The sequence below is a fragment of the Elgaria multicarinata genome, chromosome 4, assembly GCF_023053635.1.
Source record: "Elgaria multicarinata webbii isolate HBS135686 ecotype San Diego chromosome 4, rElgMul1.1.pri, whole genome shotgun sequence".
Taxonomy (NCBI): Eukaryota; Metazoa; Chordata; class Lepidosauria; order Squamata; family Anguidae; genus Elgaria; species Elgaria multicarinata.
Genome location: NC_086174.1, coordinates 65419917 through 65564095, shown reverse-complemented (window position 1 = coordinate 65564095; position 144179 = coordinate 65419917).

Genomic DNA, 144179 nt, shown 5'->3' with positions numbered 1-144179 from the left:
CTCAGAAACAAACACACATCACGCAGGTCTTACACAGCAGAGCTGGTTTATTTCCTTCAGGCTTCTGTGCAGTTCAATTCAGATCAGTTCAGATCAGCACACTGAGGCATACACAGAGAGCAGTGATCAGAGAGCAGTGATCTGTAAGCAGTGATCTGTAAGCAGTGATCAGTAAGCGTGATCATTTTACAAAGTGAGAAACTATATACACATCTTACACAATTCTTATCTACATTACATACAGCTGTGATGAGGCTAACTTAGAATCTTGGCAAGGTTCCCAGAACAGCCTCTATCTCAAGGTAATTGCCCACAGATAGTCTTTCTCTGTTTAACCCTGAGATAGCCATACACACACAATTTTAATGACTAAGCAAGTATTTCTTTTCATATACTTAACAGTCCTCCTCTTGCGCATGTTGTTTAAATTGTGTTACAATCTGAGACCCAGCTTTAAAAGCATCTCTTTGTGTTTTACCATTGATACTGGTTTTGTGAATAAATCAGCCAACATCATTTCAGATGGACAATATTCAAGCTTAATCCAGCCCTTCTGAATTATATCTTTCACATGAGAATAACGAACATCCACATGTTTAGTTCTTGGTTTACACTTTTCAGATGTAGCCATACTAATACATGCCTGATTATCCTCAAATATGGTTACTGGTGTCTCAATTTCCAACCTTAGATCAGCAAATAATTGTTTATACCACTCAATCTCATTACAAGCCAGAGATAAACTGATATATTCTGCTTCTGCACTAGAGGTTGCTACACAATTTTGTTTTCTTGTATACCAATCAATCAAAGATTGATTGTAAAAGAATGCTGCTCCACTGGTAGACTTTCTATCAATTGCGTTAGCCCAGTCAGCATCTGCATAAACACAGAAATTTCCATCTTTGTGTGTAGATATTTCCAATTTGTGATTGATTGTACCTTTTAGATATCTCAATACACGTTTTACAGCTGTCCAATCAGTTACAGAAGGTTTTGTCATTTTTCTGCTTAAAAGATTTACAGCAAATGTAATATCTGGTCTACTTAGGTTTGCTAGATAAAGTAAACTTCCAATCACACTCTGATATTTCTGTATGTCTTCCATTTCAGTACTGTCTGTCTGATTTTGAAAATCAGTGACCATAGGAGTGGCAACAATTTTACAATTCTCCATGCTGTGTTCTTCCAGCAATTTTTTAATTTTGCCACTTTGTTCAATCAGAAATGACCCTGTGTTAGAATCTTTTGAAATTTGCATTCCCAAATAACTTTTCACTGAACCAAGGTCTTTTAACTCAAAATGTCTTTGCAGCTGGTTTACAAATGTGTTTTTCTGTTCTTCTTCATTAAAAACCAGTAACAAATCATCTACATAAATCAGCAAATACACTACATTTGAACCATCCTGTTTTGTGTACAAACAATGATCAGCTTTGCTTTGTTTAAAACCCATTTTGATCAATACATTGTCCAGTTTCTTATTCCAACACCTTGCTGCTTGCCTCAAACCATATATGGATTTTTTCAATTTACAAACTAACCCTGGATTTTTAACAAAACCTTTTGGTTGAGTCATGTAAATTTCCTCAGTTAAATCTCCATATAAGAAAGCTGTTTTGATGTCAAAATGAAATACATTCAATTGTTTTTCTGCTGCAATTTTTAACAAAAGTTTTACACTTGAGTATTTTGTTGTAGGTGCATAAACTTCTTCAAAATCTATTAGATATTTTTGAGCAAATCCTCTTGCTACCAATCTTGCTCTGTAACGTTCCACCTGTCCTTTCTCATTTTGTTTTACTTTGAATACCCATTTACAGGTAATGGCTTTACGACCTTCAGGTAAAGGTACTAGCTCCCACGTTTCATTTTTTTCCATTGCTCTGATTTCCTCTGACATTGCTTCATGCCAGCCCTGAGCTTCTGTAGGTTCCATTTCCTGAATTTCCTCAAATGAAGTAGGTTCATAGGCTATTAGTAAAGCTCTATGAGAAACCTGTTTGCTTTGGTATTCATCTGAGTAACGAATTGGAGCTTTGCGTTCCCTTTCTGATCGTCTTGGCATAGTTACAGGCATAGTTTCCTCCTTTACAGTTTCTTCCCCCTCCCTCTCTTGCTGAGATTGTTCAGGAATTTCTTCTGTTTCTACAGCTTTCTGTTCTACAGGCAAACTTACATACTGTTTTGTTTCCTGCATTTGTTCATGAAAAACTACATCTCTGCTCACAATTACACTTTTGTGATATGGAGACCACAAACGATAGCCTTTTGTTTGTGTATCATATCCCAACAGTTTACATTCCAAACCTCTCTGAGCTAGTTTTCCTGGTCTGTTTTCTTTCTGAACATGAGCAAAACATTTACTTCCAAAAACCCGTATATGTGACACTCTAGGTTTTCTTTTGTAAAACATTTCATATGGGGTTTTTTCATGTACAGAGTGGTAAAGCCTGTTTAACAAATAATTTGAGGTGGACAAAGCTTCTGCCCAGAACAGGTTAGACAATCCTGACTCTTTCAATAGAGCTCTTAACATGTTCTGCAAGGTTCTGTTTTTCCTTTCTGCAACTCCATTTTGAAATGGTGAATATGGAGCAGTAAGGTTATGTTGTATACCCTCATCACTGAGGAATTTTTTAAATTGGTTGCTAAGAAATTCACCTCCCCGGTCCGTTCTTAGATTAGCTATAGGTTCTTTAAATCTATTTTTACTCCACTTAACAAACGCTTTAAACTTTCCAAAAGTTTCACTCTTCTGTTTTAACACATACACAAATCCAAATCTACTGTAATCATCAACAATAGACAAGAAAAATCTGTTTCCTCCTTGACTTGTCTCAAAAGGACCTGCAAGATCTGCATGTATTAATTCAAAAATTCTTTTTGTTGTTCTCTCACTATGTTTTGGAATGTTTGACTTATGACACTTGGTTTCACTGCATACATTACATTCTACATAGTTAGAACATGGTTTGATTTTCACCCCTTCACACAATTCTGGAATCTTAGAAATTGTTTTATAGTTAGCGTGACCAAACCTTTTATGAGTTAAATGGATGCACTCTTGGTGTGGTTTGCAATTGGCTATTGTTTTTGTTGTGACTTTGCTGGCTACAACTTCATTTTCTGTACAAGTATTAATCACATACAAAGATTCTTTCATTATTCCCTGCACACACACCTTGTTTCCCTGTTTTATAGTACAATTTTCTTCAGTAAAACAAACCTCATACCCCATTTCTGTTAACTGAAACACACTTAGAAGGTTTGTTTCTAATTCTGGTACATATAAAACACTTTGTAGTTCAACTCCCAGACAATCAAAATATACATTACCCACACCACAAATCTGGATTTTTGTTCCATTTGCAAGGGTAACACACTTTTGCTTTGAAGTAGAAGTTTCCAAGGTTACAAATGAAAGTTTGTCTTTTGCCATACTTATTGAAGCCCCAGAGTCCAAAAACCAAGGATTCATTGTTTCTTTGACTCTTGCTAGAAGACACTTCTTTGTTGATTCAGCTTCATTCATGTTGTTTTCTTCTCTCCACTTTGCTGTCAACAGCTTTTTCTTCTTCTTGTTGCAATCCCGCCTTAAGTGTCCTGTGGAACCACAGTTAAAGCATTTCCTTGCCTTTAATGCAGCCACCACATCATAAGTTTTATGGCTTTGTTGAAATTCAGCCACAGGATGTTTAAGGCTCTGTTGTTTTGAAGCTTGTCTTCTTTCATAGGTTTCCAGTAGTTTTCCAGCTACATACTCGAGGGTTAAATTTTTCTCCTCTTGACTTTCCATCATGGTGACAACCGCGTCGTACGATGAATCAAGACTTGACAAAATCACATAGACTTGGTGTATAGTTGTAAACTCCATCCCTCGTGCCCTGAGTTGATTGAAGATTTCTCTCATGCTTTTCAAATGGTTTGACACAGACTCCCCTGGTTTCAGCTTCATTCCATACAGCTTCCGGGTTAGAATTACTTTACTGCCCGCTGTTTCTCTTTGATATACAGCTTGTAGTGCATTCCAGCACTCTTTTGATGTATTCAAAAACTGAATGAAGGAAATTTGAGAGTCTTCCACAGCTAATGCAATAACTGCCATTGCTTTTGCATCGTCCTTAAACCATTTAGCATTCTGTGGATCTGCTCTATCTGGTGGATCCTCTGTGACTACATACCACAGTTCAGCCTGAATCAGATACATTTGCATTTTGTAAGACCATAATGCATAGTTAGAGTCATTCAGCTTTTCCAACAATTGATGCAAACCAGACATATTAGCTCCTGCCATTTCCTCTGCTTTAGGAATTGGTATCTCACCGTCCTCCTGCTCAGAGTCCTCCTCAGAGTCAGCCAACTGAGATTTTTCCTCACTTTGCAGCACTGGCTTTAGCTTGATGTCTTCCTTCATCAACAGTTTTCTGTTTTAGCAGACTCCTGGTTCTGATACTGCACCATTCCCATCAAGTTCTGGTTCTTCTGCCTGGGTTAGGCTGGCGTAGGCTGGACTGGGCTAGACTGGTCTAGTCTGGGCCCATAACCTTTGTTGGGTTATTGTGCCAGAACTTTTCTCTCTCTGGAACTCTGTTTGTGCTCAGAAACAAACACACATCACGCAGGTCTTACACAGCAGAGCTGGTTTATTTCCTTCAGGCTTCTGTGCAGTTCAATTCAGATCAGTTCAGATCAGCACACTGAGGCATACACAGAGAGCAGTGATCAGAGAGCAGTGATCTGTAAGCAGTGATCTGTAAGCAGTGATCAGTAAGCGTGATCATTTTACAAAGTGAGAAACTATATACACATCTTACACAATTCTTATCTACATTACATACAGCTGTGATGAGGCTAACTTAGAATCTTGGCAAGGTTCCCAGAACAGCCTCTATCTCAAGGTAATTGCCCACAGATAGTCTTTCTCTGTTTAACCCTGAGATAGCCATACACACACAATTTTAATGACTAAGCAAGTATTTCTTTTCATATACTTAACAGAATCTGCATTCCCCACCCACTTCCCATGACAGCCAATGCAGAAAGAACTGTGCCAGCTGGCTCTCCAAGGTTGCAATTGCACCTTGAAGAGAGGGTAAAGGGGGCATCTCAGAGGAAGGTACTGAGTAAGTTGGGATATGATGTATCTTGAGGCCTCCACAGCCTTTTTCCCTCTCACTCCCCCCCCAAAAAAGCTGATCTAGCCAAAATGCAGAGTGGGAGGAGCGTGGAGGCGAAGATCACCCCCACCACTCCTCCTGCTCTGCATGGGATGCCCATAAGCCTTCAGGTTCAGAGGCTTACTGACATCACCATAATGAATAATGAATATATTTTATTACGGTCATTGACCAATACCAACAGTACATTTAACAAACACTCTATACAAAATATGTTAACACATTAAAAGTACCAACATCTAGAGAGTCAGAGTTCAAAACAATTATATCAACAAATCCATCTAAAATCACAGAGTACACTCAGGGGCTAAAAAGGTACGACATGTTGTTGCAATTGCACAAAATTTAGCTACTTTATTGGTAATATAGGGAATCTTATCAGAGAGTAATAAGGAAATATAAAATTTTGCAGTTCTACCCGGGTATTTATATAAAATAGGTAGAATAAGATCATTCCTAAGATCCCGATAAAAAGAACAGTATAAAAGTACATGCCTCACCATTTCAACATCCCCGTTATTACAGGGGCATAGGCGGTCTTGGAATGGTATTCCCTGGAATCTCCCCTCCAAAAACTTGGAGGGCAGAACATCAAATCTGGCCAAAGTTAAAGCTTTTCTATAATTAGGGTAAGTCAGATTAGTCAGATAAGCACTTGACTCAAAGGTCTTATTTCTTAAGGGACTGTCATAAGACAACGAGCTGACATGCTCTTGCAGTACAATATCCCAGATTCTCTGTTTGACAGCTGCCTTGGCATTTGAATAGCCTAAAGCTATTAAAGCGTTGGGAGAAAATCCCAATAGAGATAGCTCCTTGCCCAAATACTTTTTCCATTTCGATTGAAAGGATTCCAACAATATCAAAGGAGCTAACCCAACTGTTAAGAATCTAAGTTTCAACCAATAATTTATCATATACATTTTGGAGGTTGTGGGCTCTCCCACACTAGAGGCATTCAAGAGGCAGCTGGACAACCATCTGTCAGGGATGCTTTAGGGTGGATTCCTGCATTGAGCAGGGGGTTGGACTCGATGGCCTTGTAGGCCCCTTCCAACTCTGCTATTCTATGATTCTATGGTACGGGCTTCAATGGGAATTAGACCAGCCTCTAGCCTCAAAGCAGCATTGGACACACAATGAGGTATTGAAAATATAGTTCTTAGAAACTTGGTCTGATTGATTTCTAAGGGGCGGAGATTATAATAGGCGTACAGCTGAGATCCATATAGCATTTGGGCAGACATCACCATAGGATTGTGCCCAAAGATAACTTGCTATGGCTGCAACCCTATATTCTTTTACCTGGCAGTAAGTCCTATCGAACTAAATGGGCTAAGGTCTGAGTAGACATGTGTAGGATTGCATGTAAATGGATTAGACATATCCATGGAGGACAGATATATTGATGGCTGGTCAGAGACAAAAGACCTCTGGATACCAGATGCTGGGAACAAACAATGGGGGTGGGGAATTTGCCTTCTTTCTTTGCTTAACTCCCCACCCTTCCCAGAAGTATCAGGTTGGCCATTGTTGGAAATATCAGATCAGCCTTTAGAATCATAGAATAGTAGAGTTGGAAGGGGCCTATAAGGCCATCGAGTCCAACCCCCTGCTCAATGCAGGAATCCAGGGAGGGTCTGTGGCTCCAGCTCATGGTGCCTTGCATGACACAATGCAGTGCTCCTGTTTGTACAAGCTGCCTCCAACCAGCTGTACATACTACTCAGATCTACTGCCATTTCCATGCCAAAGAATCTGGCCTAATACTGACAAAACATAAACAGTGGAAACTCCAGGGAGGGTCTGTAGCTCATGGTGGAGCACTTGCTTTATAAGGGTAGAAAACCTACTTAGAATAGACCCATTGAACTTTAGGACTTTAGCTGGACTCTACCCTTACAAAGCAGGTGCTCCATCATGAGCTAGAGCCACAGACCCTCCCTGGAGTCTCTACTGTATGTAGGGTGACCATATATGAAAAAGGAGGGCAGGACTCCTGTATCTTTAACAGTTGTGTAGAACTGTTGTGTCATTTCTATGCCTGCAGCAGCTGGTGAAATTCCCTCTTCATCACAACAGTTAAAGCTGCAGGAGCTATGCTAGAGTGAGCAGATACAAAGGAGGGCTGGGCTGCTGCAGCTTTAACTGTGGTGATGAAGATGGAATTTCACCAGGTGCTGCAGGCATACAAATGACACCTGCTGAAATGCCTTTTTCTACACATCTGTTAAAGATACAGGAGCCCTGTCCTCCTTTTCATATGGTCACCCTAACTGTATGTGTTGTCAGGGTGAGGCCGGATTTTTTAAATTAGTCATGACTAACTTAAATCCCATTCATTACAATGGGTCTACTCAAAGTAGGAGTTTAGTTGCATTCTGCCCTAAGTTCCCACATTCAACCTTTAATCTTTCTAGTGAAAAGGACCTTGGGCAGAACGGATCGGGCAGAACTGGGCCAATCACAATACCTGGTGAGACTGATCACCAGCCTGATTTAACTTCATATGTTCCTAGTAAAACTTTTAGAACAAGTAAAGTCATGACTTCTGATTCAAGCTGAAAAATGTACTCATTCAATGACTTCCTTCAGCCTTGGCCAGTTCAGCTGTAAAATTGGATAAGTGCAGCCGGGTAGGTTTGATAAAAAAATTCTACAGACTGCATTCTCATAACAAAGTTTTCTTTATGAAAAAAGAAAAGAATGAAAATAAGAAATGTCTCTGTAGAACTTCACTGTGATGTCTGTCACTATAAAGAGAGAAAAATCAAACGCCCCAAAGTTTCTTATCTCAAGCATTAGATCGCATCCTATTTATTTATTTATTTTAATTCTCCTTGAACATGAACAATGTCCCATGGAAGAACACAGGAACATGGTTTTGAATGTGTTTTTCTTGGATTTAGTTAATTAACTTCTTAATCTTTTTGTTTGATGAATGAATTGTACCTTTTGCACCATAGTCTTAAATCTTTTTTTTAAAAAAGCAGCAATGTAGATTCAAAAAGGAGATACTGAAGACAAATGTACATTTTTTGTAACATGTTCCCAAGTTCAGGAGCTTTTTTTGCTTCTATTTTCTCTCTTATCAGAAATAGCCAGGAATGTGGTTTGAACAGGAAGTTGATACTAAACTGATTTTTTTAAAAAAGTTCTCCCAATATCAGCTGGACAGATTATTCTCATTGACAATTTGGGATTTAACAGATTGACATATTTGTACAGGGTTTTTTGCCTACTTCTTACTGGAATTACCTGTTAACGGAGGGTGAGTACATTGGCTGATTAGTATGAACAAGGTTGTGCGGGATCACTCAATGACACCTTTATGGTGATTGGCAAGTTCAGAGGACTGCTCCTTGGGGGTTGTACAGCTCTCACATCATGATACAGCTTCCCTTTGGGGACCTTCCTGTCTCACTTACTTAGAGCTGTGTGGCACTAGGTGGGGGTGACTCAAGGTGGTCTCCTCCCCACTTATATAGGTGTAGCTTAAGAAAGGGGCTGGGTTTATGTGAATACTGATTTTGGAAGTGTGGCTCACCAATAAAACAGGCTAGTGGCCTGTAGAAAGGATTTAATTGATTCCTGCTATGGTGACCATAGGCAAAGTAGGTCAGGGCTCCTGTATCTTTAAGAATTGTGTAGAAAAGTGATCTTGATAGGCTGGATCGCTGGGCTGAAAACAACAGAATGAAATTTAATAGGGACAAATGCCTAGGAAAAAGTAACCAAATGCACAGTTACAAGATGAGGGATATTTGGCTCAGCAATACAACAAATGAGAAGGATCTTGGAATTGTTGTAGATCACAAGCTGAATGAGCCAACAGTGTGATGTAGCTGCAAAAAAAGCAAATGCTATTTTGGGATGCATTGATACAAGTATAGCTTCCAAATTGCATGAGGTAGTGGCTCAAATAACAGGAAGCCAGATTCCGGTGGGACATCAGGAAAAACTTCCTGCCTGTTAGCACAGAATGACAATGGAACCAATTGCCTAGGGAGGTTGTGGGCTCTCCCACACTAGAGGCATTCAAGAGGCATCTGGACAGCCATATGCCAGGGATGCTTTAAGGTGGATTCTTGCAATGAACAGGGGGTTGAACTCAATGGCCTTATAGGCCCTTCCAACTCTACTATACTATGATTATAAGGAAAGGAAATTTCAGATGGTGTCATTTGTATTCATGCAGCATCTGGTGAAATTCCCTTTTCATCACAACAGTTAAAGCTGCAGGAGCTATACTAGAGTGACCAGATACAACAGAGAATTGGGCTCCTTCAGCTTTGGCTGTTGTGATGAAGAGGAAATTTCACCAACTCCCAGCATGCCTTGCCAGGGAGGGAGGGAATTACCAGAGTCTGTGAGAGACAGGTGCTCATGGCCTTGCTGCTGCTGATCCTGGTGGATTGCGCATCTGGTCACTGTGCACGATGTGGTGGCTGCTCTGAAAAATGACCACCAAAGCCTTGGAATTCTGAGGCCAAGGCCAAACCATGCACAATCCTAATTTATATTAACCCTAAATCATCCCTCCTCCTTTTCCTTCTCCTCCTCCTTTAACAAAATATAGGGACTTTAGAACGTGCCCTATAAGGACAGGCTGAAGGAACTTGGGATGTTCAGTCTGGAGAAAAGAAGACTGAGGGGAGACATGTTAGCAGTGTTCAGGTCCATAAAAGGGTGCCACAGGGAAGACGGTCAAGAACTATTTTACATAGCCACAGAAATTAGGACCCAAAATAATGGGTATAAGTTACAGCTACCTAGATTTTGATTAACTATGAGGAAGAACATCCTGTATGCTCTGTAGAACAGTGGAACAGTCTACCTATGGAGGTTGTGGCTTCCCCATCTCTGGAAGTTTTTAGGAAGAGGCTGGACAGCCACCTCTCATGGATGGTTTAAATGGTTTTCCTGCACATTGCAGAGGGCTGGACTAGATGATCCTTGTGGTCCTTTCCAATTCCACAATTCTATGATCCTATGATTCTGTGAAATTGCCAAGTTACTCACTTTGTGCTTTGAGCCATAAACATTTGCATAATTGTGATATGTAAACATCAGGTACAGGGGAAAAAGTGTTTTATGCACATGATGCAACATGGGGGGAAAGTCCATTTTCTGATAAAATGTGAAGTGCTAAAGATTGTCAAGTGGATAAAGTGCTCCTTCTCTAGCAAAATAAGTATTTTTGAAAGAGCACCCCATACTGCTCCAGTTTAATATTACCCAGCAGGTGGACAATTCTGCATATTTTACATGGAGGAAAAAGCAGTGTGAGTCATGAATGCCATGGGGCTGTCAGATCAAAATGGCTGGGGCATAGATGGTGTTGAGAGAAATTTATGAATACAGTTTAAGATGAAACTAAAAAGTCAGAAATCTTAGATGGCGTTGTCAGAAAATAATATGAAGATAGAAAAAGTGAAAGGGAAGTACCCAAAGGATGGAGAAAAAGCTTCATAAGAACATAAGAAGATCCATGCTGGATCAGACCAAGGGTCCATCTAGTCCAGCCCCTCCTGTGGAAAAAGGAAACCTCAGCTAAAGATGTAAAGATTTTGTTAAATCAATTCTATTGGAGTTTCATGGATTCTCAGTTGTCCTCCATTCCATTGTCAACTCACTGAGAGAATCACAGATATTTTTTAGTGATGTATGAGAATTTTGTTATACTTGCACAAATGCACATTTTTGCACTAATGCACACTTGCACTGATATGCATTAACGCAAATGTGAATTTCTGCAAAGCCCATCGAATCTAAAACAAAAAAAGTCTGTATTCCTGTGGAAACCTTGAATAAACCCAGTCTGCTGCAGAACCCACAGGTTAGATTCAAAGAAATCCAAATGTGTTTGAATCCATTGCAGATTTCTACGACTTCCCTAAAATCAGCCATATGAAGGTGAGTGTTGCCATTCCAGTCAACGTCTTGCAGTCTTTGCTGAATGCTAATTTTTCAGATCCATAGTTTTTAATATCAGAGCTGGATCAAATGTAAATATGACTCCATAACTAGATTGCTAGAAGTTGCTCAACATTGACCTGTGACCTCCGCTTATGAAAAAATGGACATGCTTGATTGCTCCACGCTGACAGAGAGCATGTTCAATTAAGGCTTACATTATACAAGACTGTGCAAAACAACACATAAGGAAATTAAACCTTTTCACTATCCATCTGCATCTGAGCATTCATAAATTGAAATAAGTGTGAAAGAGCTCTACTCAATCAATTTCAGCTCCATTCCCTGACCTGGTTATTTTATGCATGTCAATATACATTTCTTTAATTAAACGTGGTTCAGTGAACATTAGCGGTAAGGAGAGTGGGGGGGGGGAAGGCAACTTTAGGCCTGTTATAGCTACCCAAGTTATTGTCAGCAGAAGGGGATTGTGTGTGTTTGGGGCGGGGGGACAGAAGAGAAGAGATTGATGGAGATGGTGCTTTGACTGAAGCAAAAGCTGTTGTGTACATTATCATAATTATCTTCTATGCTGGGTGACTTCAAAGCAGGATACTAAAAGCGTCATTAGTTTTTCCTTGATGATCCATCATAAAGCTAACAATTGCATGAACAAGACAACAAAACACGCTGTAGCTTTAGAGGAAAGAAAGCACTCACTCTTGGGTGTGTACTATTTATTGGTTTGGAGGTAGTGGGGAGAACATTTTTGCCCTACTGCTCAGTATGTGGCAGGTTCCCCACGGGCTCCTGAAATTCCTTAAAGAAAATAAACATCTTTCAGCATGATCTTCCTTTGCTGTTCTGAGAAGTTTTCATTTCAGCCTTAATTGCCAGCTATTCAACAGTTCTCTGTTATTCCTTCTTCTGCTGGCCTTTCCCCTTTGTTCCCTTGCACAGGCAGCCCCGCCGCAGCCTTTGTACCAGCGGTCCTTACCACATGCATCACATAAGTGGTTTGCACGAGGGGAGAGAGATTTTTCATCAATATCGCTCGGTAATGGAGGGGGGGCCCCCCCACGCACAATGGCTGGTTGCGCTGTGCTGTGAAGTGCTGATAATGATGTTAGAGGGTGTTAATTAAGTTTCTTGCCGAGATTGCTTTTTACTCACTACATTTCAGCTCCTGGGGAGTGGTGGGGGTCGGGATGGAGAGAGAAGGTGACAGCCTGAAAAAGTTATAGAGTGCTACCAATTGCCATGCAGACCGATTCGCAGGGTGGGCGGGTGGGGAGGGGGTCAGCTTGCATTTTCTTCGACACCCGAGTCTTCCATCTGTGAGAGTGGAGTTGCAGATTGCACAGTGCTTGTGATTCGTAAGGCATCAAACAGCCCGTATGGTTGAAAAAACATCCTCGCGTGCAAATGAGATTTCAATGATCTCAAATACCTGTTCATATCACTGTCAGAAACAGATGGTGAACAACTCGTCCTTTCTGTCCACTATGGATGAATGTGTTGACTCTGGATGGGGGACAATAGTAGCTGGAATGTGACCATTCCCTTCATACAGAGAAACAAATTAAAACCAGCAGATCAAACATACTGGAACAAACCATTCGGACTAGCCTGAACAGAACTGCCTCTTTCATTTACTCTGGTGCCCTCTGGCAATTTCAGCCATATTGTCATCCATAGCATGCCACAACAGTTCTCTATCTACCTTTCCAGAACTTCTGCCAACATTTTGACTTCGCTTTTCTATCTCTCGGTGGATTTTCCACATTCAGGCAACTAGCCCTGTTTTCTAAACACTTTTTCATAAAGGTGTTTGGGTTTTTTTTTACTAGATCTGGATCTCAGAACCAGTGTGATATAGTGCTGGAGAGGGACTCGAGAGACCTGGGTTCTAGTCCCCACTCGGCCATGGAAGTTCACTGGGTGACTTTGGACCAGTCAATGACTCTCAGCCTAGCCTACCTCACAGGGTTGTTGTGAGGATAAAATGGAGAGGAGGAGGATTATGTACGCTGTCTTGGGTGCAGAGATCTTTGCTACCAAGGTGAGAACTGAGAAGTGTCATCTACTGCTGCTAATCTTGTACGGGCAGCTCCGCCCTGGCTTCAAGTATCAGTCCAGTGATATAACTGGACTTCGTTCTTCGCTGCCCACACAACTGAAGCCTGTGCAGAAGAGCTTCATTACTGCCAGAACTGTCAACAGGACCACTCCCAAAGCTAGTGAGCCTTAATTTCAATGAAGCCATCAGGGCACAAGGGAAGTTTCTAACTCTATCGGACTGCTAAGCCATGGGAAGTGATTCTAGGAAATACTGCTTTCACCTCTCCGATGCCTCAGTGTTGTCACCAATGTCCCTCCCTTCCTTCTTGCTTGCCATGTTTCTCCACAACCATGGCCTTCAGAGTTCTAATACAGCACGCAGGGCCATCCCTGCAGGATGCAGGTGCAACAGGCAGTGCGAGATAGGAAGAGTGGCAAATTGTTCTGCCCTCCCCACCCACTCTAACCCTCCTCCCACCACCACCACCACCGCCACCTCCCTCCTTAGCTGCCTGCCTGCTTGGTCAGCTGGCCATTAGTTTGTGGTCACTTGGCAGCATCTCCTCCTCCTTTCCTGCCCTCGGCCGGTGGCTTCCTCCTTCTGCCCCAGCCACGGAATCTTTAGCTGGGCGACTCATTAGTTTGGCCGAGTCATCCAGCTAAAAATAGAGCAGATGGAGGGGAGAAGAGAAGCTGTGGCTGAGGCACAAGAACAGGCAGGGGGGAGCCATGAGATGCACATTCCCTCACCAAGCTGCCACTTTTGTGGAGAAATGACTGCTCAGTGAGGGGCTGGGTGTTGCGCAGTGAACAGGAGCAGCTGGCTGGAGGGGGATCGGCAAGCAGGTCAGGCATGAGTAAGTTCACCCATTGTGATGCTGCCACTGCTGCACAAGAGATGAGCTGCTGTTGCCACTCTGTGGAAGGGGGAGTTGCAGCCACAGCCAAGTGAGAGCAGGGAGGGGGGAGGCGTCTTGCTTGAGACGGCAACATTGATTGGGCTGGGCCTGACAGCAGGGGTGCAGAACCTTAGCTGAAGGGCTACATCTAGCTCTCCTGTGGTCTCAGCTGAACCTTAGCTGAAGGGCTACATCTAGCTCTCCTGTGGTCTCAGTCTGACCCTCTGGGACTCCCTAGATGTCCACGCCCACCTCCCCTGACCCCACCCCTCTCCCCCAGCCAGCCAGTGTTTTGTGGTTTCTCAGCTTTTCTGCAGTTCTTTCCCCATTCTACAAGGTTGAGATGCCTCTCCCAGGGCTTAGTTACTGGCAGTAAGAGCTTTTTGCTAAAATAGAGTGCTATTTTTAGTATTTGGGTCCCCCTCCTGATGCTTTTGGCCCCCATCCCTTTTGCCCTTAGCCTTGCCTACCACTGAAATGCGCCCAACAAGTACTTCTCTGATATGGAATTCAACTTGTCAGGGCAAAGGAAGGGGGTCGCAGTGGGTGGATTAGGAGTGAAAGGATTTGGGGTTTCACAGGGTGTGAGGTTGGTGGGGTAGGCCAAGTTCACATTGGCTCAGAAGTAGGACAAGCTATTTCCCAACTGCCAAACTAAATGTGCCTTTAATTATACATTCCTGAGCTATGCATGATTTCTTCCTCTGCCTTCCTGCAAATGTGCATGGCCCAAATTTGGATTGAGACCATGACACTTCAGGAGAGGAAGGTTTAAGCTTCTCCCTCCACCCGCCCCCATTTTCATCCCCAAATTCCAGACATACCCCCACAGGGAGGGGGGCTAGAAAGAAAGAAAGAAAGAAAGAAAGAAAGAAAGAAAGAAAGAAAGAAAGAAAGACATTTTTCATTAGAATCACATGGGGGAGGAAATTTCAGGACAAAAACATGGGGATGAGAAAGCTGAAATCCTCCTCTCCTGAAGCACCGCAGTTCTGATCCTAAGTTGGGCCACGCACGCTTGAAGAAGAGTGGCAGTGGCAGTCATGCATAGATGATCAACAGTGTTTCTTTTGGCTATTAGTTGGGCTTGTTTCTGAGTCCATCCGATTTTAGCTGGGCGGTGGGGTGGGGGGAGCTTGTTCAGAAAGACTGGTAAGCGGGTGGGTAATGCAGGGGGGATTCACAGCAGCACTGTGCCACAGAGATAATATGGACTGTCACTCTGTCAGAGTGTGAGACCTTCCCTATTCATCAGTCTGTGATGGCTTGATTGGCCAGAGGCGTGTCCATGCGGAGGAGTCAGACATCGTGGCCCTGTGCCAGTCCAAAAGAGTCCAAGGAAGAGACAGCAGCAATCACAGTTGTTTGTTCATTGCAAGCCTTTCCCACTTGACTGTTACAGCAAGTAGTTCCTTTACTGGCCCTGTTCAGACAGCACGCTAAAACATGATGGTTAAATATTTTGAGCTAAACATTATGGCTAAGCATGTTGAGTGAACCACAACGTAGTGTGTTGTGTGAACCATTCCTAACCATGGTGGCTACATAACCAAGGTTTAAACAAGCTTACTAATCACTTGTTGCAAAAGAGTTAGCAGCTTAACAATGACTTAGCATGTTGTTTGAACAGGCCCACTCTTTCTAAAATTGGAATTCTCCCCCACTTCCCTTTCTTACCCTAGCCTGGGGTTCATTTAAGACAGCTCCTGTCCCTCCTCCAGGAGAGAGAAGTGAAGTTGCCAGTCCTGAAAACCTGAGATGCAAATTCCCCACTGGATCTCATTCTGAGGATGCTTCTTTATTCCCAGCCCTTGTACCTGGTGCTGCCATGTTCTGGTGCTTCCTCTAGCCTGTGCTCTGGGGAAAACTTTCGATTATTCCAGCCATCCCTGTGGGAATGTGGCAACCAACTGCCTTCTCCCCAACCTCATGCCAAAAACTCACCTTACTCTGTACCTTCAGGGTCAGTCTGTGCCTTTCCCATGAGCATAAGAAGAGCAGAGCTAGATCAGACCAAAGGCCTAACTAGTCCAGCGGCACGCTGTTGCACAAGGTTTGCTGGCAATGTCAAGTCTAGGTACCAGAGGCTGTGGGTGAGTGAGGATGACTCTGATACTATGTGGTCCTGTGGCATGAGCCAGAGCCAGGCATGCATACATAGTCCTACCAGCAATGTTATGTTCATGTTAAAGAGGAAGGTAGAATTAGAGATGTATGGATTGTGTCTAACCCATTCCATCTGGGTTTCATGGATTTTCAGGAAACTTTGATTCTGTTGTCCAAATGACAGAACCTGATTCCCCCATCGCGCCTGGAAAAAGTACGGAAAAATGTCAGCCACAATTTATGTAACTTTTGCTGGTATGTAACATTTAACATATTTTTCTTAGTTTGGTATACAATCAATGAGTGGAGTACTCAAAAAAGAGTGCAGTGCTGCAGAGGCTGAAAATAGATGTATAAAATCTTGCTCTGTGTGTGTGTGTGTGTGTGTGTGTGTGTTTAGGGCTTATATATTTGTGTATTTTCCAGAACTTTTGTTCTTTTTTATGACTAAATTGGCATATATTTCTGGAAAGTAAAAAAAAAAAGTGGTCTTCATGTCTACTGAATCCGCACAGTCTAGGTGGTGCTGGTTCGCTGCAGAATCTATCAGTTCATAGAGATCGGAAGTCATTTGAATCTGTTTCAACATCCCTAGGTAGAATTCCACTCTTCAAGACTGCATGTTCATCAGGATATGAACAGTTATGCTTCCATAAAGAACGTTGTTTTTTTTCTTGCCATGCTAAAAAGAAAGAAAATTAGAGTCTACTTACAAAGTAACAATTTGAATGTTATTTTAATAAATAAATAAATCATGAAATTGCTTTCTTTTTCTCTGTAGCTTGGCTCTCAAAAAATCAAATAATTAAAATACCTAAGCACCTCCTTCAGTGATAAGTTTGGACAGTGATGTATTGTGATAGACCTCAAGGACATAGGGCTATTATAATTTTCTTTTTCATTTTTTCCTGATGGATGGAAGAGCAGATGCTTGAAATTGACTGACCCGTATTTTGACTATAAGGGTATTGACATCCGGAAAAAAATGGCCTTGCTATTGCATTTCCACAGGGAAGGCAGGACATCTAGACTGTGAGTAGTAGGTTAATCCTCCTTTTGGTTAAAGCTCCCTATGGATATTCCCCCCAAACAGATCAATTACAATTATAGAGTTGCTCTAAAATAATGCTTTTTGAAAAAGTGTGTGTGTCCTTATCAACCTGTGATGCACTGCAATGGAGCAGGGAGCAAAGCTTATAAGACAGAAGTGTGTTAATGGCTTTTCCTGATTATAATTGTCTTTGGCATATTGTTATTCAAGTAGCACAACAGCACTTCAAAGAAATGCATCATAGGAGCCTCTTTTTTGTCTTTTTTCTTTTTTTAAAAAAAAAAGTTTAGGCCTTTGGTCCATGTAGTAGAATAACTTCAAGCAGGAGACAGGCAGATGTATAATTTATAGGGTTCTACCTATATATTATTTCTTTCTAAAGATATAGATGGAGATGGAGATATATCATTTATATATGTAGCCACAGCCTTGGCATCACAACAAAGGAAGCAATTTAGATAAATTCGAGATTCTAAAATAAATTCAGGCTGCAATCCTTTGTGCACATATGTAGGAGTAACTCCCATTGAACCCAGTGAACTAACGTACAAGTAAATGTGCATCGGATTGGGCTTTCATCCTTGTATGTTTCATGGCAATAAGTATGTTTCAATGGCAATAACCTGTAGGCCATAAGATTGCCATCTCTTTTACTAATGGAAAGTAAACGGAGTGGGAGGAATTCAAGCTTAGGTGGATTATTTTCTCTGATTTGCCTCTTGCAAACAGAGACGTGTCATTCTGATCCACATCTTCTGCATGGAAGTCTGATTTCCAGGCAGTTCTGGTTTCTCCAACACTTTCCTGCTCTGGCTGCTTTATGGTGGATTAGCTGCCACCAGTTCCATCACGCTTCCTATGGTAGCCTTTCCCAACCTGGTGCTTTTCATTCAACAATGCTAGCTAGGTGATGGGTGTTGTAGTCCAACACATTTGAGAGCACCACATTAGGGAAGGTGCTGGCCTACTGAGTACTGCAGCTCAGGATAAGCAGCAGTGAGGTGTTGGAGGACAAAGCTATGTATGTGCCATGTGGCCGACCTACCCAGTGCTCCCTGAGCTAGACTGCTACTCTCAGCGATAGCAGAGGACGCTGTCCCATTGCCAGTGCTGAAACCAGATTCAACTGCCTAGCCAATTGGCTTCTGTATATGGAACGGGGGTGGGAATGTACCATCGCTTCAGGCAGCAAAAGGTCTTAGGTCAGCACTCAGTTGATCACAGAGTTAAGCACAGTTAAGGCCTTTGATTTCAATGGGACTCAGTTACACCTAACTCTTGTGCTGGATTGAGGCCATGGTGGTCACGCTCAAAATAGTTGCTTTACATGAATCACATAATCAAGATCAGGAATAAGCCTTTGAGCACAATGCAGTTGCCATTGAAGCAGGTGATAAAACTGTCCTTTATTTTAACAGAGCCCAGTTTGCATTCGGTATCTAACAAGAGTTAAAAATGTAGCACCCATGTTCATTTTGAAATGTTTGAACTTTGGCATAGAGTTGTTTGGAGCTTGAATAGGTACTGCAGATGTAATATGAACAAAGGCTTGGGTAAAACCCTCAGCTCTAGACCTCTCCTAAAGAAACATAACAAAGAAAGACTGGCTGTTATGCTTTCCTGTGAGCTCAGTGGAAAGAAAGCACCAAACTTTTGCACCCCACTGCTCCAAGATGCATTAAAAAACATCTCCAAGTCAAGTGCAAAATATGTCATCCTCCATTGCTCTTCGGCCACAGTTTATGGGAGAAGGAGGAAATATTTACTTTTGTTTAAGCTGTAAATGAATAAGAAATATTCTGCTAATGTAAGCCTGAAGTGATGCTGAATTTCATGCTTAGCAAGACAATTTTTTAGGAAGAACCTCAGTGCCATTAGTCAGTATTGACTCATACTGTGTACTGACAAAATTCAGCTCTAACTAAAACTTTTAGAAAGGAAATGCTGCACATATGGGAACCCAGTTTGGCTTAAAGCAACCACCTCTCAATTTCTCTGAGCTATCCTTGTAGACCTGTGGTAACAGGAGAAGATTTTTTTCTTAATCTATAGACCATTGCTGTGGCAATTAAATGGGAAGTCTATATAATGTTTTTCTTTATAATTGGCCTGAGTGAGGTCAGTCTTCCCAAATCTATATTCTTCCTCTAAAAGGTCTGTGGTGATACCCAAGTTGTGTCAGCTGACCCAAGCTGACGTCTTGATCTCAAATGGACATGTTGTTACTAGATGTTGGGCCAGAGCCAAGGAACACACGGGAGATGACCAGAGCTAGTAAGACTTTGTTGCTCAAGTGAGGCCCCAGGCTAAGGAGGGAGCATCAGGATCCCCACTCCTCAACCCACCACAGTCAGGAGGGGCTCCCCAGCCCTCAGGGGAGCCAAGTTTCAAGCAAATCCCATCATCCCCTGATTTTTGGGGAATTTATGAAAATCGGACACCCCAGTATCTCAGGGATTTTAAAGCTGCAGACAGGGGCCATTTCAAAGGAAATCCCAACATGCCATGAATTGGGGAGTAGATAAACCTATATTATCTTCTTCCACACTTGAAAAATTGATTTGGAACTTCCAAAAGTCTAAGTGAGCGCAGGAAGGACTTATCCCCTGAGTCAAAGCAATACACACAAAAACCATCCCTGCGAGGTGGGCAGGGGAGGAGGGAGGGAAGGCAGGCAGGCAGCAGACATTTCTGGGGGCACAAGGAAGTGAGCCAAGGATAGTTTCAAAGCCAGTAATGCAAACCATCCCTGTGAGGTGGGAGCAGCTCAGAGAGATGCCTTTTCTTTTGCATCCCATAACTAGGAGGCTAGGAGGATAAGAGTAAAGCTTTGTGATCCTTGCTTCAGAGTTGATTGACTGCACTGTGATCACAGCCATTATTAAACAACAACAACAACAACAATAGTAACATTAATAATAGCAGTACTAATTAATATTAATAGCAATAATAATAATAACAACAACAACAAGGAGTTGAACCACAATGAAAGACTGCCTGACTTCACTGAAGAGGAAAGGCCAGGAGAGCTTGGGCTATGGGGTGTAAATATAAAATGGAATAAATAAATAAATAAATAAATAAACAAACAAACAAAGGAGGGGTAGAATTAAAAGCAGCAGTGTTGCTGAATAAACAACAGGAAGATTTTTTTAAAAAAGGCTGTATCTGTCTTTTACCAGTAAGAGGGAAGTGGACGTGCCCAGGGGGAGGGGGAATTATGCCAATTTTGACTGGCCCTGTCTAGGGACCATTCTTAAAGAAGCAAACTAACACTTCAACTCATGATAGGCATTAGCTTGCTTCTCCACTGGTTTACCTTTGGAGGGCTCTGATGACCCTCCAGGGCAGGACACAGTGTCTGTGCACTGGCCACGTCCACATGCCCTAGGGGAGCTCATCCCCTTGCACCACATCTATTCAGTTGTTCACCAAGGTTAGGGTGGGTAGCAGTGCTGTGTTTCCTATCTGTTATTTATTTGCTTAGTATTCCCAGTATCCCAAGTATCCCATTTTGCCTATCCCCTCCTCCAACTTTGGAATCATGTGATCATGACCGGGAGTTGACTCTGCCCCTCAGCACTTCAAAAAGGTAAATCTCCCGGTTTTTTTACCCGATTTTTTAAAAAATATATAGCAAGCGAACCGCACCACGCAGAGAGCTGAGAGTAGGCTCAAAATGACCCCCAGCCCTGACTCTCTAAGCACAAGAAGTTTCAGAAAGATAGCTTAAGAACATGGGGTTCCACAGGGCTCTATTTTATCCCCTATGCTGTTTAAAATATACATGAAGCCGCTGGGAGAGGTTATCAAGAGATGTGGACTGAGGTGTCATCAATATGCGGATGATACCCAGCTCTACCTTTCCTTTTTATCAAACCCAGGTGAGGCAGTGGCTGTTCTGAACCAGTGCCTGGGCACAGTAATGAACTGGATGAGAGCTAACAAACTGAGACTCAATCCAGACAAGATGGAGGTACTGTTAGCTGGTGGTTCATCTGTCCGGCGAAGTGATGTTTGCCCTGTCCTGGACGGGGTTGCACTCTCCCTAAAGGATCAGGTCTGTAGTCTGGGGGTGCTCTTGGATCCAGAACTGTCACTTGAGGCACAGGTGAACTCAGTGGCAAAGAGCACCTTTTATCAGCTTAGGCTGATATACCAACTGCACCCTTATCTGGATGGAGCCTAGCTACAGTTATCCATGCTCTGATAACCTCTCATTTGGATTACTGCAATGTGTTATACATGGGGCTGCCTTTGAAAATGGTCTGGAAAGTTCAAGTGGTACAAAACAGGGCAGCATGGTTACTAACAGGGACTGGCCGATGAGATCACATCACACCAGTCCTTTACCAGCTTCATTGGCTGCCAGTCCAGGTCCGGGCCCGATTCAAAGTGCTGGTATTAACATGTAAAGCCTTAAACGGCATGGAGCCAGGCTATCTGAAGGAACACCTCCTCCCATATGTACCTGCCCAGACCCTAAGGTCATCCTCAGGAGTCCTTCTCCGTGAGCCCCTGCCAAAGGAAGTGAGGCAGGTGGCTACCAGGAGGAGGGCCTTCTCTGCTGTGGCACCCCGGCTGTGGAATGAACTCCCTAAGGAAGTTCGCTTGGCACCTACATTATATTCTTTTAGACGCCAAGTGAAGACCTTTTTATTTTCTCAGTATTTGTTCTGACTTTATACTGTTAGTTTTACCCTACCCAGTGCCTGTTTACCCTACCCTGTGCCTGTTTGCATTCTCTTCCCCTCCTTATTGTTTTATTATGATTTTATTAGAATGTAAGCCTATGCGGCAGGGTCTTGCTATTTACTGTTTTACTCTGTACAGCACTTTAACAGTCTATAAATTAATTTTAACTTGGTGTTTTAAATTTGTGTTTTAAATTTGTATTTTTACATTGCTGCTGTTTTTATCTGGTTGAGCCTTTATATTGTATTTTATATTATGGTTTTATACTGTTGTTTTATATTTGAATTGTCTTAATTTTGTAAACCACCCAGAGAGCTTCGGCTATTGGGCGATATAGAAATGCAATAAATAAATAAATAAATAAACAGCTGAGCTGCTGCATTCTGCACTAGCTCCAGCTTCTGGGGAAACCTTAAGGGCAGCCCCACATACAGTGCATTGCAGTAGTCCAGTCCTGAAGTTCCTAATGCCTGTATCACTGTGGCCAATCTATCCCTGTCCAGAAAAGGCCATAGTTAGGGAGTATAAAACTAACAGATTTGTCCATCCCTGCTTGTAACCTCTTGTGACTAACTTGTTTAGGGAAGTTATCATTTTAATTTTGACTCATTCTCCTACTGTGACATTTATTAATACATCAGTGATTTACACAGAGAATACTTGATTTAGCAGTCTGACTTGAACTTGTGAAATATGACTGAGGTTACAAGAAGGGCCAATTTAGCAGCATCTCCAGAGGATTTAGAAAGTGGCTCTTTAAATATCATCAAGGAAAATGGTGAGATTCCTTAGTTTCCCTAGTCTTGTTGCAGCCGATTAATTTGTACCAATTACTGTCATTTTTACAAGGTTCATCTAGAAAATGATATCCAATACACATTAATTTATACTCACACGCTAGTAATCAGGTATGCAATTTGATTCTCCTTATATTTGAGATACATATAAAAATGATTCACTTGCCAAAGAACATTGGTGGTTAATTTTAGCCTTTCTAACTTCAGTATCCATAAGCGTGAAAGCCAATGTAGCACTGGACACATTCAAAACATGTGGCTTAGAAATCGACAAAACTCAAAGAAATTTACAGCAGAACATGCAGTGTGAGAGCTGCAACAGCAATACCAAACATCAACTAGGGCCTCAGCCTAGTGTAGACTAGGGATGGTGGAGGGTTTATTCGGTTCATAATGCAACTTTCCTAATTTTGCATTTTCAAAACAATGCAGGAAGTGAAACTCAGTTATCCTTTGAAATTTGCACTTCTCCAAATTTTTCAATCAACCTCTTCAATTGAAAAACAAGCATAGAAAGAATTCATACAATAATGCATGTATTAGGAGACATGCACACAAAAATGCATATGGATTTTCATGCAAGTATTTTTTGAAGAAAGAAATCTCAGTTTGGGATGAACTGCACTTAATACTGGAAAAATTCCCAAAGTTTGAAATGAACTGAAGTTAAGACTGAAAACTGGGAGAAATCAAAATGGAGAGACCCACCCATTCCTAGTGTGTTGGTGTGGGGAGAAAAAAATGTTTTTAAAATTCTCAGAGAATTCTCTCATTTTAGATAATGTTGAATGAAACTCTAGTCTTAGTTCAAAACTGAAGGAAGGAAGCAATGGGTTGGTAGAGGTTGACTGGATGGAGTCAGGGCCAGGACCAGTTGTTTCCTTCAACAATAGATTGAGCTGGATCTGCCATTGTGCCTGAAATTTTCCACCTGTGGGGGATGGGAAGAGAATTTTACATTTGGGGGGGGGGGATGGTAGACAAATATTCTCAGAGAAGGATGAAATTCTCTGACAGCTTATTTTTTACTTATTATTTTTGTTGTTGTAAAGCTATTGGGCAGTATAAAAAGGCAATAAATAACTTGTATTTATTTATTAACTAATCATTTATTTGTTTAAGATACCCTAGCTTTCTGACAAAAAAAAATTGCACCCAAGGCAGCCAACAATAAAATACAGATTAATTACACTATCTCGATTAAAGTTTTGGGGAAAGATTTAAAGATTTATGGTCTGGGCCTTGAAAAAGAACTTTCTCAGATAAGTTTTCAGAAATTCTGCAACATGGGTAGGGACAGAGCACAATCTCTTGGTTTACCTCTACCTGACTATTGAGAAAACAGGTATGGTATGATGATGATGATGATGATGATGATGATGATGATGATAATGATAAATTTATTTCTTAACCGCCTCTCCATTTTTATCGAGGCAGGGAACAACAATAAATGATAAAATACATAAAACTGAATTAAAACATAATATACATTGTTAAAAACATTCTAAAAACATGATGATATGAATATGGCAGAACTCTATTATAATGTTCCTCTCGTAATGCCAATAGACTAAATATATGTCTTCTGGTTTAATTGGTTTGTGGATTGAGTTGATAGCAACACAGCTGTTTTGGACCTCTGTTAGTATGTACCTGGCGGAGTTGCCAACCAGTATTTATTTCCATATCTGAATTCATTCCTCAGGTACAACAAACAAACTTAACTTGCAAGGTAAATGAGAATAACAAACATGTAAAAAGATAACATTTCTTTATAATTTGTTCTGGGAATTCTACATTTAATACAGTACCCACTATAGATAACTAGATTTAAATTTGATAATTTTTTAGTCTTTGTATTTGGGAAATTAATTAAAATAGGGGGGAAATTGTTCTGGAAGAAAATTCAGGGTCACAACCCTCTGTCAACATCTCAGCAGCATTTATTGTGGCATCTTGATTTGAAGTATAGGGCAATTCACAGCTGGTCTCATTTGGATCACCATAATGGCCATCTTGGAAATCTCCTAGCAACAAGATTTATTATGCTTGCCCCAAAACCACCCCATAACACCAGCCACAGTGGAGAGCCACCTTGGAATCAATCAATCAATCAATCAATCAATTTCACTCATTTCTCATAGCTGCCTCATAATTCCCTAGCTGCTCAACAAAAGAAATACAAAAATGTATGGATTTTCAAAGACATACATAACAAAACCTACGCATTTCCATGCAGACTAAAACGAGAAGTGCCATCCAATGCAGAAACAGGATGGAACAAACTTTAAATCGGGGAAGTGAGGACCAGAGTGAAATCGCGCTTGACATATTCGTTCATTGCTGGTACTGAACCAAATTTCATCCCGATGGCTCAGTGTTCATTGGTATTATTCACTTTATAAAAAAGCAAACTGACAAGCAATGCTGATGGAGAAACACAAGGCATCACCATGCTCATCGAATTGCTATGCCAAAAATTTTGATCATTCCATTTTCAGCATTTTGTGGGGGGTGGGGGTGGGCAAAAACAAAAAAATCTGTCAAAAGAAGCTGGGAAAAGAGAATTTTGGAGAATTTTCTCCTTGGTGAGGGGGACATGATTTCTACATATCTTTTCAGGCATAAACAGTTGTTGAAGGGACTTCTTTCTCTTTCTTTTTATTTAAACAACAACAACAACAGCACTTACAGGATCTCAGGAGTTCTTACTGATGCCTATCGAAGAGGGTGAGGTCACATGGTCTCTAATAAGCATTCAGGAAGAACTTCCAGGCTCCTCCAAGTGCTGAGGGTGTAATAATAATAATAATAATAATAATAATAATAATAATAATAATAATAATAATAATGAGATCTCTCACTAACTGGCTACACTTTAAAAAGGTTTGTGGAAATGCTGTCCCCCTCCTCAAGGAGAAAATTCTCTGAAATTCCACACACACCCCATGTGAAAGAGGCAGAAAAAGCAATGCTTCTTTCACAGGGAGAGAAAAAGTTCCCCAAAATTGGGGGCAGGATTTGGCACATTTTTAGAATACTTGCAAACATCATTACCATCATTTACCATAGTTGTGGTTGTTGCTTGTTATGATGCTGATGCTTGGTGATGCCTGGTGACTGAAACTTTAGGTTGGGTGTGGTATCTTCCTGGATGCTCTTCTAGGGTATCATGGTATTTAAGAAAAATGCTGACTCTATCTCGGCCTTTCCTGCTTTATCCATAGACACCCATACTGTGACTCACAAAGGCGCTTTTGGGACTAGTGCTTAATTAATTTCTGACATGCTTCATCATGATCATAGACAACTTTGAGGCGAATCAATAGCAAAGAATTTCATTCACTTAATCTGGCTTGCTTCGGCAACTTGTTTACATTCATCATTTTTGAACGAGCATGCTTTATTTAACACATTAATTCTTTCAGCTGTTAACATACAATTTTGGAAAGGGGAAAAACTGAGAATAAACTGTTAAGAAGCTTGTTTCACTTGAAAAAAATGTTTTTAGCATTAGAAAGAAAAAGAGAAAAAAAAAACCTTATGGAATCAGAAACAGTTACCAAATTGAGAGACATTATAGTCTACTCTGGTTTTATATTCCCATTTTGAGAAGAGATGACAATAACTGTTTAGGTGGATCCAGATGTCTGAGTAGTTTACAAACAAACAATGTGTAAAACCAACCACAAATAAAACAATTCTGCAGTATGGAATAAAACAGCATAGAGAAAGACTCAAGCCTCAGCTAGACCAGGCTTTTTCATGGGGCGAACCCAGGGATCATCCCTGTGCGTCCACATGACACAAAGGGGATCCCGGGATCAGGGAGGGATCATCCCTCCCTTGTTCTGGGATAGAGCCCTCCCATTTGGGCCTGCTGTTTTCGTGGTCTCGGACTGAGCCTGAGACTGTGGAACTTGTGGCCCGTTGCCGCGGTTTGACCCAGCTCCACGCTGCACCCATCGGGGGTAGGGTGGGGAGAGTGGGGAAATTAAGTTTTTTTTTTTAAAAAAAAAAAACTACCTTTAGCGCACGAGCATTTCTGCGCTCCGTCTTCCTTAAAAATTAAAAAATGGCGGGCGCGACGCCTCTCTTCCTGAGTTTATCATGCCTCACATGTAAATGGAGGAGGGATCTCACGTTAATCACAATGCGAGAACTTCCCTTCCCCATTGTGGACTAAGGCCTCAGTGTCACTAAAAATGTAAAATGGAAGTAGAATGCAGTGGTTTCAAATCTTAACAATTTAAAAGCATGGGCACAGAAAAGGATCTTTCCCTAGTGCCAAAAAGAGCACAAAGAAGGCACCAGGTGAGCCTCTTTGGGAAAGGCTTTCAGTAACCAAGGTGACACCACTAAGAAGGCAATTTCCCTAATAGGCTGCTGTTGCATGCCTCTGGAGATGATCTCAGGATCCAGTAGGGACAAGACTAGTCATACCTCCCATAGGGAGATATCCCTGGGAGGTTCACCAATTTTGTCTGAAGTGAAATTATGGCTGGGTTGAAATGGCCCATTCAGTGTCAATTTTGTATGGAACTGAATTTATTTTTTGGAGAGGTTGACAGATTGTGGAGGGGTGTATTTTTCTCCACCCTCTCTAAATCCAGATTGTGTTTTGGAGTTAACCCTGTAGGGTAACAGTGGATAGAAAAGAGGAGCTGTTAAATCTCTTTTCTCACTTGCACCAGTCTAGTTGTCAGGGCCATAATGTGGAGTACCCTGAACTTTCTGCAGACTGCAGTGCTGAACTCTCTGCTGAGGAAAGTGTGAGCCATGGACACCACCGGCCTTCCTCTGAAGACTTCACTGTGAAGCATCCTTTTTCAGAGCTGGGCATTCGTGGGGAGGTGGTCCTGGCAATTGCCTGTGCTACCATGGCACAGGCTGCCTCCAAGGCCACCTCCCCTCCAGTGCCCTGCACTGAGGAAGGATCCCCCATAGCGAGGCATTTGGGCTAGGTGGGCTAGGTGGAGAGCCACACTAGGCACTCCCTTGCTGCGGCCTTTGCAGCAGTAGGGGAGTAGCTAGTGCAGCTCTGTAGAGCAGCTGCCTGCCTGCCTACGTCTTACTTAGGGTGAGGTATAGGGTGGCAATGGCAGCAGCAGCTGCTCCAAGGTCTGCAATGGCTGCTTTCCTGCTGCAGCATTTGCCATGCTTTGAGAGTCATAGGGAAGTGGTGGAAGGGATCTGCCACCTTTCCTGATCCACAACATGGGACAGGGCATTCACCCTACTTCATGGGAAGGCCGGCCCAGAATATCAGAAACAGAAGGAATGATTCAGAGGCTTGGAGTCATTGCCTTGTCACTTAGGGGCAATTTCTGCTGACTCCCGGAAGTGAGTGGCTACCTGCATCCTTGATGCTGCGCTTAAAAAAAAAAAATCAGTCTGTTTTTTCTATATGCTAAGCATATAAAGAATAGCTATTCATATAAATCACCTTGGATCTATTTTATGAGAGAAAGGTGGTTATTTTCAAAGCATATGAGCCTTTTAATTAATAACAGTAACAAAATATAACTACTTTTCTGTAATTAATTTTCTCTGGGATTGCTAGAAAATCAAGTTGTGGGGGTGGGGGAGGAGAGAGAGACTTGCTCAGTGTGCCACTGCTGACTATGGGTTGTATGTGGTCATGGTTCTGCATTAGTGGAGAGCACTTCTGTTTGTGCAAGGCCAGGCCACTGATCCGGTACCCCACTTTGCATAAGAAGAAGTGCTTTCCACATTTGCAAAGCCACCACTGGGTACCCTATGGTGAGTTTGCCTGTTATCTCTCTCTCTCTCTATCAGCACAAGCAGGCTGTAAAATACCCCTGTCTGTGATATTATGCTACTCCCACCTCACAAACAAAAACTTGCTTCCTTTTCCTTTTGGGTTCTCTGACTTAAGAGGCAATATGCTGGAAGTGTACCCTTCAGCAGTCAAATGAGAGTGCACAAACCACTGGCATTTTCATACAATGCAAAGCTATTTTTATACTGTAGAATGAAAGATACAATATACAAGCTGTTTGACACTGGGAGATAAAGGTCCACTTTTAGTCTTAGCTTTTTTGTAGCCACTGAGTTATAAGAATCTATGTTCTCATAACTTCCCTCTGTGGCAAAATATTTGTAATATGTAAGTCCAGAATAGGTATTCAGGCGATGCAGCCCTGACTATTAGGAGTATGCAAAGTGGGTCTTCTCCGCCTCAAAATTTGACCTGGAGCTCCGTAGAGTTGTTTCTCCACCTCGATTTCTGTAGTGGGTCCCTCTCTCTGCCTTGGCGAATTACCAGTTGAAAAAATGTTCCATTTTCGGGTAACCGGTACAGTCTCATCAATGGGAATTAAGGGAAATGCTTACAGCTCCCTTAGTTTTAAAGACACATGAACACATGAACATTGGCACCATGACAGCTTTTAAAGAGGGCTTTGGGCATGCCCGTTTTGGAGCAGACACAAAATGGTCTAATAATTCAGAGACATTAGAAGCACTAATTGGACATGTTTCCGCTCTGATATTATTTTATCAGTTTAGAAGTGGCCAATCTCTATTCTGGAAGATCGAATGCTCTGCGGATGTTTGCAGTTACCAGATAATTCTGGGCCAGCGTGCATACCCCTACTGACCATGTCACCTCACAATGCATGTGGGATACAACTTGGCTGAATGTAATCCTACATTTGCATGTGGAAATGCATATGGAAAGCTTTACCCAACAGGGAGAAGGCTTGATTTCATACAATACACACAAATTTCAGTGTGGGTCCTGTTCACCTCAAAAATAGTAAACTTGGGGAGACATGATCCAGCCACGCTGTTGCTGTTGCTGCTGTTTCTTCTTCTTCTTCTTCTTCTTCTTCTTCTTCTTCTTCTTCTTCTTCTTCTTCCTCCTCCTCCTCTTCCTCTTCTTCCTCCCCCTCCTCCTCGTTCTTTTTTTCATCATCATCATCATCATCATCATCATCATCATCATCATTTTAAAGTTCTATCTAAGCATTGCTCTGTCACCTTTGCTGGGACAGCATCATGATGTTTAGAAGACACAGCCAAAAGTTTCCTAAGCATGTTTCCGAAGTAACAATCCCAATGAGTTTAATGGGACTGAATTTTTGGCTGCTCAGTACACTTAGGGTTGCAGCCTCTGGTGCGAAAAAAAGAAAGTTGATCCCTTCCCTACTTGTTGATGTTTAGAGTACAAATCCACCAATGCAGTCTTCCCCAACCTGATGCCCTCCAGATATTTTGGACTTTAACTCGCATCACTCCAATCCATTGGCTATGCTAGCTGGGGCTCTTGAGAGTTGAATGTGAAAATAACTGGAGGGCACCAGGTTGGAGAAGGCTACGTGACCACTTCAGCCCTAGGCAGGCATTTTAAATCCCCCCACATGATGTAGGAGAAGAGGAAAGCACCTGCTAGCATCTCTCCACCATTCTCATCCCCAGAATCCTCCACAAGTCAGAGGGTGACTTCTTGCAGCAGGAAGAAACCTCTGACTTGCAGAAGGTGATGAGGACAGTGATAGCAGAGTCCACTCCTGTTCCCGTTCTCCCCCACACAGTTCTAATCATGTGAGGGAAATTTACACTTGAATGTGGCTTTTGTGTCATCCAGTGGCACAAACCCTTGGTTATTCTTTTTCTTTCCAGAAAGAAGAGTGACTGTAGTTGTGACGATTTTCTCACCTCTTGATTTCTTTCTTTCTCCAAGTATTCATCTCCTCCCCCGCCCTCTTCTTCGCACATCATTTCTGGGATAATATATCATGTCTTCCACCCTCTGGAGCAGCTGGTGTGATACTATTGAATAGATGCAGCACATTGATTCTTGACTGTTGGGAATTACCAGCTGGCACAATGGGTAACGGGCTAAGTATTAACTGTAGCGGATAGAGTCGTTTCTCCTGTACATGAAGGAGTCCCTCAAAAAAGTACTGGAGGGTGTTTTTTGCCCCTTAAAAGAATTCTGCATGACACATGAATTTCTTGTATTTTGCCTTTTATAACCACATGATTAGGGAATTCTGAGGTGGGAAGCTTTGCTTTGTGCTTCAGTTTTTCCTCCATGATTCATCTCTTAAAACAAAAATGGTTTGTTTCAAAACAGTTTTAAAATTGTGGCAGACATGCTCCAGTCCCATTTATTTCAGTGGGTCATTGTTGGATTGAACCCATTATGGGTTCAACAGCCATTGTGGTATAGTAGATAGCATGGTGAACTTTGATTGGAAAGACCTGGGCTCAAATTCTACATCAAACATAAAGAGCATAGGCCAGCCACCATCTCTCTCACCCTAATAGGTAACCTCCCTTCCTGACAGATAATCCCCCCCTTTTAAGGGGGGGTTAGATTCAGATAGTATCATCCCTTAGCTCCCCCCCCCCAAAGGTCTAGGTATTATTGGCTCTTCCTGACCCACCATTTGAAAAAACACACACCACAGTATGAAGAACTCACCACACCCTTGCCCATAAAGCCCTCACGCTCGTGGATTGTCTCTCTGGCTATGGGCATGTCTACACCAGCCCTATGTCCCAGCATCATCCCGGGATCGTTCCTGTGCATCCAAATGCCACACAGGGGATCCCGGGATCAGGCAGGGATGATCCCTCCATTTTCCTGGGATAACCTTTAGGTGTAGAAAGGGCCTTTGTCTTATGTCTATGGATCCTCAGATTACCACCTACAGTGGGGTGCCCTTAGGAAGGGGCCCAATTCCTCTGGCCACCATTAACTCCCCATGTCATGTAGCTGTCATTGTCATTAAATAACAACAACAACAACAACAACAACAACAACAACAACATAAGCAGTGCAGTGGGAAAACAACCTTTAGCCCAGCCAAAGGTGCATGAGGTTAGATCCTCTGCTCCATAATATTACTTGTTTGAAATACTGGGTGGCAGAAAGCTTAAAGCAGACCTCTAAAGAAACATATTTTAAAATCTATATGATATTGTACATGAAAGAGGATATTTTGTGGTGATTTACAGCTGAAACCCATGATCTGTTGCATGCGCTCAGAGGCTTAAGGGAAGCATTCCAATGGCAACGCTTGCTCCCACCTGACGGCTCTGAAGCAGCTATTACCAGTGCTGCAATCATGCTTTCCTTTTGAACCAATGTAAAAATTCTCTGCCTGCCATTGTTTATCTTTATGTATGCATCATTATCCCAAACCAGAGCCACAGGTATTCTCCAGTGCACAACGCACACATACATGGCGCCTGAGTAAGGATAGCATAGATGCCCAGCTGGAACCAGGAGTTTGGCCCACTACACCTCCAATATTGTGGAAATTGCCCTTTTATGGATGCCATTTTGCGCAACGTAAATATATCAAAAAAGCAGGGTCCTTTTCGTCTGTATAAATGTCAGCTCACTTCTAGGAGTGTACATTGGCAGGGCACTCCCAGACCGCTCACTGAGGACTCCAGGGCTCATGCGGCCTGGCAGGCAGGGACAAGCAACAGTGATGACTCCTCAGGTGCATGGTGAAACCAGACAGAGGTAGGCCCATTCATCCCGACTCCAGTGCAAATTGACTCCGAGTGTGCTTCAATGGAGGAGACCTTTTTTTGCACATGCTTTACCCTGCACTTGAAAGATGGAATCCTTTGCAGATATAGGACTTCTTGTGAACGTCAGAGTTCCCATTCTCTGAAACAATAATACAGTGCTATTGAACGTATTTCAGTCTAAGGGCCAGAGGCCACATTCCAGTGATGGGCAAGGTCAAAGGTAAAGGGACACTGCCAAAATTACCAAAAATACCAGCTTATTTTAGCTTAAAGCTCTTATTGCCAGTAACTGAGCCTTGGAAGTAGGAAATGAAGAACTCGCAGGATGCCCGCCCCATATGTTCACAAAATGCTGCTTGGCCAACCCTATTCCAGGAGCCAGCCTGGCCAAGCACTCAGCGATGCACACTTTCTGGGCTCACTGGAAAGTGTGCAATTCCCCAGCATGCCATTAGCGTGATGAGAGAATTGTGCACTTTCTGGAGACCCCAGAATGCCTCCCCCTCCCACCATACCAATCATGGCTTTAAAGGCCCTCTTAATCCAAGAGGGCCTTTAAGGCCACGATCGGCATAGGAGAGGGGAAATGCGATTTCCCCAAGGCTGAGGAAATTACATATTTCCCCTAACCCTAACCCCATCGCTACTTGGATGAGGCACACCAGCCTTCTAGACTAGGAAAACCATCCAAAATCTGGGAAGTGGTTGGGGGGAAAGGGGCATGGCAGTCTGGGAAACTTTGGAGGGGCAAATTGGGACCCAAAGCAGGCTGGATGTAGCCTGTGGGCCTAAGGTTAATCACCCCGCTATAATGGGAACATCACAACAATTATCTGTAACTAGAAACAAGTGATTCTGTCAGTCAAGATTCTGCTCAGCTTCGCATTTCCCCGGCCTTAAGTTTGTTATCTGATTCCAAATCAGTGTATGATTATTATTATTATTAAAAGTCCACATGGAAATTCATGTGCATTTTCATGCACACATTGCCTAACATACTGAGTTAGTGGTGTGCTTTTCCCCAATGTACTTCTTTTTGTGCACTTTTTTTATTGCAATGTATCTCTGTGCATAATTTTCATTATTGTGTGGATTTTGGTGTGCACTTTTCCATAGTGCATGGATTTTTGTGAACATCTCTCCATATACACACACACACACACACACACACACACACACACACATATATATATATATATATATATATATATATATATATATATATATATAATTTTTTGGAGTTGAGAATGTACCACAATGCACACATTTCAGTGTGTGACTGTGTTCTGGCTCATGTATTAATTCAGGTGGTGTGAATCTAATAAATTCTCATAAAATTTGGGTCAGAACTAAGTTCTCACCCATCCCTAACTATAACCAACCCTGAGCCCCACATGGAGGGGGAAGGCTATAAATCTAAATATAGGGAAATAGAATTTGTAAGTGTGGAAAGTTAATATCTATGTGATACTGAGAAGAGAAAAGGAAAAGAGCTTTGCATTGTGTCCAAGAGCCAGTATGGTCAACTGGACAGCATTTTTGATAAGGCCACTGTTTCGTTCCCTGTTCAGCCATGATGCTCAGTGGATGACCGTGATTTGCCCAAGGCCTAACCTAATCCACAAGCTTATCTTAAGGATAAAATGGGATCAGTACTGAGTTGTTTGGAGGATAGCTGAGTTATAAGTGTAAAATAAATGCATGTATGAAGTAAGCCTCCTTGGGAACCGTTTTTTGGTAGAAAGGCAAGGTACACATAAAACAAAACAAAAAAAATCAATGATAAACAAGTCAATGACAAATATCACTTCACATTTGTATAGCAACTTCTAGTATTCAAATCATGTTACATGCATGATGTAGCTGCAATCTTTATTACAACCCTGAAAGGTAGGCCACTATTATTATCATATTGAAGATATGGGGACTGAGGCTGAGAGAGTGTGGCTTGCCTAAGCCCACCTACTGAGCTCATGGCAGAGGTGAGATTCAAGCTGGGGACTTTGTATTTCAGTCTCTTAGGGAGTGCTATATACCAACTCTCATTTAAACAATTAAACAGCTAGTTTAGACTCATTAATTTTCTGCATTTCTATCCAATTCATTCTCCAAGGTACTTAGGGTTGGTCCCATTTGAGCCCTGCAATGAGATTTTAATTTCTCAGTTTCCAATGATATATGTTAACTTGGTCAAAATCGAATGTATCTTTTCTATTGTTCACCATATAATATAATTATTTGACATTGGGATGACATTGAGAGTTGATTGGAAAATGCCATCCGTGCAGCATCATGCATGACAGGTATAGCTATTTATCACTGCAGAAACTCCTGTTCCTTGAGATGCACAGTATCTGTCCATTCTTTTTTAAAATTTTATTTTTTTGCCAATGTAGTTAAAGAAAAGTGGATAATCATTTGATGAGGATGAAGAAGTTGCCATACTTGATCAGACCATTAGTTTATCTGGCCTCGGGGACTAGCAATACGTGATGCTTCAGAAGAAGACAAACAGCCCATAATAAGCCTCGGCTGTTGGGAAATGCTGCACATGGGAAAGAAAATTCCTTCACACTCACTCTAGGCCTTATGCACTGAAGCCTGAAGTCTGAGTCATTATCTTAGCTTGCATAGCTGCAAACGTTATTAATGATCCCAACATTACCAAGAGCTTCTGAAAAGCAGTTATAATATTTTTCTTTATGACCTCCCAAGGCACAGAAATCCCGCACAGACTGTCTGTTTTGATGAAAAAGAGAGAGAGAAAAGTATTTTGTTACAGCGAACCTAAATTTTACTGCTCTCTAATTTCATTGCATGTCTGCTTGCTCTCATATTCTGTGACAGCATGATAATGAAATACAACAATGTCCATTCTTATTAAGTTCAGCATCCCATGAACACCCAGGAGTTAAAATCATCAGTGGCTCATCTCCTGTTCCTCTTTTAAAACCAAAACAAAGCTCTAGCATCTCTCCTTACTATGAACAACCAGCACTTCTACACCAAACTGGACAATATGGGTATTCCTAGCACCCGTGTTACTGTGTCAGAAAAATAAAACTCTACATGCAGAATAAATTATACCAACTTCACCTAATTTTACAAAATATTTCCTACTATTAATTTGTATTTCTGGCATCTTGGAAAACATGAAGACTACAAACCTTTCATTTTTCAGGATTTCAAATTGCTCACCAGTCAGAAGATTCTAAGGTTATGCAGCAACCACCTAGAAATACAAATAGTTCTGTAAATGATTTCAGCTAAACAGAAGATTCTTCACTGTTGTTTGGAGAGATGAACTCATCTAATGACTATAACGTTAAATGGTTTGGGACCAAACTACCTAAAAGATTGCCTTCTCCTCCCTGTGCTATGTCTAAGATCATCATTGAGGGCTTTGTATGTCAATAGCTGGGAAGAATTATGTAGAAACTGTAGCCATTTGAAGGTTTTGAAGAGTTCTTTGACATCTGAAGATCTCAGCACTCTGAAAAAATTGTCAGGATCCATAGCCCTCTGTACCTCTCAGGGCTCTTGGCACCAGTGGTGTGGTGGAGCCAGGTTTCACAGGGACACACCTCTGACATTTTTGATCAGCAGGGATAATTATGACATCAGCCACCCCCCACTTGCTCCTCCCCTGTCCCCTGTGAACATAGTTGTAATCCTCACAGTAGCAGAGAGAAATGAATTTTCCTAGCAGCAGTATACTGTTTCTTGTTGTACTATCAACTATATTGGGGTGGCTTGGTCTTGAATCGGAAATTAAGGCCTAAGGTTAGACCTAAGGTTTATCTCAGGATCGTCCCAGGGTGATCCCTGTTCATGTAAATGACACACATGATATCCTGGGAGCAGGCAGGGACGACCCTGGGACGACCCTGGGATAAACCTTAGGTCTAGCTAAGGCCTTCGACTCATCAGTTTTATAAAAATATCTGCTCCCAGTGGAGATGAGAAATGCTAGAACTGGTTTGCTGACATGGATCAACTCAGCTGCTTGTAGTTTTGGACTCACTTTGGAGAAATGGCTATGGGGACTATCACAATAGATGCCTCCACTTCAAACTTGACTGTTACACCGTTGCTTGGGACAACAGCTTCAAAATCCATCCATTTCTGCCAAGGAATGGAGTGCTGAAGAGGTCAAATAATTTTGGGCAGGCAGAATATTGTTGGGTTTTGATTTTCTTGTTGTAAATAGTAATTTCATTGGGACTGAAATATCTCCCTGTCAACCCACCATGTGAATATTCACCTATGTGATATCTTGTTCATTGCCCTTGTTTCCTTTGGCTTGTATGGCCTTATTGCAATTCCCCCCTGGGTTCTACTGTTTTCTATTTCCCAGGTCAGTCACATGGGTGATTCCGGACAAGCGGGAACCAAGTGTTGAAGGAGATGGCATCACAATGCTCTCTAGCCAATCACATGTGTCTATGTGATGACATCACGTGAGAGTTACAGCAACCAGAGGGCATAAATGAACAGGTGAAATGTTCACAGTGTTCAAAAGAGGGGATTTGTTCAACACCCTTGGTAATTCTAAGGAAAAATAGTGAGCAGTTTCAACTCAGCTCTAAAATTAATTTTAAAAAGCATTGGTAAATGTTGCTATAGTAATGATTCCCCTTCCTTCTATGCATCCCAAAGTGAGAAGGCCTGCTGTTTCTGTCTGGCAGACTGTGTTAGCAGGTTCATTTCCCTCAGCAGAATGTTTTCTTTCCTCTTTAGCAGAGGCAGGAAACCCTGGGAGGAGACTTGCTTGAAAGAAGACTTGTTTTGCATCCTGAAGCAAATGCATGACACCCATGCTTAAATGTTCAGTGCAGTTCTGGTTTGACTCAGACTATGGCTACAACAAATTATTGAATATCAAAGTATTTAACACCAACCCCCAAACAGAATAATACAGCTGTCGAACAAATATAAATATTTAAACAAGGCTAGGACAGGAATAAACCAATCTGTCCATTTCTGGTCTGTGCAACTCTCAATAGTCACAATAGTCACCTTTTATAGATGATTCCATTCTGTTCTGTTTCCACATTAATCTGCACATTTCTTTTATTTAAAAATAAATCTTTTCAAAATACATTCTTAAATATGTATTTTATTAAATACTTACCTATGTATTTTCTTCCAAAATATGTATTGCAATGTGTATTTTGATGCATTTAAACTGCCAAGAAGTGTGTCACAACGGGATGTATGGATTTGATCAAATCCATTCCATCTGCATTTCATAGATTGTCAGTTGCCTTTCATACCATTGTCCACTCATTGTTGAAATCAGGGTTGGTTTTTTTTATCGATTTTCTGAATTTGCACAAATTTGTGAATGTTTGCAAAAATGCACAATCTCCCCCATGCACAAATTCCCCAAAATGTGCATTTTTATGCTTTAGCCCAGTGGTTCCCAAACTTTTTCAGGTAAGCACCCCCTTGGTTCCACAAACTCATGCCCAGTGCCCCCTACCCTACACTATAAAAATCATTATTCAGAATAGCAGTTTTCAACTACTCACTAAGGAAGATAATAACAATAAAATTCAAAACAGTAACAATTAATTGAATATTTATTCAAAATCCAATTGCATTTTTTTAGTTTATTCAATTAAACATAATTGATGAACTTGATCCAGTGATATCATCTTTTCAAAGTCTGATAGTCATTTAGCAAGAATATTAGATATCACATTTAGTAACTAGGGTAGAGTACCTCACTATTCTGTAAATTCTTAATGTGATGAAGTGATACCAGTTTCCCAATGTCTGGTTTAAAGTCACTTAACATGAGTCTTAAATCACCACGTTTAGTAATCTGGAGTTGACTTCTTTGCTTAGAGAGAAGTAGGCAGACCACACTAAAACCACATTCCACTGAATATGATGTTGGAAATACAACCAGGAGCTTCTGAACCATTCTCCATAGTGCAGGATAGCGATCATAAATTTCCTTCTTTAACCAAAATTCCTGGTACAGAAAAGACCACCTTGAGCTCCCCCCCTGACACCCCCTTGCCTCTTAACTCCCCCCTATGCAATCCCACTGCTCCCAAGGGGGCAGTACCACCCACTTTGGGAACCCCTGCTTTAGCCTATGGGTGAAATGTAAATTTTTGGCCGCTGCTGCTGCTTATGATGATGATGATGATGATTCTATGACTAAATTTGCCTAAAATTCCAGTAAGCAAAACCAAACCAACCAAACAAACAAACAAATGTCTGCAAGTCCGCAGATACAATGTGATTCAGAAAAAGCTGTTCTACTACAGAATCCATCGGCCGGCTTCATAGAAATCTGAACTCATTTGATTCCACTGCAGATGTCTCTGACATTCCAAGTCACAACGTTTGGCAAAGTGCAAAATCCAGTGGATAGCTAAGTGCCAATCTGAACATTAGCCCAGCAGGTATGGATCAGATCATTTCACACAGGAATTCATGAAGATCTATGCAAGGTGGTGCAAATCAGCAAAGCTCAAGGTGGTTGTGGTTTTCCAATTTCCACCTTGAAGTTTGTTCCAACTCATATTCATATCCAATTGTAAGCTTTGTTATTTTTCCTCTCACATCAGTTGTGCACATCTTTCAAATGTATGCACTTTTCTTCCATTGACTAAACTGTATTTGTCCACATTTTTCCAACTTATCCACTTATTTACATGTGTTTTGCAAATGTATGTATTTTTAAACACCTTTGTTTTGTTGCACAAATTGCATTGCAAGCTTGGAAATATATGTCGCTCAGACCACAGATGGCATTTGGGACTGTGTTGGGTTCTGGAAGGTGCAAATTGGGTAAATGCTGGTAAAAAATGAACTGAAATGAATTTCTCATCCATCCCTAGATTTAAGTCCTTAAGCATCCTTGGCCATAGGATATCATCAATCAGTTATCTAACTTACCATCTGATAAATGGGAGCCATAACAATTTAGCCACCATTTTGTTATGGCCAAGGCAAATCCATTCAAGAGGTTTATTCAGGGAGAGGCGACAGATCAAAATCTTCTCAAATCAGAAGCCAAGGTAGGTAGCCACCTCACTAAGGCAAATAATTTGAAACCAGAACTCTACAAGGATATGCCAAGGTGTATTATTTATTAAATTATTTAAAATATTTTTTAGCCACCTTTTGGGATGCACTGCCATCACAAGGCAGTTTACAAGAGTAGAGAAAAGATGAAAATGCACTGGAGAGACAGTGTGGCATTGTGTCTAGTATGTTGCACTGGGTGTCAGGAGATCCAGGTTCTAATCCCCAGTTGGGCATTGAAGCTCTCTTGGTGACATTAGGCTAGTCACAGACTCTCAGCGCAAACTACTCACAGGCTTGTTGTTGTGGGGAGAAAATGAAGAGGAGGAGGATTATGTAAACCACCTTGGGGTTCTTGGAGGAAAAAAGGTGAGATATAAATGAAATAAATAAATAAAAATAAAAGTTACAATTTTAAAACAAACAAAAACAAAATATCAGCAGCTAAAGATATGTTCAAGGGCTAAAGGCAGATAAATGCATCTTCAGAGTTGATGTTTTTTTAAAAAAAATCAAAAAAAAATCCCAGCAATGATGAGGGCATACCTATCTTGCTGGCATGGCTGACCCTCAGGCAGTGTTTTGCTGCCTGAGGCAAAAGAACAAGATGGACTGCTTTCTCATTCCATGTACAACATTGACTAGATTAGCAGTTGAATCTTACTTCAACACTGGCAATGGGACACCATCCTTCATTATTGCATTTGAAGGCAGCAAGATAGTTTAGGGGGTTTGGGACAGGTTGCGTAGCATGTAACAGTTATCATCCAACAGTGTGCCACTACTTTCCACCCTTCGGCAACTGCCACCTGAGGCAGCTATCTCACTCAGCCTAATGGCAGGGTTGGCCATGCTCCCTAGGGTGGGAGCATGACCATTGTACAAATACATATGAACTCATGATGCCTTTAACTAGATTCCTGGAACTAAAAGCAGAATCATGATAGTAGAAATATGATTCATATCCCTCTCTTTTGGGAAGAAAATCCTTTTTTTATTGGCTAAAAAGAGAAAGCTCTTACTATACCTGTTTGTCTTATTTAATAAGGGAAATCCTGCCAGTAGAATATCTAACTCATACATTTTTACCACCTTGAAACATTTTGCACCATTAGAGAAGTATTTATAGCCACCAGTAAATGAACCGCCGCAAAAGATTCCATCTCATGTGTTTTCCCCTCAAAGATTTTTATGTTCCTGTTCTCTGAAATAAAATATATTACTCTCATGCTTGCCTTATTATTACTTAATCTATCAAGGAATTCTGAACAGTTAAAGCTCCTGTAAATCCACTGCAAATGAAATAAAATAACCAGAAGCATATTTTCTTTTTCTCTCATCCTCTTTGGTGGTAAAAGTATCTATGAAAAAAAAAAGTGACTATGAAAATTAATACAACTCTTTAAGTATCTACAAACCTGGGCATATAATTTTGTTTGTAAGAAAGATACCAGGCAGTCAAAGGGAAAGGGAGCCTCTGAAAAAGCAGGGAATCTATGGTCATCAATGATCACTTGGGGGGGGATCTACACTACTGCTTTAAAGAACTTTAAAGTGCTTTATAACAGTTTTGACAACTGTTGGGGCCCAGGTCATACTGCATGTACAGTTTTCAAAACGTTTTCAAAGTGCTTTAAAGCACTTTAAAAGCAGTAGTGTAGATCCCCCCCTGGAGGGTAAATGGCAAAGAGGTCTCAGAACTACAGTACATGGTAATGATTTATATATATAAAACCTCAGGTTCAAATTCCAGGGAAAAGATCTCAGGAAGTAGGGTCAGGTAAGACATCCGTGTGAGATCATGAAGAGCCATGGTCAACCAGTGTAGATAATACTCGGCTCAGTTAACCAGTGTTTAGCACATGTCTACAAGTGGGAACCTGCAACAAAATTGTTGTGAACCACCCAGTGAGCTTTGGCTATTGAGCAGTATAAAAATGCAATAAATAATACATAATAATGATAATAAAAAATGGTGGAGTGCTTCTGTTTGGAGCACCAACCAGCCTCGAGCACTATTCAGGGTTCACCAGGGGTGGGGGAATTTCTAACTTAGAGGGGGGAAAGGGACTTCTTGAAACCTCACAAATGAAAAGGCTCAGTTTTGAGGCAGCCACATGTATTTCTATTGTGTGTGTGTGTGTGTGTGTGTGTGTGTGTTTGTGCGTGCGTGCAAACAATGCTTTAAATCCATATCTACCAGCTACATCTTTTTTCTGATTTTTAATCTTGAGTAGGTGCAGCCCCCCATCTTGATCGGCACTCTAATGTGGGTGGGTGGGTGGTTTAAGAGATTATTGGGCCTCCAATATGTTAAAGTACTGTCTGTTTTGGCCCTATGTGTGAGAGAGGGGTGGACCAAAATCTCTTCATATCATGGGAGCCCTGCTGGATTGGACCAAAGGCCTATCTAGTCCAGCATCCTGTTTCTCAGAGTGGCCAACCAGATACCTCTGGGAAGCCCACAAGCAGGACATGACAGCTGTAGCACCGTCCTGGTTGTGTTCTCAGCATGAAGTATTCAGAGGCACCCCACACCCAGCCCTAATCATATTGGGCTCAAGCAGTCCAATTCCTTCTCCCTCTTTCCCTCCTTTCTCTTTCATTTTTTTAACTGACACCCTTAGTAGGTGCAGGGGGGCTGATCCAGGCTGGGACACTAGTGTTGGGGGGGGGGAATAGAAACTTGGATTGGGGGCCCTTGTGCTTATTATAGAGTAAAAAAAGACACAACTGCTACATACAGATTTAGGTTAGAGCAGAGGTGGGCAAGCTTTTTTTTCTGTTGAAGGCCACTTCAGTCTGTGTGTGTGGGGGGGGAGGGGTGCATTTGAGTGGGGCCAAGTCCAACAGTGGGCAGGGCTGAACAAAAATAAGTGGTTCATCCCATGTTTCTGCTATCCCTCTTCTCTCTCTCTCTTCTTTCACGTGCAATGGGATGTCAGAGAAGGGAAAGATTGTTCTTGCTAGGGGCAGAGAGCTTGAACTGAGCCATAGGCCGCACATGGCTCTGGGGCCATATGTTGCCTACCCCTGTTTTGAAGGTTCAAGCAAGAATACAGAATTCTTTTGTATACCAATCCACAAATTCTGGAGCCGGCAGAATTTCCCTTCTCCCTTAGTGTTGCTTCTGTCACTTTCAAAGAAATGGCTTTGTAAATGTAGTGTTAGTGGTTAAAAATGGCGTCAACAAAAGTTTGAGCATGTGGGCAATGTGGAGTGTTTAATGGTGCTCAGTCAGGATATGAGCCAGAAGCATTTGTAAAAATCAGTTCTAAAAAGGCATTATACTGCTGCAGAAGATTATGGAAGTTCATAAAAACAAAAGCGAACAAAAAAATCTAGTCCTAGAAAAAGGTCTCTAGCAACAAAAGTTATGATTAAAAGTCAAGGTGACAGAAGTCTCAACAGACAGGCATAGAATGTTTGGAAGAAGTTCAAATATCTTGTACACGGTAGATAATGAACTTTATATATAGTAAACTTATTGTTGGAAACATGTTTGTTAAAATGTATTGACTAATGAACTGAGAAATGTTATGCTGTGTTTAATAATAGATGCATTTGTCACCTCACTTCTGCCTCTGTTTCCGCTAAAAAAGAGACAGTTGAGGACCTCCTGCATTTCAGACTCATCATTTCATAAGAAGCCCACTGAGTTATAGATACAGCCATGGCTCCACTAGCTGAATCACCTATGGCGCTTGACTACAAACCAAACAATATAAATGTCACATCTGTTTAAATTTGGTTGTGCTAATTAGAAACCTTATGGTGAAGACGATCTATTTGCATCATTGAGTGTCACAACATGAGTTTTTTTTTTCTTTTCTTCCATGGCTTTCAGAAATCAATCCAGGTTCTACAGACAGTGGCTTAGACATTATATAAGCAAGACAATTGTTTTGATAAGAATAACCCTGCAAATGTCTGTCTCATTAAGGATTGGCATCCAATCTGCAAGAAGGATTGCCACAGTGTGACATGATTACTAAGTGGCCCAAATCTCAGTCTTTCATTTGTAACTGGTACAATAACCAGATGGAGCTATACAAGGGGGGAAAGTCAGGGAAGGGGCTTGAGACCTGGATACCAAGATCCTGGAAGCACGGGTGATGCCTCCAACTGAAGAACAACCAAAACAAAAAAGCATCTCAATTTGCACACATCAGTCCATTAAATGTGAGTGTGCTTTTATATTTGTCCATTGTGGACCACGAAGGATGAATATAGCAAATATCCAGAAGAGTTGAAGACAAAGTAAAATCCTCAACAGACTACACATTACAAGTCCAGCTGTGGAAGGATTAGTAAGAATATACAGAATTTCATAGCTCAGGCACATCTACATCACACATGTATATAGATTTCATTCTAATTTAACTCATGTCTTCCAGCAAAGGATCCTGGGGATGGGAGCCTGATGAGAGTATTGACAGTTCTGTTCTCAAAGAACAGTTCCAAGTGTTTCTTGCATTAAGGATAAGACAATTAGCCCAGTTTAAGCCCAACTGGTTAGTGCTCTATACACTAATCATGCCAGAAGTAAAAAGAATTTCCCCCTGAAAATTAGGCCAAGCCAAAAGAACTCGCTGTTTGTCATGAACATTTCTGGCAGCATCAAAGGGCATTGATCCATTCAGCAGTGTGTGTGTATGTGTGTGTGTGTGTGTGGTGACTGCATCAAAAAAAAGTGTTCAACTAAGCAGGGAACATTGCTGTCACTCTGACATGACTTTATTCTCAGTGACATAATTATATAGCTAACTCTGATTGCCTATGTTACACTGTGTCATGATCCTCAATTGTTTGGGATTGTCTGAGGGGCTGACTCAATGTTGTCTTTGCCCCAGAGTGGCTCCAAATCTGTGCTGCATTGGTTAAAAGATGCAACTGCCAATTCAGAGCCACCCCAGGGCAAAGAGCCAAAGAAATGCAGCCACCCCAACTGTTCCTGCCCAAGCGAGGTCAATGTGGTTCCTCTGCCATCTGTCCTCACTCCGGCGCTGTGCCGGTTGTATTCCCGAGTGGAAGGCGATCTCCCATTGGTCGCCAGAAGCCAGGATAAGGGAGGGAGAGAGGAACCAGAAAGCCCCTGCTGCCTCCCCCAGTGGGAATTATTCACTGCCACCCTCAAACAGTGATAGCATGCAGTTTAGCAGCAGAGTAGCACCAACTTGGTACCATAAAGGAAGCTTCTAACTGATTAATCTAGGAAGGAAAAGAACTTATAATTAGTGCATGCTATTAAAGCACAAAGACATAGGGGAAACAATACCAGCTAACAGGATTGGGGGGTGGTATTTAAATATACCTCCAAATAGAATCTGAAGAGTGAAATGGCAGAAGGGTGGAATTTACATGGTTGGTTTGTGAGGACATAATTTTGTTTCAGCTTTTACTCATTAGAAAGACAGGGGCCGTAGGTACTTATTGGGAAAACAGGAAACAATGGGTTCTTGTTGTGACACTCTGCTAGAGGTGTTTATGAAGTATAATTATTATTTGTAAAACACTTTCAGATTCTTGGATGAAAGTATAACATAGTCTGGTTAATAGGAGTTGGTGCCCAAAGCAATGTAGAGAGTTAATTAAGATACCCTTTAAGGTGAATTACTTATGCTAATCTTATTTGCAAAGCATCCTTTCCCAACAATCGTGTCATCAAATAATATAAAAATGGAGTGTATGTTTATGATCTTTTAAGATTGCAAATTTGTTGTGATTACATCAAACAACATCTGCTTAGCTTTATCTGTACTCAGAGCAAAGGAATAATAACATGAAAGTGCTTTTGTATCATTTAGTGGAGGTGGGAAGCCTTTTTACCTCTTAAAAACTGACAAATCTGAAAAATGCCTTCAAGGCAATCCCTTTCCCTTACCCACAATGTAGGTGGAACACCCTCTTTTGTATTGCAATTAATTCTTCTAGCTAACAGCCAACACCACAAAGCCAGCCAAACAAATTCCAATGAGTAACCAGTGTTTGAGATAACCAAAGTTTTTTTTCAAAAATGTTGCAAAAATGGTGTCCGTAAAGGGACCATTTACTCCTGTAGCGCTGTGTACATGGACCATTTACACCTATACTGTTGCATAAATGGCTCCTTTGTGATTGCCATTTACGCAACATTACATTTACAGAAAATTACAATTTGACATTTTTTCACAAAATGGCAGCTCACTGAAAGAATGGGTGGCTGCTAGACACTCACAGACCATGCAGTGGCTCAGCAAACTGGGTCCATGAAGCTGAGCAGGGGGAAGTCTGCCAGACTTCAACCCCCTCTGGAACTACTGTGACATCACTAGGCACAGTTGATGCTTCTTTTTGCCTGCTCTGCACAATGTTTCAGGCCTGGTTTTAGAAAGTTCTGCCTACACAGGTTAATTTAGTCACATTTGGTGGGTTTCGTTTAGGAAGAAACATTGGTAGGTGAACTACTTGGTCACCTTTTAGGGTGATTGGTCATGCCTGAGACCTGCCTTTCAGGGCTCTGCAACCTGTGCATGGGGTACTGATAGCCTTTGTGGCTAATCTGTTGCATCCAACTGGAATTGGGATGCGATGCAGGAGATGAATCAGGAAGAACATCCTCCATACCTGGATGGGCATGACCTATTAGCAGAGGATTGCCTAGTTATGCCCACCCCTTTCTCTGGATTAACATCAGGCTGGTGGAGTGCAAAAAAGCAGGTTAGTTTACCCCACATTTATTTCCTTCTCTCTGGCCTTAGCTAGACCTAAAGCTTATCCCGGGATCGTCCCGGGGTCATCCCTGCCTGCTCCCAGGATCCCCTGTGTGTCATTTACATGAACAGGGATGACCCCGGGATGATCCTGGGATAAACCTTAGGTCCAGCTAAGGCCTATGATCCTGAATTAAATAAATAGGGCCCTTGGTTCAACCCCATTACATGTGTGTCTTCTCTAATTTCTCCTCCTGTGTTTGCAACCTATTACTCATTCATCAGAATGCAAGTCATTGGAAGGGATGGGTGAGAAATTGGTTGTGTTCACCTCCCAGAAGTGAATGTCAAACTGAATGCAATCTGTAGTTAGAAATCTGGATATTTCTGAGTTTCTGATGTGTGCACATTTGAAAATGTGTAAAGAAAATGCATATATTCCAAAAATGCATACAGATACTCTTTTGCCAGAGGATGAAGTATGCATGTTTAGCCTCTGTATGTGTGGGTCCAATGGGGCTTGGTTGGAATAAAACTAGCAAGGATTTGAATTAAAGAAACATTCTTTTGTTAGAACCACAACTATATATAAAACAACATATATGGCAGTTGATGATATAGATCTACTGTAAATGCATAAGTAGTCTGCTCACACATGAACAATACAGGCAATAGTTCCTCTTAGTCTAAAGATAAATATGTAAGTCTTGCGTGCAAAGCATTGTAATTAGCCACTCCAGCATTCTTCTTCTGGTTCACCAAGGTGCTGGATACTTCAGTTCTTCTCTGGAGTCAACTTTAGTCCCAAAGCAACAGCCAACAACAGCAAATGGCAACTTATAAATTACACCTCAAAGACCATAAACCTGCACTAAACAATGCAAATATAATGAATACCACAGATACAAAGACCCCCATCACCTTGCACATCAACCATTCACATCTATCAGTTCAATTTACCTAATACAAGGTGATGAGAATCCAACTCACCAGAAGAATAAGCTAACTCTTTTCCTCCCTGCTCTCCCCTGCATGATGACTCCACTGAATGATAGGTTAATCACCCAGTTCATGGGGCGGGGGCGGACACATACAAATATGTTTGCATTTGGAAATGCACACAGAAGTGCACAAATTTCAAAAACCGTGCACAAAATGATGTACTTATTTCTAATAAACTGATATGAAGTCAATATGATATGGAAGTGGTAGATATGCTACTGGTGGTAATTTGTTTTGTTTTAGAGGACTAATTTCTGTGCAGAAAATAAAGGCTCATATGGAACAGGGACAGGATGAATCTAGAAGTGGAAAACTCAAAACCTGAAAATGATTGAACTTGACAAATTAGCCCATCCTGATTATCAGACATTGTTATGACTTGCCTGGTACCTAATAGCTGCTTGCCCTATTTTTATAATACCCAACAAGCATGAAGTCCTTGGGAGAACTTCCTAAATTTCTGGTGGGTTGTATTTGACTTCGTGGGTCACAAGTAGGGCTGTGTACAGCCCCCCTCCTTGATTCATCTCAGAGGCTGTTTTGGAGTCTCCAAAATGCCCCCAATTTGACTCAGGGTGCTTCTGGGCTTGACCACCTCACTTTGGCACCAAAGTCGAAGCGAGGTTTGCCCCCCCCCCAACACAGAGCAGCCCCTGCAGGATCCTGGGTGCCCACTGTGCTCCTGCATGGGAGACACCCAGGAAAGCTGGGCACAAGGCTGACCAGGAGTCCATTGGACTCCCTGCTCACCTCCCTCCCTCCCCCAGTATGTGGAGCCATCCCCATCAGGACTTACCTTTGCTGTGCGTCCTCAGAGCCATGATTTAAAGGTAAGATGGGGGCTCTCACTTTTTCATAGATCTATGGCTGCAAACTATGATGGATGTAAAGGGCCATTTGAACCATAGATCTATGAAAAAGAGTGAGTCCCCAACTTGCCGTTAAATTGAAGGTCTAAAGGAGGAGAACACACAGCAAAGGTACATTCCAGTAGTGGCAACAGTGGTGTGAGTTACCTGTGAGAGAGAGGAGGGAGGAGGGGGGAGATGTCCAGTGAGTGCAATGGTCTCACTGTCAGCCTTTTGCCTGTTTTCCTGGGCAGGCAGGCAGGTGGGTGGAGCAGCCCACAACTGCCCGGATTGGCGCAAGGCACCCTGAAGCCCTCAGAACTGATCCACTTCCCCTTGGATGCATTGGACCAATTCAGTACTGCCTTGTATTCAGTCTGAATTGGTCCGCTTTGACTTTGGCCTGAGGTGGTGCACAGTCATAAACACAGTCATGCAATAGTGGTCTATACTCAAAATATGTTTTAAAAATCCCTTAGAAATAATACAGGCATTTATTTGGCCTTGAGTTCTGCCTCATCAACAGTGAAGTCATAATCTTATGATTCTGCTATCCTTCAGTGTATCTGAGCAGCTGATGTAACCACTCTGGTCTTCAACCTTTAATAATATCTTCAGAGCAACGGTTTATACTGAAGCTGGGTGATTGGCTGCAATGAATAGCCTTTTCCTTTCTTTGCTCTTTGAGAACCTTTCACTGACATCCTGCTGCAGACGATGCTCTCCGGCGGCACGCACAGCACAAACGCTTGCATTGCCTGCAGTGGCGGGTCTTCCTTTAGCAGAGGAGGTATATAAAGTGAGCAGGGGGCAATTGACTTGTCAGAATATTTACCCAGTTCAAATTGCCAGCTACAGTCATTAATGACTTTTGCAATAAAAAAAGAGAGAGGAGAGATTACATTGTCACTGTATCAGCGGCGCTGCAGGGTATGTGGTAATAAGGAGCAGAAGATGGGTTGAGTTACGGCAGGGGAAGAATCCTTGTTAAAAACAAATTGCTAAGATTGACAAGAGGAGCTGTGAAAAACAGGTGGGAAGATAAGTGGGTTTGAATAGACGTAAGCTGTGTTTGAGGATTATAGTATTTGCTAGCCCCAAACCCAAGACCCAGATCCTGTGAGAATGGCGATGCTTTATTTAAATACGCATTGGTTGAAGTCAGTCTCAGTACACCCTGTGACCCTGTTCAGATGACATGCTAAGCCATGATCATTAAGCATTTTGAGCTAAACGTTATGGTTTAGCATCTCGTGTGAACCATTCCTAACCATGGTGGCTACATAACCATGGTATAAACAGGCTCACTAACCACCTGTTCTGAAAGGGTTAGCGGTCCTAACCATGGCTTAGTGTGTCCACTGAACAGGCCCATTGACATCTGAGCCAAACGTTTATGTAGGATGATGTTTGATTCTGACTAGGAGGTTAAAAAAGAAAGACAACAAACCCTGAGCCACACATAAACTACCCCAGTCTAACTAAAAATCCAACACTAGAAATAAAGGCAGTTAAATTAGTCAGCTTCTGTGTATTTTCCCATTGTTATTTGTCATCGTGTTTTCTTTTTCCAAAGTCTGAAAATGAAAAAGATTAGATGAGCATCTGACAGAAGTAGTTCATGTCTGGGTTGGATTTCTCACAGGGTTGGCCAACTTGTGACACTCTAGCAGGTTTAGCCTAGCCAGCACAGCCACAAGTTGCTTTAGCAGGGATAACTGTTGTAAGGTGGGTGGGTGTTTAATTAGTTCAGATATTTCTCTTTTGCAGAAATGTGTCTCAACTGGCTTTTCTGTTCCTCTTCATCAGGGACATATGTCTGTCCCTTCAATGGACGAATTGGTCCTGGAGTCACATCAGTTTCTCCAAGCACATCAGTTCAGGGGCCTATTTGTACAATGTCCCATGTCTATTGGAAAGTAAATCCCACACAATTCAATGGGAATTACTCACAGGGAAGTGTTTATAGGATTATTGCTGGAGGGTACAATCCTATGCATGTTTAGACATGCTTATTTAGGATGCAATTTTATGCAAGTTTAGACAGAAAAGAATCCTACAACTTCTAGCATGCTGAGATTTATAAGACTTTTTTTTTTCTGTGCACCCTAAAGATCGTACCCTAAATGAACTAAAGAAAGTACAATCTGTCTTCCCAAGAAAGATTGGGAAAGCTGCCACCACCACCACCACCACCACCAATGTGGGGAGGCACCATCTTGTCCTTTGCCTTAGGCAGTAAAATATCTTGGATTGCCCCTGATTCTGGGACTGAAGCTCTGAGTGATATTTTCAGTTGTAATCATGTCAAGAGTTTCTATGACCATATTCAGACTTTTCACAAATCTTTGGCATGACAACCATATGAAACAGCAGAGGTCCATCTAAGATGTCCTCTCCTCTGAACTTACACATTCAGGAACTGAATAGCTGCTTTCTATTGACTGATTCTGACTGAAAGCCAGAGCAGCATCACAGCGCTAATAGCATCAAAGCTACCAGCCTCCACTTCTTCCTAGGCCAGATCTACACCAAACAGGATATAACACTTTGAAAATGGTTTGAAAACTATATATGGAGTGTGTCCTGGGCCCCAGCAGTTGTCAATACTGTTATAAACAGTTTCAAAGTAGGGGTGTAGATCCTGTCCTATTCTTCCCTATGTAGAAAACATTATCCGAATTAGTAATTTCCACCTTTCAAAGCCCTCCTTGTTCCAGAGGAGACTTACTCATTTATATTGTTAAACCTAATGCAAACATGTGCATTTTTCATTGATATAACAGTATGGATATTAGGGATGTGCCCTCCAAAAATCCAAAGGTCCGACAGTGCTCCGACAGAGCTCTGAATGTTCAGTGTGGTATGGGAATGTTTTTAAAACCATCAGATACCTGAAGTGCAGAGCAAAAGTCATTCGGACCTCCATCCCATTTTTGGATAACGGCTTCATTATAGGCTATAGCAATTAACCAAAATGCTTACATAAAGAGATGAAACTTGGCACTGTGATAGTGCTTAAGGATGGCTTTAGGAATGCCACATTTGAAGCAGTTCCTTGTATCCCTTGAGGTTTTAGGGATTTTTTTTTTTACATTTCCCCTCACACACACACCCCCGCCCTTACACACACCTGAGTCTGCATTAATTCACCCCTGGTCATTTATGGAAGGAGTTTTATCCTTTACTCTGCTAATGCACAGCAAAGTGCATCAGCAAAGTAAAGGATAAAACTCCCTCCATAAATGACCAGGGGTGAATTAATGCAGAATCAGGTTTTTTGGGGGGGAGGAGGTTGAGGGGAAAATATCCTTTAAGGGACGAAGGGATCAGCTTCAAATTTGGCATGCCTAAAGCACTCTTTAAGCACTATCACAGTGCCTTTATCTTTAAAAATTACAGAGCTGTAAGCATTCTGGTTAATTGCCATAGTCTATAATAAAGTGGTTATCCGAAAATGGAGTGGTTTTCCAATGAGTAATCTGGTGGAGTGGAGAGACGAACCTCCTCTGAAAATTGGAGCAGAGAACCCACTCAACAGAGCTCCACCCCAAATTTCAGGGTGCAGAAGACCTGCTCTGTATGCACCTAGTGGATATAGGATTGCAGCCTTAGGGATTTCTGCCAAAGGTTCTCATGCCAGCCAATAAAATGTGGAATTAAAGAACCAAATCCATAATACCTACAGAATCTTGACATATAGACTGAAAAAACAGCAGTCAAAAGTAGGATTTCCACTGCCAAAAATGCAATCCCAAAAGCGATCCTTAAATTACTATTTTTCCCAAGAAGCCAATCACAGGATTATAATTAAAATTACTAATGTGAAGAGCTGGCATGCCTCCATCTGAAGGCACACTACCACATCCAGAGCAAGTGAGCTGAAAGCAGTCTTCCCCAACCTGGGGCCCTCCAGATGTTTTGGACATCAGCTCCCATCAGCTGCAACCTGCATAGCCAAAGGTCAGGAATGCTGGGACTTATAGTCCAAAACATCTGGAAGACACCAGGATGGGGAAGATTGGCCTTAAATATGTGCCAAGAAATCTATCAGTGTTAATCTGCATTGAACAGCTTTGGAGACACTTTTTTTTTTTTTGCTGAAAAACACTCCACTGAAAAGACCTCAAAGAGTTGTTCAGAAGTCTACACGATATATAGATTTTAAGCCGGGGTGGGGAACTTCTTTTGACTTGAGGTTTGAATTCAATTTCAGAAATGCTCTTGGGAGGCCTATAGGAAGGGCAAAAGCCCAAAGGGATAGGGCCCAAAATGCCAGAATATTTTCATTTCGTTACTGCCAGTAACTCAGCTGTAGGAGAAGCATTTAACCTTTGAGATTGGGGAAAAAGCAACACAAAATCTGGGAAACCACCAAATAATCAGAAGTTTAGGGAAAATGGGTCAGGACATCTGGGTTTGGCCCCCATGCTTGAGGTGCCCACTCCTGTTTTATGCTCTCCACCTCGTCGAATTGCCCTCGAAGAACCATTCACTATTCAGGTAACTGGTATTAACAGAATTGCTTACAGCTCCCTCATTTTTAAAGATAAAGAGGTAAAACTTGGCACAGTGATAGCTCTTAAAGGGTCCTTTAGCCCCACCAAGAGATAATCAAATTGATTCATGCTTTGATTTTATGGGAATTTTTAAATTGAAATTACAAAAATTCTTACATATGCATAATTTTTATAGATAAACAGATGAAACATGGCAAGGTGATAACTCTAAAGGAGGGTTTTACCTCCACCAAGTTTGAATTAGATCAGTTTATGCTTGGATTTTTTAGGATTTTTTTTTTAAAAAAATCCCCATTCTAGCCTTCTCCAACCTGGTACCCTCCCTGATCTATTGAATGGGGGGGGGGGGGAACCCCGCACCCAGGCTCTGAAATAAAGAGCCTGCCTGTGGTTTCCTTATGTGTAGAAGCTTTCTCACTCACCACCTGCCATACCAGCAGCACTTTCACACTGTGGAAATATGGATCATTGACTTCTATGAGTCCAGTTAGTGTTTCCCACTTTCCTGAACACTGTGATTGGAGGAGAACACCACTGTGGCCATTCCTATTGGTTAGCCACAGAAGTCAATATGAAAACAACCTCTCACTTTCTTCCAAATATGGAGATACACACACAGGTTAATTCCAGAGATTTAGGAAGCTCTGATTGGGCATGTGTCTGCTCTGAGAGTATTCAATGCATTTGGAAGCAGCTAATCTCTACTCTGGAAGATCGGATGCTCCATGGATTTTCACACTTACCAGATAATTGCAGAGTGGAGTGCACACCCCTAGTGGGGAATGATAGAACCAGACATGTAACAACTTAGAATTCTTGCCATAAACTTCTTCAAGTTAAGCTCTGGCCATGGCGTCAGTAAAGGGAAGGAAGGTAAAGAAGTAGACTATACGTTAAACACCCATACTACACAGACAGTATGTCAGATGAGAAGCAGGGAAACTATGGATATTTCTACAAGAGGCTTCTATCCTCAACTTCTGCTTCTGGATTCTTTCTAGGATTAATATTTTCTTTAGCCTTTCTGTATGTTTCATTATACAACCATAGATGGTGCTGTGGTATAGTCGAATTGCACAATTACACAAGACTCTCATTCCACCATTTATAAATAATACCCAACTTTCCTTGTTATGGAAAAAAAAAACACCCTGCAATAATAGTGGTAAAGCATGGGAAAGGCCCTGGAGGATGGCAATGTCATGTAAAGGACCTGCAAAGTATCTGAGTAAGCAATCATGAGTGTACAATAAAAGCCTCATGTAAAAAGGATCTATAGCTCAAATCCCCTGCCTTCAGCTCCGAAGCTTACAGAGTAACCTTGGACCAGTCACTATGTCTCAGGCCTCATCTAAACCAAGCAGGATATTGCACTATGAAAGCGGTATATAAAAGGCAGGAGCCACACTACTACTTTATAGCGGTATTGAAGTGCACTGACCACTGTTGGGCTCATTGACACATACCATATACTACTTTCATACCACTATATCCTGCTTGATGTGGCTCCTGCCTTTTATATTCTGCTTCCATACTGCTTTCATAGTACCATATCCTGCTTGGTGTAGATTAGGCCTCTGTCTAACCTAAGTACCTCACCCTGGGGGAAGAATTCAGCCTGTGCTCATGTGGAGAATAGTGGGATACAATTCTCTTCACTGTCAAAATAAGGCCACTCAGTATAAGTCTTGCAGAATGGACGGGGATTAATTCATACAAAGAGTAAATGGATTTAAAGATATGCAAAGGATTTAGAATAGTCTATTGCTTTCTTAAATATACATTTATTCTACTCCCAAAGGTCTTCCATCCAAATGTACTGATCAGATCCATCCCCATAGAGATTCAGAAATGCTGCAGGACCAAGGGACTAATATAAGCATTGATGCAGTAAGTCTCATCCCAACTTCTCTCTTGCAAAAACTCCAGCATAGGATTCCAGCACATTGCTATCTCTATTGCCCTCTGCCCCGTTGGCCCACATTTAAGTTCACTGGTGTCAAAATATATACAATGATATACATTGTGGAGAGCAAGTTAAATATTGTGCACAGCCCCCTGTTTGGACTCGGAGGTGGATTTGGACTTCCAAATCGGCCCCATTGAACTCAGAGCACGTCGGCACCACTCTAACCCACTTTGGATGTGGTTCTGAATCTGAAGCAGGCTGGTTGTTGTGGTTTCACCATTTCTGACTCTGGTAGATTACAGTAGATCTACAGCAGGCCAAAGCAGCCCTCATGTAGAACAGGGGTCTTGCCAGCGTGAGCAGAGGCTTCAATTAAGTCTGGTGTTAGGGCAAAAATATGCCTGGCCCCACGAGGGCAGCAGATGCCTCCACTTCTGGCTCTCATGGGCCCAGGCAGACATGCAGAGTGAATTTTCATCCCAACATTAGCAAGGCTGCAGATCAGAACTGTTCTGCCCTGCCCTTTGTCCTTTGACCTTTCCCCCACTGCTTTAATGGTGGTCACCATTAATGCAGCAGGGGAAATACGCAATTTCCCCTTGCTGCACTAATAACATGCTCTAGGAGGCCCCGGAAAGTAGGGATGTGCTCTGCTTCTAATCGGACCGACGAAGTAGAAGCTGAGTGGGGTGCTTCGCCTCCCCTTAAAGCGGAGGCGAAGAGGATTTGGGGGCCGGCGGAGCATTGCGAAGAGGATCGAGGTGAAGGTGGATCCTTCACCTCGATCTGAAGCTCCGCAACAAAGGTAAGTGGGGTTTACCGGGCCCTGCCGCTGTCGCCCATGCGGCGACAGCGGCAGGGCCCGGTAAACCCCCCTCCTCTCCCTTACCTGCGTCTGTCCGCGGTCCCTCGGCTTCTTCAATTGAGCCCGCGGCTCAACCAGGAAGTCTAGGCCGCATTTGCGGCTTAGACTTCCTGGTTGAGCCGCGGGCTCAATTGAAGAAGCTGAGGGACCGCGGATGGACGCAGGTAAGGCCCCCCTCCCCCTTGGTCCCTTACCGGGCTCTGCTGCCGTCGCTGCACACGCGGCGTCGGGGCCCGGTAACCCCCCCTCTGTCCTCTCCCTTACCTGCATCCGTCTGCAGTCCCTCGGCTTCTTAAATTGAGCCCACTGCTCAACCAGGAAGTCTAGGCTGCACTTGTGGCCCAGACTTCCTGGTTGAGCCACGGGCTCAATTGAAGAAGCCGAGGGACCGCGGATGGACGCAGGTAAGGCCCCCTCCCCCTCCCCCTCATCCAGGCTGGCTCCCAGAACAGGAGGGAGCGCTCTTGGGACAAACCCCAAACCAAACTGAGGAGAATGTTGGTTCACTCATTTCTAATTTACACTACCAAATTTAAACTATTAGAAATCAATTTAATCATCATTGCTTTCTCCAAGAACTCTAGATACTGTTGACTTGTGAGGGTGCTGAGAAGGGTTGACATTTGTAGTCCAAACCTGCCTTTAAAAAGTGTTAGACAGCTCTTTTTCCCATCATTAATAGCAGACATGTTTATTTGCAGCACACAATGAAGGGCAAAGGAGGAGGACAAGAAAGATCCAATTCAGTAGATTTTGTATTATTTTGTTAGGAATTCTGGTGTGGAGTGGTGACTGATAGTCTTCTTGGTCTATCTGGAAGCAGAACAAGAGGGCTATTTTACAGTAGCCGATTGAATTATGCATTGCAAAAAGTAATCTGCCAAATATATGTATCAGCTAAATAGTACACAGGGATGTGGGGGATGGCTCAAAAGATATTCTACCTTGCACAATATTTAAATGCATTCTGGGTGGTCCTCTGGAGATTGAAAGTACTACCTCATAAAATTGCCAATTTTGTACTTTCTTGCAAACTCAGGGCCAATCAATGTGAGCTGCCATAATCAGCTTAAGTTGCCAGGTCTTTGAGTGAACGCAGAGAAATTGGTTTATTGCACTGAATAAATGTGTTGAGCAGTGAATTTGTATTCATCTTTTCCCCCAGCACAATCTGCAACTATCCTGCTGTGTTCAAACCAATCTGTGTGGAACAGGTGCTTTTAATAAACTATGGGCTCAACCTACTGGGATAATTTCCTGCCTGAGCCCCACTGAAATAAATCGGAGTTGTACTAGAGTATTCTGGAATATGTCCTTTGGTGACTGTGCTGGAGATATTTGGGGGATCATTTTTGCCCTTGGAGACTGTGGCTTTCAAAAGGCATCACTTCTCTTAATGTCAGTGCTCTCAAGTTAGTGATCCTAGGCTAGATCCAAATTTCAAATATAAGGAACTGCAGAGTTATGTTTTCTGTTCTGCAAAAATTCAATGGAGCAGTGGTGTACAAGTTCAGGGCTGCTTCACGAGACTATTTCAGCATGTGGCAGCAAAAGGAAAAGGCTACCGTCCCTGTGCTTCCAGGGATTTCAGCCTGGGTACACATGTACCATCATGCACTTGGAGTTTAGCTCAGATTCCCAAGCCTTTCCTAGAGCATCATGACTTCTGTTAAGGCACACTAGTTTCCTCCCCTTGTAGGAAAAGACAAAGTAGCCAACACTAACTTGAATGCTTTAACATTTAACCCACTGGATCTGGTGACCTTTTACGGTTGTTTCGAATGGCACATCCAATCTATCTCCAACTCAGGCAATAGTTCACATAGTATTTGTCCTGAGTTCCCCCCATCTCTCACTTTAGAAGCAAACAACCCCCACCCCTTCAACATCATACTTGAGTCTATAAGCTTCAAAATAATCAATGGTTTTCCTCTTGTTACTTAGATGCTGCACATAGATGTTAAAATATTGGGTTTGTACTTGTTAGACATCCCAAGTAATCAGTCGGAGAAGCACTGATTTTAGGGGAGCCAATGGAGCATTGTGTGATCTCAAAGGTGCATCCCAGAATCCTTTCCTGCATTCCAGTGAATGCCTGTGCACAACTCTCCAATTGTGCCTGGATATGTGTGTGATGGGAATTGTGCTCCACCGTTCTCTATAGTACTTCAGTACAGTATCCATGGCTGGACTTTTTAGTTTGCATTCCCCAGTAGGGATGTCAGAGAAATTTTCAGTCCCATGGATTCAGCAGTAGACTGGCTTTACCTAACTCACATGAATTCTGAAGACATAAGTAAATTTAGTGGTAGTAAAATTTGTAAAATAAAAAGCCACTGGCTGAAAATGTGCATTTTGGAGGGATTTGTGCATTTGGAAAGGGGATTTGCACATTTTCATCAGTGCAAATCTGTACAAGTGCAAATTTGGGAAATTTGAAAACATCCAGTTCCATCAATGAAATGAATGGCACCAGACAATCTGCAAAACACAGATGGAATATATATTTACCATATTGCAGAGACCTGGAACAGAAACATGTCTTGCTCCAACCTGGAGCTCTCAGTGGGGAGATCTGTCAGTCAGTAAACGTAATATGTTATACCGATTTAAAACGTTGCTGGGCACACGCAGGTATTAAGACATTTCTTACCATTTTCCTTTCCAGTAGGAATGCAGCACTCTGGGCCACACAATGTATGTTGTAACTTTTTTTTTTCCAATTCCCCATCTGCTTATTGTTCCTCCCACTTCCTCTTTTCTTCCATTGTCGCTCATCGGAGGTTGCTGGTGGAAAGATTTCCCCTCTTTCCACACCTGGGAGCTTTTCCTAAGCAGGAGCCATGGAGGGAGGGAGGGAGCTTCCAGGCAGGTTTAGGAGATTTACTTTACTCAAAAGTAAATCCCATTGATTTCAACTGCTAACGTGACCTGCTGCCCCTTGGTCTGTGCTTGGAGGGGAGAGAAATGGAGGGAAGGGGAGCTGGAAAGATTTCTCCTCTTTCTGCGCTATTTTCCTAAGCACAGACCAAGGGGCAGCATGTGATGTTAGCAGTTGAAATCAATGGGATTTACTTTTGAGTAAAGTAAATCCACTAACCCTGCCTGGAGTTTCTCTCCCTGCTTGCTTGCATCTTCAAGTTCATGAACTACAGGTGTGCTGGTTCCCTTACTCAAAAGTAAATCCCATTGATTTCAACTGCTAACATCACATGCTGGCTTACCTTTGAGGAATGCCCATTGAACAGAGGGAGTCTTAGTTCTGAGTAAACACATATAGAACAATGCCCATACACATGCAGATCACGGAAGTAGGGAGGGAGGTTGTGGCTGCAAAGAGGAACAGGAGGCAAGAAAGAGGAAAAACAGCTGCTACTTTGGCGGCTGAAACACAAGAAAAATGCCCCGCCCCGAGGAAGGTGATTGGCTAAGGAAAAGCATATAAAAGTTCTTATGATGCAATTGGCCACATAAGAGAAAATACAACTTATACGGATAAGATCAGAAAATAGAACGACAGAAAGGGTAAGCAATACAACCTTACAAGGCAAGCATCATGTGGTGCTCAATACACAATAAGACTCAATACACAATAAAAAAATGTTTATAAGTGGTATATCCAGCTTAGTATAGATCTCCCCAGGGTTAAGTTCCTTGGCCAGAACACTCTGACCTTGTTGTTTCAGTACATCAGCTGATTGATCCTGACAGTAGTTGCCATTGGGGATTCATGGAATATTATTCTACAAAAACTGATGGAGTTGCTTGGGATGCCCAGGGAACATGGGCCTTCTTTGGGCCTTGTTTTTGGGCCTAGCTCTGGCCTATATGATGGTTGGGTGCTGCTACCATGCCCCTGGATGGGGTGGGAACTATGACTTTAAGCAAAATAAAGCATTCCCAAATTACCCGATGCCAGAGAATCATTCTATAGTACTCTCTGTCCACCTAGTTCAGATATTCTCTCCCTGGCTTGGAAATCAGGTTCCTACTTCAAAAGGAATTAAGCAAGGCTTCAGTAGGGTGACCATATGAAAAGGAGGACAGGGCTCCTGTATCTTTAATAGTTGCATAGAAAAGGGAATTTCAGCAGGTGTCGTTTGTATATATGGAGAACCTGGTGAAATTCCCTCTTTATCACAGCAGTTAAAGGTGCAGGAGCTATACTAGAGTGACCAGATTTAAAAGAGGGCAGGGCACCTGCAGCTTTAACTGTTGTGATAAGAGGGACTTTCACCAGGTTCTCTATATATACAAATGACACCTGCTGAAATTCCCTTTTCAATACAACTGTTAAAGATACAGGAGCCCTGTCCTCCTTTTCATATGGTTACCCTACTAGTAGTCACCCAATCATTCTAGGAATCTGTAAGAAATCCACTCTGCTGAGGGTTGCTAAAAGAGCTTTACCCAATTCACACCTCCTGTTACCGAATGCAGACCCAAACAACTATTTGCAGACAGAACTCCTTACATTTCAAGGCTTGTGATACATTCCACCAAAACCAACCCCCGCAAAAACAAACAAACAAATTGTTCGATAACATGTATACATTTGAAAAATGTGAAAAGAAAATGCATACATATCCAAAATGTGTGCGGCAAACATGCTTTAGTCAATGAGTACATGCATCCAAAATGTACACGTTTTAAAAAGGACATAAAAGTCTGTACGTCGATGCATACATTATAAAAAATGCATTATGAATTTCCATACAGATGTGTATTTTCCCCTTAAATAATGGCAGGCTCATGTGCAAACAGAATGGAACAAGCATGGCCTCAAAAAACTGACAATCTCAGGAAGACGAAGACTGACAGATCTCTCCACCCCTAGCTCAGAGATGCAGTCATGGGCATGCCTACTCAGAAGCAAGGTCCATTCAATGGAGCTTGTGCCAAGGCATAGAACTGAAGACAGACTCTTGCCTCTCAGAGGTTTGTGAAGGGAGGGGGGCGGGGCGGCTTTACTTCATAATTACTGTGGCATTTCACAGTGTGTCATTTGCCTTAGGGAATAATCCATTCAGTCAATGGGGATCCTTAAGTAGACTTCAGTGAAGTTGGTTGGAGAGTAATTTAATTAACACTTGTTATGTGAGACTAAAACTGTGTGTGTGTGTGGGAAACAAAGTCTATTCAGAGGCGTTACATTAACACTAAAAAAATAATTTAAAAAAACCTTTTAAGACAAATTGAGGGTTTATTCAACCAGGAATACAATTGACTGTTGAATGTCCATTAGTTTAAATTGTCAAACTGTTACCTGGTTCTACAAACTATAATCTCCCAAATGCTTTAAACGTTAAGAAACTAAACTAAACAAACAAACAAACGGGGGGGGGGGGGCAGAAATAAGGTGCAGTGTGTATGCATCTGCTTTGAGACTTAAAATAGAATATTGGCTAAAAGCGAAAGATTTACAAATGTCTTATTGTGTTCCTATAGTAACCAGAAATTCACAATCAACTTCTGACAATGCTGCTGTTTAGAAGAGCTGCATGAAGGTGGGGAAGAAAGTGGAGAAGTTCCTAATAAAATATGTTCTGTGCAAATTTTGGGGTGACAACAGGTAAGAGAATGGTAGCACTACAGCAGAGGCAGATAGAAAGTAGACTTCTAGTCCCACTGACAGATCACTGGACTCAATTTCCAGTGGCCCCCCTGGTGTATACCAGTTGCAGTGATTCATGCAAAGGGTAGATCTTGGCTGGATCTTTTGTTCTTAACGAACACATATACAGGATCACTTAACACAGATTAGTTTTTTCTTAGCTGTTTTCCTTAGAATTACTTGAATCAGTATACTTGATTCAGTACTTGAATTACTTGAATTACTTGAATCAGTAATTACTTGAATTACTTGAATCAGTATACAGTCTAGTTTTGTAAATTTAAAAATGCATCACTGGGTTTCAGCTTTTTTAGTTAAAAAAGAAGAAAGCAGACCACACACGAATGAAGTCAGTCCACAACTGTGGAAGTGATGTCCAAGTCATTCTGCTTTGTTAGGCTGCTCATTTCTTCTTGCCAGGGCCAGCCCTTCCATGAAACAGGATTCAACTTAGGCACCAGAGTGGGAGGAGCTGCAAGTTGTGTGCTCCCCCCACCCCCCACCAAGATGACCACTAGCTGCCATCTTGCTCCAGCTTCCAGAGAACTCCATCAGTAGAGTGGGGCCAGTGGAGCTCCCTGGAGCTGTTCCCTGCTCAGTGGCACATGGTGCCCCCACCCTGGTCCCACTCGCCAGCTGCAGCAAATGCCACAGAGGGAGAGCAAGCAGAGCTCTGTGGAACAGCCACCCATCCTCTTGCTTACCCTGAGAATCCTCCTGCTTGCCCTGAGAATCCTCCTGCTTGCCCTGAGAATCCTCTTGCTTGCCCTGAGAATCCACCCAGAGCTATCCAGAGGGCAGATGTCTGGGGAAAGTGGCCAGCATAGCTTCTTGGAGAACCATCCAGACCCAAACTGAGGACTGTTATAGCTGCTATTGCCATTGTTGTTGCTGCTGGTTTCATTGTTGGCTTTCATTATAGTTTTTATTGCTATTTGTTGTGTTTAAGTTTTACTGTTTTTAATTTTTAACTGTTTTTTAAATATTGTATTGCTCTAAGCTGCCTTGGGAAGGTTTTTGCCCTGAAGGGAGGCCAAGAAATGTTTTAAATAAATAATTATACCCTGGATTTTATTTATTTTATATTTATTTACTTATTACATGTATATACTGCCCCATAGCTGAAGCTCTCTGGGCGGTTTACAGCTTTAGGAAAGCTGATTTTAATAAACTCAGAACCATGATAAGCAAGGTCCCATGGCAAGTGAGCCTAAAGAGAAAAGGAGTGCAAGATGGGTGGGAGTATTTAAAAAAGGAAATTTTAAAGGCACAGTTACAAACAATTCCAACAAGGAAAAAAGATAGAAGACAACAAAAGAAACCAATGTGGCTCCACAAAAAGCTTAGAGATGACCTGAAAACAATAAAGGATACATATAGGAAGTGGAAGGAAGGCCGGGCTACAAAAGAAGAGTACAGACAGGTGGCACAGAAGTGCAGAAATGGCATCAGGAAGGCTAAAGCTGGGAATGAGTTGAGATTAGTGAGGGATGCTAAAAGCAATAAAAAGGCTTTCTTCAGATATGTGAGTAGTAAAAGACAGAGGAAAGAAATGGTGGTTCAACTGCTTAATGAGGATGGCAAAATGATAACAGATGACAAAGAAAAAGCTGAAGTGCTCAATTCCTAGTTTGCCTCAGTCTTCTCCCAAAAGCGGGTCTATGACCCCCCTGGAAAAAGTGAAGCAGAAGTTGAGGGGGCAGGATTACAGTTTGAGATTGATAAACAAATGGTCAAAGAACACCTAATTTCCTTGAATGAGTTCAAATCTCCAGGGCCCGATGAATTGCATCTCAGAGTAATGAAGGAGCTAGCGGAAGAACTCTCAGAACTGCTATTGATTATCTTTGCGAAACCATGGAAGATGGGTGAGGTGCGGGACGACTGGAGGAGGGCTAACATTGTCCCTATCTTCAAAAAAGGGTGAAAAAGGAACCTGGGAACTACAGTCCAGTCAGTCTGACATCCATCCCTGGGAAAATTCTGGAGCAGATTATAAAGAAGTCAATCTGTAAGCACCTTGAAAACAATGCAGTGATTACTAGAAGCCAACATGGATTTGTCAGGAACAAATCCTGTCAGACTAATTTGATCTCATTTTTTGATCAAGTAACCTCCCTTGTGGAGTGTTGAATGCTGTGGACATATCTTGACTTCAGCAAAACTTTTTACAAAGTGCCCCATAATATTTTGATTAACAAACTAGCTAAAAGTGGGCTAGATGGAACAACTATTAGGTGGATTCACAGTTGGCTACAGAATCGGACTCAAAGAGTACTTATCAATGGAACCTTCTCAAACTGGGGGGAGGTAACAAGTGGGGTGCCGCAGGGCTCAGTCCTGGGCCCAGTGCTCATCAACATTTTTATTAATGATTTGGACGAGGAGGTGCAGGGAACGCTTATCTAATTTGCAGATGACACAAAATTGGGTAGGATAGCTAATACCCTGGAAGACAGAAACAAACTTCAAAGTGATCCTGATAGGCTGGAATGCTGGGCTGAAAACAACAGAATGAAATTTAATAGGGATAAATGCCAAGTTCTACATTTAGGAAATAGAAACCAAATGCACAGTTAAAAGATGGGGGATACTTGGCTCAGCAATACTATGAACGAGAAGGATCTTGGAATTGTTGTAGATCACAAGCTGAATATGAGCCAACAGTGCGATATGGCTGCAAGAAAGGCCAATGCTATTTTGGGCTGCATTAATAGAAGTATAGCTTCCAAATCACATGAGGTACTGGTTCCTCTCTATTCGGCCCTGGTTAGGCCTCATCTAGAGTATTGCGTCCAGTTCTAGGCTCCACAATACAAGAAGGATGCAGACAAGCTGGAGCATGTTCAGAAGAGGGCAACCAGGATGATCAGGGGTCTAGAAACAAAGCCCTATGAAGAGAGACTGAAAGAACTGGGCATGTTTAGCCTGGAGAAGAGAAGATTGAAGGGAGACATGATAGCACTCTTCAAATACTTAAAAGGTTGTCACACAGAGGAGGGCCAGGATCTCTTCTCGATCCTCCCAGAGTGCAGGACACCTATTAATGGGCTGAAGTTAAAGGAAGCCAGATTCCATCTGGACACCAGGAAAAACTTCCTGTTAGCCATATGAAAATGGAATCAGTTACCTAGGGATGTTGTGGGCTCTCCCGCACGAGGCCTTCAAGAGGCAGCTGGACAACCATCTGTCAGGTATGTGTTAGGGTGGATTCCTGCATTGAGCAGGGGTTGGACTTGATAACCTTGTAGGCCCCTTCCAACTCTACTATTCTATGATTCTATTATTCTAAATGCCTGGCTCTGAGGGGAGTCCTTCCTCAGAGCCAGGCATTGTGGGAGGGGTCTCCCAATGGATCAGTGGCAATGAGAGTGGGGATGCTGCTGTAGCAGTCAGTTTGTGCTCAGCCACCTCGGGTGGCAGGACAGCTTGCACTGGCCCTGCTACCTGCCAACCTGGAATTCTGTCTCATTACCCCATCTTGAATGGCTAGATTTGTCACCATTACACTATTGCCTTGATTTCCAATTCTGAACTCAATTATCTGTTGGAATCCTTCCAATATTAGGAATAGTAAGCTTTCTTCCATTTTTCAGCCAAGCTGGAAGAAAGGAAACAGTTCTGCAAGGGAGATCAGTGTTATTATTCCTAACTACACATATGGTCTCAAACTGTGGGATTATGGCTTCCTAAACCTCCCTAGTTCATATCAGATCCAAAGAGGGAATTACTGGCTCAAGGCCAGTCTTTTCACTAGTATTCTATCTAGCACTGTGATAATCCTCATTATTTATTTACAGTACTGTAGACCAGGGATGAGGTACATGGACCCCCCAGAAGTGGTTGGACTGCAATTCTCATCATCCCTTAATATTGGTTGTGCTGGCTAGGGCTGATGGGATTTGTACTCTAACAACATCCTGAAGGCTAGGGATGTGCTTCGCTTCTAATCGGACCGGCGAATTAGAAGCGGAGCAGGGTGCTTCGCCTCCCCTTAAGGCGGAGGCGAAGAGGATTGGGGGGCTGGCGGACTGTGGTGAAGAGGATCGAGGTGAAGGCGGATCCTTCGCTTCAATCCAGAGCTCCGCCAGAAAGGTAAGTGGGGTTTACAGGGCCCGGTAAACCCCCCTCCTCTCCCTTACCTGCGTCCATCCGCGGTCCGTCGGCTTCTTCAATTGAGCCCGCGGTTCAACCAGGAAGTCTGGGCTGCACTTGCAGCCCAGACTTCCTGGTTGAACCGCGGGCTCAATTGAAGAAGCCGACGGACCGCGGACGGAGGCAGGTAAGGCCCCCTCCCCCTTGGTCCCTTACCAGGCCCTGCCGCCGTCGCTGCATGGGCGGCGACGGCGGCAGGGCCCGGTAACCCCCCCGCCCTCCTTTCCCGGCCTTACCTGGCGCCACTCCCCTCCACTGCAGAGCTCCGATTCGGAGCCGGAGCTCCGCGGCGAAGAGGAGCGGAGTATGGGCAGAGTGGTGCGGAGCAGAGCGGGCCGATCCGAAATTTTCGGATCGGCCCACGGGGCAGAGAGGGGGGTCCGTGCACACCCCTACTGAAGGCCACAGCTTCCCCACCTCTGTTCTTAGCCTTTCAGTCTCTGATACGACATTCGCAAAATCACTTAACACTGAGCTGATTTAGTCCTTAATATTCATCAGCTTCTCCCTTTCCCATGCAACCTATTAATGGGGTTGGGAAAATGTAGACTTATAGTCTGTGACCGTTCTCCCATCTAAAACTAAAAAAAACTACGCAACTTAAATTTGTAGAGACCAGTCTTAAAAATCCGCTTACTCTCTATTATATGAGGCTATATTGACATAACCACTTTTCTCAAGCGTTTGGAGAGCTCAGCACATAGAAAGCAGAAGCACTTTAAGAGTATAAAGAGATTTTACCATTTTTCACAAGTTAAAGTGATTTTCATTTGCCATCTGAATAGAGCAAAATCAATATATAGATGGCTGTTTGAAAGGGGGACAAAACACCCCCGGCACAAATAAAAATCTTAAAAAAATAAGGCCACCGAGTTGAGGATGGAGGAAACTTTGTAAGTCTTTAGAGGAACAGACGAACACAAATCACTTTTCTTAGATTGTGCTTGCTTGCTGTAGACCACTATTTCCCTCCAAATGGTCACCTTGGTGGTGGTCCAGGCTGTAAGGGTGAACTTTGTAACACCCTGTGATGAGGCTGGGCCACTTCAGTAGAGTCAAGCAAGTTGGCTTCCTTTCATTCTTGCTCTGTTTGCAGGGTCAGGACACCAGCTGACTGCCCTGGAGCTTAACTGGGGAAAAGACCCTTCTGCTCCCACTGCCCATCCCAAGACTGAGAAGGAGCTGATGTCTCTAGATGCCTTAGGTCAGCCCTCTTAGCCTTCAATGTCCTGTTTTGTCTAGCCATTCCTCCCCTTCCCTCAAGGCAAGTACCTTTGATGGCACTCTCCAGGCCAAAAATGGAGCTTCTTTCCCCCTTTGTGCTCTGCTGTTATCTTTGGCATGTACTTTTTTTTCCTTAGTTCACGTCTCTACGGCCTTAGCTAGACCGAAAGTTTATCCTGGGGTTGTCCCTGCCTGCTCCTGAGATCCCCTGTGTGTCATTTACATGAACAGGGATGATCCCGGGACGATCCCAGGATAAACCTTAGGTCTAACTAAGGCCTACATCTCACCAACCTCCCCGCTTCTCAACTGCTTTGCCTCCTTTTTATGACTTTCTGCTGCTTGTTTTCTTTCGTTGGCCTCCTCTGTGTTCCAAGAGCTGGCTCTTTGCCTATCAACCTTTCCCTCCTTCAGGGCCAGATCTACACCAAGCAGGATATAGCACCATGAAAGTGGTTTGAAAGCAGTATATGGTATGTGTCAATGGGCCCCAACAGTTGTCAGTGCACTTCAGTACTGCAATCAGTAGTGTGGCTCCTGCCTCTTATATACCGCTTTCATTCCACTTTCATAGTGCAATATCCTGCTTGGTGTAGATCTGGCCCAGGTCTCTGCTCTGCAGTTTGTTTAGCTGGCTCCCAGATGGGTCAGCAACTTCCCAGTCAGCACCACACTGATTCTGGAGGACACTTCCGGGGGTCGCTGCTGGTCTGTGAGAGGCTTCTTGTCCCATTCGTAGATGGAAGCACTATAAGGTAAGTCCTGGCAGTGTTGCCCCACTGCCTGGTGATATGCTTCCACTATTTAAATAGAAATGGATCCTGTTTCCGTCCACATTTTTTTCCTTAGCAGAGAAAGACAATTATTCCTGAAACAATAATGCCAGAGAAACCACACCTTCCCATGTACATCTCCTGAGTCCCTGAGCACTTTCCTCCCTCTTTTAGAATGTTGTCCTTTCCTTATTAATTAAATGGAAAATGCCCGTAGGCAGTGATTGAATTCTCCACAACTGCTTAAAGTGATCAAGATTGATCAAAGTGAAAGGAACAAGTTGTGCTGGCCCTTTTCATACAAATGATTTGGCTCCAGAAAGGGATTGATCAAATTAAATGGAAGATCCAAATAACCCATGATCAAATGAAACAGAAGGCGATGCAAGCCAGTATCAATCGTATTTGGAATCAGATGAAATACGGCATCATTTACACTTATAGAAGCAGTGGAGAAAGTGTGCATAATAAAAGCCAAGGGAGAGAGAGAAAGGAAGCTGGCTATAAAATGAATACAAATAAAACCTGAGGGAACACAGAGCAACAATACTGGTTAACCTGACTGAAGAATTAGCAACAAAACTATTCTTGAAAAAAATATCTTCAAGGCATATCAACTGAGAACTCTGCAATCTTGCTCAAAATAGAGAACCAGTGTGTTGCAGTGGTTAGAGTATTGGACTGGGACTCAGGAGATCCGGGTTCTAGTCCCTGCATGGCCATGAATTTCACTGGATGACATTGGGTCAGTCACTGATTCTCAGCCTAGACTACTTCACAGGGTTATTGTGAGGATAAAATGGAGAGAGATCTTGTAGACTGCCTTGGGTTCCTTGCAAGAGAGGAAAATGTGGGATATAAATGTAATGATAATAAATAAAAATGAATAAAAATATACATTACAAAGACAGGTGAATGCTGCCTACTCATCTCTGCCTTCCCTTGAGTTTCTTCAGTAACGTGTAGCTGCAACAATTGCAGGATGTGACATCACAACCCTCCTCGCCCAAGTTGCCAGTGCAATGGAGTGGAGTGGGAAGAGGAACACTAAGGCAGCATTCCCCAACCTGGTGCCCTCCAGATGTTATGGACTACAATTCCAAGCATCCCTGGCCATTGCCCATTCTATATGGAGCTGAAGTCCACAACATCTGGAGGGCACCAGGTTTGGGGAAGAACATACTAATGCAATGACATAGCATATGGATTATTTCAAAATTCAGGTTACTGGGGAGACTGATGTCAGCAGAAGCCCATATTGTGTAGTTTGGGCTCACTTGTTTTGCATGATTTTAAGAAAAGGCTGGGCAATATTTAGGGATATTTTTTATTTATTTTAGTTTTATGAGGGCCCCAGGATGTTGGTCTTCAGTTGCTTCAGCTTTCATGTGGTGGTTGCTTTGTCATGTGTGGCTCAGGATTTCAGGGCCACCATGAGAACTTTGGGGCTTTCCCAATAATTTATAGGCCTAACCCAGATGGTAAGCAAGGTCACAGTTTTTACATAGTATTCTCATCTGAGTGGAGGGATGGTGATTCAGACATGTGGGGGGGATCCGCACGTCGCTCCCAGAGCACTTCTATGCGACCCCAGTGCACCCCGAAAACGATAGTCTGACTTCCCTGTAAAAGAAACGAGGAAGAGCCGTCCATGCCACCGCCGCCACCGCCGCCGAGAGCTCTCTGCCGGCGAGGAGAGCTCGGCAAAAGAAGGTGGGGTCCCCGCCTTCTTTTGCCAAGCTCTCCTCGCTGGCGGAGAGCTCTCCTCGTCGTCGTCGGCGGCATGGACGGCTCTTCCTCGTTTCTTTTACAGGGAAGTCAGACTATCATTTTCGGGGTGCACTGGGGTCGCATAGAGGCGCTCTGGGAGCGACGTGCGGATCCCCTCGTGGACATTCTCCAGTGAACACGCAGGCCCCCGCAGATTTTCAAACGACCCCTAATGGGAAGGTGGGTCCAGTAAGTCCTAGGCATGGGTGGGTGATTCAGAGGCTGTGACATGACCTCTGAATCATCCAGATATGTCTGAAATGTCCCAAATGCTTTAGATCAATCATGACCCACTTCCGGCCAATCCATACTGATCCTGGCCCAAGATGTATTCGGACCAGATTGGTGTGAATCACCATACTTCAGCTATGGATTTGGACTGGTAACTGTAGCCAAAGCAGTGCACAGCCCAAATATTTAGGGATATGTGTTATTAACATATTGACTGTTTCATTTATAATAGGGATGTGCTCCGCTCCGATTAGAAGCGGAGAATCAGAAGCGAATTGGCCTGCTTCGCCTTGCCAAGAGGCGGAGTAGAAGCGGACCGGGGTTCCCCGTAGAAGCACGGCGAAGAGAAGCAGCCATACGCAGAGCGCTTCTCTTTTCGCGGACCGATCCGATCGCCATTTTGAAAAAATTCGCCCATAGGATTGCATTGCGGAAAAGAATAGGGGATAACTGTGTTGTTTTTTAAGCTATCTTTCTGAAACTTCTTGTGCTTAGAGAGTCGTGGCTGGGGGTCATTTTGAGCCTACTCTCAGCTCTCTGCGTGCTGCGGTTCGCTTGCTAGAATTTTTGGAAAAATCGGGTAAAACAGCGGGAAAATGTACCTTTTTCGAAGGGCTGAGGGGCAGAGTCAACTCCCGGTCATGATCACATGATCTCAAAGTTGGAGGAGGGGATAGGCAAAATGGGTAACTTGGGATTCTGGGAACTTCTCTTTCTTAGTCTGAACGGACTTTTCCCAGTGTTTTTTAAAACAGTAGCCCCACCAAATGCACAAATACAACCTGAAATCATATACTAAGCCAATAATAAGAGATAGAAAACACAGCACTGCTACCCACCCTAACTTTGGGGAACAACTGAATAGATGTGGTGCAAGGGAATGACCTCCCCTAGGGCATTTGGATGTGCCCAGTGCACTCTCCTGTCCTTGAAGGGCCATCAGAGCCCTCCAAAGGTAAATCACTGGAGAGAATGCCTATCATGAGTTGAAGTGATCGTTTGCTTCTTAAAGACTGGTACCTAGACAGGACCAGTCAAATTGGCAGATGATTCCCCCTCCCCTTGGGCACGTCCACTCCCCTCTTACTGGTAAAAGACAGATATAGCCTTTTTAAAAAAATTCTTCTTGTTGTTTATTCAGCAACACTGCTGCTTTTAATTCCACCCCTCATTTATTTATTTATTTATTTATTCCATTTTATATGCATTACTGGCTTTGAAACTATCCTTGGCTCACTTCCTTGTGTCCCCAGAAATGTCTGCTGCCTGCCTGCCTTCCCTCCCTCCTACCCTGCCCACCTCGCAGGGATGGTTTTTGTGTGTCTTGCTTTGACTCAGGGGAGAAGTCCTTCCTGTGCTCATGTTCCAAATCAATTTTTCAAGTGTGGAAGAAGATTCATATTTAGGTTTATCTCTACTCCCCAATTCATGGCATGTTGGGATTTCCTTTGAAATGGGCCCATAGAGCTGTCTGCAGATACTGGGGTGTCCGACGTTCATAAATTCCCCAAAAATCCGGGGATGATGGGATTGGCTTGAAACTTGACATCCATGTGGACACATGGGTAAGCTGTCATGGGACCAAAGGTGAGGTTTCTGATATGCAAATTGACATAGTTGTAAAATGGGACTTGATTTGGGGTGAGTTAAAAGGTTAGAGCCCAGCCAAAAATCAGGGGATGATGGGATTGCCTTGGGTCTTGGTGTGCATGTGTATCCCTGGATAAGCTATCATGGTGCCGAGTTTGAGGTTTCTAACGTGCAAATTGACGGAGCTATCAAAAGGGGTGTGAATGGGGTGCCCAATTTTCAAAAATTCCCCAAAAATCAGGGGATGATGGGATTGGCTTGAAACGTGGTGTGTGTGTGTATACCTCCATGAGGTGTCATGGTGCCAAACTTGAGGTTTCTAACTTTAACAGAAAAAAAGTTGTATACTTTTTTAGCTTTCAATGCAAGCCTATGGGGGGAAAACAGAGCTCCAATCTAGATCCGGAGCTCCACAGCAGAGCGGAGCGGGGGCGGAGCGAAGCGGCCTGATCCACAAATTGCAGATCTGGAAGAGACGTGGAGCGGGGGGTCCGTGCACACCCCTAATTTATAATATTTTTAAAAATTATTATTCACTGTATATCCCTTTGAGGACCCTTTGGGGCATATTTAAAAATAAATATGCCCTGGTGTCAAATCAGGAAGGTCTTTTTCTCTTCAAATTCAATTTGAGATAAATAACCAATTTCTAGCCCATCCACACTTTTATAATGAAGACAGAAAGAATGGTATTATAGCAACAGTGACATCACAGGTTCTGGTTATGAGGCAGCTACAAGAAGGTATCTTGAAAGGACACCCCACCTTCTTTAATGTTAGTCAGAGGCATGAACATGGAATTTGGTTTAATTAATTCTTTTCATATATTGGCGGATTTTAAGAAGAAGAAAGAAGTAGTAATTGAGAATAAATAATTCAAGAATATAAATTATAGACAGAGACATTTACTGTCATGATGGAATGGCTATAATTCTGCTCAAGGCAGCAGGCAATTAGCAAGAAGAACTAAAAGTAACTTCTTCAGAACTAACTTTCTCCCCCCCCACCCCCATCCCACTCGGCTATATAGCATATATGTTCAAGCAAGTGTCACCCTAAAGGTTCATAAGTCACATCGCCACTAATGCTATATAATAGCGGTGTGCACTTCACCCTGGAATTATCTGGTAAATGCAAACATCCATGGAGCATTCAATCTTCCAGAGCAGAGATTGGCCACTTCCAAACCTATCGATTAATATCAGAAGGGAGACGTGCCCAATCAGACCTTCTAAAGTCTCTAGAATTATCCTGCTATGTGTGTGTGTGTGTGTGTGTGTGTGTGTGTGTGTGTGTGTGTGTCTAAAGTGAATATCTCCATATTTGGAAGATGCTGAGTGGGGTGAGGGTTAGCTTCGATCTTGACTTCTGTGCCTAACCAAATAGGAATAGCCACAACACTATCCATGACTGCGTTCTCCTCCAATCAGAGTGTTTGGGGGAGTAGGAAACACTAACTGGCTGCTGTTTCTGGCCGTGGGGTGGGGGAGAGGGAGCACGTTTCTGCTTGGACTCATAGAAGTCAATCATACACATTTCCACAGTGTGAAAGTGCTGCTAGGTTGGCTGGCTCACATGGTGAGTGAGAAAGCTTCTACACCTGAGTCAGGCACAAGCAGGCTCTTTATTTCAGTGGCCTTCCTTAAGAGCTATGACTGTGCCAAGTTTTATCTTTAAAAATGAGGGAGCTGTAAGCATTTCTGATAGTATCATTTACCCAAATACTGAATGGTTCTTCAACGGGTCATTTGATGAGCCGAGAGAATGGGAGACAGGGGAGCAGCACCAAAATTGAGGCAGAGAATCACCTCTATTAGGGGTGTGCACAGACCCCCCGATCCGCTTCTCTTCCAGATTCGCAACTTCCAGATTGGGTCTACTCCGCTCCGCCTATAGTCCGCTCTGGTTCACTGCGAAGCTCTGGATCAAGATCGGAGCTCCACTTTCCCCCCATAGACTTGCATTGAAATCCAAAAAAGTATAAAACTTTTTTTCTCTAATGTTAGAAACCTCAAACTCAGCACCATGATAGCTTATCCAAGTATACACATGCATGCCAAGCCTCAAGCAAATCCAAGCATCCCCTGATTTTCAGGGAATTTTTGAAAATCGGACACCACATTTTCAGACATGGGATTTTCTCTGACATTTTGACAGATAAAAACTTGGAAGCAGGCACCCTCACAGATGCCATCTAGATCCACATGCATGGCAAGTTTCAAGCAAATCCTATCATCCCCTGAATTTTGGCGGGGCTTTAACCTTTTAACTCACCCCAAATCAAGTCCCATGCTAGAACTACGTCAATTTTCACGTTAGAAATGTCAAATTAGGCACCATGACACCTCATGCATGTATACACATGCATGCCAAGCCTCAAGCAAATTCAAGCCTCCCCTGATTTTGGGGGAATTTTTGAAAATCGGACAACCCAGTATCTCAGGGATTTAAAGCTGCAGACAGCTCAATGGGGCCATTTCAAAGGAAATCCCAACATGCCATGAATTGGGGAGTAGATAAACCTAAATATGAATCTTCTTCCACACTTGAAAAAAATATCTGGAACTTCAAAAAGTCTAAGTGAGCATAGGAAGGACTTATCCTCTGAGTCAAAGCAACACACACACAAACCATCCCTGTGAGGCGGGCACAGAGGAGGAGGACTGGCAGCAAGCATGCCGGAGGCTGGTGGGCATGAACCACAAAGCCCATCATGTAGTACAGCTCCCAGGGGGAGGAGGGAGGGAAGGCAGCCAGGCAGGAAGGCAGCAGACATTTCTGGGGGCACAAGGAAGTGAGGCAAGGATAGTTTGTTTCTTTCTAAGCCAGCAGTAACGCATTGCAAACCAACCCTGCGAGGTGGGCACAGAGGAGGAGGACTGGCAGCAAGCATGCCAGAAGCTGGTGGGCACAAACCACAAAACCCATCATGCAGTACAACTCCCAGGGGGAGGAGGGAGGGAAAGCAGCCAGGCAGGCAGGCAGCAGATATTTCTGGGGGCACAAGGAAGTGAGCCAAGGATTGTTTCAAAGCCAGTAATGCAAACCATCACTGTGAGGCGGGAGCAGCACAGAGAGATGCCTTTTCTTTTGCATCCCATAACTAGGAGGCTAGGAGGATATGAGTAAAGCTTTGTGATCCTTGCTTCAGAGTTGATTGACTGCACTGTGATCACAGCCATTATTAAACAACAACAACAGCAACAACAACAACAGTAACGTTAATAATAGCAGTACCAATTAATATTAATAGCAATAACAACAACAACAACAACAAGGAGTTGAACCACAATGAAAGCCTGCTTGACTTCACTGAAGAGGAAAAGCCAGGAGAGCTTGGGCTAGGGGTGTATGAATATAAAATATAATAAATAAATAAACAAATAAACAAAGGAGGGGTGGAATTAAAAGCAGCAGTGTTGCTGAATAAACAACAAGAAGAATTTTTTTTTTTAAAGGCTATGTCTTTTACCAGTTAGAGGAAAGTGGACGTGCCCTGGGTAGGAGGATATGCCAATTTGACTGGCCCTAAGTAAGTACTAGTCTTTAAGAGGCTACCTGCCACTTCAACTCATGACAGGCATTAGCTTCTTGATGTTTTAGATTGTTTAAGCTTTGGAGTGTTTGGATGACCCTCCAAGGGCAGGACAGTGTGTGCACTGGGCACGTCAACATGCCCTAGGGGACCTCATCCCCTTGCACCACATCTATTCAGTTGTTCACCAAGGTTAGGGTGGGTAGCAGTGCTGTGTTTCCTATCTGTTATTTATTTGCTTGGTATATGATTTCAGGTTGTGTTTGTGCATTTGGTGGGGCTGCTGTTTAAAAAAACACTGGGAAAAGTCTGTTCAGAGACTAAGAAAGAGAAGTTTCCCAGTATCCCAAGTATCCTGTTTTGCCTATCTCCCACCTCCAACTTTGGGATTGGAGGATGCTTCATCAGGTGATCATGACTGGGAGTTGAATCTGCCTCTCAGCACTTCAAAAAGGTACCTCTCCTGCTTTTTTTACCCTATTTTTAAAAAAATTATAGCAAGCAAACCACACCACGCAGAGTGCTGATAATAGGCTCAAAATGACCCCCACCCACAACTCTCTAAGCACAGCGAGTTTCAAATAGCTTGAAAAACAAAAAAGTTATCCACTAATTTTTTCCACAATGCAATCCTATGGGCGGAAAAAAATCCCAAATGGCGGGCGGATCGCTCCGCAAAAAGAGGAGCGCTCCGCCTATGGTCGTTTCTCTTCACCATGCTCCTCCAGACCCCGACTCACTTCTCCTCCACCTCAGGAGAAGGCGGATCAGCCCAATTCGCTGTTGCTTATCTGATCCTAGGAGAAGCGGATCACACCCCTAACCTCTATGGAGATCCAGATCAAATTTTGAGGCTAAGAAGATCCACTTTAACACTACTATATAAGTCCCCCCCTTTTTTGGTAAGGGTTACCACACTTGATTCCAGCTTTATGATTGCACAAGATAATGTTGTGCAGTGTTTTACTGATGCTCATATGTGCCTCTGTGCATTGGTAATAGATCACTTCAAAAGGAGTGTTAAGATCATCAAGTGTTTTTTTGTTTGTTTGTTTGTTTGTTTGTTGTGGTGTTTAAAAACTGTTTATGTGTACATCAGTAGTGTGTGTTTGTGTCAAGGGATGGTAAGTGAAGGTTGTGGCAAATCACCGAACTACAACGCTCTACAATGTTTGCCTTTATTTTATTTTTTTAATGGAACAATGAGAGTTCCTCAGGCAGTTCTACTTCAGAAATAAGATCATCAGTTCTCTGAAATATTAGAAATAACATGTTCATGGTGATTGAATTTGACAACTTCTTACATTAAAGTTATACATTAATGATGATGATAACATCATCATCATCATCATCATCAATAATAATAATAATAATAATTTATTTTGTTTTATTTTATTTATTTATTTATTTATTGCATTTTTATACCGCCCAATAGCCGAAGCTCTCTGGGCAGTTCACAAAAATTAAAACCATAATAAAACAACCAACAGTTTAAAAACACAAATACAAAGTACAGTATAAAAAGCATGACCAGGATAAAACCACGCAGCAAAAATTGATATAAGATTAAAATACAGAGTTAGAACAGTAAAATTTAAATTTAAGTTAAAATTAAGTGTTAAAATACTGGGAGAATAAAAATGTCTTCAGCTGGTAATGAAAGGAGTACAGTGTAGGTGCCAGGCAGACCTTTCTGGGGAGGTCCGCCAGAGAGTACAGTACTTACAAGAATTCAAAGAACCTCACATGCATAGAGTTCATCACAGAGTTGAGATTCAAACTGAAAGGTTTCCAATTCATAAAGGTCCTGATGTTGGGAAAATATGTATGGAAGTGTGGTCATTCTCAGTGGGTAGAGCAACCAGCTCAAATTGCCCTTCTTAACCTGTTTTGCCCTCCATTTCCTTCCCTTGCCCCTGCTTTCTCCCTTATCACATTTCTTTAGATGCTTGTTTATGGCTGAAACCTACTCGGTCCCCTTGACTCCTCCCTTGTTCTCTCCAGGCCTATTGAGCTGTAGCCCACCCTGTGGCCACGTTGCTAAGGGAAACAGCAGTGTCTCTGTGACATCAGCAGCCATTAAACAATTCCCCATTATTATCACAGTCGTGTTTATTCAATTCCTTTGGGGCATGTGTTAGTTGACAAGCAGTCTGACTTAAAGGTTTGGGATAGGCTTAATGCAGGGGTGGGAAGCTTTTCTTCTGTAGGGGGTCATATTTAATTCTGAGTAATCTGTTGGGGGACACATCTTGGCAGTGGATGGGGCTGAACTCAGTGGTGTGGATAGAGACAGAGCCAAAAGTGGGTTGGTTATCCCCCCTTTCTCTTTCTTTTCTGCCACCCCCTTTTCTCTCTCTTTCTGCCATCCCCTTTTCTTTCTCCTGTTCTTCTTGTGTGGTGGGGTGCCAGCGAAGGGACAGACCACTCTTATCAAATATCTGAACGGATCATATGCAGAGCTTTTGAAACTAAGGCTAGATCTACACTACTGTTTTATAACAGTATTGAAGTGCGCTGATAATTGTTTGGGCACGACAATATTTAGTCCACATTCATAATGATTTGACACAAGTTGTAGATCTGGTCTAAGCTGAGGGCCACAAGAAATTGGGCTGAGGGCCACATATGGTCCTAGTGCTGCAGGTTACCCAGACCTGGTCACTGGTTGCCACTGTCACAAAAGTTCTAAGAACATAAGAGCAGCTTTGGATCAGATAAGTCCAGTCCAGCATTCCGTTCACACAGTGGCCAACCAGATGACTATGGGAAAGCCATAAGCAGGGCATGGGTGCAATAGCTGAGAGGCCTGCTGCGTCTGATACCAGAAGTAACATATTATATAACCATCTTGACAGCCATTGATTTTTATTTATTTTATTTACAATATTTATATACCACTCCCTATTCAAAATAAAACACTTTAAAGGAGATTTTAAAAGAAGCAAAATAAAAAGTGAACCATTGATGGTCATTAAGGAAGGGCTTCCCGGAACAACAATGTTTTCAGGAGGCACTGAAAGGAATACAAAGTTGGCGACTGCCTGACCTCCAGAGGCAGGGAATTCCTTAGGAGGGGGCACCACGCTGAAGGCTCTTCCCCTGGTGGACTCCAATCGGAGGATAGGTCTATGTGGAACCACCAGGAGCATGCCCTCGGATGACTTCAGTGACCGGGCATAACCAAATCCTCCATGAATTTGTCTAATCCCCCTTTCAAACCATTCAAACTGGTGGCCATTATGATACCTTGTGATAGTGAATTTCATAGTTTTGTGCTGTATGAAGAAGTACTTGCTTTTGTCTGACTTGAAACTCCCACCATCTGGTTTCATAGGATGGCCCCTGATACTTCTATTATGAAACAGGAAGGGGAAAAATCTCTATATGAACTTTCTCCACACCATGCATATTTTTTGCACCTTGCCCCCCTTAGTTGCCTTTTTTTTCTGTGCTAACATTTCCCCACCCCCAAATGTTGAAATCTTTCTTGCTCCAGCTCCTTGATTATTTTGGTTCCCTTTTTCTGCTCAGAGGGAACCAGTCCTATTTCCCTATTCAGCTCTTGGGGGCAGGGAGGAATATTTGGGGGTTCTTTCCCAAGGGAAAGGATGCCATTTCTCAAATGTGTTCTATTTTCTCCCCCTGTTCTCAGCTTTCAAGACAACATATCCACTGTTGATGCCAGTAACGTAATTCTTGTTGATGTGGAGAGACAGACAGACACATAAATGTCTAGGGAATTATTATGGAACTTGTTAGTTCTTGTTTTTAAACCCATTTTTATATTTTAAAAAAACCAGATCAGTACAACATTGTTTAATTAATTTCTGTACAACAGCCACGTATGCAGCCGCCAAATATTATTCACCCTTTTGCTCTGCTGGATAGTGGGTCATCTTACCACCACAGCCACCCATCCTGTCCATTGATTGTTCTTCTGGTTTTTCTCCCTGTAGCTGTGTATTTCACAGGGGAAATTGGCAGGTACCTTGGTAACAAAAATCAGAAACCCTCCAAAAAGATGTCTGGTTTTCCACTTCATTTCACATAATCATGGCTTCCATGACCTTCCTGGCTCCTCACTGCATGCCCTTGAACAAGAAGGATTACAAGATAACTGACCTAGGGAAATAGCTGAAACTAAACACATTATTTATCTGGGCTCCCATGACAGCCCTGGATTAATGGACAAATCATTTCAGACAATTTCTCTTCTATTACTTTAACTTCTCATCCTGTTTGGCTCCAATGTATTCTTAACTCTTTGTTCCTCAGACACTTTCCGAGTCGATAACTTGTTTGTTACAAGAAGTATTCTGGAAACTTCCTTTCTCTTGTGCCTTGCAACCTGATATCGAACTGAATGAAGGGGTACAGGAGGAGGTCAAAGTAGTGCCCCTACCACACTTAAAAGGTAAATTGCAAACTAACAGGCACCCTAAAGTTTGTCCACTAGGTGGCTAGGCATTGCATGGGGTTTTATGGAATCCTATCTACTAATTGTATGGGTCCTTTTGTTGCCAAGATGGCACCATCTACAAACAAGATGGAGGCATGAACAGACTTGGGGAAACCCTGAGGTTTATAGAAGTACCCAAAATATTTAGGACACACACACACACAAACAGCCCAATGGGGTCTGAGGATGCTCAGTGGCCATGAAATGTTGGCTGACTGTTGGTGAACGGAAATGGGAAAATGTTGAGGTGGAATGGAAGAGAGTATTCTGGAAAAGGGCATGGGAACCTTGATCAGGAGCATTCCACAATGCAACGTTTTCTTTGTCATGTGATGACAAGTGTATGATAGCACTTGTTATCATATACAGAAAAGAAAAAGACAGGAAGCCAGTGAAGAAGAGACTCCTTCTCCTCTTGCAGAATTGCTAGGTCCAGTGAGGGGAGTAGGGATAAATCTGTTTCAGTTCATTTTTAATCAGAATTTTATCCAGTTAGATCATTCCACATTGAACACACACTCAGATGCAATCTGCAGCCAAAACCATTTCCACATTTGCAATGTAAGTCACAGTCCCAAAGATAATCAAAAGAGCTATCCAGGCCCCTTAAAATAAAGACAATAAAGTAAGAGAAAGGGGCGGATCGTATCACTATTCATGTTCACATATACTACAAAGGTGGATACGTGTTATAAAAGCCTTTTAATACATTAATAAGTTTCACTAGTGCAGAAAAAAGTATATTGCCACTGTAGGGCTGTGTAGTCTGACATTTAAAAACACATTAAAACACATTAACAAATACTAGGAACCCATTAAAAAACTCAAAGTCAAGGATTATTATTATTATTATTATTAAAAAAAGACCAAACACATTTCGACCCTAAAGGAGGGTCTTCCTCAGTGGTCACATATACTATATAAACACTTAGAGATACTAGGTAGTTATTTACAAATTGCCAATACCAGTAGATGTTACTGTCCCTTGCTTTTTAAAGTAGGTATTGGGCTAGTATATTTCAGCCAGTATCCCAGGTTTGGGATACAGCTTCCTGTCCCAACTGCCAAGGTGGTGTTCTATCTGCAAGGAGCCTCTTTATTATGTTCTGTAGCAAACACTGGCCCCAATTTCGCTGGTGTTTTCAAATGTTTTTCTTTTGTCACAGTCCCAAAAACATGTGTTCATGTGTACATTTGAAAAAAAAAAGTGCATGAAAAAATGCATTCTTATGAAAAATGCACATAAATATATTTTAATCCATGGGGAAAGAATGCATACATTTCAAAGATACACACGATTTATCCATATATTTCAGGAAATATGCATGGATTTTCATGTGAAAAGAAGAAAAACAAAGATCCTAATCTGATATGGACTTGAGTTGGAGCGAGCTTCAAGAGGGAATTCTGAAAACGTTGTCAAGTTTGAGTTTTGCTGATTCACATATCCCCAGCAGGGAGGGAAGCAGCAGGAGGACCTCAAAGACCGCATCTAACTAGAACTTGATCTCAGAAGATTTTTTTATGTCTGTCTCCCAATCTGGGAATGCTACCATAAATAAGGACAGCAGCACATAGACGCTTTCAGACTAGCTGCTTTCTTTGTAGGACACTCCAGTGTATGGACATAGAACTGTAAAATATTAGAATTTTCAAGCAACGATATATTGTTTAGAGTTTCGGATGTGTAAATACATCTGAAACATCCGTAACTTCATTGTGAATATTAATAATGTAAAACATGACATTTTAATTAGTCATAAACAATATTTGTTGTATTTGTAGTGGTTATGTTTTTGTTTATGGTCCATCTTTTCAGCAGCAGGGATCAATCTGTGAAACAAAGGTTCAACTTGCTCACACTCCAAGGATGCCCAAGGAAATTGGGTGCATGTTGTGTAATCACTATTATATGAAAGGGAGGAGTTAGATAAGACCCACTCGAGCCATAACCTGGAACCTGGGAAGACAAAAAAAAACCCTGCTCTGTTTTGCGGAGATTAGAAATAGTATATATATATCTTTTACCAGAGTAGAATTATCTAATCATTACAAACTAGATTTAGAATGCTCGATTAGATTAAGTGGAATTCATCCTACTGTTACTGATGAGGATTTGATATGAGCTACGGAGAAGATGCACTTCTCTGACGGGATATAAAAAGATAATAAGCAAGGTATGACCATTTCTGAATATAGTAATCCACGTGCAGCTGAAATGATACGAAAAGTATGTAGCAGAGCAATCTGGGGGGAGCTGCAGGTGAGCAAACTGCAATATCCACAGCCCTGACATGCTCATGCTGGCAGAGGAGAAGTGAACGAGAAATTGTGTTTTTGCTCTTCCACCACCCCCACCACCTTTCCCAGGCATTTTTTAAAAATGAATTCCTTCACATTAGTTTCAATGAAAAGTGTTTATTCTATGTCAAGTCCAAGGCTGGTCTTGGGAGGAAGCATGTCTAGGAACTGGGAGTGTCTCCCAGCACACCTTCTTTCCCCCCTCTCCAGTGGCAGACTTCAGGCATTGGAGAAGATCTGACATTAAAGGTTTTGTGGCAGTTAGGAGGGGGGTTCTGAGGTCTGATCTCTCCTTTTTATGGTGGACCTATCCAACATATCCGCTGCCCCCAAGGCTTTCAGATTAAAATTAGGGCTGCACACACATTCACCTCGGAGGCTGAATCAGGAGATTCAGACCAGCCCCAACTCAACTCAGGGCACTTTGGGACTGGGCAGATCCACTTTCGATTTGGTTCTGAAGTAAGGTCCCCCCACCTTGAAGCGGATTGGGATTTGCAGGTTCAACTGCTCGGCTGGCACCAGGGAAAGCCAGATGCAAGGCCAATCAGGAGTCCGTTGGACTCTGCCCTCTCTACTCATCCCCAGAACCCAGAACCACTGCCCCCATTACCCACGGGACTTACTTTCACTGCGCATCCTCAATTAGAACCATTTTGAAAGAAGATTGGAGCTCTCTAGTTTTCACAGACCTATGGTCGCAAATGACTCTTTATGACCACTGTAGTTGCAACCATAGACCTATGAAAACTATGGAGCCCCCATCTTCATTCAAATGATGGCTCTAATTGAGGAACCATGGTTAAGGTAAGTACCACAGTTGGCGGTGGAAAGTGGTTCTGGGTTCTGACGGTGAGCAGGCAGGGAGGGGGGCAAGCGGGGAGTCCAACAGACTCCTGGTCTGCCTCATGGCAGGCAGGAGCAGCGGCTTACCACTGCTCCAAATCAGACCAAGTGCCCCGAAGGTTTCGGGACTGGGCTGACCCACTTCAGGGTTCTTCAGCCTGCTTTGGCTCAAATTTGGGGTTCAGGCCTGAGGCAGTGCACCACCCTAATTAAAATAACTAAAATGGGATGGTAAATGGCATATATTCTGTGTTGGAAAGGCATGTCCTGGCAGTTCTGCTGGCAATGCTGGTAAGCAGGCTACCAGTGTGAGGTGCTTCAGGAACCACCACCTATAAAATAATTCCTGAAGCCCAAAATAACTAGAAAGTTTTATAAACCTGCATACAGGTTTGGGACTGTCTATGTAGTGATGTTTTATCTCCAGGGCGGGTGACTCACAGACCCACCTGGTTCAGGCTCAGGGATTAACTGGCTGAATGGAGCAAAGGGAAAGTCTACACCAAGGGAGGGGAGGGAGAAGCTCTCGTGATATGCTGATCGCGAGATCCTCCCCCCTCAGTCCACACGCAGTGCGCAACATCCCAGGAGGAAGGCGGATGCTGTGCCCATCATTATTTTTAAAAGAAAAGGAGCTGGAGTGCACCTGTGCTCCAGCTAAAACGTAAGTAAAAAAAACCCAAACAAACCCTAACCCCGCTCCCCTCCCCACCCCAGTGGGCATGGAGCTCTTGAAGAGCTCCGTGCCCTGTGCCTGGTTCCTGGCTCCTCACGTTTACTCACGAGGAGCTGGGACAAAAACGGGATGGCTGCCCATACCTCTCGTGGTCTCGGGATGATCCTGAGACCACAGGAAAAGCCAGGGTAAATGTCGTCCCGGTTATCTCGGGGAAACACAGGAATCATCCCTCCCTGCCCCCAGGATAGCATGTAGATGCACAGGGATGATCCTGGGGCAATCCCCAGGATAAGGCATGGTGTAGACATGTCCCAAGTGTAATTGCCAATGCTGAACCAAAGTATTCTAGCAGGCTGGTATCCTTTTGTGTTCCCAGTCAAAAAAAAAAAAAAAGTACATACCACACATCTTTTAAACTATCCCCGAAGGAGTGCAAACACATGGTATCTACTAAGGAAACAGCTACTTCCAATCACTCTCCATTTCTCATTGCTAAGTTAGATTTTGAAACCTAGAAGCTGCAAACACAATCAGTACTGAAGGATTCAAAATGGTCAGCAAGAGGGGAAAAGAAAGAAATGTGCTATTGGAAAAGCATGTGTATTAGAACTGGAAAGACATATGGCTTTTTCCAGTGGCATTAAGTATACGCCCAATTACTGCAAATCTTCCATTATTCAATGGAAGAATCACATTCTTTGCTCCATGTTCCTCAGATACTGTACTTGTCACTAACTTGTTTATCAAAAGTAGTGTTCTAGAAACTTCTTTTCAATTGTATTACCTTTAGGGTTGATGTTGAATTTGATATCTTCAGGAGGAGGATGTTCAATGTGCAACTCTCTTCTGGGCTGAGAAATGTTGAACTTGCCTTCATGTAATAATCATCTCTGGCACTATAATGCTGGGCACCTGCAGTGAGTAATCAGTCTCTTCCATTATTTAGTTGCTACCTGAACAAATCTTTTTAGAATACAATGCAACTGATTGGATGTTTTGTTCCTAAGGCAAAGCAGTACTTTTAAGACTCAGCAGGCTCATTCCTTTCAGAAATTTCCAGACCTTCCTCCAGGCATAATCATCAACAGGGTAAGCATTTCAACTTAGGGCTGTATCCAATGTTAGTCCTACTTAAATAGTCCTACTTAGATTAGATCCATTGAAATTGACTTAAGTTAGTCAACCTGAACCCATTTGACCAATATTGGTCAAATGCCACTGTTTCACTCATCCATGGGGACGGAGATTAATCCTCTCAAATAGTGTGCAACATGGAAGCAAATACTACAAGATGTTATTTTAGAAAACAACAATTGTCTTCACTTCAGGATGGTGGGGAGATAGTGGCCAAATAAAGTTCAAGCCACATGGTCGGTTCTATAGTTGACAATGGAAATATATGGCTGATACACTTAAGAAGACATCTACAGCAATATTCAGGGACGTCCATGCTCCCAAATGCTCAGTGCTAGCTAAAATTGAAGGTTATAATCCTAGGCACATTTACCTATGTTGGAGAAATTCACAATGGAACCAAATGAATTTGGATTTTTATGAATCTGACCTGTGGATTCCCCAACAGACTGGATTTCCCCCTGTCAGGCAGCCCACCAACTTGCAGGCCATTTTCCTCATCTTCGTAAATTTTGCACAATTTTTCTCATAGAAAAATATGCAAAAATTAGAAAACTGGCAAAGGTACATTTTTCTCATAGGCTAAAGTGAGGAGAATTTCTGCATTATGGAAAAAAATGCCCATTTTTGCTTGTGTGAATTTGCACAAACTTGGAAATTTTAAAAATCTGATTCTATCAGTGGGCGGATGATAAAACAAAGGATCCTTACAATCCTTGAAATACAATGGGTTTGACAGAATCTATACATCCCTACCTGGTCTCAGTAGTACTTACTTCTGAATAGACCCTTATAGGCTTGTAGATAAGATACATTATACAGAGCTATGCAGACATTATTCTGGTGTCCTAATCTCATTATGTCATTTAAAGCAAAATTGTTTTGTTAGCTTTCACTCTTTCAGGCTTCCTTGGGCAGTATACAATAGAGCTGCTTGATCTCTGCTGGTTCTTTTGCACTTGTAGGAACACATGGGCACAATAGGATTCTATGTAGATCCAGGGTGGTGTAGTGGTTAGAGTGTTGGACTCAGAGTCAGGAGATCGGGGCTCTAGTCCCCACTCAGCCATGAAGTTCACTGGTTGACTTTGGGCCAGTGACTGACTTTCAGTCTAATCTACCTCACAGGAGGATCATGTAAGCCACCCTGGGTTCCTTGGAAGATGGGGGGAAAGTGGGATACAGACTAGGGCTGTGCACAGACACCCCCCGATCCGATCCACATCCGCTCCACAAATTCTGGATTGGGTCCGCTTCGCCCCACGTCGATCTACCTATGGTCCGCTCCGCTCCATTGCGGAGCTCCAGATCCGAATCGGAGCTTCGCAGTGGTGGTGGCAATGGCAGGTAAGGCCCCCTCCCCCCTTACCTGCATCCATTGTGGTCTGGTGGCTGCTTCAACTGAGCCCAAGGACTCAAACAGGAAGACCAGGCTGCAGCCGTGGCCTGGTCTTCCAGTTTGAGTCCTCGGGCTCAGGTGAAGCTGCTGCCAGAATGCGACATACTCAGGCAAGACTCTTCCCCCCTGCCCCTTACCTGGCTCTGCCGCTGTCACCACACAGACTGCAGTGGCGGCGGCGGTGCTAGGTAAAGCCCCTCTCCCTCCCTCCTTACCTGCGTCTGTTGCGTTCCAGCAGCGGCTTCACCTGAGGCCGAGGCTCAAAGTGGTTTGAGTCCTCAGGCTCAGGTGAAGCCGCTGCCAGAATGCGATGGACTCAGGTAAGACCCTTCCCCCTTGCCCCCTTACCTGGCTCTGCTGCCATCACCACATGGACTGCGGCAGTGCCAGGTAAGCCCCCACTTACCTTTCTTTCGGAGCTCCGGATCGAGATGAAGGATCCGCATGGTCTCGATCCTCTTCGCCTCGATCCGCAGCCCCCCGACCTGCTTCGTCTTCGACTTTGTCGGAGGCGAATCAGGCTGACTCACTATTGCTTCTACGCTCTGAAGCGAAGCAGAGCACAGCCCTAATACAGACAGACAGAGACAGACAGACAGACATATTCCCATGTCTCAAAAAGGTGTTTAAAGAAAAAATAAAAATAAAATAGATACTCATTCTCTCATATTCAGGTGTAGAGACTTAATCTTTGCTTGCTTTGAGAAGAAAGGAGTTTAGAAAGAATAGTTTATGTTAAAGAGATTACATTTTGGGTTGCCCAGGCAGAAAATAGCTTATTTCTCAAGTTGCAAATTCTGTAAGAGCTCTATTACCACTACCACCATAAATAACTGCTTTAACAAAAAATACATATAGAGACCAACATACAGTTAAACTCATACTGGTCACACTTCCAAGCACACCAATCATTTATCCCACTCCTTTGAAGTGAATAGTGTTCACATGAGCTGAGCAGTTTTGAAGGATAGAAGATTTGGGTTCCACTCATGTAATAATAAACTGATATTCTTAAATAATGATATGTCCACAGCTGAATGATGGTGAGTCAAGAATCCTTAACCTTCCTGATGCTGGTTAACTGCTTCAACTCTCTTCAACTTGTGATACATTCCTTGAACATTTAAACTAATCAGAAGTGGGGTTGGGGGAGAAATTGGTTTGATTTCCATTTGAATGCAAACTTACCTAACGTTGCATTTTTGAACCAATATACAACCCCAAACTCAGGTATACTTCAAAATCTGCACTCCTCCAAATTTTGCGATAGAGTTCTCCAATCAAAATATGCATACCTATGGGGGAAATGTATGAGATGTTTACCAGTCATCAAATGCCAGTCATGGTCCATGTAATGGCTTTCACAATTATGGTTCTAACCATGCAAGTGATGGACCTCCCAATGGGCTGGCTGACGCTTGCATTATATGTTAATCACACTTCCAAATGACCAGACCCCAACCAGAATAGAATCAATCATGAAGGTAGTGGGAACCATGCCCACCAAGGTACATATTAAAGCTATATTAATCCATCAAGACAACTTGAGTTATGGGGAGGTTTAAAATAAATAGTGCAATAAATAAATAGATTCAGTTCTATCTGTGTAAGCTTTTAGTAGGAATAAGTGAACAGAGGGGGTACATTCTCCTCCAAATTTCAATTGGAGCAATCTCTGGCTATTAATAATTTTGGTCCTTCTCTAACTCCTTCCTTTCATATGATGGTGATTACAGAATATGTACCCAACTTCCTGGAACATCCCTGGAATGTGAGCAGGTTGAGTCTTTGTTTCACAGACTTATCCTGGCTGCTGAGAAGATGGACCACAAATAAAAACATAAACAATACAAATACACAAAACAAAGTTAGTTTATGACTAATTAAAATGACACATGTTACATTATTAATATTCACAATGAAGTTATGGGTATTTCAGATATGTTTATGAAAGCTCTAAACAATGCATTGTTACCCGTCATATCTGATATTTAACAGTTCTGTGACCATGCTGCAGAGTGACCTATAAAGAAAGCAGCTAGTCTGAAAGTAGCCTTTGTTTTCCAACTTCCTCCTCCTCAGAGAAATTGAACTGGAGCATTCGACTTTTCCTGAGACATCAGTAATGTTCAGGACCCTTGGCTAGACTGAAACATTTCTGTTTTCGATAACTAAAACATATAGATATCAAGTTACAGGAAATGGGCTTTCTAAATGATTCTAACTTGGGGGGGGGGGGAAATAAATACAACTTGTGTGAGCCAAAAGGTTAATATCTTAGTCACTTATTAAGAGCATTCTTGAGAAACTCATCAGGAAAGTTAATAATTTACATACCACATGAATTAAAAAAAAAACTCTCATGAATTTGTCTGGATAATGTAGCAATTTTCAAGGTTATTCCTTTCATATGTTTTTATGGAGGTGAATGCTGTTAACTGGAAAACTATGTCTGAGATTTATTATTTTAGTAATTGCATTGCAGGCTCTAATTAAAAGCAGAGCCAAAAAGAATATTTCATAGACTAATAAAAGTGACTATTTTGGAACACACAGATATGTAATATTCCCTTCTCTCTTTGTCTCATACAGGCCCCTCGTGCATAGTTTGATCATATCAACAACCAGCTTAGCATAGATCTGGAGATAAATGTTGGAAAGTGGGGAACACCAAAAGAGTGATAGCAGAGAGTAGGGAAGGATCCTCCTCACACAGACTGAAATGATTACAAGTTAGGATCCATTGAAACTAGTGATGGGCAAAGTCCCCTTTGGCTCGGTTTGGAATTGGCTTGGTAATTTCAAGTAGGGATGGGTGAATTCCCCTGTGCCCAGCTTATTAGTCACTCATTGAGCTGCTTCCGCTGCCCACCCCTACTAATGGCACTATGAGAGCTTCTTGGCAGCTTGGCAAGCATCAGATGAGGCTGCAGGGAGCCCTTTACCCTCTTCTTGAGCCATCATCATTTTGCACAAAATGGCAGGGTTGCCTCTTCCAGGGAAGGGAATCTTATTACTATTATTATTATTATTACTATTATTATTATTATTATTATTATTATTATTTATTTATTTATTTATTTATATAGCACCATCAATGTACATGGTGCTGTATAATCTTGCATAAAGGAGCCATTTACATAACATTCCCTTCCTGGAAGAGGCGAAGCCACCAATGTTGGCCAATGGAGTCCCTGTCACACCAAACGTCCATCCTATACTCTTTGCAGTGAGGAAAGGATAAACATTTTGTGAATGGTGATGGCAACTCCTGCCCCTGCCAGCTGCCAAGCCCTCACAATCCCCTTCCTTGCAAGGAAGGGGATCATGAGGGATTGACAACCAGTGGGGGAGGCACATGATTCCTCTCCTCATGATCCCTTTCTTTGTAATGAAGGAGAGACCACAAGGAAAGGACAAGCACTTCATGAATGGCACCTGTGACTCCTGGCCTTACCATCTGTCAAGGCCTCATTGTGGTCTCCTTCCGTGCAAGTAAGATGTTCGCAAGGGTTTAACAGCTGGTGGGGACTGAAATGAGAATGGACTGCTCCTGGGTGCTTGCTGAGCCCTGGAGGGGGATGGGTCAGCAATCAGGTCCATCAGCACCCCGTGGCTCAATGAGCAGGATGGGTGGCAGACGTTGGATTCCCGGATCCTAGCAGGTGCCTGCAACATCCCTAATTGCAAACTTTTTCAGTGGGTATTTGGAGGAGAATGGCCGTCTGGGGAACCCTGAAGGTTAAGCCTGAGATCCTGCATCCTTGCTATAGTTTACCATATGGATAGTGTACCATATAGTGTAGTGTACTATACAGTATGCCATATTCTGCACCCTTGCTGTAGTGTATCATATGGTTTGGTCCTTCCTCTAAAGTACACAAATAACTTACTGGTTGGCTCTGACTGAAACAGAATAGATCCAAAGCCCCACCAAAATCAGAGCCACCAGCCTCCTCTGATCTAACGTAAGACTCCCCATGTGATGTTATATGAGGATTTTACAGAACACTCCACTATATGCCTAATAAACAAGAACCAGCCCATAGCTCTATTGCACAAAAACACTGAAGCTAGGTAGGCTTCTTAATTTGTTTTAAGTGGGCCACCTACCTCTTGATTTCTATAAGGAGGGGGTATTCACCAGCATAGTAAGTATGCACCTTAATCTCCAGACAAGGCATCTAATTTGAGATACTTGAGCAGAAAAGAGGAGGGGAGGAAAACCTTCAAGAGTCCCTGAAAGAATAATAATACACACACACACACACACACACACACATATACACACATATATGAAAAATGTCCTTAATGTATATTTATTATGCAAAAGAGGATTTTACTGGAAGGAAGATTTTAACTAAGGGTTCTTTGATAACCTAACCCAGTGCTGGAGTGATGAAAGCACACATACCTCTTTCTCTTTCTCCTGTTTCTCATTTTCACTGCAGCAAATAATCTTTTCTCCTCCCCACTCACAGTAATGGAGATATTAGGGGAAACTCTCAGCTACAATAAATGTAAACTTGACAAGCAATGAGTGAAGAGCAACTTTTAAAAGCTGTACTTCAAAAAAAAGAAGAAAAGGGAGGGAGCAACAGAGAGCGATGCACTAAAATGCACTAAAAAGAGTAAGTACAGAAATCTCTGTGTGCTGAAGAGTGAGAATGTGTCTCACTGCAAATAAATGCAGTGTATAAATCTCTATTCATACATTCTCTATTTATAGAAGTTACACTTGGGCCTTAGCTAGACCCATGATGGGTTTGTCCCATCATCCCTGTTCATGTAAATGACACACCGGGACAATCCCGGGATAAACCTTACATCTAGCTAAGGCCTTGGAGAAAGGGGAGTGGGACCACGGGTCACACCCTGCTCCTAACATTGCACTCGCCACTGGCCCTGATGTTTGGCTTATGTGCAACATAATGTAGATGACTAGCTGGATGTGCATAGGTGCATCATGCCATTGGAACCCTGTGCAGGGATCCTGAATCCTGATCTTATGGAATGTCTACACACATTCATCTGCTCACACATATGCTCCCATTTGGAGTCATCATGCTGAATGCACGTACATCACACAACAGGTTGGCTTCTGGCACATCTGATTTTGGGAGCAAGCTTGCAATGTGAAGCCACTCCCTGCATCTCCATGCATAGATTCTACATGTGGAAGATATACAAGGGCTTTAAATATTAATAGACTTGGAGTTAGCTCATTAAGATCCTTGCAGTGTTTCTGTAAAATTCCTTTATTGCCTTCTTCCATGCTTACATCCATGATGTCTCCAGTTTATAGGGGTTCCAGGGCAAGGTACCATCAATAGCCCCTCTCCTTCAGGAAGTCTACTTTCTCACTGCCATAATCACTAGCTGCTGCTGTTGCTCCTCATCCACTTTCTCATCATTTCTACCACTTGCTTGCTTGACAAGCAGAGAGCCAGTAAGCAAGTAGGCTATGGCTTCTACTGCCCCTCCTTCTCTCCACCACTGTGTCTGGACCAGAGTGAGAGGCAGGTAAACAAGGAGTTTGCAATGGTGAAGTGAAGGAGCAAGCCCGGGGGGGGGGATCTTTTCAGTAGGCCTCTGCTGGTGTGTGGGCCTTCAGCACTTGCCTGGCCATGCCTACCTTTGATGCTGGCCCTGTTGCACCACTTGTATCTGTGCAAAGGGGATGCAGAATGCTGCAGCTTAGCTGTTGTCTGGAGCTGCCCCTTTCTAGCATGTAACTCTTCTACTGAGGGAACTTCACTGGCTGCCTATTCGCTAACAGGCCAGGTTTAAGGTTCTTGTACTTGTGTACAAAGCCCTAAACAATTTGGGACCAGGATACCCAAGAGAGCGTCTCTTCCCCTACCAACCTGCCCGGTCACTGAGGGCATCCGAGGGCATGTTCCTGGTGGTTCCTCATACACCCATCCTCCGATTGGAGTCTACTGGGGAAGAGCTTTCAGTGTGGTGGGGGGCCCCTCCTGTGGAATTCCCTGCCTCTGGAGGTCAGGCAGGCGCCAACTTTGTATTCCGTTTGGCGCCTCCAGGAAATGTTCTTGTTCCAGGAAGCCTTTCCTTAATGACCAGCCACGGTTCATGGTTCACCTTTCATTTTGCTTCTTTTAAACATCTATTTTAAGGTGTTTTATTCTGTATTTATTGTATTTTATCTTGTACACCACTCTGAAATTTTGAATGGGGAGCGGTATATAAATATTATAAATAAATACATAAATAAATATATAAATAAATAAATAAATAAATAAATAAAACATTGTGCCATGCACAACCCAACAGCAATTTTGAATAGTGACACCATGAAAGTTTGCAGTTACCTGTATCAGAATTAAGGATGGGTGAGAAATTTGATCCATTGAGGGTTTTTATTAAATAGATTTACCCAGTTCACGCCTCCTGAACCTTCCAACCAGCTGAGACAGAGTGTGGACTGAAAAATGTATTGTTGCAAGTTTTCCGATGCAACTTGTATCAGGGGAAAATGCACTCACAAAAAATTGTGTATGTTGGAAAAGTGTACACAAGTGCATATATTTGAGAAAAGCACAAACAATATTACAGTAACACAACTTCGGGGAAATGTATATGCTTAAAATACTGTTAATGGGTATGTGGTAATGCATACATTATTTAAAAATATACAAAAGTTATGATAAATAAATAAATAAATAAATAAATTGCCTGCCCATGTGCAAATGCAGGAGCTCAACCTCAACAAAATGACAATTTCAGCAACACCAAGATTGACAGAACCATTTATTCCTAGTCAGAATATGAATTTGCTGAACTCATAATACTGAAGGCTGCAAACTTTTGCACACTTTCCTGGGAATAAGCCCAGCTGAACTCAGTGGCATTTACTTCTGAGTAAATGTGCTTAGGCTTACATTAGAATTATATTGCGTGTCAAATATTTCCCTGCAAAGTTTTACAGATCTCATCAGGTTATACTTGAAATCGGGATTTTTTGCTTCAACATATAGAAAGACATATGTTACACTTGCTTAGATTGAACTGCATTTGTTAGTTTGATGCACATTCTCCTACTTTGGTGAGATACTTTTAGAGTTCCTCACAATCCCTTTTTGTTTTAACTACCTTAAATCATTTGGTATCATCAGCAAACATGGGCCCTTTCTACACATAAGGATTATCCCAGGAAAATGGAGGAATCATCCCTGCCTGCTCCCGGAATCCCCTGTGTGTCATTTGGATGCACAGGGATGATCCCGGGATGATCCCAGGGAAAAAGGCAGGTGTAGAAACGGCCATGGCCACTTCACTGCTCACGCTTAATTCCAGATCATTTATGAACAAATTGAAAAGTGTTGGTCCCCATACAGATCCCTTTGCTACTCCACTGTTTACATACCTCCATTTACCATTTATTCATACTCTCTGCTTCTTGTTTTTCAGCCAGTTACTGATCTATAAGAATACCTCTCCCCTTATAGCAGTCATTCCATGACTGCTAATTTTACCCTGGAGTCTATGGTGAGGGACTTTGTCAGAAGCCTTTTGGAAGTCTAAATAAACTATTACAGGATCACCCCTGACCACATGTTTATTGACACTCTGAAAGGTAAGTCATGACTTACTTTTGTAGAAGCCATGTTGATTCTTTTTCAACAAGGCTTGTCCTTCTATATGCACACTAATTTTATCTTTAATAATGCTTTCAAGCAATTTACTTGGAACAAAGATGGTTACCCAGCCTGCAATTTCCCAAATCTTCCCTGGATCCCTTTTTAAAAATTGGTGCTACCTTGACCATTCTCCAGTCCTCTGGTACAGTCTGTATTCCTCTGGTACTCCTTGACCACCTCATATGTAAGGTAAACAGAGAAGCCTGAATTCATCCCATGAGAATTTCTCCAAAATGTTTTTCTCCTTTGAATTTCTTTTCAAAAGCAATTTCTTTTCAAAAGCAAATTCAATGAAAATGATCGTGATCGTGATATGTGTAGAAGAATTGTTTGGCACAGCACAACTATTTTTATAGGGGAAGAAAAGCTAACAGAATATAGGAGGGGGAACTATCAGAGAGTGCATATAGCAAGTGTTTGTATAAGCTATTGATAAATGGGTCAGGGAAGCTTCCCTGTGCGTTGTAAGGATGGAACAATTCCCTTTTCTTCATTCCTGGTTTGTTATTTATGGCATTTGTTTTATAATGAATGAAAGTTGTACCAAACAAGCCCATCAGTTCATTTTTTCCATTTCCATTTTTTAATGAACCAAATGCACATCCATCATGTAAGTACACCCATTATGTTCATGGTTGAGGTGACACACCAACCAAAGTCTTCCCGATCCACACACAAACACCTCAGCAAGAAGAGTCCACTAGTTCTTACAGAAGCATCAATGACATGTTCCTGAGTTGAGCTCACCAAAAATGGTAGACATTAGGACTATTTTGTAGTGGTTCTTTCATAAACATTTGTGGGGAAACGAGTTCAAGTTAAAGCCAGGATACAACTGGCCACATGTGAAAATTAGTCTTCTCTAAGTTATAAAAGTGAACCCATCCTTTGAACAAAGATTCTCTAAAATGATAAACGGAGCTAAAACCAGACATCTACAACACTGAATAAAATTGCTTTACTGGTACTGAGATCTTCTGTCATCAAGTCATGTAGAGTATCTGTTTGATAGGCCTGGAGTGAAACTATCTATTTATTATACTGGTAGAACAGAACATGCAAACAAGGCACTGTCATTTGCATCTTACTGAATCAGATTTCAGTTTCAACAAGAAGGAGTCATAAAATTTAAGCAAGCACATGCTCTTCCTTTGCTTTGGACATAGATTTCATTCATGATGAATGACAACAAAGCCAGTAAAAACCATAAACCAACATTGCTTAAATCAATATAGGGACCAAGGTGGCCATATGTAATGCTAAAATATATAGACTGCAGTTGACAAATTTAGGTACCTCCTGCTCCATATCTGCTTACATTCTAATTTAAATTCCAGTGTAGCTATTGATTCTGTTCTTAAAAGAACTCAGGTGAAATTGGGTAATGAAAAAAACAGCAACACCTGAATTGTTGCATTAAACAAACTGGCAGTCTACAGGTAGGTCACACTAATATCCCTGAATACATAGTAGCATACAGAATACAGCTCTGTACATCACCAATATTGTCTGCTCTGTATTGATCAAATGCTTTGCAGTACTAATGCCATTGATTTATAACTAATGACAATATTATGGCTGCCTTGGAAAGGCAGCCATTGCTTAGAATGTGTTTTCCCATTTTGGAACTCAAGAAAACATGAAACAGACTCAAGTCAGTTTTGTGAAAACACTCTTCCACTGTGAAAATGGGGAGAGATTTTTCTACCAACTTCTTGGAGGGAAAGAAATTTGATCAAGTTATTTTTGGGGGAGTGGATTGCCAATTACCTTACTTACCCTTTTACCCTTGCTTTTTAAACTTTTTTTAAAGCACTGCACAAAGCTCTACCTTGCCAGCTGCACTTCCCAGAATGTTTGGGGAGTGACAGGACTCTGCAGAGAGCCTCATGCTAGGGATATCCACTGCTAGGGAATCCAGTTATTTTTTGTATTTAACTCAGTTCCACAACATGTACAACTCTCTTTGTATCTGTGAGCAGAGCTGCAGGCAGTTCACTGACCTACAGGAACTTTTTTCACATTTTTTGAAGGTTCTGCAATTTACACAAATTTCTGAGCAATTTGCACAAATAATGAGTGAATTTGCAGAAATGAAATGTGAATTTGCACAATATATGCAAATTTGGCTGCAATTTGCACAAACTGCTCAGAAATTTGCACAAATTGCTCAGAAATCCCTCCCCCAAATGCACAAAATTCTGTCTCTCAACCCTTCCTAAAGATGCCAGAGATTAAATCCAGGACCTTTGGCATCCATTGCATGCATTCTATCAATAAGCTATGTCCCTTTAGATAAATAACTTAGATAGTTAACGTCAGGAATTCTCTCAACTCTCAAAAGGAACAATACAGATGAAGGTATACAATAAATCATCATCTGCTGTTCTGTGTTTGTTTGTCTTGTGCAAAGGGGGCTAATTTGGATTAGGATGATTGCATAAGATCATAAGAAGAGCCATGCTGGATCAGACCAAGGGTCCATCTAGCCCAGCACTCTGTTCACACAGTGGCCAACCAGCTGTCAACCAGGGACCAACAAAGCAGGACATGGTGCAACAGCACCCTCCCACCCATGTTCCCCAGCAACTGGTGGGAGGGGAGATTTAACCCTTTATTCCCCAACCCTCCATAAAAACTCCTCACATGGCAGTTAGCAGAAGTTGTAGGGCACAAGCCTCTGAACTCAGAGGCTGGTGGGCATCCTATGCAGAGCAGGAGGAATTATAGAATCATAGAATAGCAGAGTTAAAAGGGGCCTACAAGGCCATCAAGTCCAACCACCTGCTCAATGCAGGAATCCACCCTAAAGCATCCCTGACAGATGGTTGTCCAGCTGCCTCTTGAAGGCCTCTAGTGTGGGAGAGCCCACAACCTCCCTAGGTAACTGATTCCATTGTTGTACTGCTCTAACAATCAGGAAGTTTTTTCCTGATGTCCAGCTGGAATCTGGCTTCCTTTAACTTGAGCCCGTTAATCCGTGTCCTGCACTCTGGGAGGATCGAGAAGAGATCCTGGCCCTCCTCTGTGTGACAACCTTTTAAGTATTTGAAGAGTGCTATCATGTCTCCCCTCAACCTTCTCTTCTCCAAGCTAAACATGCCCAGTTCTTTCAGTCTCTCTTCATAGGGCTTTATTTCCAGACCCCTGATCATCCTGGTTGCCCTCCTCTGAACACACTCCAGCTTGTCTGCGTCCTTCTTGAATTGTGGAGCCCAGAACTGGACACAATACTCTAGATGAGGCCTAACCAGGGCCGAATAGAGGGGAACCAGTACCTCACATGGTTTGGAAGCTATACTTCTATTAATGCAGCCCAAAATAGCAATTGCCTTTCTTGCAGCCATATCGCACTGTTGGCTCATATTCAGCTTGTGATCTACAACAATTCCAAGATCCTTCTCATTTGTAGTATTGCTGAGCCAAGTATCCCCCATCTTGTAACTGTGCATTTGGTTTTTATTTCCTAAATGTAGAACTTGGCATTTATCCCTATTAAATTTCATTCTGTTGTTTTCAGCCCAGCACTCCAGCCTATCAGGATCACTTTGAAGTTTGTTTCTGTCTTCCAGGGTATTAGCTATGCCACCCAATTTTGTGTCATCTGCAAATTTGATCAGCGTTCCCTGCACCTCCTCATCCAAATCATTAATAAAAATGTTGAAGAGCACTGGGCCCAGGACTGAGCCCTGCGGCACCCCACTCGTTGCCTCTCCCCAGTTTGAGAAGGTTCCATTGATAAGTACTCTTTTTGAGTCCGATTCTGTAGCCAACTGTGAATCCACCTAATAGTTGTTCCATCTAGCCCACTTTTAGCTAGTTTGTTAATCAGAATGTCATGTGGTACTTTGTCAAAAGCTTTGCTGAAGTCAAGATATATGATGTCCACAGCATTCCCACAGTCCAGAAGAGAGGTTACCTTATCAAAAAATGAGATCAAATTAGTCTGACAGGACTTGTTCTTGACAAATCCATTTTGGCTTCTAGTGATCACTGCATTGATTTCAAGGTGTTTACAGATTGACTTCTTTATAATCTGCTCCAGAATTTTCCCAGGGATGGATGTCAGACTGACTGGTCTGTAGTTCCCAGGTTCCTCCTTTTTTCCCATTTTGAAGATAGGGACAATGTTAGCCCTCCTCCAGTCATCCGGCACCTCACCCGTCTTCCATGATTTTGCAAAGATAATAGACAAAGGTTCTGAGAGTTCTTCCGCTAGCTCCTTCATTACTCTAGGATGCAGTTCATCGGGCCCTGGAGATTTGAACTCATTCAAGGAAATTAGGTGTTCTTTGACTATTTGTTTATCAATCTCAAACTGCAATCCTGCCCCCTCAACTTCTGCTTCACTTTTTCCAGGGGGGTCATAGACCCGCTTTTGGGAGAAGACTGAGCCAAAGTAGGAATTGAGCATTTCAGCCTTTTCTTTGTCATCTGTTATCAATTTGCCATCCTCATTAAGCAGTCGAGCCACCATTTCTTTCCTCTGTCTTTTACTACTCATGTATCTGAAGAAAGCCTTTTTATTGCTTTTAGCATCCCTCGCTAACCTCAGCTCATTCTCAGCTTTAGCCTTCCTGACGCCATTTCGGCATTTCTGCGCCACTTGTCTGTACTCTTCTTTTGTAGCCTGGCCTTCCTTCCACTTCCTATATGTATCCTTTTTCATTTTCAGGTCATCTCTAAGCTTTTTGTGGAACCACATTGGTTTCTTCTGTTGTCTTCTATCTTTTCTCTTTGTTGGAATTGTTTGTAACTGTGCCTTTAAAATTTCCTTTTTTAAATACTCCCACCCATCCTGCACTCCTTTTCTCATTAGGCTCATTTGTCACGGGACCTTACTTATCATAGTTCTGAGTTTATTAAAATCAGCTTTCCTAAAATCCAGAGTACGTGTATGGCTACACTCAACTTTTGTCTCCTTCATCACCATGTACATTGATGGTGCTATATAAATAAATAATAATAATCATCATCATCATCAAGAATTCAAGTATGACGTGGTCACTTTCCCCTAGAGTTCCCATAACTGCCACTTTATCCACTAAGTCATCACTACTGGTCAATATCAAGTCAAGGATTGCCGATCCTCTAGTCCTTCCTCCACTTTCTGTAGGAGAAAGTTATCACTCACGCATGTCAGGAATTTCTTGGAAGGGCCGCTTTTGGCAGTATTTGTCTCCCAACAGATATCAGGGTAATTGAAGTCCCCCATCACTACTCCATCACACTTCCTTGAAACACTGGCAATTTGTTTCTCAAAAGTTTCGTCCTCATCTTCTCCTTGATTGGGTGGTCAATAGTAGACTCTAATTATCATGTTCTTTTTATTCCTTGACCCATTTATTTTAATCCAGATGCTCTCGATGGGACTCCCAGTCTGATCCGCCTGTATTTCTGTGCAGGGATAGGTGTTTTTAACATATAGTGCAACTCCACCTCCCTTTCTATTTCTTCTGTTCTTTTTGAACAAGTTATATCCTTCAATTGCTATATTCCAGTCATGGGAGTCATCCCACCAAGTTTCAGTTATACCTATCAAGTCGTATTGCCTTCATGTAATAAGAGTTCAAGTTCATTCTGTTTGTTTCCCATGTTCTGGGCATTAGTATACAGACATTGAAGACCATGTGTTTTATAGTCTGGCTTCATTCCTACATTGTTGCGGACACTATTTTGGGGCACTATTGGAGCTGTTCTCTGTACTGTGGTGCATTGGCCTTCATCCATCGTTGCCTCGAAGTTTATGTCTCCCTGCCCCCGTAAGATTCAGTTTAAAGCCTTCCTGATCAAGTTCTTCATGTTGTGGCCGAACACATTCCTTCCAGCCCTTGTGAGGTGAAACCCATCCCTTGCCAGCAGTCCATGTTCCAAGTAGCGTAGCCTGTGGTCCCAGAATTCAAAACTCCCACGTCGGCACCACCTTCGTAGCCAATTGTTCATCCAGAGTATTTTTCTTTCCTTTTCTAATCCTTTTCCAAGAACCAGGAGGATTGATGAGAAAACTACCTGGGCCCCAAAGTTCTTCAGTTTCCTTCCCAGAACTTCGAAGTCTGAAATGATTTTTTCATAGCTCTGCTTAACGACATCATTTGTTCCTACATGGATGAGAAGAAAGGGGCATGTGTCCATGGGCTTTATGAGCTTTGGTAACCCTTCAGTCACATCTCTAATCTGTGCTCCAGGGAGACAGCACACCTGGCGAGTCCATGGGTCTTCACGACATACTTGGGTTTCAATCCCATGCAGCAGGGAGTCTCCCACAATGACTACTCTTCTCTTCTTCTTGGTTGACCTACCTTCTGCCTCTTGTTCATTGTTGCACGGTGTCTCCTGTACTTCTTCCTCTGCAAACTGTCCTTCAGTCTCATCCTCCAGTAGCTGAAAGCGGTTGCTTAACTCTAATGGTTCCACCGGTGCAGAATGCATTCTAGTTCTTCTGCTCCTAACTGTCACTCTTTTCCAGGGAGTTTCCTCTTCATTGGTTTTCCTCCCCTCAGCATACTCCACTTCTGCTTCAGCTGGGTGTTGTTCTTTAATCTCATGTGCTTCTTGTTGTGTGTTAATGAGCACACTTGTGGTCATTACCTCTGTGTTTCTGCCACTCTGCATTTATGCTAGATGGGCCTTTTTGCCTGTCTAGATGGGGTACTGAAGAGTAGGAAGGAAGGAGGCTGGGGAGGCCACAGGATTCTTGGTAAACTGGCCTCCCCAGTCCCCTCCCCTGCCCATCCACAGAACTGCCCTCTTTCCCTCCTCTCTGAGGTTTTGGAAAGGCAGCCAGTGTGGTTCTCTCTGCACTGGGGATGGAGGTGGAGAAAGTAGGGAGCTCAGGCTTCTGGTTTCAAGGTTAGAGGGCTGTCTCTGACCTTGGATACAAGAATTTTTAAAAATCCTATTCCCCCCCTCCCCAGATGCTGTGAAGGTGCCATAGGATTGCTCCATCCAAAACCCATTGGCTCCAATAGGCTTTCTTTTTTAAAACAAAAACAAAAACAAACAAAAACCTACTGCTAACAGCTGCATGCATACATGACAGGTGATTTTCAGGAGCATCGTCATAGGGAGTGTAAGGATGAAACCTTACCTGCCTATAAGCAATGGCGCTGAACTGGATTGGACACCCCTGCACCAATTTTTGAGATTAAATCCACATCATAGAGAAATGCACATATCCTTAGAGGTATCCAAAATAGAGCTGCAGGCACTCAAATTTCAAGACAGGATGCAGCAGATATGTCAGCTTCACCTGTCAACCAAGAGATGGTGCATGCAAGGAGTAACTCACCTGCAGCCATATCAACAATAAACAAATCTAGTCCTGGAATTAGCTCTACATTTAATCCCTTCAGCAATCCTGTTAAAGACTCACATAGGTACTTGAATAGCTAGTCAAATGTCTGCAAATTTAATTTTAATGGCTAGTCAGATGTCTCCAAATCTAATCTGGTCTTCATATCAAGGCAGCTGTAGCCATTTTCCCTTAAACTGAACTGATATCTCATCATTTACCTCATAATTTGAAACAAACTTGGTTTGGAATGGGGAGAAATGCTGAAAGGTCATAACTGCATATGGTAAACAAATAGCTCTTTTGTGACTGGATTCACTAAAAATAAAACATCTTCAAATTAGAATTCATACTATGGAATGCTTCCCAATCCCAGACCATAGAAACAGAATGGTAAATGTAGTCTGCAGCCAAACAGCAAATCAAAAGAAAACAGTAAGGCTATTTTGTACAAATTCACTTGGGGTGGGAGGAGAAATTTAGGATACCAAATCAAAACTTAATAAGGTGTCTTTCATGCTGAGGTCCCTCCGCTTTTTGTTTAGTTTTCTTTTGTTCATGATGTTTCCTTCTATCCCTACACTTCATGCAACTGGCATTGTTTTTTGAAAGTAGCTGCTGTTATACAAGTCACTGGGAAATTACCACTTGAAATTATTCCTTTAGATATGTGTCTCCTGTCACAGAAGTATATAATGGGATTACTTGCCTTGGTCCAAGGGGTTAAAATACTAGTCTGTGATGGTTCTTGCTGGATATTTTAATTTAAGCTTCCAAAATGCAGAGTTAGAAAAACAGAAAATCAAACATTTACAAAACATCAATTGCATCTGAAAAATAGAGCCTTCTCTAGGACATAAATAAAGATATCCCATTTCATAGAATATTAGAGTTGGAAGGGGCCTATAAGGTCATCGAGTTTCATCCAACCTCCAGGCTAAGGCCATTTCAACACCATTGTTTTTCCACAGGGTCACCCTGGGGTCGTCCCTGTGTCCAAGGGCATCTCTACACCAGTCCTATATACTGGGATTGTCCCGGGATCATTCCTGTGCATCCAAATGCCACACAGAGGATCCTAGGAGCAGGCAGGGATGATCCTTCCATTTTCCTGGGATAACCCTTAGGTGTAGAAAGGGCCCAAATAATGCATAGGGGATCCCAGGGTCAACCAGGGATGACCCCGGAGAAACACACGGGAAATGGGAAACCGGGGGTTTCCTGGGTTTTCTGCAGTCCCAGGACCTTCCTGGGACTGCAGGAGATGTGTGGGTGCCTGCCCCTGCTTTGTCCCACCTCCACACAAGTAAATGTGAGGAGGCAGAAAATGGGCATGGGGCATGGAGTTCTTCAGGTGCTCCATGCCCATCGGGGAGGGGGGTAGCGGGATCAGGGTTGTTGTTTTTTAACTTACATTTTGTAAACCGCCCAGAGAGCTTCAGCTATGGGGCGGTATATTAATGTAATAAATAAATAAATAAAAATTGTTTGTAGCACAATTGTGCTCATCTATACCATTTATTTATTTTTTAAAAAATGGCAGTTGCAACAACCCTCTTTCCTCCTGGGAGTTTGCACATATGTATGGATCCATGGGGAGCAGAATATTGCAAGATCCTCCCCCCTCACTTTCGGAAGGCCGGGAGGTATAGAAAGGGCCTAATAGTGCCTGTTGAGCTTTTACATGTTATTCCCATGACTCCAGCTTGCAAAAAATGAACTGTAACCTAGTCACTTTTGTGTGGTCTGTGGTATATTTCCTCAGGCTCACTGGGCTGTTACATCAGAGCAGGCCTCTGTGAAATCATCACTTTTACTTCTTTCCAGTGCTCAGTCTGGTCACAGTCAGACATTGAGAACATCACTGTCTTGCATACTCAAATCTCCCTTCACTTCTTTCTCAAAAGGGTGAGAATGTTGCCAAACTCGGGCAGAGCTGAATGGCAGTAGGAAGAAACATTTTCCCGCTAAGAATCTCTGGCAACTTACATGATTGTTGGATCTTCCGCTGTTCCCCTGCCCCACCACCCTGTTTTAGATTCTTGTAGGGATATATGAGGAATCTGTTCTTTTAATGGATATCTGCATCACAGAAACAGACTAGAAACTTTTTGCATTCAGAAATCCATACATTTCCAGACTTGTGATGCTGTCCATATAGAATAGGGAAAAAATGCAACTGATGAGAAGTGCACAATTGAAAAATGAAAAAAAGAGGGGGGAAAGACATACATTTCAAAAATACAGATGTCACTTGCAAATGGATACATGTATGGATATTTAGTTGGCTTTTGTTGACATATAATTCTTAGAAAGTTGTATTTTCACACACACACACATCATATGCATACTTTGAAAGTGGTATATTAAATCTATGTAGCTTCAATTTTTCCTCTGTTTTGTTTCATTTTGTTTGTTTAAATGTTACAATAAAAACATTGATGATAAAATACACATTTGAAAAATGTGTATTAATATGCTTTAGTCAATGGCTGGCTGCATAGAAAAACTGTACAGCTGGAAAAATGCACACAAAATGTGATTTTCTTTTTTAAAAAAGTATGCAAATAATTCCATATTAAATTATTTCTGTTTGAAAATCAAAATCTACATGGAACTGGCATGGAATGGATGTGTTCTCTTCCAGTTTTTCTGTGGCATCATCTCTTTCAAGCAGCTTTCTCTCTGATTCTTCCTTCTATTGAACTGTTCCCCTCAGGCAAAATCTTATAGATTGCCTGTTCTCTGCTAACTCCCACCAATTAAGAGGGTAGATTCTAGTTCATCTTTGCCCTAAATTCCTAACTCCTAGTTCCTTATGTTCTTCCTCTGACCTTCTTGCAAACTTCTTGTTTTTCTTCAGAGTGGACATGTTGCCACCAAAACCTAAACAAATCATGTTGCAAACTCCTTATCTTTCCTGTTCTTTCATTGAACCACCTGCTCAGTCCCTTACCTCCTTTACGTTTGTGGATACAGTGCGGGCCCGTCTACATGGAGATGCTTTGTGAGATGACTCAATTTAAATTAATTTTGATCTGGCTCCTCCCATAGCGCATGTTGCCAGCTAATGTAGTGTCTACTTGAGGGGAAAAATGCCACTGGGCAAACACCAGCAAGAGAAACTGCATTATTTTATGCAAATGTGGGCAGAGTCCTACAACTGAACAACACATCATCAACAAGTACCTAGCAAAGGAGAGAACTGGGAAGGAAAGGGGAGGAGGAGTAAGTGCAACTGAAGACAATGTAAATTACTTCTGGGTAGACCTCTCTTACAGACGCTATCCATCCATGCTGAGCTGAGCAAGATGTATGTGTTAAACACAGATCCACACATGTAATGCAGCAAATGACTAGCAACCCAATTCCCAATTCCTCACCCCTCTCTCTCTCCAGTGCTACTGAAGACAATGTGATTCATTTCTGAGGAGACATATTTATCTCAGCTCATTCTGCTGAGCAGAGCTGTGTGAAATATGTGTGTTATTCATATATCCTCCAGAGCAATGCAGGGAATGAGCAGAGATTTTTTTAAAAAGCAAACAAACACTAATCCCTAAAGCAATGCCCAGTTCCCCACCTCTGTCTCCTGACTCCAGTGCTTAATAAGTGCAATTGAAGACAATGTGATTTACTTTCAAGTAGACATGTTTATTGGGTGTTTTCAGCTTGTTCCTTGAGGCAAGGAAATAATAAGGATGAAGGAGAGAACTGAGAAGGCTTGGGGGGTTTTTTCTCCCAAAGGCAGGGAGAGTGGGAAACAACTTTGCATTCATTCTTTGGTTCACTGAGCAAAGCTGCTGCTGTTTTAGAGCAGACGGAGGGCCCAACAAGGAACAGGTTAACTCCTCTCCTCCCTTTGCTGAAAGCAATTTTCCATTCCTCCTCATAGCCCCACTCCACCTACCAATGCTGAAGCCACATCTCTTCCAGTATTGCAAGCTTAGGACCAACTGAGTTTCAAAACACAGGGAAGCCACCTTAAAGAAAAAATCCATCACAAAATTTCTTTGTAAAAATGCAGCTCTTTTGACATGAAAACCTGGGATTGATACAGATTGGGGTTTACGTCATGCATTACACCCTTGTGTGAGGTGCATTAGCACTGGAGCAAATCCTTCCTGCAGATCTGGTCTGGCACTGTGAGGCCCATTCACTTCAATGGGCCTACTCTGTGTAGGAGTACCATTACGTACTGTCCGTAGAATACTATCCTACTCTTCTGCAAGTTTGTCTGCCCACCTTCTCTTCCTGAATGAACTTGTTGATATATTGTTAATAGTTAATAGAACCTTCAATCTTTCACCTGTGAGGGGATCCCAAATGTCCTTTCCCCCTAAGAGCTGGATAAAGGAATAATATTGCCCTGCTTTAAAACAACAACAACATTGTATTTTTATTTATTTGTTTATTTATTATTGCATTTATATCCCGCCTTTTTTCCTGCAAGGAAACCAAGGCAGCATGCGTAGTCCTTCTCCTCTCCATTTCATTCTCACATCAACAACCCTGTGCAGTAAGTTGGGCTGAGAGTCTGTGACTGGCCCAAAGTCACCCAGTAGGTTTCCATGGCTGAGCGGGGACTAGAACCCGGATCTCCCGACTCCCAGTCTGACATTCTAGCCACTACACCACACTATTTGTGACATCAGGAACAATTACTCCAATGCTCATTCTCATATCAGGGCTATTTGCAGGCCTAATAACCAATACCTCCCACAAGGGCCAGAACATCCATGTTTAACAAGCTTGGAAGCTAAACATCAAGAAAGAATGTGAATGTAGACAGATGAGCAGCAACTAGCAGACTACAGTCTGCAGACACATCTTAGTGATACTGGGGGACTTGGGGAAACAGTGAAAGAAAGGAGAATTCCGAGAGGGAGAGAGGGAGGAATCAGGAGCAAGGGGCCCTCAGTGGCCACACTGACAGCTAGACTGGCGTAATGTTTAGAGTGCTGGATTAGGGTTTGAGAGACCTGGCCCCTCTCTTGATGGCGCCACTTTGGCGCTGTGAGGCCCACAGCTCCTGCACTTGCATGCCTTCCCGGCATCTGCATGGGAAGGAACGCAACTGCAAACTTTCTGCCACAGCGCTGAGCACCAGGAGAGATCAGGGAGGAACAAGGTAGCCAAAGGAGGACAAAGAGAGGAACGCAGGGTGCCCTAACTACCTCTCCTCCCTCTGACCTCCTCTGGCTGCCCGATCCTCCCCCTCCCCGATATTTTTATCTGTATCTGTGAAGCTGCACAGATACAGATAATAATAAAAAAAAAAACAGGGGGGAAGGAACGAGAAGTCAGAGGGAGATCAGAGGGAGGAGAAGTGGTTATGACACCCATTTTTAAAAATCTGTATCTGTAAAGCTGCACAGATACAGATAATAATAATTAAAAACATCAGCGAGGAACATGCCCCGTTCCTCACCTTCCCCACCCACTTTTTTTTATTATTTACCACAGGGCATGAGGTTCTTCTGAGCTTCTGGAGGTCTGCCCCCTTCCCTGTCACTGCCGATGGCGACCAATCAGGGGGCACCATTGGCTGTGACACACCTCCACTGAAAAAAGGTCAGGGTAAGTGCCCGACTTCTTTTCAGCAGAGTTTCAGGGGTTTGCCCATGGATGACTTTGCAATGGCGGCTGCGTTATGTAGATGACCTGCCACTACTGCCTGGGGCAAATGCTTCATCAAGACAAGCTCCCAGGTTCAAACCCCACTGGGTGTAAAGCTCAATAAGTGACTTTGTCCAGTCACTGACTCTCAGCCTCACCTACCTCACAGGGTTGTTGTCCAGAATGTGTATATAATGTGTATTAGTTAGTTCAATATGTCTTATGTATGCAGTATATTTACGTAAAAGCAAGAACTCTAGCTGTTCTGGTTTATTGTCAAACTGTACACTTGCTATTTCATAGTCATTAAATCAGTACATTTGGGTTAGATATTGAGTCAAACAAGTCAAAAGAAGTTATGTTAAAATAAGTCAACTCTACTGATTAACAAATGAACTGACATATCAGATTTCACATCTTAAACTAATCAGACTACTGAATATCAGTCTAATGAATCTTGAACTTTGGCCTAGCTTAAAATGGAGCTAAATGAATAATGAATATGAAGATCATGAGAATACTCAAAACTGGTGAAACCTATTTCACATATTTGAAGATAAAAATGAATCATCTTTGTTTCTCAATAGATTGTCTATGCCAAATTTATGACAATCCTATTGGTTTTTCTAAAAGTTAAGCATAAATGATTCATACTATCCAGTTTGCTGCACTTTTAAGCAATATATTGCACATTGGCATGAGCACTGATTATATATACACCCAGCCATTGGGCAAACATGTGTATGAAGCAGTGTCTACATACTAGGTCAAACCAATGATCTGTGCACATGCTTTTAAACATGAACTCTAGGATCACCCAAGAGCATCCTGTTTATGTGCTGCTAAGGGTTCATAATTAACTGTTCTTGGTGGTTACTCTTCAGTTCTAGGGAAATTCCCTTGTTTTTAAGTTACAGTAAAGACATAGGTTTGGATCCATAGATTCTAGGAGTTGAGTTCTATTCACAAGATGGTCCCATTGGCAGAAGTGAGGAAGGAGATTTTCACCAATCCCCTCTGGAGGTTTGTTCTTGAGGGTTGAGGAACCCCCTGGAATACCATGGTAGGTGATGTTGGAGGGGAAGGAGAAATTGATGAAAACTGTGGCCTTAGCTAGACCTAAGGATTATCCCAGGCAAATGCAGGGGTTGTCTCTGCCTGCTCCCGGAATCCCCTGTGTGTCATTTGGATGCACAGGGATGATCCCGGGACAATCCCAGGATACAGGCCTGGTCTAGCCATGGGCTGTGTTTGTCCCCTTTCCACCACCGGGATCATCCAATAGATCCTATTTATTTATTTATTACATTTCTATACCGCCCAATAGCTGGAGCTCTCTGGGAGGTTCACAAAAATTAAAACCATTCAAAGTATAAAACAACAGTATAAAACCATAATATAAAATACAATATAAAAGCTCAACCAGATAAAAACAGCAGCAATGCAAAATTACACATTTAAAACACCGAGTTAAAATTTATTTATAGACTGTTAAAATGCTGGGAGAATAAAAAGGTCTTCACCTGGCGTCTAAAAGCATATAATGTAGGTGCCAAGCAAACCTCCTTAGGGAGCTCATTCCACAGCCAGGGTGCCACAGCAGAGAAGGCCCTCCTCCTGGTAGCCACCTCCCTCACTTCCTTTGGCAGGGGCTCGTGGAGAAGGACCCCTGAGGATGAGCTTAGGGTCTGGGCAGGTACATATGGGATGAGGCTTTCCTTCAGATCCAAGACCTTCTCACAAACAGCAGGACTTTTTCATGGAAGGGTAACTCTGTATCCAACTCGTAGCCTGAACATCTTCCAGAGACAGATCCTTTAAGACCTTTAGATTCAGGCCCAGAATTTAATGGCTGCAAATTAGGGGTATGCACTGACCCCCGATCCGCTTCTCTTCCAGATCTGCAATTTGTGGATCAGGCCGCTTCGCTCCGCCCCGCTCCGCCTATAGTCCGCTCCGCTGCGGAGATCCGGATCCGGATCGGAGCTCCGCTTCCCCCCCCCCATAGGCTTGCATTGAAATCCAAAAAAGTATACAACTTTTTTTCTGTTAAAGTTAGAAACCTCAAGTTTGGCACCATGACACCTCATGCACGTATACACACGCATGCCAAGACTCAAGCCAATCCAAGCCTCCTCTGATTTTGGGGGAATTTATGAAAATCGGACACCCCATTTTCAGACATGGGCTTTCCTCCGAGATTTTGACAGATAATTTTTTTTTGAAGTGGGCACCCTCACAGATACCATCTAGATCCACAATCATGCCAAGTTTCAAGCAAATCCCATCATCCCCTGATTTTTGGCGGGGCTTTAACCTCTAACGCACCACCCATAACCCCAATTCACACCCCTTTCGATATCTCTGTCAATTTTTACATTAGAAACCTCACCTTCAGTCCCATGACAGCTTATCAAGGGATACACATGGATGCCAAGTTTCAAGCCAATCCCATCATCCACTGATTTTTGGGGAATTTATGAAAATTGGACACCCCATTTTCAGACATGGGCTGTTCTCTGACATTTTGACAGATAAAAAAAATTGAAACAGGCACACCCACAGATGCCATCTAGATCCACATTCATGCCAAGTTTCAAGCAAATCCCATCATCCCCTAATTTTTGGTGGGGCTTAAACCTTTTGACTCACCCCAAATCAAGTCCCATGCTAGAACTATGTCAATTTTCATGTTAGAAACCTCAAGTTCAGCACTGTGACACCTCATGGACATATACACATGCATGCCAAGACAAGCCAATCCCATCATCCCCTGATTTTTGGGGAATTTATGAAAATCGGACATCCCATTTTCAGACATTGACTGTTCTCCGACATTTTGACAGATAAAAAAAATTGAAGCAGGCACCCCACAGATGCCATCTAGATCCACATTCATGCCAAGTTTCAAGCAAATCCCATCATCCCCTGATTTTTGGTGGGGCTTAAACTTTTAACACACCCCAAATCAAGTCCCATGCTAGAACTACGTCGATTTTCACGTCAGAAACCTCACGTTCGGTGCCATGACAGCTTATCCATGTATCCACATGGACGCCAAGTTTCAAGCCAATCCCATCATACCCTGATGTTAGGGGAATTTATGAAAATTGGACACCCCATTTTCAGACATGGACTGTTCTCCGACATTTTGACAGATAAAAAAACTTGGAAGCACACACATCCGCATTCATGGCAAGTTTCAAGCAGATTCCATCATCCCCTGATTTGGGGGGGCTTTAACCTCCAACGCAGCACCCCTAACCGCAATTCAAACAAACACCCCTTTTTTATATCTCCGTCAATTTTCACGTTAGAAAGTAAAACCTCAAACTTGGCATCATGATAGCTTTTCCATACATGCTTGCAAGTTGCCAAGCCTCAAGCCAATCCCATCATCCCCTGTTTTTTGGGGGATTTATGAAAATCGGACCCCCATTTACAGGCATGGACTGTTGTCCGACATTTTGACAGACAAAAAAATTGGAAGTGGGCACCCTCACAGATGCCATCTAGATCCACATTCATGCCAAGTTTCAAGCAAATCCCATCATCCCCTGATTTTTGGCAGGGCTTAAACCTCTAACGCACCACCCATAACCCCAATTCACACCCCTTTCGATATCTCCGTCAATTTTCATGTTAGAAACCTCAAACTCGGCACCATGATAGATTATCCATGGATACACATGCATGTTAAGACTCAAGCCAATCCCATCATCCCCTGATTTTTGGAGAATTTATGAAAATCGGACACCCGAGTATCTCAGGGATTTAAAGCTGCAGACAGCTCAATGGGGCCATTTCAAAGGAAATCCCAACATGCCATAAATTGGGGAGTAGAGATAAACCTATGTGAATCTTCTTCCACACTTGAAAAATTGATTTGGAACTTCCAAAAGTCTAAGTGAGTGCAGGAAAGACTCATCCCCTGAGTCAAAGCAAGACACACACAAACCATCCCTGCGAGGCGGGCAGGGGAGGAGGGAGGGAAGGCAGGCAGGCAGCAGATATTTCTGGGGGCATAAGGAAGTGAGCCAAGGATAATCTCAAAGCCAGTAATGCAAACCATCCCTGTGAGGCGGGAGTAGCACAGAGAGATGCATTTTCTTTTGCATCCCATAACTACTAGGAGGCTAGGAGGATAAGAGTAAAGCTTTGTGATCCTTGCTTCAGAGTTGATTGACTGCACTGTGATCACAGCTATTACTAAACAACAAAATAATAATGTTAATAGCAGTACTAATTAATATTAATAGCAACAACAACAACAACAACAAAGAGTTGAACCACAATGAAAGCCTGCCTGACTTCACTGAAGAGGAAAAGCCAGGAGAGCTTGGGCTATAGGGTGTAAATATAAAATGGAATAAATAAATAAATAAATAAATAAATAAATAAAGGAGGGGTGGAATTAAAAGCAGCAGTGTTGCTGAATAAACAACAAGAACATTTTTTTTTTAAAAAAAGGCTATATCTGTCTTTTACCAGTAAGAGGGAAGTGGCTGTGCCCAGGGGGAGGGGGAATTGTGTCAATTTTGACTGTCCCTGTCGAGGGACCACTCTTTAAGAAGCAAACTTTCACTTCAACACATGATAGGCATTGGCAATAGCTTGCTTCTCCACTGGTTACTCTTTGGAGGGCTCTGATGACCCTCCAAGGGTGGGAGAGTGTGTGCACTGGGCACGTCCACATGCCCTAGGGGACCTCATCCCCTTGCACCACATCTATTCAGTTGTTCCCCAAGGTTAGGGTGGGTAGCAGTGCTGTGTTTCCTATCTGTTATTTATTTGCTTAGTATATGATTTCAGGTTGTGTTTGTGCATTTGGTGGGGCTACTGTTTTAAAAAAACACTGGGAAAAGTTCGTTCAGAGTAGAAAGAGAATTTTCCCAGAATCCCAAGTTACCCATTTTGCCTATCCCCTCCTCCAACTTTGGGATCATGTGATCATGACCGGGAGTTGACTCTGCCCCTCAGCACTTCGAAAAGGTACCTTTTCCCGGGGTTTTTTACATATTTTTTTTAAAAAATTCTAGCAAGTGAACCGCACCACACAGAGAGCTGAGATTAGGCTCAAAATGACCCCCAGCCACAACTCTCTAAGCACAAGAAGTTTCAGAAAGATAGCTTTAAAAACAACACAGTTATCCCCTATTCTTTTCCGCAATGCAATCCTATGGGCGAAATGATCCAAAATGGCAGGCGGATTGCTCCGCGAAAAGAGAAGCGCTCCGCCTATGGGTGCTTCTCTTCGCCTTGCTTCTAGGGGTCTGCGGTCCGCTTCTACTCCGCCTCTGGGCAAGGCGGAGCAGGCCAATTCGCTTCTGATTCTCCGATTCTAATCGGAGCGGAGCACATCCCTACTGCAAATAAGCAAGGATTTCTTTTAGCTGCGTATTTGAATCTTTTATGAGGACGTTAAATCTTTTATGATCCCATTGTATTTATTTTATTCCCTAAAGGTTGTTACCCAACCTACATCTTTAGGGATAGTGCAGGTTATAAATCTAAATACATTAATTTATAGATTAAATGAAAACATATGGCACAGGCCCCTTCTCTGCTAGCTAAAAGACTGGATGTAATGTTTTTGTCCTGGAATAAAGCAAGTGTATCTGATTGCTTTACAACACAAAATGGATCAAAAACAAGCTATGAAATTTGCCTTTAAGTGGTACTGACACATGGCTGATTGCATGATAAGTAATAGGAGCTGTGACTGGTGCAAAGTACTTGCAATGGAATGGTTTGTGGCTGGGTTACCAACAACCCAATCCTGTGAATTAGTTTTAGAGGAAGTGGCACAAGAATATAAGAAGAGCCAGGCTGGATCAGACCAGAGGCCTATTTTTGGGTGACCATATGAAAAGGAGGACAGGGCTCCTGTATCTTTAACATTTGTATTGAAAAGGGAATTTCAGCAGCTGTCATTTGTATATATGGAAAACCTGGTAAAATTTCTTCTTCATCACCACAGTGAAAGCTGCAGGTGCCCTGCCCATTTTTAAATCTGGTCACTCTAGTATAGCTCATGCACTTTAACTGTTGTGATGAAGAGGGAATTTCACCATGTTCTCCATATATACAAATTACACCTAATGAAATTCCCTTTTTTATGCAACTGTTAAAGATTCAGGAACCCTGTCCTCCTTTTCATATGGTCACCCTACCTATTTAGCCCAGAATTCTGTTCCTGCTATGGTCAACCAGATGGCTATGAGAAACCAACAAGCAGGACATGAGTTGTAACAGCATTCTGCTATACATGTTCTCTACCAACAGGTATGGGGAAGCATACTGCCTCTGATACTGGAGGCATCATGACTAGTAACAATAGCTACTAGTAACTACTTGAGCCAACATGGCTGGCCTTAAGTTGATAGCCTTAAGATGGGTCCAGGTTACCTGTGGGATTGCCTTCTCCTGTACAATCCACCACACACACTCAGGTCCTCTGGGAAGGGTTTACTCTAGTCAGCAACAACTAGGCTGAGTGACAACTGTAACCCAGAGGACCTTTCCTTCTGCTGCCCCCAGACTGTGGAATGGCCTGCCAGAGGAGATTCGTTGGCTTAATACTCTCTCTGAATTTAAGACAGCCATAAAGACTAGTCTCTTCCAGCAGCCTACCCAGATGAATTTTAAACCTATTAAGATGTTGTGATTGTTATTTTAATACTGAATTGGTTTAATATGCTCTTAACTAGTTTTATGTATTATATTGTATTTAATGTTGTTTTCTACCTTGATCCAGAGGGAACGGTGGGTAAGAATTATTATTATTATTATTATTATTATTATTATTATTATTATTATTATTATTATTATCCAAGCAGTCACATGCTTTATTTGGAAAGCAGATAGCTTACTGTGCCTCACATCCCAGGAAATCCCTTTCCCCTCTTTGCCTTCAGTTATGGCTAGCACAGACGTAGATACTTGCTGATCTAAGTCATAGTGGCACAATGGTTTTTGAGTAGCACAGCTCTGACACAAAGGAGCTGAATGAGGCACTGACTTAATAATGTCAATGGCATTTGGTGCATGAAGGTGGAGTTGACACACAACACCTGCAAGGGGGTGGGGAAAAAACCTACACTAGTATTAGGATATTTACTGTGGGTGGAGCTTTCAAGTTTACCATAGTGTTGTGAAGTGGATGAGGGAGGCATATGTGACATTTTTCTCTCCAATGATATTGTTTTTACCGTGCTCTGTAGCCTCCCTGGTTTCCCACACTTGAGTGACAGCTCAGGGGAAGATATCCTGAATCCAGTAAATTTTAAAAATTTTAAATACCATTGTGTTTTATTTTCTTTGTCCCTGTCATGTGGTTTTACTACGTATAACTGATATTGTATTTTTGCTGTGTTGGCATGTTTATTAGTTTTGTGGGTTTTATTTATTTTAAGATGCTCCCATGGAGCTTTTTCAGATCAGGAAATATGGGCTACCAGGGATACTCCAGAGTTGGGGTGGATAGACTCACTGCAATCCATTCTTGTCAGGTGTTTGCTGAACTGCCGCCCATCCCCACTCACCATGCTGTCTGAGCCACTGTACGGCCCTGGAAGTGCCCTGGGACCAGCCATCCCCTTAGCAAACCACCATTTTGCATTAAAATGGTGGCTTGGGGTTTTCTGGAAAAGTAATGTTACATAAATCGTGACAGTAAAGAGGCCATTTATGCAGCATTACAGGAGTAAATGTATCATTTACTCCTATAATGTTGCATAAATTGCCTGTTTACACTACCATTTATGTAACATTACATTTCTAGAAAAACCTGAGTCATTATTTTTACAGAAAATGGTGGCTTGCTAAGGGATAGGCAGCCACCAAGTGCTCATGGACCAGTAAGTGGCAGCGGTTTGGTAACCATGTTCCAGGAAGTCAAGCAGGAGTAGGGGGAGTCTGCCAGACTCCCCTCCCCACTTGGGCCATTTCTACACCTGCCTTTTTCCCCAGGATTGTCCCTGGATTGTTCCTGTGCATCCAAATACCACATAGGGGATCCCAGGAGCAGGCAGGGACAATCCTTCCATTTTCCTGGGATAACCCTTAGGTGTAGAAAGGGCTTCAGACTCCCATGACATCCCTACTCTAGAGTTCTGGACAGACTGTAATGAAAGAGAAACACACATGCATGCATGCATGTGTGTGTGCGCGCACACACACACACACATACACACACACACCATCCTTGGGTCATGTCCTAACACTAAGATAAGCTCCAAAAAAAAAAGCCTAGACACTGGAAACTTTTTGAATGCACATTCATTTTAAATCCAAACAATAAGAATGTACAAAAAAGCTGGGTTTGTGTGAGATTTGCCACAGTACTGTTCCACATTAATCTGATTTTTAAAACAACAACAACAACAACAACACATAAATTCTCATTTAAATACATATTTCAGTGCATAATTCAAAATGCATTTTCTATGACAATAATGTTTAGCCTTCAAATATGCATTTCTAAATGCATGTTGACTTTTATTTTAGTTGACAGATGTGTGGGAACATTCAGGAACTGCAGAAGCTGGTGGATAAGTAAGTTCTGACCCACACATTAGCCCGGGTGGTGCAGAACAGGTCAATTTATATTGAACTTCACAAAGTGGATGAAGAGCAATATATTAGAAAACCTCGGCAGACGGCATAATTGTATATTCTGAGCTGCTAGTATTCTCTACCTGCAGCTGGAATAATCCTACCACATGGTAGAAGTCGTTTCCTTTATTTTCTCATGAAACTCTTGCTGAGCCTAGATCTCTCTTGCTGTGTGAGTTTGGAGGGCCTTCCCCTTGACTATTTGTAATGGGTGAACTGGCAGGAATGGCTGAATCTGGCCATTTCAGGTTTTTTTTTTTTTTCCATTTTGCTTTTTCCCATTCTTAGGTTCAGTTCATCTCAAACTTTGAGAATTTCTCCCATCCTAAGTTTGGTTTATCCCAAACTTTTAGAATGGTGTTTATTTTTTGCATGTATGCATGCAAGTTTTATAATTATTTTTGTGCACATCTCTCCTAATGTGTGAATTTTTGTATGCAGTTTTTAATTTGTAAGCTCCATTGTAAAATTTGGAGAAGTGTGAATTCTGAAGGATAACTGCATTTGGGTTCACTTCTGGTGTGCAAGTGCAAAATTCAATGCAAATGGAATGAATGTTTCTCCCCCATCCCTAGACAGACAGTCTTGAGGCAGTTTCATTTCTTGTTGGGTGAGATTTAGCTCCAATCTTTAAGTAGAAAGACTCCATAAATGTCCTCCTGCCTCACCATTACCAACACCTGTAGTTCCCCCTGATATGTGGCTTGTTTGGGACATTAATGGGAAGGTCTTCTTACACAAGTCAGGAAGGAATCATTGCCATGGCCCACGTGGTATCTGATTCATGGTCCAGCCACTGCTTTGGTGGAAGTTCAGTGCCATTAGGTCAGGGTCCTTCATTCTATTGGCTCCCCTCCCCCACTACTTACTTACAGCACAGTTAATCTAGTACAATCAATCACAATGAATCAAAGCTCACAAGGTCTGGTTTCACAGTCAGCAGTGGGATAGGAAAAATGGGGGAAAGGAGGAGGTTCACTGAGAAATCTCTGCAACCATTCAGCTCTGGGAAAAAGAAAAGGCATACTATATTCAGTCCTTGTATGGTGAGCACTTTAATCATGATTAAGTCTGTCTAGATATTTACACGGATAAAGATTTCAAGGAGCTCTCGCTATCAGTGACAGCAAAGCAATTGGCCCAAGAGATGGAGAAAATGGTTTCTGTGGCAGAGCAGAATTCTACTAAATGCAGAAAGAAAAAGGTAAAGAGTTGCACCATTTGTGCAGTCCTCTTATTATTGAGCATGGGATGGCAAAGCTTTCATCAATGGAGAAGATGGATCAATATGGAATGTGGTTTGCTTTTAAAGCATCTACTGAAAATGCTGTCATACTGGCTGACCGCAACTCCCAAAAAAGGCAGAGATGACCAAGAATTGTAATGCAAATGGTTGGAGGAAATAAAAATACATATGAATGCTTTTATATACGTGCGTACACTAATGCTGTGCTGAAAAAAAATCCTATATTTTTGACCACTCCCATTCAATTTGATAGAAAATACAGTCGTGTGAAAAAGAAAGTACACCCTCTTGGAATTGTATGATTTTACATATCAGGACATAATCACAATCATCTGTTCCTTAGCAAGTCTAAAAATTAGGTAAATACAACCTCTGATGAACAACAACACATGACATATTACACCGTGTCATGATTTATTTAACAGAAATAAAGCCAAAATGGAGAAGCCATGTGTGAAAAAGTAAGTACACCTTATGATTCAATAGCTTGTAGAACCACCTTTAGCAGCAATAACTTGAAGTAATCGTTTTCTGAATGACTTTATCAGTCTCTCACATCGTTGTGGAGGAATTTTGGCCCACTCTTCTTTACAATGTTGCTCCAGTTCATTGAGGTTTGAGGGCATTTGTTTATGCACAGCTCTCTTAAGGTCCCGCCACAGCATTTCAATCGGGTTGAGGTCTGGACTTTGACTGGGCCATTGCAACAACTTGATTCTTTTCTTTTTCAGCCATTCTGTTGTAGATTTGTTGGTGTGCTTGGGATCATTGTCCTGTTGCATGACCCAATTTCGGCCAAGCTTTAGCTGTCGGACAGATGGCCTCACATTTGACTCTAGAATACTTTGGTATGCAGAGGAGTTCATGGTCGACTCAATGACTGCAAGGTTCCCAGGTCCTGTGGCTGCAAAACAAGCCCAAATCATCACCCCCTCCATCACCGTGCTTGACAGTTGGTATGAGGTGTTTGTGCTGATATGCTGTGTTTGGTTTTCGCCAAACGTGGCGCTGTGCATTATGGCCAAACTTCTCCACTTTGGTCTCGTCTGTCCAAAGGACATTGTTCCAGAAGTCTTGTGGTTTGTTCAGATGCAACTTTGCAAACCTAAGCCATGCTGCCACGTTCTTTTTAGAGAGAAGAGGCTTTCTTTATATACGTTTATATACGTGTGTACACTAACGCTGTGCTGAAAAAAAATCCTATATTTTTGACCACTCCCATTCAATTTGATAGAAAATACAGTCGTGTGAAAAAGAAAGTACACCCTCTTGGAATTGTTTATTGAGGGAAGAACATATAGGGAAAGGGAGATGGTTAAAATGTGAATGCAGGATTAAAAGGGATAAAAAGTAATAGGAATAAAACTGTTCAATAACTGCCCAGAGAGCTTTAGCTATTGGGTGGTATAGAAATGCAATAAATAAATAAGAAAAACAGAGAGCCTTCCACCAAAATTCACCCAAGTAAAATAACAATGTCTAACTGGCCTAGCCTATACTTTACCACAGTAAAGGGCCCCCTAGGCCAGGTCCCAGCCAAGGTGTCATGGCAGTCCAACATCCATACAGTAGATCAAGCAGGAGACAAAGACCCCATCAATCACTCCTCTTCTTATCCCCAATCCATGGGAACCTTGGCAAGTTTGCTTCAGCCAATCACTGTGAGAGCTGCCTTCTGCTCACCCCACGCTGGCAGAATCAAACTTTCCCACCAGAACCAGCTGTAATCACTTCCCAATGAGACTTACTGTGGCATTGGAGATAGCACACTGCAGGTGGTGACTCCATACGTGCTGTTTCTGGGCTGATGGCAACTCCTGGGGAGACTGGTGTGCATGTGAAAAGCCCATGTTCTTCACATTAACCCCCCTCCCGATTTTAGGTGTGGTCTGATGCCATAGCTACTAAGGACTCAAACTCTTCTTCCTGCCAATGATATTAGGTTTATGTTATTACTTTTTAAGCAAAGGGGATGGAATTAGGCTACATGGACAATCTATGACACTTCAATTTAGATGGGAGGTCCTGTTCCGTGCTCCCTTTTTGCTGTAGATTCAAATGAAAGAAACATAAAGCTGAGCTATAATTCACAAAAATGCTGAGATCCAGAAGAAGAAATAATAAAAGGCCCTAAGTGAATTTTTAGAAGGGGAAAAATATATATGAAGACAGCTTGAGCATTTTTTGCATCACTTTTATGAGTACTGTGAACATGATTCCACTGAGAATGGATCAATGCTTTCTGTGGCGCCTGGGGCAAGATATTAGTGATATATTAAACACTTTAAATAGCTTTTGATACTGCTGTGCACGTTTTGTAGTCTCTGATCTGTTTAAGTGCACCAATATCTGTTTCTTAAAACTTTAAAGAATTAATCATTTTAAAACACACTCTTCTGCTCCAACTAGAACATGATGAGATTTATTGTTGGTAGACAACCTGTTTCCACCGTTCATATACAAAAGAAATAGGACTGTCAAAGTTTCAAGTCTGATCCTGCTATAAGCAGGATTACATCTGTGGCTGCAACCACAGTACACAATCTGTAGGAAACTGAAATCAGTGGTCCCTCAAAGAAAGAGAAATACCCAGACTTGATACCAAGGTCCTGAAGAAGAGGACCTTAGGATGCTTCAGTTGGGAAGTGCCAAAGGGGAGGATGAAATTGGCATGTTCTTTGATAAGTAGAGAATAGGGCTCTGCTGGGCTAAATGAAGTAGTGTATGAAGAGGATGAGACTGTTAGGGATATTTCCAAGAGGGGAAAATGCCTCTGCAGGGCTACATAGTGGACAGGCAGACTTCCAATCATACACACTTGCGCAAGATCACCAATAAAACCATTTTTTTAAAAAAAAATTATGATGACCCCATTTGCACAAATGTCACGATCACCCCTCAAAAGAAAAAAAGGGGGAAAGTTCCAATTTGCACAAATTGCCACCATTAAACAAACAAACAATAAAGACTGACAATAAATAAAGGCCAGGATCTCTTCTCGATCCTCCCAGAGTGCAGGACACGGAATAACAGGCTCAAGTTAAAGGAAGCCAGATTCCGGCTGGACATCAGGAAAAACTTCCTGACTGTTAGAGCAGTGCGACGGTGGAATCAGTTACCTAGGGAGGTTGTGGGCTCTCCCACACTAGAGGCATTCAAGAGGCAGCTGGACAACCATCTGTCAGGGATGCTTTAGGGTGGATTCCTGCATTGAGCAGGGGGTTGGACTAAATGGCCTTGTAGGTCCCTTCCAACTCTGCTATTCTATGATTCTATGACCTATTCCGGCAGGCCTATCCAAAATTTTAGGATGTTTTTAGGATGTTTTAAAAAAAGTTTTAATCATGTATGGTATGTTTTTAATCAGTTTTTTAATGTGCATTTTACATCATGTTTTTAAACTGTTTGTTTTATACTTTGAATGGTTTTAGTTTTTGTGAGCCACCCAGGGAGCTTCAGCTATTGGGCAGTATAAAAATGCAATAAATCATCATCATCATCATCATCATCATCATCATCAAACAAAAGACAAAATCCTCATATTAGATTTACTCACTACACACTGGGGGGAAATGGAACTAAATCCCCCAGGGCCGAACTGGAAAAATCTGTGGCAGTTTCATCCCCAAATGAGAATTCTCATTAGGAATGGCCATCATGGAGAGATCCTAGCCTCTTTGGGTTTATGGATTTCCCTGGAGCCCCTGGCTCAGCTTGCACGTGCGAGCTGAGTAGCATGCTGTTTCCCAAAATCTAGGAACTTTGGCAGATTTGAATTGCCCACCACTGGTCATGTGCAAGTGTCTCTTTCTCCATGGCGGGGCCCCATCAGGGAGAAGGAGACATTTGTGCACAAGAATTGGCATTGCAATTGCCTGTCTCCAGTCCTTGTGAGCAAGCGATTCCTTGTCCCTGGGAGGGAGAAGGAGGCACATGGGCACAGCAACAATGGTGGAATGTCAGAAGGGTGGGAGGGGAATGTGCGCAACTGTCGTCTCTCTCTCTCTCTCTCTGCCAGGGCCAGCCCAGCAGAGGCCAAGGGATGTTGGTTGTGTGGTGGCAGGAGGGTGAGAGGGGAGCACCATGGGTTCTCCCACCACACCTTCTGTAACTGGCTCTATGCAAAAGCCGAAAATCCACCAGCTGACAGATGTCAGGTCTGAGTTGGGGGGGGGAGCAAGCTGGCGAAAGCTTGGCAAACACCACCCCTCAAATGGATTCCTCCAGCATCCCTAATTCTTATAGTCACAACTTAGCAATGCAGATTCCTGGTTCCAAGCTCCTGGCACAGTCCACAGTACTATCCACAGTGTAGAGATGGACAAATTTGTCAATTTTAGTTTCACTGTTTTTCTGTTTTCCAACCTTAAGCCCATTTCATCCCATTCCTCCAACAGAACACACATCTCTTCTTAAATTCTGCATGAAAATTCACATTTAGTTTTTGTACAGTATTTTCACTAATATGAGCATTTTTGTGCACATATAAACATTTTTTACACACAGTGTTTGACTGCAGGCCTGCATCACCACATTCGTAAAAGTATGGTGATTTACATATAACTGAGTTTCAGTTTGGGAAGTGCAAACTCGATAAGTTCACATTAAAATGTGAATTGACCACATTTCCCCCCCCCCATCCCTTATTGTAGTTACCAGCTCAGCTAATTGTCCACCAAAGAATAAGATACCACCTTTGTCACAACATTGTTATTTGCCTTTTAATATCTTTAAATGTTTTAATATTACAGTTGGATTAATTATATTTCAACTTTTGTATATTTCTATTTATATGCATTAATTTTGTAAAGCTGCCAGTATTGGGGAAAAGTGGGAAATGATGATGACAATGATGACTTGGCTTATCAGTCCAAGCAACTTCACCCTCAGTTACAGAGTGAGAAATGCACACACCCAGACTATCCACTTACTGGCTTGATAGGGTTAACCCATGTTCATGCTACCAGTCATTCAGCAAGTTCCATGCATGTACTAGTTGTTTGAGCCACTACATGAAGCACTGTCAGCCAAATATGTTGATGATTTCTGCATTTGGCTGACATGTTTGAAAAACAACTAATTCAAGGCAACTTGTCCAAGCTATGTAAACATATTTCCTTACAGAAGATCTTCTTTGGACAGTTCCAGAAAGTGCTACCTTACTAAAGTTGTTCTCATTTGCGTATTTGCCTAGTGCATTCAAGCTGTTCTGTATGAAGTTATTCACTCGCCAATCATCTTGAGGAAAATTAAATCTTTTCTTGACATATGGAACTAGGCCGCTTGTTGCTACGTAATTGCCAGCCCTGGGAATCCTACAAACTCTGATATGTTGGAAGATGTCCTAATGGCTCCCAATGAAAATATATTTGGCAACCATCAGATATCATTTAATGCTTTAATTGGGAATAGATAAGGGTCAGCATGGATAAGACTTAATGCACAGACATGCTGACATTGCAAAATGTATTTGAATGTGTGGAAACAAAGAGGGTGTGAATGTGATTATGAATGATACGGAGCAAGTTCATTTTCCACAATGCGTTGAATTATCTATGTTTTGGGTAAAATGTTGCGACAAGAAAATATTATGCAAAAGAGAAGGGGTTTCACTTTTTAATTTTCCTCTGCTCATTGTTTCTCCTCTCAGTACTGTAGGGATGGATATTACAGAAATAGCAATAAAATCAGAGAAACATTGTTATACAAATTTCTGAATATGTGAAGTATTCTAATGTCCATGGACTTCTATAGTGAGCTGGAAACAGGATTTAATCCTTGTCAGATATATTATTTTATATCAACAGCCTTGCCAATTTTGGGGATGATTCAGTTCTTTGCCACATCTCCCCCCACCCACCCTACACCTGTGCATTTATTTATTTACCTACTTATTTTTATTAGTATTTATAAACGACATGTATCGACAGATTTCAAAGCAATAGATACATATCATAAGAGCATAAACATATAAAACCAGTACATATTGTATCTATGTATACATATGCCATAATGCATAAACTATATGCATTATGGCTGTTAGTTCAAAGTTGTTTTTAGATATATGTTGCCTTCATATATACTGTTCATTAGTGTGCTTTTTGTAAAGAGTTTTTAAACTTTTTATACTGTTGTTGGTTTTTAATGTTTTTAATCTTTGTTAACTGCCTGGAGAGCAGGCTTTATCATGGGGTGAACCCTGGGATCGTCCCTGTGCGTCCAGATGATGCACAGGGAATCCCGGGTTCAGAGAGGGATCATCGCACCCTGGCCCCGGGATTCAGCCCTACCCTTTGGCCCCACTTTTTCTGTGGTCCCGAGCTGAGCTCGAGACTGCAGAGCATGTGGCCTGTTTCCGCGAGTTTACTCGGCTCCACGCGATTACTCGCACGGAGCCGGGAGCTGCGCATGGGGCACAGTGCTCCTCAGGAGTGCTGCACCCATCAGGGGTAGGGTGGGGGGAGCAGGGAAAGTAGGTATTTTTTTTAAAAAAAACCTTACCTTTGTAGACGAGCGTTCGTGCGCTCCGTCCCCTTTAAGAAAATTTTTAAAACGGCAGGCGCGACATCTCTCTTCCTGAGGTCGTCACACCTTACATGTAAACGAGGGCAAGATCTCACATTAACCACAACGCAAGGTCTCCCCTCCTCTCCCATACAAAAGGTAGGTCTAGCTAAGGCCTTAGGTATGGGGAGATATAGAAGATGAGGAGGAGGAGGAGGAAGGCAGGCTAAATTATTCAAGGAAGGCTTACATAAAGAGATGTGTCTTCCTCATGTGCCTAAAGATAAAAAGCGTTGGTGCACGTCTAATCTCCAGGTTATTAGACATAGTGGGTGCCTCGGGTGACAAAGAGACAAAGGCCAAGTTGGGTGCATCCACAATGCCTCCTTTCCATGCATGTTGCTCTATGTGCAGGAGTCTCCTCCCATCAAACTCCTTCCCACATTGGCAGTTCTCCCCTGAATGAAGAGCCACATTTCCAGGAAGGCTACACAGGCCAAAGAATGCAGGTAGGGAGGATCTGTTCTTTTCCTTGAGTTGCTTGCTCCGTTTACATGAAACCAATAGCAAGAGGAGGAGGAGGAAAGGAAGTCAGGAAACTCCTTGGAATATTTAGATAAAATGATTAAAGTGAATGACCTTATGCTGAGTACTTCTGAAAATGTAAGGCTGCAAGCCATTAATATTTCAATATTTTCAGATAAGGCATTCCGCATATATACTTATACACAAACATGGTCAATAAAGAAAGAAAAAGGTTGTCTTCAATGAACTGGTTGTTCACAAATCCTTATAAATTATTACTTAATATGCTTAAAGAAAGAATGGATTCAATCCTCAAAAAAACCTGCCAATTTAAAAGACTGCAGTAGAAGATAAAGCTTTCTCACCTTGGTCCAAACTTCGCAAAGCCGTGAAATCAGAAGCTCAGGCTAATGCCTTATCTGCTGTGCTCCATGATCAGTCACGATGTTGTGCAACTTACCCTCCATGCACCCACACATTTCCTGGGTCTTTCAATCCCAAATCCAGATTTGGGACTGAAAATCTAGATTTTGGAATTCTCCCAAAAGAGAGACAAGAACCAGTCTGAGGCTGCTCCTCAGACTTCAGGCAGAAAAACTCTCTGCCCTCAAGGAAAGAGAGGCCTGCTTATGAATCAAAGTTTTGCTCCCATTTTATTTCATAGCTTCCTTCTAAGCCTTCTGTTCCCAGCAAACAGAGGAAGAAGTGGAATGGGTAGGAGGACAGACCAGTAAAAAGAAGTGGTAGGATCCGGTCACCCTGAGGGGATTGCTTGACTGCATACACATACAAACACACAGAGGTCCCAGAAATTCACTGCCACTGCTGCTTGCTGCTGCCGCTTTTGCTCCAGATGGCAGTTATTAGGGCTGTGCACGGACCCCTCGATCCTCTTCTCTTCCAGATTTGCAACTTCTGGATCGGGTCTGTTCCACTCCGCAGCAATCCACCTATGGTCTGCTTCGCTTCACTGTGGAGCTCCAGATCCGAATCGGAGTTCCGTTTCCGCCCCCCATATGCTTGCATTGAAATCCAAATGCCTATAACTTTTTTCCTGTTAATGTTAGAAACCTCAAAATTGGCACCATGAGACCTTATCAATGTATACATATTTATGCTAAGCCTCAAGCAAATCTAAGCATCCCCTGATTTTGGGGGAATTTTTGAAAATCCAACACCCCATTTTCAGAAATGGGATTTACTCTTATATTTTTACAGATACAAACTTGAAAGTGGTCACCCTCACAGATGCCATCTAGATCCACATTCATGGCAAGCTTCAAGTAAATCCCATAATCCCCTGAATTTTGGCAATTTTTTAACCTTTAAAGCATCACCCCTTAACCCCAATTCACACCCCTTTTGATATCTCTGTCACTGTAAAAGTTAGAAACCTCAAAATCAGCACCATGACAGCTTATCCTTGTATACACACGCATGCCAACTCTAAAGCAAATCCAAGCATCCCCTAAATTTTGGGGGATTTTTGAAAATCCAACACCCCATTTTCAGAAATGGGATTTACGCCGACATTTTTACAGATACAAACTTGAAGGTGGACACCCTCGCAGATGCCGTCTAGATCCACATTCATGGCAACTTCAAGCGAATCCCATCATCCCCTGATTTTGGTGACTTTTTTCCTTTGAACTCACCCCAATTCAAATCCCATGCTAGAACTCCATCAGTTTTCATGTTAGAAACCTCAAAATTGCTGCCATGATAGCTTATCCATGTATCCACCTTCATGCCTAGTTGGAAGGAAATCCGATCCTCCACTGATTTTGGGGGAATATATGAAAAATCCCTCACAAAGAACAGTATGCCCATAAGGAAACCATACCTGCCCATAGGGATCCTTTGCAAAGTTCTTGCCCATAGCAATCAATAGCACAGATGATTTGGGGGAATCAAGATTTTTTTTCTAAATAAAGATCTTCATCTCAGGTGAAACACTTCCAAAAATGCACACATACACACACACACCAAGAGCGTGCAATGCAGCTGCCTTTTATCACGCGGAAGGATACCCTCCCTGAGTCAAAGCAAGATATGCACAAACCATCCCTGTGAGGCGGGAACAGAGGAGGACAGGCAGCACTGGGAGCAAGTATGCCAGAGGCTTGTGGGATTGAACCACAAAGCCCATCATGTAGTACATCTCCCAGGCACCAGGCAGGCAGAGAGGCAAGCAGAGATATACAACTATGCCGTAGATCTATGGGGAAGTCAGTCCCAGAAGATGCCCCACCACAACAGCACCCAGGCAGAGGAGGGAAGGCAGGCATGCAGCAGACATTTCTGGGGGCACAACGAAGTGAGCCAAGGATTGTTTCAAAGCCAGTAATGCAAACTGTCCTTGTGAAGCAGGAGCAGCACAGAGAGATGCCTTTTCTTTTGCATCCCATAACTAGGGGACGAGGAGGATAAGAGTAAAGCTTTGTGATCCTTGCTTCAGAGTTGATTGACTGCACTGTGATCACAGCCATTAATAACGTTAATAATAGTAGTACTAATTAATAATAATAATAATAACAACAACAAGAAGAAGAACCACAACAATAAGGAGTTGAACCACAATGAAAGCCTGCCTGACTTCACTGAAGAGGGAAAGCCAGGAGAGCTTGGGCTATGGGGTGTGTAAAAAATGTAATAAATAAATAAATAAATAAACAAAGGAGGGGTGGAATTAAAAGCAGCAGTGTTGCTGAATCACAACAAGAAGATTTTTTTTTTTTTAAAAAAAGGCTATGTCTGTCTTTCACCAGTAAGAGGAAAGTGAACGTGCCCAGGGGGAGGGGGAATTGTGCCCATTTGACTGGCCCTGTCTAGGGACCAGTCTTTCAGAAGCTAACTTACACTTCAACTCATGACAGGCATAGTAGCTTCTTCCACTAGTTAATCTTTGGAGGGTTCTGATGACCCTCCAAGGGCAGGAGTGTGCACATGCTCTAGGGGACCTCATCTATTCAGTTGTTCATCAAGGTTAGGGTGGGTAGCAGTGCTGTGTTTCCTATCTATTATTTATTTGTTTAGTATATGATTTAGTATATGATTTCAGGTTGAGTTTGTGCATTTGGTGGGGCTACTGTTTCAAAAAACACTGGGAAAAGTCCGTTCAGAGACTAAGAAAGAAAAGTTTCCCAGTATCCCAAGTTACTAAGTATCCAGTTTTGCTTATCCCCCAACTCCAACTTTGGGATTGGAGGATGCTTCATCAGGTGATCATGACTGGGATTTGAATCTGCCTCTCAGAGCTTCAAAAAATGGTACCCCCTGCTTTTTTTACCCTATTTTTTTTTAAAAAAGTATAGCAAGCAAACTGCAGCACGCAAAGTGCTGAAAATAGGCACAAATGACCCCCACCCACAACTCTCTAAGCACATTCAGTTTCAAGGAGGTAGCTTGAAAAACAAAAAGTTATCTGCTAATCTTTTCCGCAATGCAATCCAATGGGGAAAAATATCCAAAATGGTGGGCAGAGCGCTCCACGAAAAGAGGAGTGATTCGCTATGGTCACTTCTCTTTGCCATGCTCCGCTAGCCCCCCTGATCTGCTTCTCCTCCACCTATACCGGAGGCGGATCACCCTGCTTCTCTGTTGCTTCTCCGAACCGAAGAGAAGCAGATCACAGCTCTAGCAGTTTTACACTCCTCCACTCTGCACCCTCAACATTCCAAGTGCCTCATTATGAACCTCCATAGGCTTTTATTAGCAAATAATTTATTTATTTATTTTAAAAAAGTAAATTGATTTATTTTTTAAAAAAGTAATTCCAGTCCACCATGTACAGTAGGAAGGGAATGAGAAAACACCAACTGTTAAAACATGGTTGCTATAGTGTCTTTACAGGAGACAGGCACCAAATGTTTGCAAGCAAGCACATTTTCAGAAACACTTTCATGTGACTGAGTCTTCTTCTTCTTCTTCTTCTTCTTCTTCTTCTTCTTCTTCTTCTTCTTCTTCTTCTTCTTCTTCTTCTTCTTCTTCTTCCTGCCCTTTCTCCCTCAATCTTTAACCAATCTTCCTTAAATTTTAAAGTTATGTAAACTAGGCATTTCGTTCAGGTATGTGCAATTTTCGGGAAGTTTGAGGAAATCCTTTTGATTTTAGTAAGGCTATAACAACCCACCCCCTGATTTCCATTTAACCATACAGAATCCTTATTTTACTGATCGCCTTATCTATTGGAGGCACTACTTTTTACCAATCACTTTATCTATTGGAGGCACAGAATAAGTGGAGGAAATGATATTCAGGAAAGAGTTCTGAAGTATGGTAATCCACAGAAACAAGAGTGGGACTATTTTGCTTTACTAGGATATTCTGTAGCTAACCTCAAACTCATCACAAGAAAGTCTCACAAGGTGACTCCAGCCTGCTCTTGCTGGATTGGAATTCAGCATTGACTTTGGAACTTGGACTCACGAGACTGGGACTGGCTAACTCACAGAAGAAAATAATGGTGCCTCCTTAAATGTTTATTTTAGTGCTGTGCTGAAATGTTCTCCCCCATCATTTTTGACCATTCTCATTCAATTTTATAGAAAAGAAATTGCTTTCAGAAAGAAATTGAAAAAGGAAAGAAATTTCAGAGAAATTTTCATGGGTTAGGCTCAGGGGTCTTGTGCTTACCTTACATAACTTTTGTAAACCGCCCAGAGAGCTTTGGCTATGGGGTGGTATATAAATGTAATAAATAATAATAATAATAATAATAATAATAATAATAATAATAATAATAATAATAATAATTGTGAACCACTCAGAGAGCTTCAGCTATTGGCCGGTATAAAAATGTAATAAATAAATAATATGAGGTGGCCAAGGAGTATGCATGAGTCTCCTGTCTTTCATTGTACAATCATCTCTCTATGCCTGCCTTAGAGATGAGATGTATCTGCAATTTACCCTCATAAATTTAACATTTGCAAGATCCTGGAGAAGGTACTGAACCCTAAAGAATGGTGACCAGAACTGAGCCAAAATTCTCCGAGGACATTTTTCTCAGAAAAGTTTTGAGATTTCTCTTTTCTTACCCCCTACAAATAAAAGCCCACTTTGCAGTACTTTCCCACATTTCTTCTCCATTTTTTTGGTGACTTTCACCTCCCCTCCCCTCTGCCAATACCTCAGAACTATGCTAGATATGGGACTTTGTAGACAATGCAAAATGGGGGCCAGGCTGACAACACAGTTGCTGTTAGTTGTCCTAACCATTAACTCTCATAGCGGAAACGACAATGATTTTGAACTATCAACCAGCCATCTGCCTAACACAGAAGTGGTTAGGCCAGCAACCATAACAATATAAAGCAATCCACAGTCAGAAAGAGGCTTCTGTGCTTGCATTGCCCTTCTAGGTATAGTTCATATGTCCAACGGGATGCTATCCAGGGCGGGGGGAATCACATCTGGCAGCTGTAGATGGACACGATAAATCACCTGTCAGAAGGTGTCTGAGCTTCCAATAGCCTTGTCCAAGCTGACAGGGCCAACCATCTATTTTCCGGGAGAAAAATTCACCTGCAGAACAGTGCAATGATCTCTGGATTGGGGCCAGCATGTCTTGATCACAGAACATCTCCCTGCAATAGCATCTGTGAAAATAATGCCAACAAATTACTGCCTAATTAACTTTGAGTGAGGGTGGGGGAAGCTTCAAGGAACTTGAAGGTGTTGCAGGAAATGCTATAAAAGTGGATAGGCTGATACTTTGGCAGTCACACATTTCACAATGCAGAAACGAAGAGCATAACTATACTATTAATAATTAAAATTAAATTAAAAAGTTGTGTAAGTGACGTCCATGGGAGTATTTTTAGTCTATGAATTTTTTAGCAGTTTGGATCCATAACGTAGTCTGAATGATGTGAATACAGATATATTCATAGGAAATAAATGGTGTGACATGCAGCCTTTTAGTTGGGGTACAGTTCATAAAGCATCATAACTGGGCTGCTCAATGCAATGATAGGTAAAATGATACAACGAGGGAAGCAGATGTTCGTATTGATTGAAGATGCAAGTCGGGAGAAAGATTCTCATCCCATATGAGATTGGTATAAATGAAACTCGTCATCTTGCTTCTCTTCTCTGGACAGAAATAATGTCATCATGCACCCCCACCTAATTAAAAGCATGATCCAAAGGAGGATCATATATGGTTCGGGTCCAGGTTATTTGAAAGAACGTATTCTCCCTTATGAGCCTGCCCGTGCTTTGAGATCTTCTGGAGAGGCCCTTCTTTTAGTCCCACCTTCTTCACAGGCACGCTTGGTGGGAACATGGCAGAGGGCCTTCTCGTTGGCTGCTCCGGTGCTCTGGAACTCTCTTCCTGGGGAGGCTAGGCTGGCTCCCTCCTTGATGGGCTTTCGGAAGCAGGCTAAAACTTTTTTGTTCAAGCAGGCCTTTGGAGAATAATCCAGCCCTCCATCTATGTTAATGTTTTATAATTTTGTTGTGTATTTTTTAATTGTTTATGGTTTTGTTTCCCTCCCCCCCCCATGTATATTTTAAACTTTGTAAGGCCGCCTTGAGGCCCAGCATTGGGCAAAAGGCGGGATACAAATAAAAATAATAATAATAATAATAATAATAATAATAATAATAATAATAATAATAATGGAGGAGCCATGTGGGCATTTTCCCTGGGCTGAATGCCTAATCCAAGACTGATAATGGTCAGTACCATTGATTGTCTGGCAGGGGGAAGGATAAGGCTTTCATCCCAAGGTGGAGCACTTTCAATTTCCCCTTTCTACATGTCCCCTTTCTACAATTTCCCCTTTCTACAGGTCCAATCCCTGTGGGATTGGACCTGAGTTTCTAAAGCCTGAAGGAAGGAAGCTGCAGAAAACGTATCCACCACATTGTGAAAAGAATAAACATCATACACATTTGTATTCAGAGACACAAATGGAGGCATTCAATAAAATGTTGCCTGATAGCCACAGATTCTCCCAGCAATACTTGAAGTTTCATGGTGTTGTGCTTTAGGGATGGTGGAGGTAACCATCGGGTGGGGTGGGGGTCATGTCCACCAAACCTTTGGTGGCTCAATGCCCTGGACTTCAGCTTGCTGGACAACAAGCTGGCCCAACTCAACCCATGTGCCACCATGCACAGACGTCTGCTGCCAGCACCTCTGGGTACAAACCCCTCATGCTTTCCTTTGCCAATGCTGACCAGCAAGGCGAATCCGAGGCATTTGCACATGTTGGAGGTGGTGCTGGTGGTAGTGGATGGTGGGTGATGATGGCAGGAGTGCCCACCACTGCCACATAGAATCACTGGCACCACCACCATTACATTATAATTGCTTGCTGGCAGGGAGAGTGACACCAGCAGGGAGAGCGCAAGGGATTTGCATAGGGCAGCAGTTGTGGGCTGAGCAGACGGCAGTGGCAGAAGCCCCTGCTGCTGCCACCCATCACCTGCCGCCACCACAGAAAGATTGTGCACAGTGAGCCTGGAGCACAGGAGGGAAAAGGAGACATTTGCACACCGTGGGATCTTCCAACCACTGTTGCCACATGACCGCCGATGTCAGCATAGCAGCAGTGCATGGCCATCCCTCTCCTCCTGCTGCTGTCAGCCCCCGGAGAGCCCCCCGCCTTACCTTTCATATGCACTGGGATCTCCAGACTTGGAGCTGATGGTGGCAGGGAGAAAGGGGTGGTTGCACAGTGCAGTGTAGGGTGGGAAGTCCTCACTCCCACCGTAAACCCCATTTCTGCAAATTACAGCCATAATATGCAGAAATGGGGTTTAAGGAAGGGTTTACGCCTAGGGGGGAAAACCCATTAAAGTTCCTGAGTTTTGGAAGCAGACCCCCGATTCAGCTTGCAAAAACAGCCTGAGTGGAGGGGTGGGAGTGAGTCCGTCAGGCCTCAAAAGAGCTGTATTTAGCAATGTTGGACATCCCTACAGTCCTCTTCCTGCTCCTGCCTCCCTGGGAGATCTGACTTGCCCTGGTAAAGACCAATCCATAGTAGAACCCTGTAACCCAGGCCTCATCAGCTCCCAATGATGCTGAACCCTCACCACAACAGAGACAGGACAGAACATCAATAGAGGGGGTGACCATATAGAAAGGAGGATAGAGTTCCTGTATCTTTAACAGTTGTATTGAAAGGGGAATTTCAGCAGGTGTCATTTGTATGCACGCAGAACCTGGTGAAATTCCCTCTTCATCACAACAGTTAAAGCTGCAGGAGCTCTGCCCTCTTTTTTTTATCTGGTCACCCTATCTGCTGAAATTCCCTTTTCTATAGAACTGTTAAAGATACAGGAGCCCTGTCCTCCTTTCCATATGGTCACCCTATCAATAGGACCCATGGTCTAAAACAGTACACTCAGATTGGCCTAAACAGACATAGCCTAAGAGAGGGTTGAGTGCAGCCCCTAAAATGTTACAATATGTCCCTGGCTCTCCCTAACATTCATCTTATAACCCCCCTATGGTGTTTGATGAAAAACCACTGAAAAAATAGGGATGCATGACAGTTTTGTTTCAGTTTGAATATCATGCAAACACATCCCATTCATAATTCTTAATATGAACACAAGCAGGAGTGCCTTTTTTTGAGAAATGTTTGCAAATCCCCAAAATTTGCAATCATGTTTTAAAAAATGAGCATTTTTGGAAATGTGCATTTAAAACAAATCAAAACCCATCATGCATTTTCATGCACACTTTTCCTGTTGAATGAGCCAAAGTACAGGTTGAAAACAAAAACAGGAGTGAGCCACAATGATTTTTCAGAGAATTTAAGTGAGCTCAAAACAATTGCTGGTTCTCCCCTCCCTGCTGAGAAACAATGACATTGTGAAATGGAAGGGGCGGGATTCATTTAGACATGATTGACATCTTGCTCCTGGATCTGTTCACCTGCAACTCTGGATTGCTTATCTCCTTTAAATATAGGGCACTGGGGAACCAATTTCTATGAAGCAAGCACTATTCTAAAGATCCCTAAAGGCATTTTATTCTGAGGTTGAGACAGCTTAAGAAGATAAATGCAGCTTTTTAAAAAATGTTTTTCTCCAATTATAGATTATCCCGATATTTTATAATGTCTCCAAAGGGCATGGAACAATAATATATATGGCACTTACCCCATGTTCTGTATAAGTATGTCAGCCTAGTCTGGCCTTAGACGAATATGTGATCTATGAGCCTCTGAAAGGACTAGTGCTAAAACAAATCTTGCACTTCAAACCTTCCAAAGAAATGACCACAGGTTTCTGTGGTTGGATATTCTAAACAAGGGCTGAGCTAAAAGGGTCCTTTTTTACTCCTCTCTGTTTACATGACTCTTTAGGAGAAACTGAAAACAAGGGCAAATCATTTGGCTCTCTTACTCACAGTAGTGCTCCTGATGGTGATACCTATGCTCTTTGCTGTGAATCACAGCCCTTTTGTTTCTTCAGCTGCATGCTGCACAATAAAGATTTAGTACTACCCTCACTCTGATTTGACTGTGCGGTGAAGCCACGTAGCCAATCAGATTTAGTTATGTGGCAACGTCACAAAGTCAAATCTGAGTGACAGCAATATTTCCTGTCCTCATTCTTATGTACTACAGGCAAAGAAAAGATATAGTGCTGAACAGCAATGGGGTGGAAACAGAGTAGCCACAGTCAGCAAAAAGAAGTGAAAAAGGTGGCAATGTGGAGGTGTATATGAAGAAATTCTACAGGAACTTTTGCAGGTGATCAGAGGCCTATTACACTTCGGCCCACAAGAAGAAAAGGGGGTCCAATTGAAAACCCAATTGGGATAATTTACATGACACGTTGCAGTTAAAATTGATCATATCCCATGCTGACCTAACTGTCATAGTTGATACAGGTCCAGTGGATGTAAATTTGTGCCATGGTTGTCAAGTTACAATGGATATTTTTCAATTGTACAGCATGAGGATGTGAACAGGATTCTTGTAGAAGCTCACTTCTGTGAGCTGGACCTTGCCTTTCTTGACTTATAAAAGCAGCTGCGGCGGTGGAGGAGACTGCCTAAGCAGGTAAGGTTAGTGGTGTATGGCTCTTTATGACAAGTAGGGTTTTATGGACATGGGAAGCATTTGCCCCCGAACGCTCCCCCCATTCATGCAGTCCACCCTAATGATCTGGGTCACATGAGCTTGTGCCAAGGGCTTGCAGGGCTCATGAGCCCTAGGCAAGCATCCACCCTTTCCCCCTTCACATTAATGGCAGCTGCCATTGGCATGAAACAGGGAAATGCATGATTTCCAGAGGGTCCAGAAATTGTTCATTCCCCACTCTATGCTAATGGCATAATTCACATGGAGGAGGGAAATGCGCACTTTCCAGACCCGATGGAAAGTGTGCTTTTCCGCCCCCGCCCCACTGCTCCAATTGGGGCTTTAAAGGACCCAGTTGGAGAAGAGGAGGGAAAATGTATTTTCTAAAGCCACTAGAAAGTGTGTGATTCCCCCAGACATACTAATGGTGACTGCCACTAGCATGGCTGAAGGAAATGTGCACTTTATGGAGGCTCTGGTGGACCCAAGTCCAAGGAAGCATGTGGTATCTTCTTAGCTCCAGGGATTTCTGGATGGTGCAGATTATCTAGATCCATTACATTCTGGCTTCAGATCTGATTATGGGACAGAGACTGATTTGGTCACCTTGGTGAATGATCAATTCCAGGTACTGGACAGAAGGAGTGTTTCTGTTGGTTCTGCTGGACCTCTCGGCAGCTTTCAATATCATTGATCATGGTATCCTTCTATCTGAGATGGGTCTGTGAGGCATTATTATATGGTAGCTCTGGTCCTCCTTGGAGGGTTGATTGCTGCTGCTAGTGCAACAGAAAGATCTGGCAGAGCTCCGCTAGCACTATTTGGGTTTGGAGAATGTCAACGTTGGATGCTTTGTAGACCCTTCCCACTATCAGCTCCTTGTCCCAGAGTAAAACTTTTTTTAAAATAACAATAATAATAATCTGAATACAATACATTGATTCCTTTCTGTCACCACCATCCCTCATATGGACTGGTGTGACTTAGGGGGCATCTCACAGGATAAGAGGCTTATAATTGGAAGCCAGACATGTGGGTTTGAAGAGCCACATCCTTGGGGAAAGGCTGTTGTTGATATGACTTGTACAAGGGAAAGTAATAAAAGAGGGTCCATATAGCTCAGTAGCATGCATCCCTTGTGTGCATCAGTTCCTAACATTTATTTATTTATTTATTTATTTATTTATTTATTTATTTCGTTTATATTACCCCCCCCCCTCAATAGCCGAAGCTCTCTGGGTGGTTTACAAAAGTTAAAAATAGTAAACATTAAAAAGTACACAAAATTTAAAAATATCAAAAACATAAAAACAACAGTATAAAAACAACAATATCCATTTAAAAACAAAAGTTCTGGGGTCTGTTAAAAAAAAAACACTTAGGGTTGTTAAATGCTGTTAAATGCCTGGGAGAAGAGAAAAGTCTTGACCTGGCGCCTGAAAGATAACAGTGTTGACGCCAGGCGAGCCTCATCGGGGAAATCATTCCACAGTCGGGGCCACCACCGAAAAGGCCCTCTCCCGTGTTGCCATCCTCCGAGCTTCCCTCGGAATACGCTCTCGGAGGAGGACCTTAGATGTTGAGCGCAGTATATGGGTAGGTTCATGTCGGGAGTAGCATTCCACCAGGCATTGTGGTCCCAAGCTGTATAGAGTTTTATAGGTTAAAACCAGCACCTTGAATTGAGCTTGGAAACTTATAGGCACAGAACACACCGTTGGGGTAGGTTTCCACTGAAAACATTGGAGAACTGTTGCCCTTAAGAGTGTACACTACTGGACAAGATAGACCAATAGTATGATTTGTTGTAAGGCAGCTTCATGTCTTCATATGGAAGATCAAACTGTGAGTTAATTAACTTGCAGGTGAAACAAGAGACCAAAAAGAAAAAGAAAAAAAGAGAGACAGTGTGTCTTCCTTCAGAATGATTCACCTGGAAAGTCACTGTGGGACATCAGAGAAAGGATTATAGCCCACAAACAGAAGTTTTATTATGCTGAATAATTAAAAGTATTGCCCAATTGAGAGCTGCTAATGATCTGAGTTTCTGATACCTGCCTGGGGAATTAATTGCCTCATTGGTATGGTAGTGGGAGTCCAACCATGCTTTAGTCCTGTTCTGAAAAAAGCAGATAATTTAACAAATTCAGAACTTTAACTGCCACAGTCATGGTCATAAGGCTTCCTTGTCATTAAAGTGTCCCACTGACACAATGTTGAGAATATGCATGGTGGAGGTGACAGACTTGACCTTGGGGGAGCTAGGGGTGGTGACAGCCGACAAAAAGCTCTGGCGTGGGCTGGTCCATGAAGTCACGAAGAGTCAGAAGCGACTGAATAAATAAACAACAAAAAATGCACAGTGTCCTCGAGAAATGGCATCTGCTACATGCCTACTGCACCCTTTCCTGTTAAACAGTGGTGTTTAAGAATGAAACACACACACACACACACACACACACACACACACACACGCACCACAACAGCGAATAGCATGCATATGTGCAGGCCTTCAAAGAAGAATTAGGTTATCTGGAGGATTAAAGCAAATAAATTATGATGTAGGAGAACTTAAGCAGGGTTGGAACTGATTAGTGCCTTGAAGGGAGACTGCTTGGAAAAAGATGAGATATACTGTAAATGCACTAATTAAATAAATAAGATGTTTTGAACATGGTTAGGGTTCATTCATCAGTATGGATGTATGGATTCTGTTCCATTTGCATTTCGCAGATTGCTCATTCATAGGATCAGTTGCACCAGTTACCAGGGGACATGGGCGGAAGATTGCTGTTTCACTCATGCTCTGCTCCTGGTCTCCTGGTTGACAGCTGGTTGGCCAGTGTTTGAACAGAGAGCTAGACTAGATGGACCCATAGTCTGATCCAGCATGTCTCCTCTTATGTTCATATGGAATCAGGTTTTTTTTTTTCAAATTTCCCAAATTTGCACAAATCCACATTTCTGCAAATTTGCACTTTTGAAAAATGCAAAAGAAATCCCCCCACCAAGTGTGTAAATCTCCCCAAAATGTGTGATTTTGTTCTTTAGCCTATGGGGAAAATGTGCATTTTTTGGCCAGTGTTTATCTATTTTATGTATTTTTCTACAACTAAGTTGCATAAAACTCTAGAAAGTTTTTTTAAAAAAAATCTGGTCCACATGTCTACTGAACTTATGTAGGAGGATTCATAGCATCCAAACTCATTTGATTCCATTGTGGTTTTCTCTGGCATCCCTACTCATCAGCCCTCCATCTGAAGCAGTGCTAGAGCCAAGAGTGGAGTAAGGAGCAGAGCTGGGTTCCACGACATAAATTTTAAGGAAGGAAGTCAGGCCTTCCCCCATCTGACCCTTCCAGCAACTGAGAAGCTCATTGCCAGTATTTTTTTTAAAAAAGCTTGGTGGTTTTGACTGATTTCCTTCTGGAAGTACATCTGTACCTTAAAAGCTATTACTGGGTTTACGATGAGGAAATATGATTAGCCCACAGTCTTGAAATCTATATGTTTTTATGATGCCACAGAGAGAATATGGATGCTTTCCCCACCATTTCTTAAACTGCACTAAAGTAGCCTGCTTCTCTTTCTGAGAGCTGGTTCAGTTGTTACCTTTTATCCATTCTCTTCACCTCACTGAGCATTCTACTCAAATGAAAAGACCATCACTCAGTGGAAAGTCTCAGGTTTCCCCTATACCATCTCCATTCAAAAACAGGCCTCAGCTAACAGTAAGGAATATGTATAAGAAATTTGATTCAGTTCATTTGTGATCAGGATTTAACCAGTTCACAGCTTCCAGACTGAAAAGGGACTCAGATGCAATCTGTAGTTGATGTCTGTCCATTTCCGATCTTACAATATAATTCACAGACCCAAAAAACATGTGTTTGACAGAATTTACACATTTGAAAATGGTGCATAAAAAACAATCATATTCTTGAAAAAGGTGCACAATCCACAGATTTCAAAGATGCGCACAATTGATGTCTACATCTGGGGGGAAAACATGCACAAAAATACACATGGATTTTCATGCAAAAAGGAAATATGGACTTGAGTTGGAATAAGGTTCAAGATGAAACTCAAGTGAGCTCATGTTTTGCTGATCCACACATCCCTAGCTAACAGGGCTTCATTTGACCAATGTAATATTTTTGGGGAGCTCACCACTGTAGATATCTCTGTGATTTTCAAAGTTCCTAAATACATTTTTAACACAGGATGGCCACCTACACCTTGCCCGCAAAGATTTTTTTCTTATTTTGGATTGTGTAAAATTTTGTAGATATATGTGTGTGTCTTGTTTATATGTTTGTATGTAAATATTAGGGGTGTGCACGGACCCCCCGCTCCGCTTCACTTGCAGATCCGCCATTTTCCGGATCGGGCCGCTCCGCCCCCGCTCCGCCCACTTCCGCTCCGCTCCGCCCGGAGCTCCGGATCCGGATCCGGAGCTCCGTTTCCCCCCCCCCCATAGGCTTGCATTGAAAGCTAAAAAATTATACAACTTTTTTTCTGTTCAAGTTAGAAACCTCATGTTTGGCACCATGACACCTCATGGGGATATACACACGCATGCCAAGTTTCAAAGCAATCCCATCATCCCCTGATTTTTGGCGAATTTTTGAAAATCGGGCACCCCACACACAACATCCCTGCGAGGTGGGCAGGGGAGGAGGGAGGGAAGGCAGGCAGGCATGCAGCTGGCATTTCTGGGGGCATAAGGAAGTGAGCCAAGGATAAGCCAGTAATGCATATAAAATGGAATAATTCAATCAATAAACAAAGGAGGGGTGGAATTAAAAGCAGCAGTGTTGCTCAATAAACAGCAAGAAGAATTTTTTTAAAAAGGCTATATCTGTCTTTTACCAGCAATAGGGGGACGTGCCCGGGGGAGGGGGAAGTAGCTGCCAGTTCAAGACACTGACAGCCACCAACAGCTCTGAGAAGAAGTAAAACGCTCACTTCGACTCAGAACAGGCATTGCTCCACCACTGAAAAGTGACCATTCACTTCAACTCATGATAGGCATTGCTCCACCGTTTTACTCTCTTTGGAAGGCTCTATGGCCTTCCAGTGCAGGAGAGAGTGGGGGCACGTCCACGATGAGATGCCCTAGGGGAGCTCATCCCCTTGCACCACATCGATTCAGTTGTTCACCAAGGTTAGGGTGGGGAGCAGTGCTGTGTTTCTATCTCTTATTCTTGGCTTAGTATATGATTTCAGGTTGTGTTTGTGCATTTGGTGGGGCTACTGTGTTAAAAAACACGGGGAAAAGCCCGTTCAGATGAAGAAAGAGAAGTTTCCCAGAATCCCAAGTTACCTGTTTTGCCTATGCCCTCCTCCAACTTTGGGATCATCATGACCGGGAGCTGACTCTGCCCCTCAGCCCTTTGAAAAAGGTATTTTTCCCGCCGATTTTTTAAAAACTTCTAGCCCGCGACCCGTACGATGCAGAAAGTTGAGAGTGGTCTCAAAATGACCCCCATCCACGACTCTCTGTGCACAAGAATTTTCAGAATGATAGCTTAAACCCCTCCCCAGTTATCCCCGATTCTTTCCCTCAATGCAATCCTATGGGCGAAAAGCCGAAAACGCAGTTTGAGCCGTGCGGTTGACCCGATTTTCACAAAAACATTGCACGTGAACCACAGCACGCAGAAAGTTGAGAGTAGTCTCAAAATGACCCCCATCCACGACTCTCTGTGCACAAGAATTTTCAGAACGACAGCTTAAACCCCCCCCCAGTTATCCCCGATTCTTTCCCTCAATGCAATCCTATGGGCGAAAAGCCGAAACGCAGTTTGAGCCGCGCGGTTGACCCGATTTTCAAAAAAATATAGCACGCGACACGGACAACGCAGAGAGGTGAGAGTGGTCTCAAAATGACCCCCATCCACGACTCTCTGAGCACAAGAATTTCCAGAGCGATAGCTTCAAAAACAACGTAGTTATGCGCGATTATTTGCCGCAATGCAATCCTATGGCGAAATGTTTTCAAGATGGCGACCGGAGCGCTCCGCCTGAACTCGGAGCTCCGAAAAATGGTCGCTTCTCTTCGCCTTGCTTCTAGGGGGTCCACGGTCCGCTCCTACTCCGCCTCTGGGTAAGGCGGAGCAGGCCAATCCGCTACTGCTTCTACGCTCCTAATCGGAGCGGAGCACATCCCTAGTAAATATACTATGCCTAATGTATTTTTAAGGTTAGTAATTCTTGTAACCCACCCAGAGAGCTTTGGCTATTGGCCAGTATGGAAATGTAATAAATGAAAAATGAAAAACTACAAGACAGCTGACCATAGTGGGGATGACTGTGACATTACCAATGTGGGCATTACACAATGATGATCACCAGCAGCCTGCCCTGGCAGCAACTTGGGACTAGGATACCTGAGAGAGCTCCTTCTCCCTTACCAACCTGCTTGATCACTGAGGTCATCTGAGGGCACGCTCCTGGTGGTTCTACATGGACTTATGGCCTGATTGGAATCCACCGGAGAAGAATCTTTACGAGTTGGCCCCTCTCTGTGGAACTCCCTGCCCCTGGAAGTCAGGCAGGGGCCAACACTAGACTGCTTCCAGCACCTCCTGAAAACAACTCTATTTCAAAAAGCCTTCCCCAACTGACTAGCGACTTTTTTTCTGGTCCTTTATTTTAAATTGAAGAATTTTAATTTGCTTTTTAAAACTTCTTTCTTTTTACTGTCTATACCTATGTTCTCCACTCTGGAATCTTTTTTTAGATATTGAGTGGTATAGAAATATTGTAAATAAGTAAATAAATAAAATGAAGAGAAATGCCTATTTCTAGAACAGAGTAAGGCAGGATTTACACTACTGCTTTAAACTACAGTTTATAATGGTATTGACAACTGTTGGGGCCCAGGACGCACTCCATATACAGTTTTCAAACTGTTTTATCTTGTTTGGTGTAGATCTGGCCAAAGTTGGCGGGGCTTGCATAAAGGAGCAAAATCTCCTCCCTTGGACAACAGAATTGCTGGGGCTGTTTGCTTCTGAAATGGAAGAAGTGGTGGGCCCCACTTGTGGATGATCACTGTAGGATACTACCTATTGTGCCTGTTCAGTTTGCTGTTGTTAACTGCTCTTTGGCATGCGCAAATTAAAAGCCCCTATTTTCTGCATTCTGATGGTTATCTTCAAACCAGGCTTTGACTGGACAGCCCTTCAAATAAAGGACACCTACAAACCAAGAAAGTAGAACACAGGGCAATCTAACTTTGACATTGTGAAAGCTACCAGTGTGGAGACCTGTGAAATTCTGACTCACAATGTTCATAGGAGTTGATGATTTACCGGAGCAGTTACACTGTTCCTGTAAATGCCTATAAGTAATGTCCAAAGTGGCACTGAGTGTTGCATTTCATGTATACAGACTGAAATACAGCATGAGCTAGTGATGAATATGCCTCCCATCAGTTCTCTATATTGCAGGGACATGGGAATATGGAGATGTCAGAGCCACACTTAATATATTTCTAGAGCGTAAGCATGGCATGGCAATTCTTCTCTCTTTTTTTGTCACTTGGAAACAAATAGGTTACAAGATTCTGCATGGATGACCAAATTAATTAACTAGTTATCTAAGAACTACAGGAGGAAGATTAAAGGTCAACACATCATTTAAGAGCATGGACTCCTTTTATTCAGCTTTGTGAGAGAATGAACACAATAAAAAGGAGCAAGAAACCTCTCCCACCTTTGTGTGATAATTAATCCTTTTTTGAAGAATGAGCATTTTCCCAGCTTTATTGATAGACAATATCCTCTTCTGTATAGATCATTATTTGTTCTTTTAAAAGTTGTTAACAAATCAGAAAAAGAAAACCAATATGAAAATAGTGGGTCATCAAAATAGCCCGAAGCTAACAACCTAAATAGTTGTGAACTGGGCTAGGAATTTTAGCCCACTGAGGTAAATGTTTTAGAAGGGTATCTTGGCAAGAAATGTCCTGTGGAACACAGCCCTTAGCTTTTTGAGATGACCTTTCTCAGCTCAGTAAAAAAAATTAAAAATACAAACCTCAATGACAGAAGAGGCATTTAATGCCATGTGATAAATTCCTTTACTCCTGAACTCATAAACTGACTGGCATGAGTATATGCCACTTGGTGTAACAGCATGCCATTTTTAATATGTTACCACTGCAGTGTTAACTAATTTTAGCACTTGAACATTTGCTCCTTGGTGTGATTGGCAGAGCAGCTCCAGTAGCAATTTGCAGCAAGTGGCTATATTTATTGACAGTCAACTAAGAACGGGTAACATGAAAATCACCATCCCTGCTAACAGAAGGTAGGGGTTGGGTACTGCATTAGATTAAAGGACCCCAAAGCCAAACAATTCCATTTTGGTTCTTTAATCACATGACAGATCATTGCTGGTCATTTGCTTAGGTTCTTACAATGTGCTTAGGTTTTTACCATGCAGTTTTGAAAAGTGCACATTTTCTTCCCGCTGTTTAAAGTGTGTTTGTGCACATCTTTTCAGAAGTATGCATTCTCACATGCATTTTTCAAATTTATACATTTTTCAAAGGCTTTTTGTTGTTGTTCTGTGAATCGTGTCACAAGCTTGGGAAAGTACGAATTTCAAATGCTGGTTGCACTCAAGTCCATATTCAGTTCCTGGACGTGTGAAGGGAGTATATTTTGATAAAATGTGCACCAAAATGGACTTCTCATACATCTCTAGGTAGCTTAGCAGAGGCTCAGTGAAACCAATTTAGGGATGGTTGAGTGTTCTCCCATTTGCCCTGAAAGGGTTTGAGGTCTTCCAAGTGTTCAACTGAACACTGAAAACACCCCTATCTGGCCTTCTTCCACTTCCCCCTACCAGAAGAGCCCAAAAGCACGCCTCAGGAAAAAGGCTGTTGGCAATTGTGGGCACTCCCCAGTATCAAGCAAAGCATTTCTCCCCACCAGACCCTAGGGTTGGTCCTACACACCCCATAACCCTCTGGAGTGGACTGCTACTCCTGCAGATACTTCTGCTATGGAGAAAGCCCTCTCCCTGTCAGACCCCAAAACCCACAGTAGGAAAAGACACTCCACTAGGAACTGTGAGTACACTCTGCCACAATCTCCACTCCCTCCAGTTGTCCCAAGCTAAAAGACTGGGTCCTTAAAGTAGGGAGAGATAATGGAGGAAATGTTCAACTCAACCAGAATCAAGTTCAGCACAGGTTGTTAAATGCCTGCTTGGTGAAATTAGTCATTCATAACCCGTCCAGAATTTGCTGTTCATGATCTGAAGAAGCAAAATCATATAAGGTGCTTAACCTGTGCAATATTTTCATAATTCTACTTCCATTTTGAAGTACTGAGCTGGCAGTATGGGAAGGTGGCATGTGCACATATACCTTGAATAATGCACTGCTACTGTACAAGGGGGAGACTGACAAGCAAACTCTGTGCGGGCATCCCAGGAGAAAACAATCCACCCTGGCAGAAGCCAGTGCCGATGAAAGGGAAAGGCAAATGCACCGTCCCATGAGATGTGGATATATTGGGAAGAAGGAGGTATTTAAAAGCCCAAATACAAAGTAAGCAAAGCAGACCACAAAAGCACAACATGTAACCAGAAAATCCTAGAGTACAGACATAATCTCAGGTCATGGTACTGACCTTGCAAACAAATGTTTTGTCATGCTGCTGTTATTTATCACATTTGTTGTTTTGCATCATATTCCTTTTATTCTTGTGTTTCCCTAAGAGGCATTAGCAAGAGCAGTATTCACACTCCTGTATAAATGTGGGGAGTACTTAATAATAGATGTGCAATGGCTAGTTTTACAATGTTCCTCTGGAATGGTTTTATGTATGACTGTAAAGCCCCAAAGAGAGTATCATTTAGACATGATACATCTACAGAAACATGGAATTAGTTTAACAACATTATGAAAATACTTACTTTTACGGCTGTGCACAGACCCCCCACTCCCACCCCTGAATCGCCTCAGAGGCTATTTTGGAGACTCCAAAACAGTCCCAATTTGACTCAGGGCGCTCCGGGGGGGGGGGGGGGGGGGCTGCCTCACCTCGGCACTGAAGCTGAAGTGAGATTCAGCCCTCCTGAAGTGACTTAGCTTTGCAGGTTCCTGGGTGTTGGCCGTGCAGCAGGCACCCAGGAAAGCCAGATGCAAGGCCAACTGGGAGTCCATGGGACTCCTGACTCCCCATCCCCATCTTCTGAAAATGAAAGGCAAGTCTCTATCACAGAATTATATTTTCCATCTAAATTTATTGAATATCACCTCTCCAAATATGGACACATGATACTGACTAAGGAGGTTTTGATCTGGTCAGTGCCTAGATGGGAAACTACCTGGGAATCCTATGTATACCATCCTTCATTCCCATAATGAAAAAGAAAAGTGGAACATAAATATACTAAATAAAATGAAAAATTAATAATGATTTGAGGGCATTCTCAGCATCATGGTTATTTTACTTTTTTTTAAAAAAAAAACCTTGATATTTGATTTCATTGTTTATCTACCATATCAATGCAAATAAAAATATTTTGAAAACACATTTTATTAGATGGATCACTGGAGCAAGGACTGGAATTGTTTTTTTCTTCTTCTTCAATGTACTGTAGAATCATTAGGCACCAAGCCAGAGGACAGCTGGCTTAAAACCCCAAAAGCATAACTAAGCAGTATTTTAACATTCTGCTTACTCCCTTGGAGGCATCCAGTTATATCTAGGGTGGAGATTTTGTTCTGTTTACTTTATGGGGATGTAAAAAAAAATCCAATAAGTAATTTTGTAACGGCATGTTTGGGTTGGGTGAAAGCATCTTGACGACAGGAGGGCATCAGGTGGTGGTTGGACATTCATTAGCTGTTTTCGTTTCCATTCCTTGGACAAGCATTTCTTCTGCTCCTGTGCATTTTATCCCCCAACAGCATTCTCCCATATTCAGCATAGCACAACTAATGAAATGAACAATGTCCTTCAGGACTGAAGCTTATGTGCATCCATTAATTAGCTTCTGAAGCTTCTTGCCCTAAGTGGAGCTGGAGGTAGACCCGGGAGTGATTGGTTCAGACGTGGAATTCGTACAAAAGAAGTATCTAGTGCATTTAATTTGTGTGTCCCTGCACACTGATTCCTTGGGTTTATTAATTACTTGTTCATTTTGGACTAAAGATGTAAAAACAAACCCCGCCCCTCCCATGAAGCCAAATCCCGTCTGCTCCTCTCAAAAGAAAACAGGCAAACAACCAGAAAATAGCTTTAATGTCCTGTTTACTGCCAGGTTCAGCGGAATTGTTCCTGGCTGATGTTGAAAAGGGAGAGATATCAAAACAATATGCAGGGGAGCATCAAAGCAGCAAGCATGACAATATGTCAGAAGGCAGCAGAACTGAAAAAGGGTTCCTCTCGGTTCAGTACTCATCACCTGAGGAGAAGAGTGACTCCACCATGGATCAAAGAAAGCCATGGATCGCTCATCTAAGCTCCTTCATACCTCCAAAAGGCATGGGATCTTTGGACTTGCCTATTTCTTTTGTTCTCCGTGTGTGGTTCTGACATTTTTTCCCTAACACTTGAGCAGGGAGGCCCTAAGCAAAGTTTCAAATGAGCCGAAACTGTGCAGAAGCCGTGCAAAACTCAGTGGTTTCTGCTGTGCTTTTTAACTCGGAGGTTTAGTGAGCCAAAATGCCAGTAATTCAAGCCAGAGAAAATCAGAATGGAACAACAACAACAAAATCTCCATAAACCTCAGTAAATCAGCCAATATATTCACACAAATATAATCACAGGCATTGTTACTTAAATGTGCTTTGTTTTTATTCATTTCTATTCACTACTCTA